This window comes from Oncorhynchus clarkii, chromosome 16, assembly GCF_045791955.1.
Source record: "Oncorhynchus clarkii lewisi isolate Uvic-CL-2024 chromosome 16, UVic_Ocla_1.0, whole genome shotgun sequence".
Taxonomy (NCBI): Eukaryota; Metazoa; Chordata; class Actinopteri; order Salmoniformes; family Salmonidae; genus Oncorhynchus; species Oncorhynchus clarkii.
This window is the reverse complement of record NC_092162.1, coordinates 36,263,034-36,407,212: the sequence shown is the minus strand read 5'-3', so window position 1 is coordinate 36,407,212 and position 144,179 is coordinate 36,263,034. Positions and strand designations below refer to the sequence as shown.

General features: G+C 43.0%; 4 protein-coding genes across 9 annotated transcripts; 3 read left to right on the top strand and 1 right to left on the bottom strand.

Moving 5' to 3' along the window:
• The first annotated feature begins 18,086 nt into the window (after nt 1-18,086).
• Nucleotides 18,087-22,844, top strand: LOC139368358 (keratin, type I cytoskeletal 18-like). Its single transcript, XM_071107134.1, has 7 exons — nt 18,087-18,641; nt 20,564-20,646; nt 20,862-21,018; nt 21,364-21,528; nt 21,660-21,785; nt 21,921-22,141; nt 22,336-22,844. The coding sequence occupies exons 1-7, from the start codon at nt 18,204-18,206 to the stop codon at nt 22,454-22,456; spliced, it is 1,311 nt and encodes a 436-aa protein (XP_070963235.1). The 5' UTR covers nt 18,087-18,203; the 3' UTR covers nt 22,457-22,844.
• A 21,897-nt stretch (nt 22,845-44,741) lies between these two features.
• On the top strand, nt 44,742-69,511 carry LOC139368357 (eukaryotic translation initiation factor 4B-like). Of its 2 annotated transcripts, none has more exons than XM_071107132.1 (13): nt 44,742-44,801; nt 47,048-47,197; nt 54,563-54,768; nt 55,140-55,256; nt 57,977-58,031; nt 60,789-60,941; nt 61,042-61,155; nt 61,254-61,448; nt 61,543-61,774; nt 61,885-61,973; nt 62,182-62,416; nt 68,474-68,508; nt 68,610-69,511. In XM_071107132.1, exons 1-13 carry the CDS (start codon nt 44,789-44,791, stop codon nt 68,627-68,629), a joined length of 1,614 nt encoding a protein of 537 aa, XP_070963233.1. In that variant the 5' UTR covers nt 44,742-44,788; the 3' UTR covers nt 68,630-69,511. The 2 variants fall into 2 exon arrangements, with proteins under 2 accessions (XP_070963233.1, XP_070963234.1); XM_071107133.1 differs by having other exon boundaries at nt 44,752-44,801; nt 47,051-47,197.
• A 2,909-nt stretch (nt 69,512-72,420) lies between these two features.
• Nucleotides 72,421-125,825, top strand: LOC139368354 (tensin-2-like). Of its 5 annotated transcripts, none has more exons than XM_071107125.1 (28): nt 72,421-73,418; nt 82,290-82,395; nt 82,676-82,713; nt 96,621-96,656; nt 96,929-96,970; nt 97,086-97,135; nt 97,595-97,778; nt 106,625-106,675; nt 106,786-106,908; nt 107,250-107,314; nt 107,550-107,633; nt 107,746-107,858; nt 108,234-108,294; nt 108,449-108,524; nt 108,674-108,803; nt 109,206-109,271; nt 109,415-109,531; nt 110,591-112,129; nt 112,266-112,428; nt 114,440-115,578; nt 115,683-115,814; nt 115,944-116,036; nt 116,379-116,456; nt 116,775-116,855; nt 121,424-121,592; nt 121,765-121,833; nt 122,259-122,288; nt 124,136-125,825. In XM_071107125.1, exons 1-28 carry the CDS (start codon nt 73,293-73,295, stop codon nt 124,275-124,277), a joined length of 5,103 nt encoding a protein of 1,700 aa, XP_070963226.1. In that variant the 5' UTR covers nt 72,421-73,292; the 3' UTR covers nt 124,278-125,825. The 5 variants fall into 5 exon arrangements, with proteins under 5 accessions (XP_070963226.1, XP_070963227.1, XP_070963229.1 ...); XM_071107128.1 differs by lacking the exon at nt 72,421-73,418 and adding an exon at nt 73,987-74,021; XM_071107127.1 differs by lacking the exon at nt 72,421-73,418 and adding an exon at nt 77,410-77,562.
• On the bottom strand, nt 117,988-121,011 carry LOC139368356 (dihydropteridine reductase-like). The gene is made up of 7 exons (XM_071107131.1): nt 120,543-121,011; nt 119,886-119,978; nt 119,616-119,712; nt 119,366-119,506; nt 119,156-119,264; nt 118,960-119,043; nt 117,988-118,527 (listed from the first exon to the last, which is right to left on the bottom strand). Exons 1-7 carry the CDS (start codon nt 120,633-120,635, stop codon nt 118,428-118,430), a joined length of 717 nt encoding a protein of 238 aa, XP_070963232.1. The 5' UTR covers nt 120,636-121,011; the 3' UTR covers nt 117,988-118,427.
• Nucleotides 125,826-144,179: the final 18,354 nt, after the last annotated feature.

Genomic DNA, 144,179 nt, shown 5'->3' with positions numbered 1-144,179 from the left:
CGGATCCTCTCCACTCAGCCGTCGGGATCCAGGGAGCGATGCTAGGCAGACACGAGCAGGAAGTGTCTGCTGCTCGACATGCCGTTGAGACCCTGGCCACCCAAGTCTCCAACCTCACAGAACAGGTTCACCATCTCCGCCTCGATCCACCGGCCACTTCCAGGGCTTTCGAATCTCCGGAGCCCAGAATCAATAACCCGCCGTGTTACTCTGGGGAGCCCACTGAATGCCGCTCGTTCCTCACCCAGTGTGATATTGTGTTTTCTCTCCAGCCCAACACTTACTCCAGGAGCACTGCTCGTGTCGCCTACGTCATATCTCTCCTTATTGGACGGGCTCGTGAGTGGGGCACGGCAATCTGGGAGGCAAGGGCTGAGTGTACTAACCAGTATCAGGACTTTAAGGAGGAGATGATACGGGTTTTTGAACGATCTGTTTTTGGGGAGGAGGCTTCCAGGGCCCTGTCTTCCCTATGTCAAGGCAATCGATCCATAACAGACTACTCTATTGAGTTTCGCACTCTTGCTGTCTCCAGTGGCTGGAACGAGCCGGCCTTGCTCGCTCGTCTTCTGGAGGGTCTCCGCGCAGAGGTAAAGGATGAGATTCTCTCCCGGGAGGTTCCTTCCAGCGTGGATTCCTTGATTGAACTCGCTATTCGCATTGAGCGACGGGTTGATCTTCGTCACCGAGCTCGTGGAAAGGAGCTCGCGCTCTCCGTCGCCCCCCTCTCCGCATCACTACCATCTTCCTCTGCCGGCTCGGGTGCTGAGCCCATGCAGCTGGGAGGTATCCGCATCTCGACTAAGGAGAGGGAACGGAGAATCACCAACCGCCTCTGTCTCTATTGCGGTTCCGCTGGTCATTTTGTTACTTCATGTCCAGTAAAAGGCCAGAGCTCGTCAGTAAGCGGAGGGCTACTGGTGAGCGCTACTACTCCTGTCTCTCCTTCAAGATCCTGCACTACCTTGTCGGTCCATCTACGCTGGACCGGTTCGTCAGCTTCCTGCAGTGCCTTAATAGACTCTGGGGCGGAGGGCTGTTTTATGGACGAGACCTGGGCTCGGGAACATGACATTCCTCTCAGACAGTTAAAGGAGCCCACGGCCTTGTTCGCCCTGGATGGTAGTCCTCTCCCCAGGATTCAGCGTGAGACGCTACCTTTAACCCTCACTGTTTCTGGTAATCATAGTGAAACCATTTCCTTTTTAATTTTTCGTTCACCTTTTACACCTGTTGTTTTGGGCCATCCCTGGCTAGTTTGTCATAATCCTTCCATTAATTGGTCTAGTAATTCTATCCTCTCCTGGAACGTCTCTTGTCATGTGAAATGTTTAATGTCTGCTATCCCTCCTGTTTCCTCTGTCTCTTCTTCACAGGAGGAGCCTGGTGATTTGACAGGGGTGCCGGAGGAATATCACGATCTGCGCACGGTGTTCAGTCGGTCCAGGGCCACCTCTCTTCCTCCACACCGGTCGTATGATTGTAGTATTGATCTCCTTCCGGGAACCACCCCCCCCCGGGGTAGACTATACTCTCTGTCGGCTCCCGAACGTAAGGCTCTCGAAGATTATTTGTCTGTAGCTCTTGACGCCGGTACCATAGTCCCCTCCTCCTCTCCCGCCGGAGCGGGGTTTTTTTTTGTCAAGAAGAAGGACGGGTCTCTGCGTCCCTGCATAGATTATCGAGGGCTGAATGACATAACAGTGAAGAATCGTTATCCGCTTCCTCTTATGTCTTCAGCCTTCGAGATCCTGCAGGGAGCCAGGTTTTTCACTAAGTTGGACCTTCGTAACGCTTACCATCTCGTGCGCATCAGGGAGGGGGACGAGTGGAAGACGGCGTTTAACACTCCGTTAGGGCACTTTGAATACCGGGTTCTTCCTTTCGGCCTCGCTAACGCTCCAGCTGTCTTTCAGGCATTAGTCAATGATGTCCTGAGAGACATGCTGAACATCTTTGTTTTCGTTTACCTTGACGATATCCTGATTTTTTCACTGTCACTCCAGATTCATGTTCAGCACGTTCGACGTGTCCTCCAGCGCCTTTTAGAGAATTGTCTTTTTGTGAAGGCTGAGAAGTGCACTTTTCATGCCTCCTCCGTCACATTTCTCAGTTCTGTTATTTCCGCTGAAGGCATTAAGATGGATCCCGCTAAAGTCCAAGCTGTCATTGATTGGCCCGTCCCTAAGTCACGCGTCGAGCTGCAGCGCTTTCTCGGCTTCGCGAACTTCTATCGTCGTTTCATCAGTAATTTCGGTCAGGTGGCAGCTCCTCTCACAGCCCTTACTTCTGTCAAGACGTGCTTTGAGTGGTCCGTTTCCGCCCAGGGAGCTTTTGATCTCCTCAAGAATCGTTTTACATCCGCTCCTATCCTTGTTACACCTGACGTCTCTAGACAGTTCGTTGTCGAGGTTGACGCGTCAGAGGTGGGCGTGGGAGCCATTCTTTCTCAGCGCTCCCTCTCTGACGACAAGGTCCACCCATGCGCGTATTTTTCTCATCGCCTGTCGCCGTCGGAACGTAACTATGATGTGGGTAACCGCGAACTGCTCGCCATCCGGTTAGCCCTAGGCGAATGGCGACAGTGGTTGGAGGGGGCGACCGTTCCTTTTGTCGTTTGGACTGACCATAGGAACCTTGAGTACATCCGTTCTGCCAAACGACTTAATGCGCGTCAGGCGCGTTGGGCGCTGTTTTTCGCTCGTTTCGAGTTCGTGATTTCTTATCGTCCGGGCTCTAAGAACACCAAGCCTGATGCCTTGTCTCGTCTCTTCAGTTCTTCAGTAGCCTCCACTGACCCCGAGGGGATTCTCCCTGAGGGGCGTGTTGTCGGGTTGACTGTCTGGGGAATTGAGAGGCAGGTAAAACAAGCGCTCACTCACACTCCGTCGCCGCGCGCTTGTCCTAGGAACCTTCTTTTCGTTCCCGTTCCTACTCGTCTGGCCGTTCTTCAGTGGGCTCACTCTGCCAAGTTAGCCGGCCACCCTGGCGTTCGGGGTACGCTTGCTTCCATTCGCCAGCGTTTTTGGTGGCCCACCCGGGAGCATGACACGCGTCGTTTCGTGGCTGCTTGTTCGGTCTGCGCGCAGACTAAGTCCGGTAACTCTCCTCCTGCCGGCCGTCTCAGGCCGCTTCCTATTCCCTCTCGACCGTGGTCTCACATCGCCTTAGATTTTGTCACCGGACTGCCTTCGTCAGCGGGGAAGACTGTTATTCTTACGGTTGTCGATAGGTTCTCTAAGGCGGCTCATTTCATTCCCCTTGCTAAGCTTCCTTCTGCTAAAGAGACGGCACAAATCATCATCGAGAATGTTTTCAGAATTCATGGCCTTCCGTCAGACGTCGTTTCGGACAGAGGTCCGCAATTCACGTCTCAATTTTGGAGGGAGTTTTGCCGTTTGATTGGGGCTTCCGTCAGTCTCTCTTCCGGCTTTCACCCCCAGTCTAACGGTCAAGCAGAACGGGCCAATCAGACTATTGGTCGCATCTTACGCAGTCTTTCTTTTCGCAACCCTGCGTCTTGGTCAGAACAGCTCCCCTGGGCAGAATACGCCCACAACTCGCTTCCTTCGTCTGCGACCGGGCTATCTCCTTTTCAGAGTAGCCTCGGGTACCAGCCTCCGCTGTTCTCATCTCAGTTCGCCGAGTCCAGCGTCCCCTCCGCTCAGGCTTTTGTCCAACGTTGCGAGCGCACCTGGAAGAGGGTCAGGTCTGCACTTTGCCGTTATAGGACGCAGACTGTGAGGGCTGCTAATAAGCGTAGAACTAAGAGTCCTAGATATTGTCGCGGTCAGAGAGTTTGGCTCTCCACTCAGAACCTTCCCCTTAAGACGGCTTCTCGCAAGTTGACCCCGCGGTTCATTGGTCCGTTCCGTATTTCTCGGGTCATTAATCCTGTCGCAGTTCGACTTCTTCTTCCGCGATACCTTCGTCGCGTCCACCCGGTCTTCCATGTCTCCTGCATCAAGCCCGTCCTTCGCGCCCCCGCTCGTCTCCCCCCCCCCCCCCCCCCCCCCATCCTTGTCGAGGGCGCACCCATCTACAGGGTCCGTAGAATTTTGGACATGCGTCCTCGGGGCCGTGGTCACCAGTACCTCGTAGATTGGGAGGGGTACGGTCCTGAGGAGAGGAGTTGGGTTCCCTCTCGGGACGTGCTGGACCGTGCGCTGATCGAGGATTTCCTCCGTTGCCGCCAGGTTTCCTCCTCGAGTGCGCCAGGAGGCGCTCGGTGAGTGGGGGGGTACTGTCATGTACTGTCATGTTGTGTCTTGTCTCTGTCCTTTCCCTTCACCCTGTCTCCCTCTGCTGGTCGTTGTTAGGTTACCTTTTCTCCCCCAATTTCCACCAGCTGTGCCTTGTCTCCTCCTAACCACCTCGTCACCCCGTTTCCCACCTGTTCCCTTTTTCCCTCTGATTAGGTCCCTATATCTCTCTCTGTTTTTGTTCCTGTCCTTGTCGGATTCTTGTTTGTTGTGTTTCATGCCTGAACCAGACTGTCGTCATGTTTGCTGTAACCTTGTCTTGTCCTGTCGGAATCTGCCGGTCCGTCTGAGCCTACCTATGTTTGGTAATTAAAGAAGCTCTGTTTAAGTTAATTCGCTTTTGGGTCCTCATTCACGCACCGTAACATTCAGAGCGTTTCACTCTCAGAGTGCACACTGGAAGCGCTGGCCGAGGAGTAGGGTTGGTCCGAGCGTTTTTACCTCACAACAGCAGTCAAGCACCCAAGCAAACTGGCTAACTTTGGCCAGCTTGCTAGCTACTTCCAGACATGTATGAGAGAACACCTCACTCTGACCATTTTACTCGCCCTAGCAGAGGTGGTTAGGCTGTTTTCATGTTATCTAGAGCTTTGGTGACTGTAACTGTGCTACTGGCAACAACTTAATAATGTTTTTTTTGCCAACGTTTTCTGACACCGGCCACATTCAACAGGTGTTGAGCTTTTCGTAAATTCATCAGTAATTCCGCGCTCTGGCACACTCAGAGGAGAGTGCTCTGAAATCGGAGTAGATAGCCAAAGTGAATTTACGACTGCACCCATAGAGTGGGAAAGCGGCTGTGCATTTGGACAATTAACTGCAGTAAATTAAACATCTGTCTCGTCCAGGACCAGAGGCTACACAGACCGGTGCACCATAGCCAATCAGAGCTACAGTAGGCCTTTATTTGCCTGCCATCATTCACTTTGAACTGGACTGTGTGTTTACAGGCAGTTGCAACAGCGCGACTTTAGATCATTACAACGCATTCGCCAAAAGCCACAAAATACATCTGAATGGATTTCTGCAAATGTGTCATTACATTAACAGTCCTATTGATCAAACAACCATGAAAAGGTATGCTCTCTCTTCTTTGGTTATGTACATCAACAACAAAAAGATCAAGAACTAATGCTACCCAGAGAAAGATGAGATAAAATCTAACAAAGGAACATTAGATAAACCCTCTCAAACTTTTTCAGTTAGTTGGCCGCCAAAATTTCACTGATAGAAGAAGGGGAAATGTAGCCTACTCGCCCTTCTGCAGCTTGCCTGCGAACAATGCATGATTGACCCAACCAAGCACCCAAAGCTAACTGGCTAAAGTTGTCTAGCTTGCTCGCTAGCTACTTCCAACACAAATGAAAAAACACCTTACCCTAGCAGAGCTGGCTAGGTTGTTTATATGTTATCAAGAGTGCTCGTAACTAACTATTACTTTCTTTGCCTATGTTAATGGACATCACTCGGTCATATATTCAGTGGGTGTTGTGGGTTTGTAAATTCATAACTTATTCTGTGCTCTGGCACACTCAGACGAGAGTGCCCTGAAATCGGAGTTGATAGCCAGAGTGAATTTGCAAACACAAGCGATATGCTAACTGGATAACAGTCATTCAAGTTCTTGCTAGCTAACCAAATGACACCTGCATCCTTAGCTGTGTACAGTATAGCCACTGAAAAACAATATGAGGGGAAAAAGTCAGTCACTCACCATCTCCTCCAATGACATGACATCCTCCTAGCAGCTAGCTAGCTATCTAGCTAACGTCAAGCTCCGTATCTACACAAATAGATACACTAGCTTATTAGCCCATGTTATGACTGACTTGTGATCATTACTGTTTTAGTCCAAAATATTGAGCCATTGAAACTGAAACACTGCATCCCGAATGAGGCAGCAAACAATGTACCAGGCCAGCTGTGATTTACAACCTAATAAAAAAAATGTTTGGGAGTACCAAGAAATGTAATGGTGAAGGCATTGATGCTATGGACTGGCCCGCCAGTTCCCCAGAGCTGAATCCAAATGAGCACATCTGGGACATAATGTTTCGCTCCAACCACAGACTGTCCAGGAGTTGGCGGATGCTTTAGTCCAGGTCTGGGAGGAGATCCCTCAGGAGACCATCCGCCACCTCATCAGGAGCATGCCCAGGCGTTGTATGGAGGTCATACAGGCACGTGGAGGCCACACACACTACTGAGCTTCATTTTGACTTGTTTTAAGGACATTACATCAAAGTTGGATCAGCCTGTAGTGTGGTTTTCCACTTTAATTTTGAGTGTGACTCCAAATCCAGACCTCCATGGGTTGATAATTTGATTTCCATTTATAATTTTTGTGTGATTTTGTTGTCAGCACATTCAACTATGTAAAGAAAAAAAGTATTTAATAAGAATATTTAATTTATTCAGATCTAGGATGTGTTATTTTAGTGTTCCCTTTATTTTTCTGAGCAGTGTATTTTTATTCATCACAATTTTCTTTAACCATTTTTGGTCTTTAAAAAGCGAAAAATACGTTTTTTAAGCAATTAGTATATTTGAGTTTAACCACAATATTTGTTCTGTCTTTTCAGGTGAATTAAACTGAAATTGCATCCAACTTTCTAAGGCTTGTTTAAAAAAAAAACGATATTTGGGAGATTGTCATTTCCAGTTGCAGTTGTAATCTGAATAAAGGGGAAAAGACAATTCTTGAACATGGGGTGAGACTTTCTTACTAATTTATTATAGAACCATTTCGGATTTAAGTATAACTGTTGCCTTTGGTGAGAGGTCTAATACCTTAATATTTAATCATTTCTGCCCTTCGAATTCATATTCGCCCTTTTAATTTTGTCTGGCTTGCAATTCCAAATAAAATTGAATATTTTTTGTTCATATAATTTAAAAAACAGGTCATTAGGCAGACCCTGGTAGCAAGATCTATTTTTGAGAACTTTCTATTAAAATGTATTGGAGTGAGATCATTTCTTTCATTCGGGATATGTATACCGAGTATGTCCACAATGGTGTTGATCACGTGGACTCGAATATGTTCCGGCCAGCCTCAGAGAGCAACATCAACCACTCGGTGAGTGAGTTTACAAAGAAGTGCAATGGAGATGTTGTATCCACTGTGACTATTAAAACCTACCCTAACCAGAAACGGGATGGATGGCGGCATTCGCGCAAAACTGAAAGCGCAATCCACCGCATTTAACGATAGAAAGAGGTCTGGAAATATAGCTGAATATAATCAGTGGTTATTCCCTCCAAAAGGCAATCAAACAAGCAAAATGCCGGTACAGGGAAAAAGTGGAGTCGCATTTTTCAACGGCTCAGGCACGAGACGTATGTGGCAGGGTCTACAGGAAATCATGAACTACAAAAAGATAAACGGCCACACACCGACATCAACGTCATGCTTCTAGACAAACTAAACACCTTCTTTGCTCGCTTTGAGGATAATACAGAGCCATCGTCGCAGCTCGCTAACAAGGACTGCGTCCCCCCCCCTTCTCCGTGGCCGTGAGTAAAACATTTAAACGTGTTAACCCTCTCAAGGCTGCTGGCCCCGACCGCATCCCTAGCCGCATCCTCAGAGCATGTGCAGACCAGCTGTGTGTTTACGGACATATTCAATCACTCCCTATCCTAGTCTGTTGTTACCACATGGTTCAAGATGGCTACCATTGTTCCTGTACCCAAGAAGGCAAAGATAACTGAACTACATGACTACAGAAGTGAGTGCTACTATGTAGCACTCACTTCTGTCATCATGAAATGCTTTGTGAGGCTACTCAAGGATCATATCACCTCCACCTTACTGGCCACCCTAGACCAACTTCAGTTTGCATACTGCCCCAACCTGTCCACAGATGACGCAATCGCCATCACACTGCCCTATCCCATCTGGACAAAAGGAATACCTATGTAAGAATGCTGTTCACGCACTACAGCTCAGCATTAAACACCATAGTATCCTCCAAGCTCATCATCATCAAGCTGGAGGCCCTGGGCCTCAACCCCGCCCTGTGCAATTGGGTCTTGGACTTTGACGGGCCACCCCCAGGTGGTGAAGTTAGGAAACAACATCTCCGCTTCGCTGACCCTCAACACTGGGGCCCCACAAGGGTGCATGCTCAGCCCTCTCCTGTACTCCCACTCGGCGTGTGGTGCCAGGAAAATAACCTCTCACTCAACGTCAACAAAACAAAGGAGATGATTGTGGACTTCAGGAAACAGCAAAGGGAGCACCCTCCTATCCACATCGAAGGGACAGCAGTGGAGAAGGTGGAACGTTTTAAGTTCCTTGGCGTACACATCACTGAAATGGTCCACCCACACAAACAGCGTGGTGAAGAAGGCACAACAGTGCCTCTTCAACCTCAGGAGGCTGAAGAAATGTGGCTTGTCCCCGAAAACCCTGACAAACCGCAAGGCTCTCCAGAAGGTAGTGAGGTCTGCACAACGCATCACCGGGGTCAAACTACCTGCCCTCCAGGACACCTACTCCACCCGATGTCACAGGAAGGACAAAAAGATCATCAAGGACAACAAACACCCGAGCCACTGCTTGTTCACAACACTATCATCCAGAAGGCGAGGTCAGTACAGGTGCATCATAGTGGGGACCGAGAGATTGAAAAACAGCTTCTATTTCAAGGCAATCAGACTGCTAAACAGCAATCACAAACTCAGAGAGGCTGCTGCCTAAATGGAGACCCAATCACTGAACACTTTAATAAATGGATCACTAGTCACTTTAAACAATTCCACTTTAAATAATGCCACTTTAATTATTTTTACCTTTATTTAACTAGGCAAGTCAGTTAAGAACAAATTCTTATTTTCAATGATGGCCTAGGAACAGTGGGTTAACTGCCTGTTCAGGGGCAGAACGATATATTTGTACCTTGTCAGCTCGGGGGTTAGAACTTGCAACCTTCCGGTTACTAGTACAACGCTCTAGGCTACCCTGCCGCCCCAATAGTGTTTACATATTTCTCATATCACATGTATATACTGTATTTTATATCTATTGCACCTTGCCTATGCCGCTCGGCCATTGCTCATCCATATACTTATCCATATTCTCCTTCACCAAGCATTTAGCATTCTATGCACCAAGCATTTAGCTAGAATTTTTGCATCACAACCCTGAAGTGTAAGAGTCCTCCAATTTTTTTAATGGACTGGATCTTTATATACAGTGGGGCAAAAAAGTATTTAGTCAGCCACCAATTGTGCAAGTTCTCCCACTTAAAAAGATGAGAGACCTGTAATTTTCATCATAGGTGCACTTCAACTGTGACAGACAAAATGAGAAGAAAAAGAAATCCAGAAAATCACATTGTAGGATTTTTTATGAATTTATTTTCAAATTATGGTGGAAAATAAGTATTTGGTCAATAACAAAAGTTTCTCAATACTTTGTTATATACCCTTTGTTGGCAATGACAGAGGTCAAACATTTTCTGTAAGTCTTCACAAGGTTTTCACACACTGTTGCTGGTATTTTGGCCCATTCCTCCATGTAGATCTCCTCTAGAGCAGTGATGTTTTGGGGCTGTTGCTGGGCAACACGGACTTTCAACTCCCTCCAAAGATTTTCTATGGGGTTGAGATCTGGAGACTGGCTAGGCCACTCCAGGACCTTGAAATGCTTCTTACGAAGCCACTCCTTCGTTGCCCGGGCGGTGAGTTTGGGATCATTGTCATGCTGAAAGACCCAGCCACGTTTCATCTTCAATGCCCTTGCTGATGGAGGTTTTCACTCAAAATCTCACAATACATGTCCCCATTCATTCTTTCCTTTACACGGATCAGTCGTCCTGGTCCCTTTGCAGAAAAACAGCCCCAAAGCATGATGTGTCCACCCCCATGCTTCACAGTAGGTATAGTGTTCTTTGGATGCAACTCAGCATTCTTTGTCCTCCAAACACGACGAGTTGAGTTTTTACCAAAAAGTTCTATTTTGGTTTCATCTGACCATATGACATTCTCCCAATCTTCTTCTGGATCATCCAAATGCTCTCTAGCAAACTTCAGACGGGCCTGGGCATGTACTGGCTTAAGCAGGGGGACATGTCTGGCACTGCAGGATTTGAGTCCCTGGCGGCGTAGTGTGTTACTGATGGTAGGCTTTGGTAATTTGGTCCCAGCTCTCTGCAGGTCATTCACTAGGTCCCCCCGTGTGGTTCTGGGATTTTTGCTCACTGTTCTTGTGATCATTTTGACCCCACGGGGTGAGATCTTGCGTGGAGCCCCAGATCGAGGGAGATTATCAGTGGTCTTGTATGTCTTCCATTTAATAATATTTGCTCCCACAGTTGATTTCTTCAAACCAAGCTGCTTACCTATTGCAGATTCAGTCTTCCCAGCCTGGTGCAGGTCTACAATTTTGTTTCTGATGTCCTTTGACAGCTCTTTGGTCTTGGCCATAGTGGAGTGTGACTGTTTGAGGTTGTGGACAGGTGTCTTTTATACTGATAACAAGTTCAAACAGGTGCCATTAATACAGGTAATGAGTGGAGGACAGAGGAGCCTCTTAAAGAAGAAGTTACAGGTCTGTGAGAGCCAGACATCTTGCTTGTTTGCAGGTGACCAAATACTTATTTTCCACCATAATTTGCAAATAAATTAATAAAAAAATCCTACAATTTTTTCTCATTTTGTCTGTCATAGTTAAAGTGTACCTATGATGAAAATTACAGGTCTCTCTCATCTTTTTTAAGTGGGAGAACTTGCACATTTGGTGGCTGACTAAATACTTTTCCCCCCCACTGTATATGCCAATTATGTTATGGCCCGACCGCATTCTGTCCACTATCAACACTTTTAAAGCCTTTGACGCCAGAGAAAATGACATAAGAAAGTAATCAAGATGACTAGCTTGATTAAGCCTACATATATCTCACTAGGTCAGCCTCCATATATCCACCAATTCCAATATATCCATAACATCCATGTTAATTAATATCATCACCCTTTTGAATTTCTTTGCCCATGGGAGAAATATATTTTGCTTTTCCACAAAACTTAATCTAAAAGTGTTGAATGAGTTTCCTGTAAACAATACATATTATATTCGTTCTCTTCTTGCCAGGTAAATACTGATCGTCTTTTCTTATTATCTGCTAAGCCATTACAATTATAACTGGTTATACTTATTTCAGCAATTACCATAATGAGACTCAAGTTTCAGTTCTGTTTATCATAATATATGTTTGTAAATGTACCATTAAAAAGTAACATAATGATCTATATACCTGTACCATGATATTTGCTTTTCTACTAAGTAAAACCTCCAATTGGTCCCCACTATTCCACCTGCTAAAACCCCTCATCCCGAGTTGGGTTGTCATCCCAATGCCCGGCAGATCACCCCTGACCCACCGGATCCCATGGCCCCGGAGAGACCGGGATCCATCCTTCGAAAAGAGCACACAGTGCCACCACAGAACAGAAGCAGATCAACTGCCAAATGCATTTCCATCGCTCTCACCTTGATTTGTATTATATATAGCCATTAAAAAATATATACACTAGCGTTCAGAAGTTTGGGGTCACTTAGAAATGTCCTTGCATTTTTTTTTACATCAAATTGATCAGAACTACAGTGTGGACATAGTTAATATTGAAAATGACTATTGTTACTGGAAATGGCTGCTTTTTAATGGAATATTTACATAGGCATACAGAGGCCCATTATCAGCAACCATCATGTATTCCAAATGGCACATTGTGTTAGCTAATCCAAATGTATCATTTAACCCTTTTGCAATTAAGTTAGCACAGGAGCACTTTTGCAATTAAGTTAGCACAGTTCAAAACTGTTGTGCTGATTAAAGATCCAATGAAACTGGCCTTCTTTAGACTAGTTGAGTATCTGGAGAATCAGCATTTGTGGCTCAAAATGGCCAGAAACAAATGTTTTTTTCTGAAACTCGTCAGAAATTGCCAAGAAACTGAAGATCTCGTACAGCGCTGTGTACTACTCCCTTCACAGAACAGCGCACACTGGCACTAACTAGAATACAAAGAGGAGTGGGAGGCCCCAGTGCACAACTGAGCAAGAGGACAAGTACATTAGAGTGTCTAGTATGAGAAACGGACGCCTCACAAGTCCTCAACTGGCAGCTTCATTAAATAGTACCCGCAAAATACCAGTCTCAATGATAACAGTGAAGAGGGATGCTGGCCTTCTAGGCTGAATTTCAAAGAAAAAGCCATATCTTAGACTGTCCAATAAAAATAAAAGATTAAGACGGGCAAAAGAACAAGAAGGCCAGCATCACGGAGTCGCCTCTTCACTGTTGACCTTGAGACTGGTGTTTTGCGGGTACTATTTAATGACTACTCCATTCTCATAGAGGAGTAGTCTTTGTGTCTCTTTACAATTGGTTATAAAAATGCAGTTTATCTACTATGAGAGCTACGCGTTTCCCTTTGTCTCTTTTCCTTGAAAATTAAATACAGAACTTTGCGCTGTTCCTTAGGGAACTGATCATTCATGCCAGCAAATCTTTTACCCAGGCTTTTAACCATTATTCTGTCTTTAAAGAAAGCACAATTTGCAATGATTGGGAGTTCATGAAGTTGGTTTTTTAGCATAAACTGGGAATATGATATTTTTGACTGATACAATGATTGTCTGTTTCATATCTGCAAAGTAGTTAAAACGCTGTCAGTTCCACTTTAATGCGGCATTTTGAGAATTTTGCGCAATGAGCCATGTGCATTCTTTTAAAATAGACTCTTTATCATCTGGAGTAAAAATATAGTTTTTTTTTACAATGCCCATCCACTCAAATGAACCCATTGTGTCTCTAAAATCCCAGCCTCTATGCAGGGAGTTACTAACAGAGAAGTGAAGCGAGTGACTCCAGCTGTGCCTAGCAAATGCTTGTGAAATATGGTGTGTCAACTCCACTGAGACCTGCCAAGAACTGTCTGGGTTTGTTTCGTATGAAACCGGCTATGTGCTTCCAAATGAACCCAAATCTTTGTTTTCTGTTGCCATGGGCACCATGGGATCGTTTTGGAATTTTCCTGTGGTTTCGACATCAGAGGGAGGATTCCTAATGGTAATTACTGAGAATGTGTGGTGTGGAATAGGGGGAGACGGGATAGAGTGGGAATGAGCGTGCAATAAGGAGAGAAAGTGAAAGAATGAGAAAGAATTTGAGTGAAAAGAGTTTGTAGAAATAGAAGGAGAAAGACAGAGAGGGGATTGTAATGTATGTGTGTGCCTGCGTGCTGTGCATACTGTATGTCCTTGTCCTTATAGCTTGTCCTCCAGGGCCCAGTGTCTCACTCTCCATCACCACCCTGTCATAGCTCCCACCCTATAGACCTCACCCCAGTTATATGTCTTCACGTACCTGACTCATTACGGCAGGACGAAATCGGATGTCATTGTTTACAATAGGACAGTACTGCCAATTCCACCAGGGCAGGCGGCAGACGGCATGGGCGCCAAAAGTAAAAATATCTCTACTTTTGACGTTGACTGTGGCGGCAAAACCAAATCAGATGTTAGCCCCTGTGACTATTCTTAACTAAAACAATACAACAGTGAGTCATTTATATTTAGAAATATCATATAGCATCTAGCTAAGAAATATTGTGGTTCAAAGTGCTGTATTTATTCTGTTTTGAATTTTTTGACACCCACTGTGCACATATGTCAATTCCACATGTATTCCACGTTGATTCAATGTAATTTCATTGAAATGATGCAGAAACAACGTATTCAACCAGTGTGTGCCCACTGGGAAGCTAGCATGTTTTTCAAACTAGCTAGGCCACCAGTTTTCATGCAGCGCTACAAGAGGCTATATCTGTCTAGTAAAGGCCCAGTGCACTCCTTTTGTGAATAACTGTTATTTTATTAGGATTTTTCATGGGGTGCTGCTGCCATCTGATCAGACTTTCTTTGCGTCTGTAATGTGAGCGCAGCATTAGCACTCAGTTACAGATTCACGCCACCCGGCATAGCTCACCCCACCTTCTCACACTCATCCCAACCCAGAGACCCCCACCCTCCAACCATCCAGACCTGGACAATAGCTGCTGTAATTTGCTCAACAGGAATCCAGGAGTCATCTTTACAGTCAGCCTGCAAGCTGATGCATTGAGCCCACCACCAGGAAACCTGAAAAAATAATAACTCCCTTCACACACACCCTTCACACACACACACACCCACGATGTCAGGTAGGTTTACACTAGGTGAGTGATGTGATGTCTGTGGTGCACCATTCACACTCAGAGGAATGTTGAGCACACCTGATAATTGTTTGCAGCCATCTGCACAGTCTTATGAATCAGATGAGCTTTTCTTATGTCATGCTACATTACAAGTCCATCCATGTGACATGCACTTTATGTTGTCGTTTATCAACATGAGACAGCCTGTTGGAGCTAGTTGATCTAAGGGGCTTTGTGTGTTTCATGGGAGTTTCTGGGAAAGGTCTATTGTCAGTTGTAATTTTCAGGGGTGAGATATGTCCTGCCAAGTCACATTGAGAGACTGACCCTGGGTCGGCTAGTCTCTCCAGTGGCTGGCTTTAGATATAAGACCCTCTGTGGGTGTTCCTTGAACTTGAACAGGATGGGCATGGCTAGAACAGAGCCTTACAGACCATCTAACAATCCTGCTCAGTCAGAGCCTAAGAGGAAACTCATTCTTACTCCAGTGAAAAAGGGCTCTCTGAAGATGGGCCAAAGCCAGAACTCAATGGGGCCAATCACGGCCAGATCACGAGGCTCATTTGAGGACAGTCCAAATAACTCTTCCCAGAATTTAAAAGTAAAAGTGCAACCCGGCAAACCCACTCCTCCCTTTAACAGAACTGGTATGACTCAAATCACCGTAGCCTCATCTACACCTTGCGCTAAGATGTGAGTTTCGTGATCTGATCAATATAATCCAATCACTATCTGATCAAGGTTTGTTGCGTCTACACATTGTATTAAAATGTGTATCTTGTCTGTCCACTGTGTCCGCATTGTAACAAGATTAGCTGGTGCCTCCCTATATGCAAATTATTTTACAGTTATACTTATTTATTTTAAGACAATTACTGATGCCATAAGTTAATGGTGCTACCCGTCAATGATTTTAGAGGTAGGTATATGTGTCCAAATGTTTATTGATTGAAAGCATTTTAAAAATTGCACAATAAGAACTTGTTGTCTCTCAAATACATCATTACAATTGTTGGATAGCTGGCTAGTGAATTTGATCCATATTAGCATATATCATGTCTAAGTCCAAACACCTCAAAACACAAAATGGTATCAAGAACAAGATACCACAACAGTAGCTGAAACGAGCCATGTACGATTGCCCACGTGGCAGCTTCTTTTCATTGTTGCCAGCTATCTGACCGTTCACAAACACACTGCCTTTTACCCCTGCGTGCACATTGTGGCTCAAAATGATCGTGAAGTTGTCAGGCAACCCTATCTATACACCTGCTTTCCAAAAGGTATGATTAATTCATAATGTGAAACAATATGGTGCCACAGTAGCCTACAGTTAAGTTATCCTACATTTACCTCACATTTTGGTCATTTAGCTAATGCTTTTATCCAGAGTGACCTCGTCAGTTGTCCTTTGGTTTCACAGGAACCATTAAGTAGCACTTTTTACAACCTGTTTATGAAGGACCATAAACTATTATGAGTTTACTGACATTATGTTGAGAATAGAGATACCGCTAGTCTTGCGTCACCATATTCCCAAGTCTCCATCAACCAGGAAGCTTCATACAGAAGCTAAGGCCAGGATTAAATCCGTTAAGCGTTAGATCCTAGTTATAGCATGCTTGACATTGAAAGTTAATTTCCAATTGAGCCGACATTTGCAGCGTTTAGCTTGAAAGCGATCTCTGCGAACGCGGTTACATTGCCTTTAAAAGTTGCACTGTCTACAAGGGCAATCGGATTGACTCCTGGCCTAAGATAACACTGTGTTATCCAAGATTGTGAAAAAGAGGACTCATTTTGAAAGTAGGGTTAGCAGGGTGGTTTGCTTATGAGATGGAACACTGAAGATAAGACAGACAAGCTCCAACAGGATGGGCCACATTGAGACAGTTATCCCTATCTGCATTAGCCCCCATCAACATCTCTGTGTCCCAAGCCGGTGTGGCACCAGGGAGGACCAGGCAAGACTCTGCAGGCACAGCCTTACAACTGGATGTGCTTGGAATGCTAACATTAGCAAACCATAAAAATACCATGAGGTCTGGGTGGCTGTGCCTTTGGAAAATATAACTCACATTATGGCTCACTGCATTTGGATCAAACAGTCCATTATTTTATAACCACCACACCAAAAGGGAATATCTACTGTACATAGGGTACTTTCTCAAACGGTCTAAAACAGAGTTTCTCATGGTTCTAACTACACATATGCCTCCAAGAGAGGCAAAGATAGTTGTTTTAAATTTGTAAGGAATTCTTTCTTGACTTAATTTCCTGCCTCATGCTCCTTCCTGATTCTCTGGGACAGAAATACCTTCTACTGGGATGAGAGGAAGAGACAATAATACCACAGGCAGCATAAAGAAAGTGATCTTTATTTTATCGGCTTTGTAGGACAGGCTTGTTAGTTCATGGCCTCTTATATTAGGTATATCCAAACACTGCTATACTATTGATGGTACTATGTGTAAATACTGTAGGTGCCTGTGTGTACACTGCTAAGATATCCACAAGGAGAGAGTGTGCGAGAAAGAGAGAGCTAGATAGAGAGAGAGAGCTCACCCTTACCACCCTTATCTTTGCATTGTTCTTATGCTCTGAGAATGAATGGGGCAATATCAATTTACTACCAAGGGAACGGCATCTGAGAAAAAAAACTCTTTCTCTTGTTGAGCCAATTGCAGCTTTCCATATCTCAGTGGGGAATGTCCCGGGTAAAATTACAGGGGGTCCTCTTCCGGATATGTTTACAACAAGATTAGAGTTGCCTTTGTTCCTGCATGTCTGCACAGGGCTAGGCTAATTGTTCTTTTGTTTAGCTTGTCTGGAACTCATATCCTCAGATAGGTGGAGGACAATTAGGTCCATGTCGAGTTCTTTACATAATCTCATGTGGTATACTTATGAGGGGTTTAACTGGTCTACTCTGTTTCATTTTTCATTATTTTTTATAAAATAAGCTTATATTTTGGGTTCTGATGGGTTTAAGACAGTTGAACAAAGCTCATGTGAATAAGTTATATTCTTCAAGAATCAATGGCTATAGCTATATAAAATTGATTTAAAAAAGGTCCAAAAATGGAGGTATCAATCCTGAATTGCCCCTTTAACTGTCTGTGTGGTTTGTGATGCGACTCATGTCCCTGCCAGTTTGCATGTGATTCCAGGTTTTCAAGGTATGCCAGTGAGGAAATTGAGAAACCATGTATATGGAGTGGAACACAAATACATTACAGTTCACACACAAGCAGTTTATATAATATATTTTCATATTTGGGCACAGAATTAATCACAAATATGTATAAACAGAAAATATTTCTGATCACCATCATTCTGTTTTACCATTCCATACTTATTCTGTGACATTACAATTAAAGAGATGGCAATCTCAAATTACCAAGGGATTTTGAAAGGAAAAGCTACAAACTGAGGCAAACAAAAATAGTACCAGCTCACTCACATTTGAAGAAGTGTACTTTAGAGTTTCACTTTTGAGAGAGCAAAGCCAGACATGAGGACAAAGGAGTATGAAAAGTGCTTTTGGGGCATAGAGGAGAGAGGGAGGGAACTTGGGCAGAGGGGAGTTTCTAGTGGGAGGGACTGTGGGGGCCTGCAGGGTTATATAGTTAGAACGGCTTCCTCTCTGCCCCTGCTCTGTGTGTCTGTGTGCTCCTGTTTCTGCTGGCCCACTCTTAACTCTCTGTGCCTCTCTCAGTCTCTCTTGCTCCAACGAAAATGAGTGTCAAACGAAGCAGCGTCAGGGGACCTGGTAGTGGGTACAGCCAATCCATCACTCGCAGCTCTGCTGCTCCTGCCTACCGGGCCGCCAGCACCTATGGTGGGGCTGGGGGTCAGGGGACCCGCATCTCCTCTGTGTCCTACTCAGGTGTGCGCAGCGGGATGGGAGGGATGGGGATGGGAGGCTCCGGGGGCTCCATGTCCAGCAGCATCCAGGTGAGCGCCAGCGGGGACACAGCCGACATCATGGGCAATGAGAAGTTTGCCATGCAGAACCTCAACGACCGTCTGGCCTCTTACCTGGAGATGGTGAGGAACCTGGAGCAGGCCAATGGCAAACTGGAGCTGAAGATCAGGGAGGCCATGGAGAAGAGAGGCCCAGACGTCAACGACTACAGCCGCTACAACGCCATCTTGGATGACCTGAGGAAGAAGGTGAGAGGGCTGTGGGAGGAAGGAAGGTACTATTGGCTAATATTAGAAATGCTGGAGAATCTATACTATAGAGCTTTAGGGAAGTAATGTATCTTTCAAATGCAAGTTCACTGTCCTAGAATGGCTGACCCAACAGATAAGAGTGTAACAGAGTGTCAGAATGTAGTTTGGGAGTGAAAGAGGGAACACAGTGGCCCTACTTCATTTCCTTGTCAGATTCTTTCCCTTGGTAGTAAAGACCCAGGTCAGCTGGTTTGTTCATTAGAGCCGTGCTGATCAGTGATGGCAGTGTGCCAGCATCTCCAGGCAGAAGGCCAAAGGCAGACATAAAGCAATAAGAAGGGGAATTCCAAGGGGTTCTGCTAGCTGACTTTTGACATGGCCAGAGTTCTGGGTCCAGCTAGCTTTTTTGGGACACAAAGATGGTTAGCAATAAAAGGATTATCGATGATATACTGACAAGTTTCCCCATGAAAGCAAGGATAGTTGTTACAGTTCAAGATAAAGTTCAATAGGTTTTTATATTGTCTCTCTGCTTTGGTGAGTGTATAAAAGTTAAATGGAAATACAATTCACTAGTATCGATGAGAGAGAAGGGAACTCGCACCTATTTGATGGTGTGGTCCTTACTTTTAGGGTGGAGCATGGTAATGAGTTTTGGAGTCAATGTGTGCCATCAAAAAGTTGTCCATCTAACCGTCTAAGTCATTCCGATCCCATTCATCTGATAGTGTTACATTCATATATATACTGAAAAATGGACATATGGGTTTGTAATGCCTTTATGTGTGTACACTGTGGGGAAATTAAGAACATTCTGTGAGTCATCCAACTGTAAATGAGAGCTGATGATACTTCAAAATAGGCTAATTATCTGGGTGGAAAAACTTGTATAAATCAAATTATAGGCCTAATGCATTTGCAACAAGTTACTGTTGTACTTCACAGCAAATCCTTAACACTATATTTCATTTTTTATTTTAAAAAATATCTGAAAAGCTCTTTCCATTGGATTCTGGAAGATTCCAGTCATCCTGTCATTGGTCATTTGGACCTTGCTGAAGCAACATGCCAAAGTAACAACCCAAAGTGACAGAGTAGCTATGCAAAATATGGAGATTATATTGTAGATGTCAGATACCAATAGCGAAAGACAAAATGCAAATAGGACAGACAATCTCCACAGCATTCCTATTACTTTGTCCCTTTGAAAAAAAATCTGAATAAGGACACTGAACTCAGCCTTGAAAAAAATAAATGGTAAAAGCAACATGGTTTAAATATTTGTTTAGTCTGCTGCTCTTGTTTTGGCTCTCATTATGAAGCCTTGCATAAAGGGTTAGGGGAGGAAGGGAGTTAGGGCTTGATGTTTGCCTTGCTATTAATGCTTTCCTTTGTTGGCTTTACCAACTGCCCATGGTATCTAATTGACCCCCAACTCCATAGATTAGTGTCCCAACAGGTTTATTTTTCTTTGTCATGATACCAGGATGTGGTTGCTAATTCAAATGTTCATCCTTCAAAAAACAAGGCTTATCTTGCCAGTAACAACAGGATATCCAACCCAGTAACCATCCCGCCATCCCCCACACACACGCACCAACCTCCCACCTGATGCAAATCCGCTGCCTTCTTCCTGGCACGTCAACTAGCTCACCAGCAGCTTGGCTGTTTCTTAATGATTGCCCAGATTGTGTAACCTGCACGCATCCATCCCCACCCTTATCTACTGTACCATGGAGAGCAAACACTGTGGCTGTGGGGTAGCTGGCCTTCCCTGATCCTGGCTGCCATGGCCTTTCGGAATTCCCACACCTGCCTTTTCACTTTGATACTCATTACAGAAAAGTATTGAAAATGTTGTGAAAAAAATTAAAATAAAAGTGTGTTGACTTGAACTAATTTCTCCCTGTCATTGGTAGGTGTTTGATGCCACAAAAGACAATGCCCGTCTGTGTCTTCAGATCGACAATGCACGCTTGGCTGCTGATGACTTCAGGGTGAAGTAAGTCATGCTTAGTAGAGCACAAAACCATCAGCCAGTTGCTGGCACACCTTAATTAACGGCAGCATGATGAACATCCAATGAAAACAAAACAAAGACAGTTGATGTGCCACATTATCTGCATACCCTCCATACTATTAGTGACACTTTAGAGAATATTCCACCGTAGCTCTCCAGGTCACTGTATCGGATGCTATTTTCTGTGTGTCTTTCAGGTTCGAGTCCGAGCTGTCCATCCGGCAGTCTGTTGAAGCTGACATTGTTGGCCTGAGGAAGGTCATTGATGACACCAACATGGGCCGCATGAACCTGGAGAGCGAGATCGAATCTCTAAAGGAGGAGCTCATCTTCCTGAAGAAGAACCACGACAACGTAAGCTCTTGACCCAACCACCAAACCAATATAATACACATGACCCAACCCCACCTCTCTTGCACCCCCAAATGTATATTTACCATATTCCTTGTCAATGGTTTAGCAAGAGTAAGACCTACCATGCCTACATAGGAGACAAAGTAAACCTTACTGTATAAACAGGGGTGTTGTGTGTGAGATCTTTTGGATTTAGCAATGGAGCGGTAAGTGCGGCGCAACCATAGGATTCACCCAGGGGGCCCTTGAGTACCCAAACAAACGGCCTAAACATGGACACTGACTTCAGTCTTGAAAACATATTGCTTAATAAATGTTAACGTTGTTGTCCATTTGGCCAAACAGGAGGTGATGGAGATGCGTAACATGATCTCCCAGTCTGGAGTGCAGGTGGATGTGGATGCTCCTAAGGGACAGGACCTGGCCGCTATCATGGCTGAGGTCCGGGCCAAGTATGAGAAGGAGGCCCTGAAGAACCAGGAGGAGCTCAAAGCATGGCACGAAACACGGGTAACACCTAGCAGCTAAATCATTTGAAAACAGTGCTGACTTTAAAGTGAAACCGTCACATGCACAGCCACAGAAATGCCCTCTTAACCAATGATTTTTAAACTGACATCTATATCCTCTATCCCTTCCAGATCACAGAGGTGCAGTCTGTGGTGTCACAGAACACAGAGGCCCTGCAGGGCGCACACACAGAGATCAATGACCTCCGCAGACAGCTACAGACACTGGAGATTGAGCTGGACTCACAGAAAAGCTTGGTAAGATCCCTCAATAACACTAAACTCACCCAGCCAGTGTGTACAAAATACATCACGGCATCAATGCCATTGGTTAAGTTCATGTTAATTTACAAGTCCAACCATCTGTCCTGACGGTCTTCCTCTTTCTAACAGAAAGGTTCTCTGGAGGGAACCCTGCGCGACACAGAGATGCGCTACAACATGGAGATGGAATCCTTGAACAACATCCTTGTGGGTCTGGAGTCTGAGCTGACCAACCTCCGCTCCAACATCCAGCAGCAGACACAGGAGTACGAGCACCTGCTCAACATCAAGATGAAGCTGGAGGCGGAGATCGCCACATACAGAAGACTGCTGGACGGAGGAGACTTCAAGTGAGTAAGACAGAGGGTGTACTTCCAACCAATGAAGTAGACCTGAGAAAGATAATGAGGTTTGTTGTCAGCCAAGAGCCTATTAGGGTAAATGGTAATCTAAAGAGCCATTTTCTATCTTGGAAGCACAAGTAGCCATATTGAAACCAGGTTTCTGTTGGCTGACAGTTGTGAAACTATCTCCCTCTCTCAAGGCTCCAGGATGCTCTGGAGGACCAGCGGACAGTGAAGACCAAGGTGATGACCGTCACACAGACTCTGGTGGACGGGAAAGTTGTCTCCTCCAGCACAGAGACCAAGGAGAGGAAACAGTGAGACCACACCCATCGTTCCCCGTCATCCTTAACGTACAACACCAATCGACACCTCATAGGCATACGATAACATCTAGCTGGATAAGAAGAAAGCTCTCATCATTGTATTTATTTCATCATTGTTTCTTTTGCTTTTGGGTCTTGTGTTTTTTTAAAATCTTTAAACGTAAGAATACATACGTTTATAGTACAAGTTCAGAATTGAGAAATTTGGGACAAAGTTGGTTTAACCAATGTTTTAGACCTTTAAACTAGCAATTGGATGAAGTAAAATATCTGTATTATCTATTAACTTTCTTTTTCTACCATTGTCATCTTACTTTTCTTTCTGTCCAATTGAATTTGCCTGATGTGATGTACCTTCATTGTACAATAAAATTTTACCGGAATCTTGAGTATTGTCTTTCAATGGCTGTGCACTTCTTTGAACATTTTACTCCAAACATGCACTATTGCTGCATAATAGAACAAGCAGCTTTTCGAGGTTATCACTTTTCATAATGGATTGTGGTTAATGTCAAAATAGCAACTTTACTACAACAAATTGAAACTAATAACAAATGCATATTGAGCAGAAGGAGAATTATTTACACAGATCATAAGGGTGGATGTCATATTTGCTCTAATCTTCTTCTATAGGTTAACTACTGATAGTGCTTTACAAAATATCACATAGGTTAAAGTAATATTTGCTCTATTTTTTATTTATTTTTTACCTTTATTTAACTAGGCAAGTCAGTTAAGAACAAATTCTTATTTTCAATGACGGCCTAGGAACAGTGGGTTAACTGCCTGTTCAGGGGCAGAACGACAGATTTGTACCTTGTCAGCTCGGGGATATGAACTTGCAACCTTTCGGTTACTAGTCCAACGCTCGAACCACTATGGGTTATCTATGATAGTGCATTGCCTCGCCATCGTCCATGGTGGATTCTACGGCTGGCTCGGGTCCACCATGCTCCAGCTTCCATCGGTCCTCAATGGGTCTCCTGAACCACTCATCTGCTGTTAGCATCGGAAGCTCCATGGTGAGAAACATCTCGGTTCCTTGGGGTAAAAACCATGTGTTATTCTGGGGTACGAGTACAGGACATTACTAGGCGGCTTCCTACCATTCTACGACAACTGCCGTGGGCTGACACTGTCATAATCCATGCGGGCTGAAACAACATTAAGAGAACTAGCTCAGAACTGCTGAAACTGGATTTTAAAGAATTGATTCTAGCTCTGAAAGACACCAGAAAGCGGCTGATTATTTCAGAACCTGTGCCAACGCTGGGCCGCTGCAACGAAAGATTCAGAAGGCTACTGGCATTACACACTGCATGGATTGGTGATAATCCTAGTTGAATTCATGGTGTGCTTTGGTCAAGTTAAATCACCATGTGTTCTCAACCTCACTCCAATATTGAAATGTAGTTGATGGTATAGTTTTCAAACTCGATAGTATGAACATTTTTAAATAACTGTCTTTTGAGTGGGTGAATAAAGGTTTAAATCTCATTGATCAACGTCTCAACCAAATATTACCAACATTTCCACTTTGAAATGACAGTGTGCGCAGTGGGTTTTCAGCAGTAATCATGCTCCTGTGAACCGGAGCTAAACTGTTAGCACAGACTGTTTGCCATAGTACGAAGCCCACTGTGAGCAGTCCACCCTTCACTATCAGCTCAAATATATACTGAACAAAAATGTAAACGCAACATGCAACAATTTCAAATGATCCCTCAGGTGAAGAAGCCGGATGTGGAGATCCTGGGCTGGCGTGGTTACACGTGGTCTGTGGTTGTGAGGCCGGTTGGACGTACTGCCAAATTCTCTAAAACTACATAGGAGGTGGCTTTTGGTAAAGAAATTAACATTTAATTATCTGGCAACAGCTCTGGTGGACATTTCAGCAGTCGGCATTCCAATTGCACGCATCCTCAACTTGAGACATCTGTGGCTATGTGTTGTGTGACAAAACTGCACATTTTAGAGTGGCCTTTTATTGCCCCCAGCACAAGGTGCACCTGTGTAATGATCATGCTGTTTAATCATCTTCTTGATATGCCACATTTGTCATGTGGATGGATTTCTTGGCAAAGGAGAAATGCTAACGAACAGGGACATAAACAAATGTGCTTTTTGTGCATATGGATAATTTCTGGGAACTTTTATTTCAGCTCATGAAACATGGGACCAACACATGTTGCATTTATATTTTTGTTTACTAACGCTACAGAAATCTACAGAAATCTGCTATAAAGTAGCATCCACATCTATTGGATGTAGTGATCATAATATAGGCCCCATATCTAGGAAAACCAAAGTTCCTAAGGCTGAGCCTAACATAGTGAGATCATACAAGAGGTTTTGTAGTGATTTCTATGTGGTGTGTAATGAGGATGCTGCACTTCACACATTTATGAAATTGCTTATACCAGTTACTAATAATGTACCTATTAACCCTATCAGTCTTGAGACCCCAGCAAAAAAAATAAAAAATAATTATATATTAAAAAAAAAATGTTTTAATTAAAAAATATATTTCTTTAAATCGGCTTTTCGTATAGAGTGAATTCGGAAAGTATTCAGGCCCCTTAACTTTTTCCACATTTTGTTACGTTACAGCCTTATTATAAAATTGATACAATTATTATTTTCCCTCATCAATCTATGCACAATACCCCATAATGACAAAGTGAAAACAGGTTTTAGACATTTTTGACCATTTGCTATGAGATTCAATATTGAGCTTAGATGCATCCTGTTTCTATTGATCAACCTTGAGATGTTTCTACAATTTGATTGGAGTCCACATGTGGTAAATTCAATTGATTGGCCATGATGGCCATGATGACAGTGCATGTCAGAGCAAAAACCAAGCCATGAGGTCGAAGGAATTGTCTATACACCGAGACAGAATTGTGTCGAGGCACAGATCTGGGTAAGGGTACCAAAAAATGTCTGCAGCATTGAAGCTCCCCAAGAACACAGTGGTCTCCATCATTCTTAAAATGGACAAAGTTTGCAACCACCAAGACTCTTCCTAGAGCTGGCCTACCAGGCCAAACTAAGCAATCAGGGGAGAAGGGCCTTGGTCAAGGAGGTGACCAAGAACCAGATGGTCACTCTGATAAAAGCTCCAGAGTTCCTCTGTGGAGATGGGAGAACCTTCCAGAAGGACAACCATCTCTGCAGCACTCCACCAATCATTTGTGGTAGAGTGGCCAGACTCTTCAGTAAAAAGGCACCTGACAGCCCGCTTGGAGTTAGCCAAAAGGCACCTAAAGGACTCTCAGACCATGAAAAACAATATTCTCTACGGACAATTCCGTCGACCTCATGGCTTGGTTTTTGCTCTGACCTTACTGTGAAATGCTTACTTACAAGCCCTTGAACCAATTATGCAGATTTTTTTTATAGTAGGAAAATATTTTCTGACGAAATATTTTCTAAAACGAATGTTAAAAAAGTAAACACAATAACATTAACGATGCTATATACAGGGGGTAGAGTCAATGTGCGGGGGTACAGGTTAGTCGAGGTAATTTAAATAATATGTACATGTAGGTAGGGGCAAAGTGACAAATCATAGATGATAAACAGCGAGTAGCAGCAGCGTAAAAAAGGGGGTCAATGCCAATAGTCCGGGTAGCCATTAATTTGATTAACTGTTTAGCAGTCTTATGTCTTGGGGGTAGAAGCTATTAATAAGGAGCCTTTTGGACCTAAACTTGGCGCTCCGGTACCGCTTGCCGTGCGGTAGCAGAAAGAACAGTGTACGACTTGGTTGGCTGGAGTCTGACCATTTGTAGGGCCTTCCTCTGACACCGCCTGGTATGGAGTTCCTGGATGGCAGGAAGCTTGGCCCCAGTGGTGTAATAAACAGTACATAGGGGTTTGGTCCATCTACCCCTACCTCTCCAGTATCCCTGCACATTGTAAGTATGGTATTAGCACTGACCCGGGAACTGACCCTCATGTCTTTTTGTTCTACTTTACTTTCTTTTATAGAACTACTGATATTGATTACTGCATTGTTGAGAAAGTGCTTGCAAGAAAGGCATTTCATTGTGTACTTGTGAACGTGACAATAAAACTTGAAATTTGAGAACTGTCAGGTCCTGTTCAACATCAAGATAGGGTCGGAGAGTGAGATCGCACTGTACAGGAGGCTGCTGGATGGAGGGTAAAACATGGAGAGATGACAGGTGGAGCTACATGACCAGCTGGGTATTGATCTTTTGTTAGCTTGCTTTTTTTGAGGCATAGGAAGCGTCATATTTGCTAATTAGATACAGTATTTACATGAAAACTAGTGTGTATGTACTGTACAAGGGCTCAGGTCTGGGCCCGGTTCCGCGATAGAGACTGAATTTAGGCTTGCAAGTGTTTTAACAACGCATCTTTCCTACGACGGCTGAATATACGTTTCTCAAAACATCATGCAGAGAGAACGTTCGCTATGTGCGTCGCTGAGGCATGTGTCGATCAGTAGCAATGCGTGGGTAAAAATCACTGAGGAAACCAGGGAAAAAAGCAATTTTACAACCTGTGTTGTGATAATTGTGTTGTTTGCTCTGTAACCTGTTAGTTCATATACCTTGCAACTGTGATATACTGTATAGGCCTAAGGCCGAGACAATAAAAAGACAGTGGCAGAATTCAACCACACCTTTTTGTTACATCACAAAACAACATTATCTAGTTTAGTCCACAAAGCATATTGCATGTAACAAACATGTTACAAGTTACATGACCTACAGCATGGTCAATCATATGAATTTTTCAGACGACTAAACAACTATTGATTTCGAACACTGGAGAGTTACTGTACCACCAGTCACAAAGAAAACAGGATCTCATAACTTTTGGGGAAAAAATACTTATTTTTGATTTTGTATTCTATCATATATGTTTGGCTTTCAGAAGTCATATTGGTCAAGTGTTTTTTTTTTTTTTTGCATTTCCAACCTGTTAGGTGCATAATCCTAACAGGGTGGAACCTAACAAGGTGAACATTTGGAGCCCAAATTAGCCATAGTGCTGTGCAAGATTGAGCTAGTATAATGGTGAACATTTTAACAGGATTGTAACTAACATTAACACTAACATTTTGAAATTTGGTTAATTTTCTTTACTAAAAAATAAAACAAATTTAATTTGAGTGGGACATGCAGACTGACAACATGAAACATGGAAAAATATATGTGTTTATACTGAAAAAGAATATAAACTCAACATGTAAAGTGTTGGTCCCATGTTTCATGATCTGAAATAAAAGATCCCAGAATTTTTTCCATATGCACAAAAATATAATTTCTCTAAAATGTGTTTACATCCCTGTCAGTGAACATTTCTCATTTGCCAAGATAATCCAGCCACCTGACAGGTGTGGCATATCAAGAAGCTGATTAAACAGCATGATCATTACACAGGAGCACCTTGTGGGGACAATAAAAGGCTACTCTAAAATGTGCAGTTTTGTCACACAATACAATGCCACAGATGTCATGTCTCAAGTTTTGAGGAAGTGTGCAATTGGCATGCTGACTGCAGGAATGCCCACCAGAGAATTTAATGGTATTTTCTCTACCATAAGCCGCATCCAAAGTAATTTCGAGAATTTGGCAGTAAGTCCAACCGGCCTCACCATGCCAGCCCAGGACATCCACATCCGGCCTCTTCAACTGTGTGATCGTCTGAGACCAGCCAACAGCTGATGAAACTGAGGAGTATTTCGGTCTGGAATAAAGCGCTTTTGTGGAGAAAAACTCATTCTGATTGGCTGGGCCTGGCTCCCCAGTGGATGGGCCTAGCTCCCAAGTGGGTGGGCTTATTCCCTCCTCGGCCCATCCATAGCGATGTACCTGTCCAGTCATGTGAAATCCATAGATTAGGGCCTAATGTATTTATTTCAATTGACCGATTTCCTTTTATGTGACCGATCACCTTGATTCGGTCTTATGTAGCAACATTTGAAATTGTGTTTTTTACATTGGATAAAAGCAGAGACACAGAGTTACAAACGGGTACAGTATATCATACACTGCATTTGAGGAACAATGGGAAATTAATTCTGCTTTGAAAGTTGACAAACTTGTAACCTCGCTTTTGAGAAAATTGCCTAGTTTCCTGAAACGGATCACATATGAACTGTAACGCAGTAAAATTGTTGAAATGGTTGCATGTTGCATTCATATTTTTGTTCAGTATATTTATGTACCTTTGCACCATTGTTTTCCCACCAAAGAAATGACACTTCCTGAATGTGGTGACATTTTTTAAAGGGGTTGTTTTCTTAAATAAATCTTAAATAAAATAAGAAATACAATAATCATGAAAAAAATAACTTAAATATAATAATTTAACTATAAAATAATAACAAATTTGAAATATTATTTTAAGGTGTATATTTCTCATGGAATAACACCCAGGGACATGGCAAAAATGCCTACATCCACTGAAAAAAATGCAAAATTTCTTTGCAAGATCCATATTTTGTATTTTTAAGGTAAAAGGACAGCCTTTTGGAATAAACATTTTACACTAAATAAGAAGAGATATTTCCTGGGGACAGAAAATGCACCACATTGTAGGAATGACCTAGCTGCCTCCACTATTCCTGCGCCATTTCAACTTCAAAATTTGAAACATCATCAAAACACTTATGCTTAGTCTAATACAGTGACAACTAAAATATTCCAAAAACAATTTAGTCCGATCAATGTAAGCTAAATATGTGGCTTTCCATTGTTCTGATTTCCGTAAGTAGAAAAAACATGTTGACTCACCCTACTTGCAGAGAAACGCCAATGACATCCTCCTTTTTTTCATGTTGCCCAAATGGTCTATGACTCACTCACTCTGTCATACAGTACACACTATTAGTTTTTGTTGTCCTGGACTACCTGGCTATAATGCTTGCTCGCTAGCCTAACTTACTTTCATGTGCAGCTAGTTAACATTACGCCCTGACCTTGGAAAGCCTTTTAATGTCTCTATTTGGTTTGGTCAGGGTCAGGGTGTGATTTGGGGTGGGCATTCTATGTTTTGTTTTTCTATGATTGTATTTCAATGTTTTGGCCGGGTATGGTTCTCAATCAGGGACAGCTGTCTATCGTTGCCTCGATTGGGAACCATACTTAGGTGGCCCTTTACCCTCCTTTTTGTGGGAAGTTGTCTTTGTTTGTTGGCACTATAGCCTTTAGCTTCACGGCCGTTTTTTGTATGGTTTATTGTTTTTTTGTCGCCGTCATTCTTAAATAAAGTAAAATGTACGTTCACCACGCTGCACCTTGGTCCCCATCATTCGACAGCCGTGACAATTAGCCTATTGGCCCTTTCCTAAATTAGCCATTGATGGAGATAGGGATTTGGACTTGTAGTTTTACTTCAATTCTCCGTACTAGCTAATGATTATAACGGTAAATCTGATTCAACCATGAATTCATACATTGTGTGCACGGCCTGAGAGGATGGAAGTTCAATACGTAGCTATACGTAATCTTTTTTTCTTGGTACATTTTTGGGGGAAGCCTGGCTTCCCTTGGCATCCATCAGTGGCGGTCGGTGCCATTTTGAGATGAGAGGGGACAATTATTTTTTTAATGAGTATGGCCTTATTTCTATTACAGCATATTGGATGACTGTCATTCATATTCCATTCACCTATTTCAATGTAACGTTGATAGGTTCAGACTACTACATTATACTCAAATTTTCCCTATACCCATTATGAGGTTCTAACGTAGAACCTAGCCTATGAATGAAAGTTGACAACATAGGTGCACAGGTCGAGAGAAAGATTTGAGGTGATAGACAGTGACACGTGGACAGACAGTTACACATTCAATACCGCCTTGCACACACTTGCCTGCATCTAGCTGATCTAGCTGTAATCATTAGTTACAAGCAAAAGTTTTCTATTGGACAAATTCAGGTATGTTTATCCCCATTTTGTTCCATTTAAGAAACGTTTTTTAACAGAATCGGTGGAATGAATACATCCCCTGATCACATTCAAACAGTTCACTTCCGTAGGCACATACAAACAGCTCATTATATTTATTTTCCTCCTCCTCTCACCTTTTCCCTTTGCTTGTGAACTTCCCTGTAGAACACATCAGCTGTCTGTGACCAGGCAAAAAAAAACTTTACAAGCCAAACCATCATATCATAACCGCTACATCGTTGTCGCCATATTAGCTAAAGTAATGTCATAGTAAACATAGCGAATAGAACTAACGTAGCTAATAGCGCAGCATACAGTCAGTAAGCAGTTACTAACGATCCACTTCGCTGTTCAACGAGTGGTCCGAGGCAGGCGTTAGATTCCAAACATTTTCAAGTGCAATGTTAATAACGATGGTCTTGGGAAACGGCTCTGAGATTAAATGATGCGCCTACAAAGGTTATTTTGGAAAACTGAGCCCTAATATGGAAAGTGATATGACTGTTTTAGTTACAGTCTCCAATGGATCTTTGTTTTCATCCGTGCTTTAAAAATGACGTTGTTGTTGAGAAAAAAACGACAAAATATTTCTGAACAAAGACTGTGGTTGTCACCCAGACACTGATGGATGGAAAAGATAACTACCCAGTCAAGAAACATCTTCTCTCTCATCATGACACACCATAACACTCGTAGAATAACAGTTCATTGTTCAAAAATGATAAGAGACAATTACAATAAACAATGCACTGGCTGTCTGTGTGTGTGTGTCATATTTCATTTAGTGTAACATGTATAGTACATTATGAAAAGTCTGTTTGTTTCCTCTAAATGCATACAGAAGACCTGCAAAGTTGATGTGAGGTGAAAAGCGATATTACTCAAGCAACAAACTTAAAATCTCACAAAATTTTATAGAGCTGCATAAATAATTGTCCCTATGTCACTTAGCACACTTCATCCAGCTCTGTTCCCAGTCTAGATAACAACAAAAAAAATTCTCATGAAATCTCTGTTTATTCTTCATTTTGACCCAAAGTTCTCTATATAACCCCCGACTGCTGGACTGGGCCTCAATTCCCATGCTATTTCACATTATTACTCACAGTGCACTCTTGCTTTGGTTTATTTTCCTTCACATTAGCTAGTCTGCATATTGTTTGTTTTAAGTACCATTGACCTCATTTGGTCTCTATGGTGATCCCCTTGTATTGGTTAGTTAGAATTATTGTTCAATTAAGAAGAAAAAAAACTAGACCAAAATATCAAGCAAAGGTTGAGAGGTTATTACACCTAAAATATTGTTGCCCAAATCATGATTATCTTATCTCTTCCTGCATTCCAGTTATGTAAAAGATGTGTAAAAGTCAGTCTGCTGATGGTGGTTCCTCCTCTCTACCTGACCATGCACTGGCTAGTGTTGTATAGCTGTCCTCCACACACATACAGATATATTTTGTTAGAGCCAGAGATCTCCAGCCGCCTTGCATTAGAGGGATGAAAGCAAAGCAGCGGGTGTATCAGGGAGACAGAGCATTCCAAACTGATTCCAGATGGGGCGTGCAGAATATCTATACTGCATACCTGCCATTCCTCTGCATCGCTGGGCTCCACTGGACTCTCTGGCCAGGAGATTAGCCATGCAGTTTATCACAAGTGACACCTTTAGGTCCAAATAGATGATCCACACTATTATTCTGTCTCTCATCCCAACCAATTCAAAGGAATACACAGGAATGTTTCATGGAGTTTTTCCTTGGAGGAAGTAGGCCAAATATATTCATACATCAAATTGTGTTTTTACAGAATTCTATTATAGAGTAGGAGGGAGAACGTCTTTGGCTTCACTCTGGGTGGAACAAACAGCAAACTTAGCGAAAAGGTAGAGACAGGCAAAGACTAAACAGCGCAAAGTAATTGGCCAGTTATCTCAGCCTATTTTATAACTTAATTCAGAGTACATAAACAACCCTGCAGCACCAGATGACGAACAGTCACTTCAGAATAACAGACTTCAAGCATGAGTCATATACATTTTTGGTCAAAGGTTGCTAATAACCACTCTTCTCTACCAGACACATCTGTAGGGTGTGGCCTCTGCTCAGAGTCAGAATGGGCAGCGTTTCCTCCCAGACTACTCAGAGAGAGGGGAAAGACAGGGAGGGAAACGGGTGGATTAAGTAAGAACAGAACTGGGAAAGAGGCCACTGCCCAGCTAGCTGCCGGTCTCTTCCTCCATTTCATTTTTCCGTTTCTGATGCATGGAGAGCTGGAAATGTCAGGCGAACCGCACAAAGACGTGTTTTGGCTGCTTTGTTAGTGCATGAGTCACTCAGTCTGGTCACAGTGGTCTGTCCCAGTGGAAAGTCCAACCAGGGAAGTCAACGACCAGTCACAGACAGCCACACAGTATAGTCAACTAACATGATTACCCCTTTTGGCTAAAAATACAAAGAAACCAAACTTCTACTTCTTGCTGTAAGATTTCAATGTGCATGAGCTCTTCCAGTAAATCTGTGAGGAGTTACCATGAAAACAGATCTGGTAGTAAAATTAATTTTGAAATAAACTCAGAAATGATTCACAAACTATCACGAAATGAAACTAAAGAAATGTGAACTTGTTATTCTATGCCAGTACCAATATAAGCACGGAATCTAAATCCCAACCTTGGCATTCGTTGAATGAGTAACTACCACAGATTCCAGAATTGAAGGTAAATGATTAAAACATGTGGTAATGGTGTCTGGCTACAGTAGCTCAGGGTCCTTTAGTTCCTTGTGTGCAACAAATACTATACTTTTCCATGTGAATACCGTGTAGAGAAAGGAATTTTATAGCAGGAAGGGAGAGTCGATATTTACAGTGAACAAAGGTCCACCCACCCACACCTTCACACCTGCTGAGTTCATCAACAGATCTTTCCACCAACATGAAAGGCCCATGGACACAACAGGTTCACTGCGTCAACCTGTTCTGGACAAGACATTGGAAAACAAATTCCAGCTAGTTTCCGTTATGAGTGGAAAACATAGTCTTGGGTAGTCCTGTCCACCCCATTTACATTCCTATGTATCTGGGCACTGAGACAGAGGTAAAAGTCAGGCCAGAGGAATGTAGGGAGTGGAGACCAAGTCATGGGGTTAAATGTCAACAGTACTTTGATGATTAGGTCAGACATTCCCTCAGAGTCCTGTCCACAGCCCTGTCTGAGTGCTAATGGTCTAGGAATCCATTTTAGAGACAACTCTCCCCCCTATTTGTTATATGGGTATATTTGTTGTGAAGGTCCTTGGTCTTCAGGACATTGTGTCAATACTTTGTCTTGAAATCACTCAAGTAACATGTTGGATGTTAAGTGAGCTCTTCTTTCATGGAGCTCCATTACAAAAGGCATTTGTTACATAGACCAATGTTTTCCAGTCAGTACCCCCAACAGCACACACTTTTGTTGTAACCCCAGACAAACTCGCTCATGGAGGTCTTGATGATTAGTTGACATGTTGAATCAGGTCTGGGGCTACAACAGAAATGGAGGACTGGTGTTCAGAGGATAGGGTTTGTGTTTATTGACTGACTTTACTGACTAAATTAGCGTACATCCTTCAGGTTGGTTATGAGGTTTGATTTACTCAGAGGCAATGGGGTCATTTAAGGCATAACAATCCTGTTTTTGCCCAGTTGCTGTGGCAACCATCACAGAAAATATTTGTTACAGAGCAAGTTAAGTCAAAGTTGTCATACACATGGGATACATTATTTGTTTACAGAGCACGTTTTTGGGGAATGTTGCCAGAGAAACAGGGCAAACACACTCATGGCTTCTGAGTAAACCATCTATATGCTATAAAATAGATAAGTAGCATTCTACATCAGCATTAGCTGTGAGAAATGGCCGCCATCTCTGGCCTGGAAACCTGTCATCAAGCTGTGCGACTGTCACCACACAGCTTTAACGGAGACCACAGTGAGGACAGGATCATCAAGGGACTGTCACCATCATCACACCCCTCTACTGGCCAGGCCCCAGGCATGGCTGGTCACAGCACTTTACACAGCAGTCATGCAGAACTGCTGCTTTAATCCTAGCTACTTCCCACTCCTCAGGAATGGTGACCCACATGGGATTCCCCGTTACCAATCTACAACAAAAAATATTGCAGTTGGAATGCCTTGGCTTGTATCCTGGTTATAATTTCAGATCACTTCCCGTATTTGCTGATAACAGCCATTGGACCATTTCAGAATACCACAGAAAAAGTGTTTAATTACATACATAATTACCAGCAGGCTATGTATAAATATAATTTCATGCTTGCTTAATCACTTTTCTTATCTGAGTATTAAATCAGAAATTCCCGGCATGACAGCTCTGACTATGAAACAAGACAGGAGCAGCCCAGGCCAAGTTGCAATCGTGCAGCTTGGCTAAGTCTACTGTGTTCCCCCCCTTTGGACTAGTTGGCTTTTGGCCTCCCATTCCAGTCAGATATGACCAAAAAAGGGTACTTTCTGCTACTGCTGGGAATCAGGCAATATCTCTCGCCTACACAGCAGTGGAAAAATGACTCAGTAGTTGTGGGGCAGAGTGGAGGAATGTTGCAAACTGCTACTTGACATCAGCACTAAAACGCTTAAAATATTATACCAAGGGTCTCACAGAAGCCAGGAATGATTTACCTGACTGTAAGAAACGTGTTATCTGACAGTGATATCTGTTGAATTATGTTTACACTGTATTATCTGCTTGATCATTATGCATTTTGATGGGCCAGATTACTGTAGCGTCTGAGGTGTCTCTCGTTGGAGCTTTGCAACTCACTGCCTTCAGGATTGTCTGAAGGCGCAACAGGAAAATATCATAGCTCTGTCCTTGTTGTTGAATGCTCTTTGGTCTGGCATCTGTCTGGAGATAATACTGTATGTCTGAGCCAGGAGACATGGGTGTGTGTGTGTGTGTTTCTCACAGGTAAGGCTGACTCACAGATGAAAGATATTGTTGTGTAGAAACCCGAAGTGGGTGGTCAGCAGAGATAGATGGGATGGGCTGAGGGAAGCTGAGGGTTGGGTATGTGGAATTGGAGACAAGTGGAAGTAATAATGGCAGTGTTTTCACAACTAATGCGGCTTGCCTGAGGTTGATGCCGTGCAGGTGTTTGTACACATGCATATACACACACACACACTGTCATTCAAATAAACACATACAAGAACACACACATACATGTAATAGTGCCAGACATGCACACAAATACATATTTTTTATTTCACCTTTATTTAACCAGGTAAGCTAGTTGAGAACAAGTTCTCATTTACAACTGCGACCTGGCCAAGAAAGCAAAGCAGTGCAACACAAACAACAACACCGAGTTACATTGAATAAACAAGCGTACAGTCAATTACACAATATATATTTTTTAAAGTCTATATACAGTGTGTGCAAATGGCATGAGGAGGTATGGCAATAAATAGGCCACAGTAGCAAAGTAATTACAATTTAGCAGATTAACACTGGAGTGATAGATGAGTAGATGATGGTGTGTAAGTAGTAATATTGGTGTGCAAAAGAGCAGCAAAGTAAATAAAAACAATATGGGGATGAGGTAGGTAGATTGGGTGGGCTATTTACAGATGGACTATGTACAGTACAGCTGCAGCGATCGGTTAGCTGATGTTTAAAGTTAGTGAGGGAAATGTAAGTCTCCAGCTTCAGTGATTTTTGCAATTCGTTCCAGTCACTGGCAGCAGAGAACTGGAAGGAAAGGCGGCCAAATACACCTGCTGGAGCGTGTGCTACGGGTGGGTGTTGTTATCGTGACCAGTGAGCTGAGATAAGGCGAAGATTTACCTAGCATAGAATTGTAGATGACCTGGAACAAGTGGGTCTGCCGATGACTATGTAGCGAGGGCCAGCCGACTAGAGCATACATGTCGCAATGGTGGGTGGTATAAGGTGCTTTGGTAACAAAACAGATGGCACTGTGATAGACTGCATCCAAGTAGAGTATTGGAAGCTATTTTGTAGATGACATCGCCAAAGTCGAGGATCGGTAGGATAGTCAGTTTTACTAGGGTATGTTTGGCGGCATTTGCCTTGTTGCAAAATTGAAAGCCGATTCTAGATTTGATATGAGTCTGGAAGGAGAGTTTACAGTCTAGCCAGACACCTAGGTATTTGTAGTTGTCCACGTATTCTAGGTCAGAACCGTCCAGAGTAGTGATGCTAGTCAGGTGGGCGGGTGCGGGCAGAGAATGGTTGAAAAACATGCATTTGGTTTTGCTAGAGTTTAAGAGCAGTTGGAGGCCACGGAAGGAGTGTTGTATGGCATTGAAACTAATTTGGAGGTTAGTTAACACAGTGTCCAAAGAAGGGCCAGATGTATACAGAATGGTGTTGTCTGTGTAGAGGTGGATCAGGGAATCACCCACAGCAAGAGTGACATCGTTGATAAATATACAGAGAAAAGAGTCAGCCCGAGAATTGAACCCTGTGGTACCCCCATAGAGACTGCCAGAGGTCCGGACAACAGGCCCTCCGATTTTACACACTGAACACACTGAACTGATTTTACACACTGAAGTAGTTGGTGAACCAGGCGAGGCTGTCATTTGAGAAGCCTTGTCCAGGATGATGAAGGCGGCTGCACAGTACTGTCTTTTATCGGTGACGATTATGATATCGTTTAGTACCTTGAGCGTGGCTGAGGTGCACCCGTGACCAGCTCGGAAAATGGATTGCACAGCGGAGAAGGTACGGTGGGATCCGAAATGGTCAGTTTATTAACTTGGCTTTCAAGGACTTTAGAAAGGCAGGACAGGATGGATATAGGTCTGTAACAGTTTGGGTCTAGAGTGTCACCTCGTTTGAAGAGGGGGATGACCGCGGTAGCTTTCCAATCTTTAGGGATCTCGGACGAAATGAAAGAGAGAGGTTGAACAGACTGGTAATAGGGGTTGCAACAATGGCGGCAGATCATTTTAGAAAGAGAGGGTCCAGATTGTCTAGCCCAGCTGATTTGTACAGGTCCAGGTTTTCCTGCTCTTTCAGAACATCTGCTATCTGGATTTGGGTGAAGGAGAAGCTGGGGAGGCTCGGGCAAGTAGCTACGAGGGGTGCGGAGCTGTTGGCCGGGGTAGCCAGCAGGAAAGCATGGCCAGCCATAAAGAAATGCTAATTGAAATCATGGATTTATCGGTGGTGACCGTGTCGCCTAGCCTCAGTGCAGTAGGCAGCTGGGAGGAGGTGCTCTTGTTCTCCATGGACTTTACAGTGTCCCAAAATGTTTTGGCGTTAGAGCTACAGGATGCACATTTCTGTTTGAAAAAGCTAGCCTTTGCTTTCCTTACTGACTGTGTGTATTGGTTCCTGACATCCCTGAAAAGTTGCATATCGCGGGGAATATTCGATGCTAGTGCAGTCCGCCACAGGATGTTTTTGTGCTGGTCAAGGGCAGTCAGATCTGGAGTGAACCAATGGCTATAGCTGTTCTGAGTTCTACATTTTTTGAAAGGGGCATGCTTATTTAAGATGGTGAGGAAATTACTTTTAAAGAATGACCAGGCATCCTCGACTGACGGGATGAGGTCAATATCCTTCCAGGATATCTGGGCCAAGTCGATTAGAGAGGCCTGCTTGCAGAAGTGTTTTAAGGAGCGTTTGACAGTGATGAGGGGTGGTCATTTGACCGCGGACCCATAGTGGATGCAGGCAATGAGGCAGTGATCGCTGAGATCCTGATTGAAAACAGCAGAGGTGTATTTGGAGGGCAGGATAATATCTATGAGGGTGCCCATGTTTACGGATTTAGGGTTGTACCTGGTGGTTTCCTTGATAATTTGTGTGAGATTGAGAGCATCTAGCTTAGATTGTAGGACTGCTGGGGTGTTAAGCATATCCCACTTTAGGTCACCTAACAGAACGAACTGAAGATAGATGGGGGGCAATCAATTCACATATTTTTGTCCAGTGCACAGCTGGGAGCTGAGGGGGTTCTATAACAGGCGGCAACAGTAAGAGACTTATTTCCGGAGAGATGAATTTGTTAAATTAGAAGCTCGAACTGTTTGGGCATAGACCTGGAAAGTATGACGGCACTTTGCAAGCTAACTCCTCCCCCTTTGGCAGTTCTTTTAAAAGGCTGACTCACAGAAGACAGGACACACAGACATAACAGCAGGGCTTTCTCACACTCACACATATTATGTGCACGCAGCACAGGACAAACAGTCATAGTGAAGGAATATGAGAATGCTGCTAAGGCTTAAACCTGGACATGACAGAACAGTGTCAACTGACACGGTACGAATTCAACCGATACCATTTCAGTTGTACTTTCACTGCTCACTTAACCCTGATGTTACGTAAGAGGACTAGACCTCCTCCCAGGGCTTCTCCGGCTAACTTATCAAACGCCAGCCCAGCTAAACGCTCTTATGAAAACAGGAAAAAGAGACTTGACAGTTTGGTAGGATCAGGATGTTTAAACCATATCTGGTCTGTTTATACAAAACATGCCCCGTGGGAACAAAACAGGTCATTTTTTTAGAGCTGACATCAGGTATTTAATTAAATGCACAACAGTAACATGAACCATTGTTCCGTTTTCATTTCCCCACCTATAAGAATCAGAGGATATTTCCCAATCATCAGGGCCCAGTTTTTCATAAGTTATCTGATCGGATTTCAGCAATATAATACAGTATATACATATGAGATAAGTAAAGCAGTATGTAAACATTATTTAAACATTATTAAAGTGACTAGTGTTCCATTATTAAAGTGGCCAGTGATTCCAAGTCTGTATATAGTGCAGCAGCCTCTAAGGTGCAGGGTTGTGTAACCGGCTTTGGGTATTTAACAGTCTGATGGCCTTGAGATAAAAGTCTCTCGGGTGCTGTAGGTGTCCTGCAGGGCAGGTAGTTTGCTCCCGGTGATGCGTTGGGGAGACTGCACCACCCTCTGGAGAGCCCTGCGGTTGCGGGTGGTGCAGGTGCCAGGCAGGGATACAGCCCGACAGGATTCTCTCAATTGTGCATCTGTAAAAGTTTGAGAGGGATTTTGGGGCCAAGCCAAATTTCTTGAGACTCCTCATTCTATGCATTTAATTCTATCCGATAGACGAAATCCAGATCTATTTTTTCATTTTATTTGGCCCCTGGATAGGGAAGGTACCTTTATTCATATAGTATACTCATCACTGTTTCCTTATGACAGTGTAGAAGTAGTACCACTACCTGTCCAGTAGATGAAAAGGAGTAGGCCTGTTCAAACCACTGAAAATCCTGATTTTGTGATCTTGATATTGTGGTATCTGGATCAGAATGATCCTATTAGATTATGTTTTGGGGGAGAAAATGCTAAAAACAAAAAAACAGCCAGATTAATCTGATCTGATCCTGGATCGCAAAAAAGAAGATTACAGAATATTCTGATCCAGATTTAATAAATGGAAAAACTGGGCTCCAGATGATGATGATGCATAAAATATACCATGAGGGTGATATTATGACCTTAAGTGGGCCCTACATTTTGAAGCCTGCTATGTATCTGGCACAACAGGCACATATTATCTCCTGACTGTAGACATTACTGCTGAGATAACACATTCATCATCAAGGCCCAGACAGGCCAGGCAGACACACCAAGAAATACTAGCTACCTTGAGCTGAGCATTGAGTTGGCTCTGTGCCCATCAACACAGACTGGGATAAATTCTCAAGGATTCAGATAATTAAGAGAATTGACTCAAACTATCAAAGCTGACAAAACTGCTAACAACAAAATAATGAAAACTGGCTGCTTTTTTGAATGGACCCAGATCACTATTCCCTCACATGGTATTGGTGAGGATATCAGCCAACAACACTCTCTCAACAAAACAATACTTCATCATAGTGATGTCATTTTCAGGGTTCACATGTGAACATGTATGGATGGCTACTACAAGTAGTCTTAAGACTTCAACTACTGTTCAATGTAATAATACTTTGCTCAAAGACCCTCCCGTGCTGTAGCCTATGTTGCTACAGTAGCAGTGAATGGGGGAATGACAGCCACTTCCAGCCAATCACGTGTGAGCGACAAAAACAAACCCAGGACAGTAAATGGAGTCCTGTATCTTAGATTCCCAACCTAGATTCCTCTGTCTCCCCTCATCGGTGTTCAACAGTGAGGATGAGGAGAGTTAAGATTTCCGTGAGCCAGGCATCTGTAAAACCTCAAGAGACTAGTTTGCCTGTCAAGAGTGACAGTGGGAGAAGGGAGGGTGTCATTAAAACTGAGCTTAATTATTGTGATTAACTGCCACTCCTGCACACGCTTGAACAGTTTCAGATGGAGCGTGATCCACAGCAAACATCCAACTTAGCTCTGTAAAATCATATTCAACTCAATCACCAGGCTTTTACTCAACTCTTGTTTACAGAGCAAGGGGTGTGAGAGAACAGATCTTTACTCGATCATGCGGTTCGTCTGCACACCTTTTGCGATGTTGACAGGCCTGCCTTTTGTGGTGCTCGAGCAGTGATGTTAGTGCAAATAGCAGAGTCCAATTCAGTACAGCTGCACGGCCGCTGCAGTTATGGCTTTACCTTCCTCCCCCAGGTTTAGTGCATCTTCTGGCCTATCCAATGTCTTTTTACAGGTCACTCTTACATCTGCGATTGCATATTTTCTCAAGACAACACAAACACAGCTTGACAAGTCATAAGGATAAATTGTTTTTAACTTGACTTCTCTAAATTAAATAGTACAATAAACAAATTGTGTGCTCTTCCAAACCTCTAAAAGCACTTAACTAAGTTCAGCAAATCCAGCATGGTCAGTGTGGTTCTTTCTAAAGAGACAGTGTTCAAGTCAATCTTTTGATGACGTAATGAACTTGAGCCACATTCCTTCTGCTTTCTGTGCAAAAACATCTAATAAATGATCCTGTCCATAACCACTGAAAAATCTTGAGTGAACCTGGCCACGCTGTTCCCGAGGGAGATCATCTTGGCATCCTGACTGGATGCACAATTATGACTTGTTAAGCTTTTAGTGGAATTCATTCCATTGGCTATTACATGCCAATTACACATTTAGAGTGAAACACAGCCTCGTTTACAAATAGTTGATTCTACAGGCTCATTGCTAAAAATATTGATATTACTGATATGGCTTAATATTAAAATAACATCTGGAAACATCTGGAAAGGTGAGACCTATAACAACTGAGCTGGTGGCGTTGCACTGTGAAGCCAATCAGCAGAACCCATGGACCGTAATAAATATCATAATATAATGTCATTGCTAAAGGGCGTCGGAACTGTGCGGAATACACATATATCTGGAGGGCATTAGAGCAAACTGATGGTGGAGGTGAGAGCGAAATGAGACATCTGTTTTACTACCAAATCTATGGAACTGTGCACTCAATGTCCTTGAACAAGTCCAATTTGTTGTTATTATTAATAGTGTGAGAAGTGTTTGATTGTCCATGCTGACTGTATCTGTCTGTACACACAGGCAACACATTGATAGAGTACGACTAATCATAATGAGATGCTGTTGAAACATGCAAACAAAGTACTTACAGTAGTCAATTGGCAGGTGCTGTCTGTTGCTTTTCAGTGGACCAAGAGAACAATCCAAAAACAAAAAGGACAAGAACCCACTTGCACTGACAAGAATCTAAATCCCAAAATGATTTTCCAATGAAGAATGTTCTGAAATATTTGTCTATTATCCCATCTGGCCTATTCTTTAGAAATGGTACCCACATGTTGTACACAATACAGTATACTGCTGGTAGTATACAAAAACAAATCTGTCATCAATTATCCTCTCCTCCCCCCGATCTCTCTCACACACACAAAGAAACCACATTGAAAATATTTCCAGGAAGACAGGTCAGCACCAGAACAACTATCTAAAGGAGCAGGCAACACAGAGCAAAGAAGCAATGCTCCACTAGCTTAGCTCAACCAACCACTGACTGACTGGCATCCATGTCCCTGTGCTGGAACAAGGACCCTGTGATAGAAGAGAGAGCATGAGCTCGACTCACTGGTTTTCCACTCTGTCATACACCAGCAGCTTCTAGCTTAGCAACATACAATGGTGCAGTCAAACTAAATCAGCCCAATAATTAGTCGGACCTCACAATGTTGCATTGACTTATGATTTAATAAGCAACACTCACATAGACACCCATACACAATCAGACCATGATTTCCAGTCTTGTCATGGAGTAGAAACTCTGACGTTCACCAGTGTTTTCCACAGTAATGAGGATCAAGGCATAAACAAATACAGTACATTTGATATACTGTACACATTAAATACTTTGGCCTTGGACAAACATAACAAATATCGATAAACACACATAAAGACATCAATAATGCAGTTTTGCAAGTGAGGGTTAAAAATGAGCTTTCCTCATTTTGTCTTCTACTACAACAGCTGTATCTTTTCACTTGACAGAAAGAAAGTACATCATGAGATATTTGTCCAGCACAACCTAATGGCCATATGTCAAACTAGCACGTTAAGTCAAACAAAATTAGATAACCTTGGTCTTCCATAATCTTTCATTACAAAGTCGTATCACAGTTACATTGTACTCCAAAGTCTAAAGGCTACTGTGTGGAATGCATGTGGGAGCCACTGTTTTCAAAACACTGATTGAAGTGTTTTGGAGTTACTAAGTATTTCAGGCCTTGGATGCGGTGACCAAGGAAATGAGAGAGGGAGTTAAGACCGCACCTTGGCCCTAACAACTGGCTTGTGTGATACTCTACACCCGCTGTCACCCACCCAACAGGGCCGGCCCTATAGCCTTTTGTGGGCCCTAGGTGAGATTTGATATTGGACATTTTAGTGCCCCCCCCTCCCCATTTTGACGGCAAAGAGAAAATGTTTTATGTTAAAGTTAATTTCCTGTAATTCGACACATGTTGCTATGGGGAATAGAGAAGTTTTGCAATTTTGAAACAAATTTCATGCAATTCTACTAAGTTTGCCACGGGGCAGAGAAAACGTTGAAATGAAATTGTGATCCTTAACAAAAACATTTATCACAAAACATATGTTTTATAGCCTAACTAGATGATAGGCTATAAAGGCCAGGGGGAAGTTGTGTAATTTAAAATTAAACTCAGCGATATGACGTAGATGCAAAAAGCAAACAGCATAGTGGGGTCAATCTCCGCAACAACTAAGAGTGTTGAAGTGCAAGGTTCAACTTGTCCTTTGTTTAGGTGCCTTGGCTACCATGCTGTGATGATAGGCCCTGCTTTACTTAAGTTGCATGACATTGCAAGCCAAGAAATTGTGAGATACAGCATTCCATTGCGAGATACAGCTTTTGATTGCTGATAGATAGGCCTAGTGCACGGTTCAGACTGTCTGCCTGGTGGCCGACCTGCCTATACTGTGCCCCTCCCCCTCTCTAGCGTGTGTTTGTGTTCTCCTAAGTACTGCAACTAATCAGTCTCCTCCGTTCCAAAAATAGTGAATCTTACCAGTCTAATCTTGACACTCAGAAATGGGCTTTGACATCGGGCGGCGAATTGCAAGGATTTGAGGAATCAATTATTTTGGAGTTGACTTCACCACTACGTCATCGTTGTTAACAGAAAAAACTAATGTCAGAGAAAGGCCTGTATGGCAATACTTTGAGTAGTTAATTGAGAAGGAATTGCAAACTTTGCGAGGTGGAAGTGAGGTACAGTAATGGTACCGTGAGACCAAACCGTTGCTGGCAGCAGCTGCATTGTGAATTCATGTGGGATTTTGTGCATTTTATGCTGTTTAATCATTAAGAAAAATGTTCAATTTGTCACATCCCTAACCTGGGCACATGCCCTGTGTGCCTGGTCGGTATTCAGCCATGATTACCAGAAGTTTAGATCGCTGGCTAGACTAATTTACCAATCTTAATTGTTAGCTGACATGGCTAATTGAGTGACTGACATAACAAGAGAATGTCTGCTGATGCACAGCCACATTTTTAAATTGCACCTTGTGTATTCTACTATTCTAACTCAACAGTATTCTAACCCACTGAGTTCCTAAAACAGATATTTGTAAAAAAAAAAAAAAACATATTATAACTTTTTGGTCGGGGGCCAGGGGCCCTAAGCGACCATCATATTAGTGTCATCGTGCAATGGAATTAACACAGGGAACATGCGTACAAAATGTTAAATTGGACAACAGATCCCCTTCTCATGATTTAATTTTGAGAACCTCGCTTCAATTCCGTTAACTAGGCTTACACCGCCCCCCAGTGGTGATAGTGACCTACACCATTGCAATGCAGCCCTGTAGGTGGACACGTTGCGAAACATGCACGCGGAAACTTGCGTGCCCACGTCTCCGGGATCCAGGGCAGGCTGTCGATCTCCAACATGGCGGCGTTAGGTGAGGATTATGTTAGCTAAATTCTGCATGGGCCGGGTGTGGCAAGCATGGAGATATGCATTGAGTAGCATCGACTAAACATTTTAGAAAGGGATGCACTCATCTTTTGAAATACATACTTTCTCCGGGTGTTTCAGAATTGCGTGCTCTGTGTCAGGGCTGTATCACGATTGACGCTGCAGGGTGGGCATGGGACCGAGTAAACATCGCACTTAGTTTTTTTTTCCCCCCCAGGAAGAGGATCTGGTCATAGACCACAGGAATGACCATGCGTCTTCATAGATATTATTTGTTTGAGACTACGATAGTTGCTACTGTGCCGACAGTGCGTTATCTGCTGGGTTTTTAGAGGTAGTTAGTTACCTGTAGACGCTTGACAGCTACACTATATATACCGAAGTATGCGGACACACCTTCAAATTAGTGGATTCGGCTATTTTAGCCACACCCGTTGCTGACAGGTGTATAACATCGCGCTCACAGCCATGCATTCTCCATAGACATTGGTAGTAGAATGGTCTTACTGGAGAGCTCAGTGACTTCAAACATAGCACTGACATAGAATGCCACCTTGCCAAAAAAGTCAGTTTGTCAAATGTCTGCCCTGCTAGAGCTGCTCCGGTCAACTGTAAGGGGAAACGTCTAAGAGCAACAATGGCTCAACCGCAAAGTGGTAGGCCACAGAAGCTCACAGAACGGGACCGCTGAAGCACGTAGCGCAATTTTTTTGGTCTGTCCTTCGTTGCAACACTCACAACCAAATTTCAAACTGTCTCTGGAAGCAACGTCAGAACAAGAACTGTTCTTCGGGAGCTTCATGAAATGGGTTTCCATGGCCAAAATGACCAAGCAAAATGACCAAGCGTAATGCCAAGCATCGGCTGGAGTGGCGTAAAGCTCTCCGCCATAGGACTCTGGAGCAGTGGAAACGCGTTCTCTGGAGTGATAAATCATGCTGCACCATCTGGCAGAGAACACTACCTGCCCGAATGCATAGTGCCAACTGTAAAGTTTGGTGGATGAGGACTAATGGTCTGGTGCTGTTTTTCATGGTTCCGGTTAGGCCCCTTAGTTCCAGTGACGTTAAATATTAACGCTACAGCATACAATGACATTCTAGACGATTCTGTGCTTCCAACTTTGTGGCAACAGTTTGGGGAAGGCCCTTTCCTGTTTCAGTATGCCCCTGTCCACAAAGTGAGGTCCATACAGAAATTGTTTGTTGAGATTGGTGTGGAAGAAGTTGACTGGCCTGCACAGAGCCCTGACCTGAACCCCACCGAACACCTTTGGGATGAATTGGAATGCCGACTGCGAGCCAGACCTAATCGCCCAATATCGGTACCCGACTTCACTAATGCTCTTGTGGCTGAATGGAAGCAAGTCCCCGCAGCAATGTTCCAACATCTAGTGGAAAGCCTTCCCATAAGAGTGGAGGCTGTTATAGCAACAAAGGGGGGATCAACTCCATGTTAATGCTCATGATTTTGGAATGAGATGTTCAACGAGTAGGTGTACACATACTTTTGGTCATGTAGTATATGTAAACAAGAGAGTTGACAGCTGACCTACGTTGACAGTATCTGGGGCATGCACAGTAGACCAGGGTGAGGTATTTATGTTTTGTGGGGTTTGTCAACATGTGATGGAGGAGGGGAAGGGGATGTCGGTATGGTAAATCAAATGGGGACCCTTGTGCATCATGGCCTCATTTCATGCCATTGTGAGCTCTCTGCAAGTCTGTAAAGGGAACATCCACACAGCACTGAAATGGTCTGACTGTGAACCATATGGCCGGCTTGGAATGACCCTTAAAAATCAGGGAAATGTTAATCTTGCAGGCTTATAATTTTTCCTTCACTGACTCACTACTAAGGGACCGTCATCGACCCAGTGCAGCATCCCCAAACACTTTTGCCTGATTCACACTATAGGCACAAAAGCAAGCCGGCTTGGTTACGCAGCCACCATTGTTGCTGGAATCATATTGGAAAGGACAGTGTGACTGAAAAGAAAATATCCAAGCCAGCACAGTAAGGTTTTGGGTCGGCCCTTTGGTATGAATCAGGCAATTGAACCAAGAGGAGTGTGCATATATGATGCATTAGATCTATGTTGGTCTGTTAGGCTATGAAGCAGGCACTCTGATAGCAGGAATACCATTTTCCCATTAGTCAGTCAGTCTTGTCAGAGGCTTGTCAGAGAGCTGTTTGATCATGATGGTAAATGTTTCCCTCTACTCACAGCAGCTAAGAAGAAGGGGAATAAGAAGGTGAAGACCCTATCTCTGACTGACTTCCTTGCTGATGACAAGGGGGGCAATGCTCCCACAAGTTACGCTCCCACCAAGCCCGCTAGCAGCTGGGCAGACGAGACAGATGACCTGGAAACAGAGGGTGAGATACTTCAGAAAAATAAACAATCGCCATACATATTTTCTCCTATTTAGGCCTATATGTTGAGTGTTTATTCAACCAGGATAATGTTGGCTACTGTAATTCGTTTAGGCCCAATCCTGTTTTGTGATATTCACCTCTGGTGTCAGTGCACCTGTGTTTGGTATTCATAGTCAACGTGTCAAGAGCTGCTGACACATCTTATTGTTAGGATCCATACATACAGTACCTAGCAGGGTGACCTTAGAGGCAATTTGCAACAAAAGGGACACCCTGCCACTGTTTTGTTAAATAGCTACGGGATGGGGCTGGATAAATGTAACCACTCTTAAATTCATAGACTGCTATGGATGCAAGGACTCATCATCCATGAGATCAAAATTATGGATAAAATCAAATGTTATGTCACATGCGCTGAATACAACAGTGAAATTATTACTTACAAGCCCTTAACTAACAATGCAGTTTTAAGAAAAAAAAGTGTTAATTGAAAAATAGCAGCAGTTAAACAACAATAGCGAGGCTATATATGTATCAGTACAGAGTCAATGAGCAGGGACACCGTTTAATTGAGGTAATATGTACACTACCGTTCAAAAGTTTGGGGTCTCTTATAAATGTCTTTGTTTTCCATGAAAACATACATGAAATTAGTTGCAAAAGGATAAGAAATATAGTCAAGACGATGACAAGGTCATATATAATGATTTTTAATTGAAATAATAATTGTGTCCTTCAAACTTTGCTTTCGTCAAAGAATCCTCCATTTACAGCAATTACAGCCTTGCAGACCTTTGGCATTCTACAGTGGCTTGCGAAAATATTCACCCCCCCTTGGCATTTTCCTATTTTGTTGCCTTTACAATCTGGAATTAAAATAGATTTTTTGGGGGTTTGTATCATTTGATTTACACAACATGCCTACCACTTTGAAGATGCTGCAAGTCCTTTGGGGTATGTCTCTATAAGCTTGGCACATCTAGCCACTGGGATTTTTGCCCATTCTTCAAGGCAAAATTGTTCCAGCTCCTTCAAGTTGGACAGGTTCCGCTGGTGTACAGCAATCTTTAAATCATACCACAGATTCTCAATTGGATTGAGGTCTGGGCTTTGACTAGGCCATTCCAAGGCATTTAAATGTTTCTCCTTAAACCACAAGTGTTGTTTTAGCACCATGCTTAGGGTCATTGTCCTGCTGGAAGGTGAACCTCCGGTCCTAGTCTCAAATCTCTGGAAAGACTGAAACAGGTTTCCCTCAAGAATTTCCCTGTATTTAGCGCCATCCATTATTCCTTCAATTCTGACCAGTTTCCTAGTCCCTGCCGATGAAAAAACATCCCCACAACATGATGCTGCCACCACCATGCTTCACTGTGGGGATGGTGTTCTCGGGTTGATGAGAGGTGTTGGGTTTGCACCAGACATAGCGTTTTCCTTGATGGCCAAAACGCTACATTTTTATCTCATCTGACCAGAGTACCTTCTGCCATATGTTTGGGGAGTCTCCCACATGCCTTTTGGCGAACACCAAACATCTTTGCTTATTTTTCTCTTTAAGCAATGGCTTTTTTCTAGCCACTCTCCCGTAAAGCTCAGCTCTGTGGCGTGTACGGCGTAAAGTGGTCCTATGGACAGATACTCCAATCTCTGCTGTGGAGCTTTGCAGCTCCTTCAGGGTTATCTTTGGTCTCTTTGTTACCTCTGATTAATGCCCTCCCTGCCTGGTCGGCCCTCTATTGGCAGGTTTGTTGTGGTGCCTTATTCTTTCAATTTTTTTTAAAATGGATTTAGTGGTCCTCCGTGGGATGTTCACAGGTTTGGATATTTTTTTATAAACCAAACCTTGTCTGTACTTATCCACAACTTTGTGCCTGACCTGTTTGGAGAGCTCCTTGGTCTTCATGGTGCCACTTTCTTGGTGTTGCAGAGTCTGGGGCCTTTCGGAACAGGTGTGTATATATACTGAGATCATGTTACAGATCATGTCGGGGCGGCAGGGTAGCCTAGTGGTTAGAGAGTTGGACTAGTAACCAGAAGGTTGCAAGTTCAAACCCCCGAGCTGACAAGGTACAAATCTGTCGTTCTGCCCCTGGACAGGCAGTTCAGGGGCCACTGTTCCTAGGCCGTCATTGAAAATAAGAATTTGTTCTTAATTGAGTTAAGTTAAATAAAGGTTAAATAAAAATGTAAAAAAATGTGACTCTTAGATTGCACACAGGTGGACTTTATTTAACTAATTATGTGACTTCTGAAGGTAATCGGTTGCACCAGATCGATCTTATTTAGGGGCACGCACCACAAACCGGCATTATGTATCTGTTACTGTACGCACCACTTTTCCATTTAAAAAAAATAATTAAACAAATTGAAACATTATTTTTTAAGTTTCACTTCACCAATTTGGTCTATTTTGTGTATGTCTATTACATGATATCCAAATAAAAATCAATTTAAATTACAGGTTGTAATGCAACAAAATAGGAAAAATGCCAAGGGGGATGAGTACTTTTGCAAGGCACTGTAGTTGTCAATTTGTTGAGGTAATCTGAAGAGATTTCACCCCATGCTTCCTGAAGCACCACCCATGAGTTGGATTGACTTGATGGGCACTTCTTACGTACCGTACCATACGATCAAGCTGCTCCCACAACAGCGCAATAGGGTTGAGATCCGGTGACTGTGCTGGCCACTCCATTATAGACAGAATACCAGCTGACTGCTTCTTCCCTAAATAGTTCTTGCATAGTTTGGAGCTGTGCTTTGGGTCATTGTCCTGTTGTAGGAGGACATTGGCTCCAATTAAGCGCCGTCCACAGGGTATGGCATGGCGTTGAAAAATGGAGTAATAGCCTTCCTTTTTCAAGTTCCCTTTTACCCTGTACAAATATCCCACTTTACCACCACCACCAAAGCATTTCAGACCATCACATTGCCTCCACCATGCTTGGCAGATGGCTAGCTTTGAGTCTAGACAGTGTTTACAATGGAGTAAAATAAACTTATATTTGGGGTTCTGGTCGGGTATGATAGTTGAACTAAGCTCATGAGGCATTTATACATTATATTCTTAATTAAGAATCAATGGGTATATATGTGGACACCCCTTCAAATTAGTGGATTTGGCTATTTCAGCCACACCTGTTGCTGACCGGTATATAAAATCTAGCACACCGCCATGCAATTGCCATAGACAAACATTGACAGTAGAATGGCCCGTACTGAAGAGCTCAGTGACTTTTAACGTGGCACCGTCATAGGATTCTACCTTTCCAACAGTCAGTTTGTAAAAATTCTGCCCTGCTAGAGCTGTCCCGGTCAACTGTAAGTGCTGTTTTTGTGAAGTGGAAATGTATAGGAGCCTCGTCTAGGAGCTGCCACACAAGCTCACAGAACTAGAATGCCGATTGCTGAAGTGCATAGCATGTAAAAATCATCTGTCCTCGGTTGCAACACTCACTATCGAGTTCCAAACTGCCGCTGGAAGCAACATCAGCACAGAACTGTTCTTCAGGAGCTTCATGAAATGGGTTTCCATGACCTAGCAGCCGCACAATGCCAAGTGTCGGCTTGAGTGGTGTAAAGCTCACCGCCATGGCAGCCAATCAGTCTGTCCATTTGTATGTCTGATTCTTTAGATCAGAGTTTTAAGAGTTTTTATGTGTTAATGACCCTGATCCTGTTTACAGAAGCAAACCCTTTTGATGTGAAGGTGAATGCTGTATATAACTATTTTTAGTTCTGTCTTTTTGACGAAATTTACTTTTTGAGAAGGCTTTTTTTCTGCCTCGGGCCGCTCGTAAACTGTAGCCTACACTTTTTTGGAGTTGGAGCTGATGCACTTTGGGAAAGTCTACGTCGTTCTGCACAACGTCTACTGGTTGTTGCACACCTGTGCTGAAAGAGCTATAAAAACCGGCATTATGTATCTGTTACTGTACTTGGTCTTTACTTAATGACATCCTGGGTTAAATAGGATGGATGATCAATGGGTGAGTGACGAGACCATCATGTCAATACCACCAGGGTCTCTCTCTGCTATTGCATTTGTACACATTTTTTTTTTTTGTAAAGGAGGACTGGTTGCAATTTATGTGAAATCCACGTTTAACACTTGAAATTCTGTCGATTACCAAACCCAAACATTTTGAATTTCTTTGGGTTAAAGTGAACGTTTAAAGTGAACGTTTACAAGGACTCCCACATCTCTGTACTCGACTGCCCTCGGCTTCGGGAGATGCAAGTAACTCTCTTTCTGATGTCCTACACAAGCTAAATGACTCTGAATTCATTCTTTTAGGAGGTTTGAACTTTTGAACTGGGGCATGATTACATCTGTATCGGACTCTTTTAAAGAACTGTGTGACTCTCTGAATCTCGATCAATGAATCAATGCGCCTACAAGACCGAGTCCCAGAGCACCTAACAAATTAACGCTATTGGACATTCTTCTAACGAATAACCCTCAGAAATACACATCGACTGGGATATTCTGTAATGATGTCAGTGATCACCGTGCAATTGCTAGTGTTAGAAACACAAAAATGACCAAAGCCAAACCCCGTTATATTTTACAAGACATTTTAGACAGTTTGATGAGCAAGCGTTCTTACATGATCTGTACCATAATATTGACAGAGGGATAAGCACACCCCCTGTGAAGACATTTAGAATCAGTGCTTTTCAGATAACTTAGCAGAATTAATTAGAAAGAGAAATGTATCTTGGGCTCAAGGTAGACATACATACGCTCCTGTTGACTGGGCCTCCTAAGAAATAAATGCACAGGATTGATCAGGAAGTCCAAATCAGATTTCTATCTAAATGCTGTCACAGAGAACCTAAACAACCCTACCAAGTTTTGGAGGCTAATCAAATCAGTGTCAGGTTCTAATGTCTCCTCTGGCCTACCTGACCATTTAATTATGGACTCTAATGAAGTGAAGGATAAAGCCAATAGTGTAGGGGTTTTTAACAAGCACTTCATATCTGCTGGTTCTGTTTTTGATAACGGTGGGGCCCAGGCCTCTAATGTAAGCTCTGTTACAGTAAACTATGATATAGGCCCTCGTGAACCATTTGAACTTTGAGCCTGTTTCTTATGCTGAGGTCTATAAAGCATTAAAGGCAATAGAGACTAAAAGGTCTACAGGTCCAAACCACCTGGATCCCTACCTCTTAAAGATAGCAGCTGTGGTTCACATGTTCAACTTGAGTCTCTTGACTAAATTGTAAATCAGTTTATGTCTTCCCCTTGCTAAAGGGTGGAGATCCCTCAGATGCTAATATATATCGTCCTATTTCCAAACTCCCTATCTTGGCCAAAGTCTATGAGTCCCTTGTGAACGTTATTTGTATTTTTTTGCATTTTATTTGAAAATAACATACTGAGCAGGGTTCAGTCTGGCTTTAGATCGGGACACAGACCACAGCTGCAGCTATAGCAGTGAAAATTACATCATAAATGCACTTGATAAAAAGCAACATTGTACTGCTCTGTTTTTGATTTATCAAAGGCATTTAATTCAGTTGACCATGAATTGTTGGTAGCTAGACTCAGTAACATTGGTCTCAGTGAAGAGACAGAACTAAATGTGTATATACTGACAATCAAAAGTCTAGCTTTCTTGCCATTAATAGAGGTGTGCCTCAGGATTTTGCATTAGCTCCTGTGTTCTCAATTTTATTAATGATTTGGGAAATGGGATGCAACCAGCAAAGTTACATCTATATGCAGATGATACAGTCATACAGTCATATATTAATTTGCTGCTTCTCTGGTTCAGGCAGTTGAAGAGCTCCAGGCTGCTTTTCAGTCACTGCAGGCCTCGCTTTATGGTCTCAAATTGGTCTTGAATGTACAAAAACCTAAATTCATGACCTTTACCAGAGCTCACACTCAGCCAGAGAAGGTTAGTATTGTCACATCTGGTGGCTTATCCATTTAAAAAGTGTCATCCTACAAATACCTGGGTATATAGTTGGATGACAAGTTGTCCTTTAAAGTTCATATGAATGATCTTTGTAATAAGGCCTGCTTCCCACTTATGGCTAGAAAGAAGCTTGTTCATGCCACTTTTGTCTCTGTAATTGATTATGGTGACTTGTAGTATATGCATGCAGCCTCCTCCATTTTACAGAGACTGGACTCTGTTTATCATGCATCCTTGTGCTTTATTACAAATGCCAAGTCACTCATCCACCATTGCACCTTGTACCAAATGATAGGTTGGACTTCACTTTATATGTGCAGGAAGCTACATTTGTATGTGTTCATCTACAAAGCCCTTTTTGGTAAACTCCCACTTTACCTCTAGTCTGGTCTCCTTCACCACCAGCAGATACCATACCCGGTCTGCTAGGTGGGTGCTACTTAAAGTCCCCAGGATATATACAGTATTAGGCGAGACTGCCTTCTCGTCTTGAGCAGACTATGGAATAGTCTACAATCCATGCTTCATCTAGATATGTTAGTACCCCTGAATTCATTTCAAATATTGATGGGAGACTCTGCTACAGAGGAGTGTAAAATGCTTTTTTTTAGGCTGGATCATGTTTTAATTGTATGTATTGATTGTTGCTGCTGCCTTAGCCAAGTCTCCCTTGAAAAAGAGCCTCTGGGTCTCAATGGGCTTTTCCTGGTTAAATAAAGGTAAAAGAGCAGTGCTATAACAGGTTCTCTGGAGTTATGAATACGCTTCACCATCTGGTAGTTCAAATGACGAATCTGGATTTGGCTGATGCCAGGAGAACACTACCTGCCCGAATGTGTAGTGCCAACTGTAAAGTTTGGTGGAGGAGGACTATTTGTCTGGGGCTGTTTTTCATGGTTCGGCCTAGGCCCCTTAGTTCCAGTGAAAGGAAATCTTGACTTTACAACATACAATGACATTGTAGACGATTCTGTGCTTCCAACTTTGTGGCAACAGTTTGGGGAAGGCCTTTTCCTGTTTCAGCATGACAATGCCCCCGTGCACAAAGCGAGGTCTATACAGAAATTGTTTGTCGAGATTGGTGTGGAAGAAGTTGACTGGCCTGCACAGAGCCCTTACCTCAACTCCATCGAAAACCTTTGGGATGAATTGAAACGCAGACTGCGAGCCAGGCCTAATCGCCCAACATCGGTGCCCTACCTCACTAATGCGCTTGTGGCTGAATGGAAGAAAGTCCCCGCAGCAATGTTCCAACATCTAGTGGAAAGCCTTCCCAGTAGAGTGGAGGCTGTTATAGCAACAAAGGGGGGACCCAATTCTATATTAATGCCCATGATTTTGGAATGCGAGTATGTCCACATACTTAAAATTCAAAAAATAGATTGACCCTTTAACCACCAATCTCTCTCAATTCTCTCCCTTCTCCTTCGTCCAGTGTCCACCTCCTGGCATACAGAGGAGGATATGTACAGGGCCCCGGCCATCGACCGCTCCATCCTGCCCACAGCACCCCGTTCAGCCCGGGAGCCAAATGTTGACCGCTCCCGTATCCCCCGTGGTCCCCCTTACACCGCCTTCCTGGGCAACCTGCCCTACGACGTCACTGAGGACTCAATCAAGGACTTCTTCAGGGGTGTGGGGGTAAGTGCACTACGAATGTAAAAACACGAAACCGTATGTAAAATGTATACACGCGTGACTGTATTTCGCTTTGGACAAAATAATCTGCTAAATGGCATATTGTTTTATATTATTATATTATAATGCCCTCAAATTCAAGTCTGGACCTCGAAACCAGTTCCACTGCTCTTTTTCATTATTTCCCTAGAGTCAGGGACTGATTTAGACCAGGGACACCAGGTGGTAATTAATGATCAGGTAGAACAGAAAACCAACAGTAGTCTGGACCTCGTAGGGTAAGATTTGAATACCCCTTTTATAAAGTATTTGTCAAGTTGCTGCTAGTATTTGTTCATCCAAATCCAGACATATCGCTTTCTCTCTCTGTGTAGATCAGTGCAGTGCGTCTTCCTAGAGAGCCCAGTAACCCAGAGAGGCTGAAGGGTTTTGGCTATGCTGAGTTTGATGATGTGGAATCCCTCCTGAGTGCCTTGAGTCTAAACGAAGAGGTGAGTAAATTTTTAAAAAGTGAGCTACAAGGGAAAAAGTCAGTGAAAACACCGTTCTCACCATTCATAGGTTTAGCCACTAGATGGCATCCATTTGTTTTTTAAAGGCCCAGTGCATTCAAAAAACAGATTTTTTTCTGTGTTTTATATATATTTCCACACTGAGGTTGGAATAATATTGTGAAAATTCTGATAATGCCTTTCTACTGTAAGAGCTGTTTGAAAAGACTGCCTGTAATGTCAGCCTGTTTTGGTGGGATGGAGTTTTGTCCTGCCTGGTGACGCCACCAAGTTGTAAATGAGTTAATAGGCCAAAAAAAGAGTTCCAAACCTCTGCCAATAACAGCTAGTTTTTAATTTTCCCCTCCCCCTTAGACCATTCCCAGACAATCCTAACAAAATTCTTGCTTGAGAAATTGCTCTTTGCAATCTTAAAAAATAACTGATATTGGCCCAAGATGGAAAGAATGTTGAAACATAATTAACTAAATTACAGTTAACGAAAAGAATGCTTAATCCATTATAAACTAATGTATAGAATTGATTATACAAGTCACAAGTTCTACAGCACAACGGCAAAGTCATGTCTTAAGTGTAAAACAAACCTTTTTATGCATGTAAAGTACATGTCGGATAAAACATTTCACTACAGGCCTGATGGAAACAGAACATTTGTTGATAAACTTTACAAATGTCGATAAAGTATGCTAGACAAGGAGGCATCTTTTCCTGTCTGTAAAATGAATTATGCGAGAAATGTCGGTGGATAGCTTTTAGGGGCAAATATTGATATATATATATATATATATACTGAACAAAAATATAAATGCAACATGCAACATTTTCAATGATTTTACTACGTTACAGTTTGTATAAGGAAATCAGCCAATTTAAATAAATTAATTAGGCCCTAATCTATGGATTTCACAACTTGGCAGGGGCACAGGCATTTGGGACCCAGGCCCACCCACTGGGGAGCCAGGCTCAGCCAATCCGAAGCAGTTTTTCCTCACAAAAGGTCTTTATTACAGACAGAAACACTCCACTTATCCAGCGTGCCAAATCAAATTTTATTTGTCACATACACATGGTTAGCAGATGTTAATGCGAGTGTAGCGAAATGCTTGTGCTTCTAGTTCCGACAATGCAGTAATAACAAGTAATCTAACTAACAATTCCAAAACTACTGTCTTGTACACAGTGTAAGGGGATAAAGAATATGTACATAAGGATATATGAATGAGTGATGGTACAGAGCAGCATAGGCAAGATACAGTAGATGGTATCGAGTACAGTATGTACAAATGAGATGAGTATGTAAACAAAGTGGCATAGTTTAAAGTGGCTAGTGATACATGTATTACATAAGGATACAGTCGATGATATAGAGTACAGTATATACGTATGCATATGAGATGAATAATGTAGGGTAAGTAACATTATATAAGGTAGCATTGTTTAAAGTGGCTAGTGATATATTTACATCATTTCCCATCAATTCCCATTATTAAAGTGGCTGGAGTTGAGTCAGTGTCAGTGTGTTGGCAGCAGCCACTCCGTGTTAGTGTATGCCACACCTGTCAGGGGGATGGATTATCTGGGAAAAGAATAATTGCTCACTAACAGGGATGCAAACAAATTGGTGCACAAAATGTGTTTTTTGTGCAAATGGAACATTTCTGGCATCTTTTCTGCTCATGAAACATGGGACCAACTCTTTACATGTTGCGTTTATATTTTTGTTCAGTATAATAACCATCATATCGACGTAGACTTGGAGTCACGGAATGACATTGTTGTGTGGTACTCCCACTACGATTCATTGGGAAAGCATGGAGTTTTAGGCTACAGATGAATACATTTGTGATGAACTTCACAGGGTGGTGAAAGTGCAAGGTGATGAGCTTGATGCACCTTTCCCATAAATATCGAGGGTCTTCTTCCAGTGACAGGAGGACCGATGCTTGACTGCTGTTTGACAACAACAAAAAGATTCTCGCTCTTATCCATAATTATCTCATCATGTAGACTAGACTACCTGCACAGCCTAACTACTCTACGTCTGTTTGCTAGAGCGCACGTGCCAAGACCAAAGCAGGCCATTGCTATTTAACTCAGCAGTTTTTGTGACAAACTATCGGTAGAGTGGAAAATGCGCTGGACACACTGATTTTTATTCGGGACATGAAAATGTAACCGAAAAAGTCATTTTTGTGTGCGCTACATCATCACGCACAGATTGTTTTTAATACGCAACCAGTCCGTTTTGGGGTGCCAGATGGGTTGGATGATACTTTTCTCATCAATCATCTTGAATAAATCGTATATTTAACTGGAAAATCAACCAATCTTCCATCGTTAACACAATGAAAAGGTCAAATGCTTTATTATCTACATTTTGAAAGTGTGCGGGCGATGGAGAGAAACGAAACAGTGCAGTTTGAGGCCATGTGTCAGAGAGTGATGTGGGCGCAAATGTGGGGGTGTGAGCAGGGGGGGGGGGGGGGGGGGTCTGGGCAGGTGTGACGCTATCGTTTGTATGTGTACGTTTTGTCATGTAGGAAATAAATATATATACTTTTTTTTATGCTCTTTGCTAAGCTATTTTTGTTTTCAATTAAAATAAAACAATCACAGTAAGGTACTTACCCAGAAAGGATTTGATATTGGGATAAAACAGCTGCATTGGACCTTTTAATGTTTACTCTTTCTCCATGCAGAACTTGGGAAATAGAAGAATCCGTGTGGACATTGCAGACCAGTCTAATGACAAAGGTGTGTATCTTATCTTGAAGCTACAGTACTACCATACACATTTTTGCAGCTGTGCATTCTACATACACTTTCGCAGTTCAGATGAACTTGATTAAGTGTTACGAATCCCTTTTGGCCCGACAGTCTAGGGGGGATGGTAATGAGACCCGTAACATATCTCATGCAAATTATAGTTGTGACAAAGTAAGTGTGAACGAAATAACCACGACAACTGAAATAATACCGTCAAACTCAGGGTTTATTGATAAACACACGGTAAGTGGGGGCTCATCCGGGATCTGTCTTTACTGACACCCATGCCGCTCATGTAGATTGTTGATAGTGGTATAGTTCAGTGTTGAGCGTCATAGCTGAAGTAGCATTAGTGTTTGCTATTTTCGTTGGCTCTTGTGAAGTAGTGTAAGATGGCTACTTTTGATTTGAAGTCCTTTTTGGATAACCCTTCGTGGGAGGTTTTTGACAAATGTCGTAGAGTTGATTTAATGACCTTGGCTGACCATTATTCAGTATCGATTCCACAGAATGTAGTTAAGTCGGAGGTTAAAAGGCTGGTGTTAAATGTATTGTTGGAAGAGCAGGTGCTTGTGTTACCGCTGCCTGAGCATACTACCCCTGTAGGGGATGTTGCTGCTCCTGTAAGCCCATTGGTGTCTGATAATGAGGGTGAGGCTAAAACACCAGCCACATTGTCCCATTTTGATCCACTCTCCCCACTGTCAAACGGTGATGCCAGGAGGGATGTCCGTTTAGCACAGTTCCAACTAGAGGTGGAAGAGAGAGCCCAAATTAGGTGAGAGACTCTCCAGTTGGAGATGTGTAAAATGAGGCAGAAAGAGAACGAGAACAGCGGCATTTAGATTTGGAGATGGGTAAAATTGAGGCAGAAAAAGAACAGCGGCATTTAGATTTGGAGATGTGTAAAATTGAGGCAGAAAAAGAACGAGAACGAGAACAGAGGCAGATGACGTTTAAAATGCGCCAGATGGAACTGGAGGCAGAGACAGCGAGGCTAGCCTTCGTTCCTACTGTGCCTGTTAGTGAGCCGTCCTCACCTGCTGTGTCCTCAAACACGTTTGACATTAGTAGGCAGATTGCCTTAGTACCTTTGTTCAGAGAGTCAGAGGTTGACTCCTATTTTTGTGTATTTGAGCGTATAGCCGTAGCATTGAAGTGGCCTGAAGAGGTATGGTGCCTATTACTTCAGTGTAAATTAACTGGTAAAGCCCAAGAGGTTTTGTCAGCGCTACCTCTGGAGGACAGTTTGAATTATGAAGTGGTCAAAGCTACTGTTCTTCGTGCCTATGAGCTTGTGCCTGAGGCATACCGACAGAGATTTAGGTCTCATAGAAAGTCTTCTAGTAAGACTTATGTGGAATTTGCTAGAGACAAGGGAAATCTGTTTGATAAATGGCATGCTGCTAGTAAGGTAACTGATTTCAACTCTCTCCGGGAGTTAATCTTGTTGGAAGAGTTTAAAAATTGCTTACCCGAACGCATTGTAGTTTACCTAAACGAACAGAAAGTATCCTCCCTGGCAGAAGCATCTGTGTTGGCAGACGAGTTTGTGTTGACGCACAAGAGTGTGTTTTCGGCTCAAACTGAGAGTAGAACCACTGAGTTTCCTACCTTTAGCCCTAGTCGGCCAGCAGTGGTATATCAAGCACGCCAGAAGAATGAGCGTCCCTGTTTCTATTGTCATAAAGTAGGACATATGATTAATGATTGCTTCCTGCTAAAACGCAAACAAGGGATGCCTCTTCGTGCCAAGCCACCAGCAGGTGTTGCTCTAATTCGTACGGTTGTGAGGTCTGCAACAAAACAGGTGCCTCAGGGTAACTGCAGTTTGAAAGTCTCAGTCCCCGACCGCAGTTATGAACCATTCATTTCCGAGGGGTTTGTGTCCCTAACGAATGACGAAGCGTCTCAGCGTCCGGTTAAAATCCTTAGAGATACTGGTGCGGCGCAGTCGTTTATATTGTCTGATGTGTTGCCCTTATCTGACGATACATACTGTGGTTCCAGTGTGTTAGTGCAGGGTATTGAAATGAGTTTTGTCCCCGTGCCATTGCACTTTGTGAAAGTACACTCTGAGTTAATCAGTGGAATATTCAGAGTGGGGGTACGTCCTATGTTGCCAGTGAAAGGTGTGACCTTTATAATGGGTAACGATATTGCCGGAGGAAAGGTAGTACCCGTATTGGATAAAAGTGACCACTCTCTCTCTTTGTGTCTTAACCTCTCTTTTGTTGGAGCACCTCCAAATCACTTTGTCATCTCCTGTGAGTATTGTTTTGGTTATGGTGTTTGTATTTGATTGCTGGTGGGAAAAGGGGAAACCAAGACAAGTCGCCCATGGGCATACACTACCCGTAGGTGAACTTTGTTAAATACACTAGTTAGAACTGGGCGGACCACCCACTGTATTTTTGGTTAGTTAGCTGTTGTTAAAGTAGGCTAGTCTAGCTTAGGGGTGTTTTTGTATACTTATGGTTTCTTTCCTTGGGTCCAGCTCAGCCCCTTTTCCTGCTCCCCCCATTACCGTGTGTTTATAAATAAACCCTGAGTTTGACGGTATTATTTCAGTTGTCGTGGTTATTTCGTTCACACTTACTTTGTCACAACTATAATTTGCATGAGATATGTTACGGGTCTCATTACCATCCCCCCTAGACTGTCGGGCCAAAAGGGATTCGTAACATTAAGCATCAGAAGAGTTTTGTCTCCACTTCCTTTCTGACTCGTCTGTGTCTCTCTTAGGGAGGGATAATCACTCCATGGGTGGCCGGGACAGGGACCGGGGGGGAGACTTTGGCCCAGACAAGACAGACTGTGATGACTGGAGGGCTCCTCGGCCCAGTGGAGGAGAGAGTGACGACGGGCCGCCTCGGAGAGACGACGCCTTTGGAGACCGTGAGTACAGTACAGGTCAGAAACCTCATGTCCTCTATGTGGGGTAGATTGACCCCCTAATAACCCCCCCTGCCCCCTCTCTGTCTGCCGTTTGCTCCAGGGTCACGGGATCGCTACGAGTCAGACAGGCCCAGAGGAGATGATCGCTACGGAGGGGGCCAGGACAGGTTCAGGGATCGCTATGATGACCGGGATCGCAGAGATGACAGAGGAGGTCAGTTGGAATGCCTGGTCTTATACCAGTGCACCTATACACATTCAGCATTTTAGTGAGAAGGCTTACTAATATAGTATTTCTGCCACTTCCCTCAGGTGGTTTTGGTGGTGGTGGTCGCAGGGCATTTGGCACTGGTTACAGGCGCGATGAGGGAGGACAGGATAGCTACCGGCAGGATAGCTACCGGTCGGATAGCTACCGACGGGATGACTACCGGGTTAGTGGGGATCGTTATGGTGACCGTGGTAGTGATCGATACGAGAGACGGGAGGAAAGCCGGGATGACAGAGGTGAGAAAGGTTATTAAAATACATCTCATTCTTCATGTGCACCGGCCCAGTGAAACATGTACTGTACCAGGGTGTACTTTTTGGCCATTCTTAGGTGCTGTCGAGAGGCCCAAGTTGATCCTGAAGCCCCGTAGCGTACCCAAAGAGGTGGAGCAGAGCAACACCCCGTTTGCCCCCTCAGGCAGGGCTGCCTCCATCTTCGGCGGGGCTAAGCCAGTGGACACGGCCGCCAAGGAGAGAGAGGTCGAGGAGAGGCTGAAGAGGGAACAGGAGAAACTGCAGCGACAGCTAGAGGACAGGATCCCAGACCGCAAGCCCAGAGAGAGGTATGTTACGAAGGGCAGAAGAGCATAGTCTAAAATGAGGAAATGGAGTAAAGAATACACTTCATGTATAGGATGTTACCCTTGACTCATTGATCCTGGTCATCCCTCAGGCACCCCAGCTGGCGCAGTGAGGACCAACCTGCAGAACGCTCTCGGACGGGCAGCGAGTCTTCCCAACCAGGCAGCCAGTCTGGCAGAGGTGAGAATTTGACTGGCTATGATGGGTAATGCAGTCAGCCGTTATATCACTACTGTAGTCGATGCGATGTCTTTGGAGGGTAATGTTGTGATTTCAGCTAACTTCGTTGGGAGGGTTGGTCTAAAATAATAGAATACACATTTCCTGTTGGACATTTGTGGACGTTGGACAATAAAGTCCTATTTTCTTCTTCCTGTCCCATTGCCAGCCTCCAAGCGCAGGGAGAGTGAGCGCTCGGTGGACAGTGGTCGTGAAGAGGAGCCCTCCTCCCCTGTGACCCTGCCCCCTCCCAGACTGGACGGGCAGCCCCTGAAGGTGGTGTTTGCCCCGCCCCCCAAGGAGAACGCCTGGGCCAAGAGGACCACGCCCGTTGGCGGCTCCAGTGAGGGCTCGGCTGGGCAACCTGTCGCCCCCAGCAGTGAAACAGCCCCACAGCTCACCAGGTTAGAGGTCATCCCATAGATTGATTCTATGAGTCACCCCACCCTACAATCCACATGCCCCTAACACCTACAGTGGTTCCTCAATTAAACGTTTTGAGATTATGCTGCAGGACATTGAGGTAATTTCTGGATTTGTATGTTACCCTGCGTCACTGCTTCATATGCTCCAGACCAGGCAGTGTTAGAGCGCTGATTATGCTTTTGGGTACATTGTAAAATGTTGGTCCCATGGCACTAATGTGTCTCTACCTGAGTGAATGGTGTCAATGAATGGGCAATATGACCAAATAAATTCTTCACAGAGTTCAAGTAATAGACACATCTCAACATCAACTGATCAGAGGAGACTGTGAATCAGGCCTTCATGGTTGAATTGCTGCAAAGAAATCACTACTAAAGTACACCAATAAGAAGAAGAGACTTTCTTTGGCCAAGAACTACGAGCAATGGACATTAGACCGGTAGAAATCTGTCCTTAGTTCTGGGGTACACATTTAAGATTTTTGTTTCCAACCTCCGTGTCTTTGTGAGACGCAGAGTAGGTGAACGGATGATCTCCGCATGTCTGGTTCCCTCCATGAAGCATGGAGGAGGGGGTGTGATGGTGTATTAGTGCTTTGCTGGTGACACTGTACGTGATTTATTTAGAATTCAAGGCACACTTAACCAGCATGGCTACCACAGCGTTCGGCAACGATACGCCATCCCATCTGGTTTGCGCTTAGTGGGACTATCATTTGTTTTTCAACAGGACAATGACCCAAAACACACCTCCAGGCTGTGTAAGGGCTATTTGACCAAGAAGGAGAGTGATGTCGTGCTGCATCAAATGACCTGGCCTCCACAATCACCCGACCTCAACCCAATTGAGATGGTTTGGGATGAGTTGGACCACAGAGTGAAGGAAAAGCAACCAACAATTGCTCAACATATGTTGGAACTCCTTCAAGACTGTTGGAAAAGCATTCCTCATGAAGCTGGTAAAAAAGGAAGAACAACCCTTGAATGAGTAGTTGTGTCCAAACTTTTGACTGCTACTCTATATTGAAGTAGCAATTGAGAGAGAGCCCTTTGGAGATTAGGGGGAAATTATCAGACCAAATGTGAGGACACTTCACCTGATACAAGACTAAAGTTATAGATGTATCAATATCACAGACCTGATTTGCCCGAACGAAAAATGCATCAACAACCAACAAATATGTAAATTTATTATAACCCACATAATAATCAAATCAACCTTATAATTGGCAATGATTTATATATTTCCAAAAGAAAGACTCGTATCCATATACAATATTTGTTCATCAACATCTTTGTTTTCATTAATAAAATTATGATAGACTCAGATGTTTGTTTCAGCTACGTTTTAGTTACACCCCCCCCCCCCCCCCCCCCCCCCCCTCACCAGTTCATCTTTGCTTGTAGGCTTGACAGAGTTTACAGATTTGTTTTCAGTTGATGCCAATCAAGTTTTGATCAGGTTTAAATCAGGAGACCTACATTAACATATTTTTAGATATACTGTAGGCCTACCATAGGCGAGGTGAGTCTCACTAGGGTTGAGTAATGTGCTGTGAAAAAGTGTTTTAGGTCTACTTATTCTGCTGGCGTCTTGACCCAGATTATTACACAACAAATACAATAATCATTCACCAACAAATGATAATCAATCCCATATAGTCTGTTCTAACAAAAAATGTTTTAAAGTCTTTAGTACAGTCAAGATTAAAAACAGTTGAATGAATTCCTGAATTCGGTTGCTTTAGCCGACCATGTTGCGGTTGATTTATTGTTTAATTATTCAAGGCTCCTTTCTCTTCTCTTTGCTGGTTCTTTTAAGAACTTGATGGTATAGCAATAGCCTAATAAACTTTACATTACCTGACACCCTAGACCCACTCCAATTTGCTTACCGCCCAAATAGGTCCACAGACGATGCAATCTCAACCACACTGCACACTGCCCTAACCCATCTGGACAAGAGGAATACCTATGTGAGAATGCTGTTCATCGACTACAGCTCGGCATTCAACATCATAGTACCCTCCAAGCTCGTCATCAAGCTCGAGACCCTGGGTCTCGACCCCGCCCTGTGCAACTGGGTACTGGACTTCCTGACGGGCCGCCCCCAGGTGGTGAGGGTAGGCAACAACATCTCCTCCCCGCTGATCCTCAACACTGGGGCCCCACAAGGGTGCGTTCTGAGCCCTCTCCTGTACTCCCTGTTCACCCACGACTGCGTGGCCACGCACGCCTCCAACTCAATCATCAAGTTTGCGGACGACACAACAGTGGTAGGCTTGATTACCAACAACGACGAGACGGCCTACAGGGAGGAGGTGAGGGCCCTCGGAGTGTGGTGTCAGGAAAATAACCTCACACTCAACGTCAACAAAACTAAGGAGATGATTGTGGACTTCAGGAAACAGCAGAGGGAACACCCCCCTATCCACATCGATGGAACAGTAGTGGAGAGGGTAGCAAGTTTTAAGTTCCTCGGCATACACATCACAGACAAACTGAATTGGTCCACTCACACAGACAGCATTGTGAAGAAGGCGCAGCAGCGCCTCTTCAACCTCAGGAGGCTGAAGAAATTCGGCTTGTCACCAAAAGCACTCACTAACTTCTACAGATGCACAATCGAGAGCATCCTGGCGGGCTGTATCACCGCCTGGTACGGCAACTGCACCGCCCTCAACCGTAAGGCTCTCCAGAGGGTAGTGAGGTCTGCACAACGCATCACCGGGGGCAAACTACCTGCCCTCCAGGACACCTACACCACCCGATGTCACAGGAAGGCCATAAAGATCATCAAGGACATCAACCACCCGAGCCACTGCCTGTTCACCCCGCTATCATCCAGAAGGCGAGGTCAGTACAGGTGCATCAAAGCTGGGACCGAGAGACTGAAAAACAGCTTCTATCTCAAGGCCATCAGACTGTTAAACAGCCACCACTAACACTGAGTGGCTGCTGCCAACACACTGACACTGACTCAACTCCAGCCACTTTAATAATGGGAATTTATGGGAAATGATGTAAATATATCACTAGCCACTTTAAACAATGCTACCTTATATAATGTTACTTACCCTACATTATTCATCTCATATGCATACGTATATACTGTACTCTATATCATCGACTGTATCCTTATGTAATACATGTATCACTAGCCACTTTAAACTATGCCACTTTGTTTACATACTCATCTCATTTGTACATACTGTACTCGATACCATCTACTGTATCTTGCCTATGCTGCTCTGTACCATCACCCATTCATATATCCTTATGTACATATTCTTTATCACCTTACACTGTGTACAAGACAGTAGTTTTGGAATTGTTAGTTAGATTACTTGTTATTACTGCATTGTCGGAACTAGAAGCACAAGCATTTCGCTACACTCGCATTAACATCTGCTAACCATGTGTATGTGACAAATCGAATTTGATTTGATTTAACTTGAATCATCTCTCTTCATTTTACCCACAAGATAAATCATTAATAGTCTTGTATAGTCCCATTATATGCTCAGTTGGTAGAGCATAGCGCTTGCAACGCCAGGATTGAGGGTTCGATTCCCATGAGGGACAAGTATGAAGAAAAAAAAGTACGAAAACGTATGCAATCACTACTAGAAGTCATGTCTGGGGCATCAGGTAGCCTAGTGGTTAGAGCCGAAAGGTTGCTAAATCAAATCCCCGAGCTGACAAGATAAAAATCTGTCATTCTGCCAACTGTTTCTAGGCCATCATTGTAAATAAGAATTTGTTCTTAACTGACTTGGTGAAATAAGGTAAAAACAATAAATAAACAAAAAAAAATGAATATATCGGTTTTAATTTTATTATTGCCAGTATAATTTAGCCACTTTGACATGCATCATCCAAACAGCGGCTGAAGGGAAAATGCGATCTAATGCCAAAGTCTCGGCGACTTCTTGCCAATGTTCAAACGCTCTCCATACTACATCTGCCTGATGTATCATGTATACATCATGTATACATCGGGCAGATGTACCAGTCAAAAGTTTGGACACACCTACTCATTCTAGTTTCTTTTTATTTTTTAAACTATTTTTACTATTTTCTACATTGTAGATTAATAGTGAAGACTAAATTAAGACATAACACATGTAGTAACCAAAAAGTAACCACATGTAGTAACCGAAAAGTGTTAAACAAATCTAAATATATTTTAGATTCTTCAAAGTAGCCACCATTTGCTTTGACAGCTCTTGGCATTCTCTCAACTAGCTTCACCTGGAATACTTTTCTAAAAGTATTGGATTTCCCACATATGCTGAGCAATTGTTGGCCTCTTTTCCTTCACTCTGCGGTCCAACCCATCCTAAATCATCTCAATTGGGCTGAGGTCGGGTGATTGTGGAGGCCAGGTCATCTGATGCAGCACTCCATCACTCTCCTTGGTCAAATAGCCCTTACACAGCCTGGAGGTGTGTTTGGTCATTGTCCTGTTGAAAAACAAATGATAGTCCCAGTAAGCTCAAACCAGAAGAGATGGCGTATTGCTGCAGAATGATGTGGTAGCCATGCTGGTTAAGTGGGGCGGCAGGGTAGCCTAGTGGTTAGAGCGTTGGACTAGTAACCGGAAGGTTGCGAGTTCAAACCCCCGAGCTGACAAGGTACAAATCTGTCGTTCTGCCCCTGAACAGGCAGTTAACCCACTGTTCCCAGGCCGTCATTGAAAATAAGAATTTGTTCTTAACTGACTTGCCTGGCTAAATAAAGGTAAAATAAAAAAAAAAAAAATAAAATAAAAAGTGTACCTTGAATTCTAAATAAATCACTGACAGTGTCACCAGCAAAGCACCATCACAACACCACCTCTATGCTTCACGGAGGGAACCACACACACGTAGATCATCCATTCACCTAACACTGCCTGTTCACCCCGCTATCATCCAGAAGGTGAAGATAGTACAGGCGCATCAAAGCTGGGACCAAGAGACTGAAAAACAGCTTCTAAAGGCCATCAGATTGTTAAATCAAATGTGTTTTGTCACATGCGCGGAATAGAACCGGTGTAGACCTTACAGTGAAATGCTTACTTACAAGCCCTTAACCAACAATGCAGTTTTAAGAAAATACCTTTAAAAAAAAAAAAAAGTAATAAGAAAAACAAATAATTAAAGAGCAGCAGTAACAGCCATCACTAGGTAGCTTCCACCCAGTTACATAACCCTGCACCTTAGAGGCTGCTGCCTCATACATAGACTTTAAATCACTGGCCACTTTTAATAATGGAACACTAGTCACTTTAATAATGTTTACATATTTTTGCTTTACTCATTTCATATGTATATACCATATTCTATTCTACTGTATTTAGTCTATACCACTCTGACATTTCTCATCCTAATATTTATATATTCCTTAATTCCGTTATTTTACTTGTAGGTTGTGTGTACTGTTGTGAATTGTTAGATATTACTGCACTATTGAAACAAGTCCAAATCAATTTAATATACCCAATCACAAAGAAATCCATTAATATTTTGTTTAGGAAGGTCATAAAAAGAACATGATACTAAGACAATTTATTTTAAAATAACAGAATAGCGTGTTTTAAGATGTGTTTCTCTGTGCTATAGTATGGTTGCTTCATGTCAACAAAATTAATTAACTTGCTATACTTTTTAAGGTGGGTGTATAGCAATCAAAACCTCTGGCCTGCATGGACCTCTGTAGCATTATTTGAGAAAGTAAGCAAGCACCAATGAGCTTCATGAAGACGCCCTCAAAGATGCCCTCTGGTGGTTTCAACAAGCATTAACGGCAACAAAGTCTGACAGTGAAATACTATGACTCATGCACTGTAACATGCTGTACCATACCGCAGTATTCTGCAAGCTGTGCTGCAGTATGATCCAACTTTTAAATGAGGACCCACTGTATGAACAGGGATGCCCTACCTGTTTGATATTCTAGCAATGCACCTAACTGAGGAGAGTTTAATCAACCATGTTTCAGCAGTACATTTCTCCATGGACATATTCCATTGACATGTGTGTTTTTTTTCAGCTCCTCAAGCTTAGCTGATGAGGTAAATAAAAAAGGTAAAGATTGGTTGCTGACACTGAATTTACTGCTATATTGAGATTTTAGCAATGTTCAAACTTTTCAATTAAACTCATACTTTTTCCGCAATTCTGTTCAGAGGTCGAGCTCAGCGAATAAGTACAGTATGCAGCCTTGCTATAATGGACGCAGACCCACATGACAATATGGAGGACAATGCAGACAGAGGTGGAATGAAAGAAGTGAAGATGTTTGATGCCAAAAGAGTGAGATCTCTGCTCTGCACCACAACCTGGCTGGTGCAGCACTACAGCTCCCTTCCTGCTAACCTGCTTCAATAGAAACCCACCCCACAGTGCTGACTGGCTGCACCATCAGGACTGTACCTAAACATAGAGAAATAATGACTGGTTTTAAGTAAAAGAGACTGGAGGTTGAAGTTTTAATCATTATAACAATTTTGAAAGGTGGGGTTGAGAAAACATGTATTGCTACGGGCGTCGTCGCCACCCACCACCAGTCTAAATGCTGGACTATGTAAGCTGTCTGAGCTCTGTAAGCCTGGTTATGCTAAAGATGGAGCGCCTGTGTCCAAGAGGGACAGACAAGAGTTTTAATAAAAGAAAACAGACAGTCTCCTTATTTTAGGGGGCTTTGCTGACATACCTTAACTTCTTTTTGACTATGAGGGAAGCAATGTTTGTGTTCCTCTGATCATCATGTATAGCAGTCATTAGCTGCTTCTTTCCAGGGTCTTTCCCAATACACCGTCAATGGCTTCCTGCTTCCTTCACAGAAAGGAACCGCTTCCTTGTCTCATCCGGACCTGCCTGGAGGTCAATGCCAAGGCAACCATGTCATGGAAAATCATATGAGCTGTGTGATAAATGTTTTGGAGGCATGCTCTTCACTCACTCTTATCCATGTGCCAAGTGTTGACTGGCATTTAATGCAGAGGATGTTTCAGCATTGTCGTATGTAACCCCACTATCACATGTAACTGAAGGAGATCTCATTAAATGTTTCTGGATGTTTCTGTTTCTTTATCTGTTACGTGCATGACTGTAGAACCAGACTCTTACGGTTCTTTAAACCATGGGAATGTCAAGTCACCCTTAACTCACCTATGGGGAGCTTTTAAGAGTGCGAGAGCTTGATATAAGGATTTTTTTTATATAGATATACCCCAAAGGTAATGGTACGCCACTGCTAAATTATGCTGTTTTGATTGTCGAATCTAACCCCTCATTTCCCACCTTAAAACAATATTCACCCAGATTTCGGTTTCTAGGTGTATTTTTGTCACATTTTAGGTTCACTTCAAACCGATGAAAATGTGATATTTATCTTGTAATATCCTGTCTATACAAACCACCTCTTTCTTCACATCCCTGACCTGTGTGACCCTCAGGTTGTGATCTCTAACTTTGTGTGACAGGACTCATTAAGCACAGCATATTTTGAGTGGGTTCTCTGCTTCGGAACGCTGATAGTAAACAGGCATTTCTGTGTAATTTTGAGGGGGGGAAGAGAGAGCAGGGAACAAGACTCAGTGTGTCTGAGGAGTATACTGTAGCCTGAAGCTGGTCCAGCTGCATGTGCTCCGAGTCACTGTTAAACTCTTGACATTTTCCCAGCATCTTTTCCTGCTTGTCTCCCATATGGTCTATTCCTGGATACCAAGGCAGGCGCCTCCGCCCCCAGGGGAAGTCTAGATGTCCTATCCTGGGAGGGAGACAAAGCCTCTGGCTGTGTTCAGTCAAGGTTAAGGGGGGTCAGTAATGGGAAATGTGTGGAACACTGCCTCAGATCTGAATTCAAGGTTGAATTAAAGGAATTTTACAAGGTAATACCCTCACCACAGCTTTGAGGAGTCACAGTTGAACTTTCTTCCCAAAAGCAGCTTTTATTGGTCACTTTTAAATGCAAATCTATTCAATTTCCTACCTAACCGCCTATTATTTGTCACTCATACATTGTTATAAAAATGTTTTTTAAACTACTATTAATAGTATCCTCAATATCATGAAGATGGTTCCTATTTGGCACATTTCTATCACATCGCTTGTTCTGTACCTGTTTCCTCCTCTGTTATCCATAACTACAACCTTTTGCCACTACTATGTTTCATATCTGGCCTTTGTATCGGGCCCAAATTTGTTTTGTTTTTTTTAAATGTCTCAAGTTACCTACTGACAACAATTCCCAATCCTAACATGAGGATTGATTGTTATTTGGTCCTTTACTTTCTGGCTTGCTAACTCCTACACACTATAGGGATAGTTCACCCAAATGACGTATTGCTTTCCTGCTTTGGTTGTTTTACTTTTTAGGATTCTGTGGCACAAATCCAACATAAGTCAATGGTACCTTTGGTATATTAGCATTTTTGCACTTCCAAATCATCTACTGTATATGTAACGTCAATGACACAATCAATTTTTACAATACATTTTGTACTGTCATTTTGTAATTTGGGTGAACTATCCCTTTAAATACAGACAGCTTTCACTTAGCCTTTTTTTCCAGGAGCAACCTCCCTAAAGGGAAGAAGTTTGTAAGTCCCACATATTGTACTTGAATATACAGCACTTCATTTTGGGTTACTTTCCCTTTTTGTCTTGTGGTCTGTGATATGGCCCATGTTTTGTTCTTTCCTGTTTATGGATTATGCCCACACTTGGCACAAATCTGTCCTTGGTCAAACGGCATTTTTGGGGGGGGGTTACCATATGCAGATAACTATGTTCTATTTGAGTTCATGCTAATGTGTGTTTGGATGTAGAAAGACAAAGTGGTAGGAGGGTGCCCCTTAACACTGATAATCATTTGAAAAATACTAGCTTTGAGAATGTGGCTCATTCATTTACATTGTTGAAACAATTCACAAAGACAACCGGTGTAAAAATATAGTGTTTATTAATATATCATATATGTACATTGTAGTATAATAAATCTTTATCACAGAAATCTGTGATGTTGATTTGCAACATTTGAAATTTGAAAAGGAGCATAGAAGTAGACATAAGGAAACAAATTGACATGAATTTATTGTACACATTTTGCAATGGCCTTCTCAAACTCCAGCCTCAAACTCCATTGAAAATCTATGGTTTGAATTGAAGAGGGCAGTCCATAGGCGCAGATATCATGGAAAGTATTTTTTTTAAATAGGGGTGTCAATAATTTTGACACCTATCTTTTTTAGATTGTTTGTTTATTATTACCTGTAAATAAATACAAATATTGAGCAATTGTCTTAGTGTAAAATAATAGAATTGCCCCCTTTTTTTTTGCATACAATATACTATAGCTCAGTATTTGTATTATATATCTCATATAGTCTTTTTTGCTCATCTTTATGAAGTGTGACAATTTTGGTCGTGACTATCTTTCTCACTCTCCTCGCACTTTCTCAGGGTTTCTCTCATCTCATATTTGGTCTCTATGATCTCTGTCTGTCGTCTCTGTCATATTTTTTCAATGTATAGAAACCCATGGTGAGTGGTTTTTTAGTATGGTTATATGTCACTGTGTCTGTACTGTCTGGAAGCCCAGCTACAGATCATCAGTTTCATCCAAACCCTCTCCCTGTGTTCAGTCTACTTCACACAGGACCTAAGTAAGTTGATTAAAAGGAGTAAATTGTACTGTGGTTAAAGCAGGAGGGGTTCAGTTGTAAACACACAAACGGGGATCTGGAAACAGACACAACTGGAGGGGTGGAAAGAGAGGGTTAGGGAAAGAGAGTTGGGGGTGAATACCTGCAAGGGCCGTCTGGAGGGAGCAACACATTTACAACAACAAGACATAGCCTGGCCTGCTGTTTTCAGTCTACCGAGGTAGGAGGGGAAAGAGAGGAAAAGGGGGTTGGAGTAAGGGAGTGAGAGACTGGGTTTGGAGGCACATCAAGAATTTGCCTTTTAAGGGGTACGGTCTCCAAGTCCTGCGAGTTCACATGCAGCAGCCAAAACACTGAACAGGATAAACAAAGAACACCGAAAAGACAGAGGAAAAAACAAAGCAAGAATAATACTAATGTTATTCTCACTCTAGTATAAAGGGCCTCTTTTGGGAGCAGTAGCAAAGTGTGAGAATGGGTAAGAGTAAGTGAACTTTGTCTACTCTAAGGTCTAGACAAAATGATAGAGGTTTAGAGTAGATGGATGGCCATAGCAGCACTTCTGACCACTTCAACTCTGCTGGAAGTATTTGGAATTGATGTTGCAAGTTCCACGTTTGTAAGTAGCATAGGGAGAGGAGACAGCCTCCACGCTAAGAGGTCTGTGTCTTTTAGAGCATCTAAACTGCAACTATATTGTGGTTTTGTTGCTTTGTGAACCCATTTCTAGACAATACATGCAATGTCTGGCAAAATGACTGTGTATGTGTGAGCAGGAAACAGAGACGGTTTCAGAGCGAGAAAGGGAGGGAAAAACAGAGCGGTATTGTATATGCGTATGAGAGAAGAGAGTTAGTTAGAGGGAAAGAGAGAGGGTAACCATTTGTGCCTGGGAGAGAGGGAACGAAGGAGAGAGACCATATATGTACTGTATGTCTATATGTGAGTATTTGAAATGGGGGGATGCATATGTCTGTGTGAGACAGAAGGAGAGGAGGGAGAGAACGTATATCCTCTGGCCCTTGGCGAGTGTGCGTGAGGCTGAATGGGAGCCAGGAAAAGGGGAAGGGCCTCGTGTCCGCCGACAAAAACAGCTGCCTGAGAGTACGCAGGAAAACAGTGTCTGGTAGAGTATAGGGAGCAGGGGACAGGGAAAGAGAGGACAGGAGAGAAAGAGAGCACCAGGGCCCACATCTCTATATGGGTTGCGCCCTGAGTGCGGAGCCTTGCTGTGGGGAGGAAGCGGAGCCTGTGCCCTTAGTGAGAGGGTCACTGAAGCGCCGAGGTCCAGAGAGATCCAACAGCGTCAAGATGAAGCTGACCAAGGTGAGTGTCTGGGTGGGCTTGTTTAGGAGCCACAGCTGGTCCAATACAAAAGAGCTGTATTTTGGGAAACCTTGCACATCATGCATGATATAGTCATACATTTGAGTGCATGTGTTTGGTCTGTGTACATTAGCGTGCTTGTTTCTTTGAGTTGTGTCTGGTGTCTGTGCCCATGTTTGGGTGCAGGGTTTGAATTACTCAGGGTTATAGAAGGATGGCTACCCCCATAAAAAATCATGGCCCCCTCATCAGAATGGAAATTGTCAAAGAAAGAGACGTCGGGCACCCCCAAGAGTCTGTGTATAATTGGAACCCTGTTTGGGTACATGAGTGTTATTGTACTCCATGGTTACAGCACATGCTGTGGAGCGTGGGAATACTTAGCCCCCGGGACGACGTCAGTCTATTGCATCCAACTGACCCGTCAGTATGGGTGTGGTCAAAATGGATCATCCTCTTTTCATGCTCTCAAGCTATTAATTTACATTATTATTGACCTATCACAGAGCTGATGTACAGTATTGGTGGCCTATGTGGAATTGATTTAATTTTGACTGGTTTGGCTGCAGCTGTGAATGTCAAAAATGCTCCATGAACAGATAAGTATGGAAGAGATATCATTGACTTCTTAATAAATACACTTCACAACAGTGTCCTTCTGGCCGATGCCTGTTTTCCTGTTGCTAGAATGGCAATGCTTTTTATTGGGTGCCAAAGGCAAGGTGGTGGTTATACTGGTGATTGTTTTTAAGCCTCACAGGTTATGTGCTATGAGTCATGATGCGTCACAGCTTTGTTATACTGCTGGCTACAGTACATCCTATGAGTGGGCTGGCTGTGTTATCTTAGAGAAGCTCCATTAATGGCTTATAGTATTCAATTACTTGGCAACCAAAAGAAAAACACAATTTGCTGTAGCCGAATGCACAACAGGGATCAAAGCCAGAGGTGTAATTTCTGCGATTGAATCTATCGTGATATGATACTCACTCTTTCAAAGCCTATCTTGATCACCAGAGAACATTGTGATATTGGCTTATGATCCCCTCACCCTAAGCCAGAGCTGGGCAGCTCTCCATCTCTTGAATGTGAAGATAGAGTACAACAACAGTGACTTGATTGGAATAGATGGCTAGATATTCCTCTTGTTCCACCTGTTACAGCTGTAACACACAGCGGTTCTGCAGGCTCAGATTACTCATCCCTTCAAAGGTCAAAAGAAAATGGTTTGAATTCCTTAAAGAACCAACGACGCTTTAAACTGGCACTGCCTTACAGCGACCATATTCCACAGGCATTTTCTACACACCCAACACAGAAAAGAGCATTGGAGGATCAAGGGTAAAAATAGCCTCTACGATCCATAATGCTCACTCAGACACAGACACAAATACACACCGTTCCACTGGCACACATAACCACAAACTCACTCACATGGAAACTCACTCACTTCCTGTTATCTGTGGTCAAACTTTAGTCAAACCCCAGGGAAGCTTTGACTAGACATGACTCTGGTTTAGAACAAAACTGTTACCAGTACTTGAGGAATGTTTGTGTGTATGGGGCAGCGTATGAGATGAAAGTAGAGAAATGGGAAAAGGAAATGTCTTTCCTTTTTCCAAAACCTGCCACCCCAATAAATCCCAGACCCACCCATTTAAATAACAGAACCTCTGAAGATAATATTGTATGCAAAAGAGTGTTTTGAAAGAGTAGGAAATGTTTTGGGAATGAGCTGGAATTTGGCAGGGAGAGTAGGGAGGGCACATAAAGTAAGTGGGATATGATTCAGCATTGTATTACGCTCATGGAAAATGAATGTAAATATTCCCAAGATAAATACAACCCCAAAGAGACCCTAGCTTTGTTTACTCTCGTGCGCATGTATTCATAGTCTCTCTCTCTCTTTCTCTTTCCGTCTGTACAGCTGTACCTTATCAACATTTGGCTTAGCGCTGTCTTACACAATCATTCCTCAAGCAATACAACTCCCCCTTCACTCCCTTTTCCCCCACCCCATTTCCTCTTGGCCAATGTTCCCACTCTCAAAACCTTTTTAATTTACCTCCATGTTGCTCCATGCATTTCCCCTATTCCCCAAAGTGTTATATCCTTTGTATTTAGAGAACTTAAGCTAAAAGCAGTATTTTATTTTAGAGGTATCATTCTATATGTTCAGTACTGATGAGGATCAGTGAGGCTCATTCGGACTTAGTTTCTCAGTATCTCTGCACAGTTAAAGTTGTAATGATGGGAGGCAGTTGCACTCGACACAGGCTTATTCGACCCCCTATTTGAGGTTCAAAAGCTGTTGCTCCCCCCTCTCTATTGTAGTTGTCTCTGTCCATATATCCTTCTTTGTAAATAACTACACATGTCCATCCGCAGGTTAGCGTTTTTCATCGTGAATCTTCCTCGGGAGGCAGCTCTGCAGAGTGGTCACTTGCTGGCACATTTTGAAAGTCATAAAATCTGATTTGAAACCTAACCCTAACCTTAACCACGGTGCTGACCCAAATGCCTATCCCTAACTTATTTTTGTTTTCATGAATGTTTACAATTTTGCAGCTGCTATCTAAGGGGAAATCTCTCAGTTCTGCCTCCAGGACAAGACTCATTGACAATGAACATCAACCTGTTGTCCATCCATGTCTATGTGTATTTGAGGATGTGACAATAAAATTTGTTCTAGGGCCAATTCAACAGCTGTAATCAAATCCCCATCCCTCATCTATCCCCCAACCCTACCCTCCTCTCCAAGTCCCAGACTCCAAGCATCTTGTCAGCTCGAGGAAGTACCCCTGTATTTTGTTAAACTCTCCTGTGGCCTTCCTGCCCCTCCCTCCCCCTCTCCTCCACTCCTCTCCAATAGAAAAAAAGCTACAGACAAATAAACGTCCCTGGTCCCGCCATTTTCACATGAGCCGGAAATTCCATGGCGCTTAGGCCTTTTTTACGGCTGGACTGAATTACCCTATGTGTTGTTCTGGGATTCCTGTGAGTTACACTCAAATGATGTAGTGGTTAGATAAACGTAGGTCCCGAACGCAGATATAGTCATTATAGTCATGTTTCTAATAATGTATTTACTCTCCTATTTAGGAATAGTCCTAAATCCTGTCAAGGTTACAGATTATTGGTATTTATCACTATTCTCTTGAGCATTATGGCATTTAATAGTTTCATCTTGGCTTCTAGTTGGCTGGGTAGAAATACCTACATAATGCTTCCATCTATCCCATCCTCTCAGATCAACAGAGGTGGCTGGGGAATAGGGGTTAGGAGTTGATTTGGAACTCACAAGACCACCTCTGGATTGTGTGAAAATGTGCTACGCCACAGAACTGACGCACTTGCACACTACCTGTTGCACCTCTCTCTTCCCCCCACGTGGTGTAGCTCTTGTGCTATTGGTAACATGACACAAGTTTGGCCCACCTTTAATATGTCAATGTCTAATCTTGCAACCTGTGTGCATGCATTAAAACGTGTGTGAGAGAGAGAGAGAGAGAGAGAGAGAGAGAGAGAGAGAGAGAGAGAGAGAGAGAGAGAGAGAGAGAGAGAGAGAGAGAGAGAGAGAGAGAGAGAGAGAGAGAGAGAGAGAGAGAGAGAGAGAGAGAGAGAGAGAGAGAGAGAGAGAGAGAGAGAGAGAGAGAGAGAGAGAGAGGAGAGAGAGAGAGAGAGTCAGAGAGAGCTACAAAACCACAGAGGTGCCTTTTGGTGGGATTGTGTCTGGAGAGTATTTACAAGTTTGGATCTATAATTGTCTACCACAATTATACATAAACAACCATAACAGTTTAGAAAATTCGTGATGGTTAACATGCAATGTTAGAACCATTTTGACTTGCCCCCAGAAAATACATTTCTAATTCCCAATACTGGGGAAATTTCTTCACTCTCCCCTCCCAGATCTGACCAATCACAGAGTGGAATTCCAGTCATTCAATTCCACAATAGCCTTTCCTTTAATGGCTCCACCCACAGCGACAGAGCAGAGGGGGACTAAAAGAAACAAGGCAACCTTTAGTTGCAAACTATGTTTTGAGGACTTTTTGGAGATGTAAGAGAACTTTTGAACTAAAAAGTCTAACTCGGACCTATGCCTCGAGGCGTAGATTTAAAGGAAAAAGAAATGAATAAGGTAAGAAAATAATGGAGAAGTAATTATTATTGAAATGTATTTTTATTGTAGGACTAGTATTACATAGTACTCCTTATGGTCAATCAAATAATGCAAATTCGTGAGGGAATCAAAGTGTTACATTGAGGTGTGGGGGACTGTGCAAGCATCATCGTTGACAGTATTCATCCCATTAATTTGCGCACGCTGCGCTTGCCATCTCCCTCGAAATGTTGTCATGTTGACATCAATAGCTATAGTCTCTTGTCGAATGTTCCAGTGCTGTTAGTTTTTTTTTATAAACAATTATCTTTTTCTGTAAATGTTTTTGCGCGGTTAGATTAGTGGATTAGTCATCTTTCCAAACTCGCTTGTTCTTTGACAGTACACCCTAGTCGAAAGTTACACAGCTGCACATCGGACAGGGTTATTTGTCCGACTGAATGAGATATTCGAGACTCTTCCACAGGGTAATCATCCTCTGGTGAACTATATTAAATTGAAATGATAAAGTACTAATATTGTCGTTTTACTATGTGATTAATATCCTCGCCTTAGAGGAGTCTATTTGCCCAATTACGGTATAATCCGATGTCATAGCAGGCTAATTGTGAAGTATTTTTGCAGGTCTGATACAGAAAGCCTAAAAGGAAAGTGGTTCAATCATCTGACTCCATGCGCACCCCTCCCCTCCCGTCACACCCCTCCCCTCCCATCCCCAATGTGTTCTGTGTTCATTACTGCGTCATAGCAATTTCCCAATCCTTTACCATTATTATGATTTTGTGAAAGTGTATTTTGATCTCCTTAGGTGTGTGTGTGTTTGTGTGTCTGTCTGTGTTTGCGGGTGTGTGAACTTAATGACAAATGTCAATTTGAATAACCAGGTGGTGATGGTAAACCAGGTAGTTTGTGTGTGTGTGTGTGTGTGTGTGTGTGTGTGCTTTCTTGCATGTGTTGTGTACAATGTGTGTGTGTGTGTGAGGGGGAGATGTGGATGTGTGCTTTAATCTCCTCCAATATCATATTCCCATGTCAAAAGTTTCTTCCCTGCGGTCTGAACATAATAACACGAGGGAAACCACAGTGAATAGGTAACACGATAACATTGTCCAATCTTTCCTTTGGCAGTGATAACCGTGTTACTGCTAATAGACTGGCGCTGCTGTGTACTGCAGTGACCCAAGCATGTCATTTATCAGTTGATAGATAGGACCCACTCCAGCAGCAGTGTTGTGGTTCAGACTCTGAGGGAGAAAGGAGCAGAGACACAGTAGAACCAGCCCAAGTCTCATCATAGGATTACCTATCTAGGATCAGTTTTGCATTTTAGATCAAAATGAATAAGAATACAATGGAAAGGGGGACCTGATCCTATATCAGCAGTCCTACTCTGAGATATATGAATACGGCCCCTGAACAACAGGATCAGAATTTTGAATGTGAGAGGAGAGGACCCTAGCCAGCGACAGCAGCATTGTGGCTGACCACCAGAGGTTAAAACAGTGAGGAGGGCTACACAGGAAGTGTGTCATGGCGCAGCGCTGACCTCACCACTGGAACAAGCTGTCTCTGTTCCCTCCGCTGCCTGTCCCACCCTTTTGAGACACACTGGCCTTCTGTGGAGGAAGGGACGGAGGCTGCACAGAGAACACACACACACACACACGTGTACACACACAAACACGTACACACACACGCGTGCACATAAACACGTGCACACACATTCAAACACAGACACACACACATCCGCATCTTTAGACTTTCTATTAAGGGAAGGGGAACACAGAGAGAACACACACAAAATTATGCACACACACACACACACTTGATCTCCATCTGTGACACACTGGCTTTAAATTGAGGGAGGGGGACTGTACTGCAGACCCACACATATACACAAACAACCCCTGTAACAATATGAGTCACAAAGACTCATAGTGGAGAGAAGATGGCATATTACAAATGTTATTATGCTTCCGTAATCATTTTACCAGATGGCACATAAAGTATGATGCTCTTGCACTGAACAGTGCTCTGCAGTTCTTCTCCTTCAACTCGTCTCCCTCAGCTGCTGGTGGCCCTCATCCAGCCAGTGCGCCACAACATCAGAGGAGTTGACGTTCAGGTCCAAATACAGCTTCAGTTGTTTAGATATTGGAGTCTAAAGGGAAACCCAAGAGAAGACCTACCCTTATGGAGTATCTCTATAGTCCAGCTGCCTCGGGCCCCTGGCCTTGCTTTAGCCTGGGGTCAGTGGGTCCAGTCCAGAGTGCCACACAATAACCATCATTGTGTAAACTAAATATCAAGCTATTTTTGGAGGGGAAGAGGGAGTCAGAGCATCCAGGGGGTCTGTAGGGATGGATGTGTGTAGCATCTGTGTGTATGGGTTGGCTCCTCCCTTCAATCACGCTTCTGTTCTGGGGGCTTCTGGTAGACGGGGAGAAGGAAAGGGAGGGATTTATTTTCAAAAAGCGGTTCTTTGACTAAGGAACTTCTGGTTTTCTGAGCTGGACGACATAAAAACAAGAGAACAGAACCCTTTTGTGTGCTGAACTGCTGTTAATGCCTGGGGGATGATGGGGGTGGGGGAAGGGGGGCTGTCCCAGAGCAGACGGGAGACACAGGGACTTGGCGATAAAGGTTGTCCCATTACACTGACTGACTACACAAACAGTCAGGTTTGTGAGGTAGCAACTCACTGGTGTGCACTTGAAGGGTGTTTTTAGGAGAGGAGGGGTTGTAACAGAGAACTGTCTGCAATTTTTTTTAACCCAGAGTCTGAAGTTCTATTTGGGCGGCTAACGAGGTAAGATGTTATGCATGCCCATTTTAGACATACTTTGCCATGAAGGTGAATGGGATATATAGCCTGTTGGTGAACATTGCGAACTTGTAATAATAAATAATGTTTGTATAAATAAAGTACAGTATGAGGAGAATGTTAGCATGTTTTTGAACAAATATGTAAACCAATGGCTGGAGAGCGAAAGATCATGAAAACCACAGACAAACTTTGTAAAGACGGAGGGAAAACCAAGATATTTGGTTTGAATCAACTCAACCAGTATAAGTTTTCAAGTTGCTGTGTACACTTTGAAAAAGGGGTTTTCGGCTGGCCCCATAGGATAACCCTTGGTTATAGATACAACCCTTTTTAGTTACAGGTAAAAAAAACTTTGGGGTAGAACCCTCTGTGGAAAAGGTTCTGCATGGAACCCACAAGGGTTCTACCTGGAACCAAAAAGGAAATAGGTTCTACATAGCACCTTTTTTACTAAGAGTGTAGAAGTTTCACTCGATACCTTTATCTATCTTTTCTCCCCATCTCTCTTTCCATCCATCCTGTCCTCGCAGCTCTCATTTGGCAGCTGATTATCCAAAGAGAGCCAATCATTCCTTTTATGTCATACAGAAGGATCCATGAGACACATGTCTCACATGGGGGACATTTTCATTTGTTACACCTAATTGTTATCGTAAGGCCCCAACTTGCACATTGTTTCAACTGAGTGTTTACCAACTGTGGCCGGCTGCTTGTGCTTATGTCAGTATCCAGGTCCGTGTTCAGTATTGCACAGTGTTGCGAAGTGTTCTCAATGACTGAAATGCCTATCTGACAAGTAAAGTAAGGAGTCATGTCAGCTCTTTATCTCTGCAACATTCAGTCCATTGCACCTTTTCTGAACGCATCCCAGGGTATGCAGTCCGTCCGTCTGTTTCTCTGTCTGTCTGCCAGGTGGTCTGTAATGCAGAGTGATCGTGTCTTTAGCAAAAATGTTGTGAAACCATGCCCAGTATGTGTGAAACTGCTTACAATATTTTACTCACACACAACAGTAGGCTTGCGGTGAAGTTCATTTGAATTAGAATTTAAAGTCTCTATTTAAACTTTGTTCCCGGGCCACTCCATGGCTGCAGACAGGTAGAAAGTTTCAGAGAGACAGTTGTTTAGTGTCATGCCTGGTATGCTTGGGGTCAGTGGTGAGGTGGGGCCATGGGTGGGCAGGGAGAGGGGGGGGGGGGGGGTGCCAGCCCTGGGTGTCCACACAGTTGCGTAGTGAACATGGTAAGCACAGTCTCCTGCCAGCTGTCCAAATAGTGCCCAGTCGTAGCGGGAGAGGAGAATGGAAAAGTGTGCAAACAGCCCCTTTACTGAAGAGGAAAAGCACACACTGCCGTAACAAAGGTTCATTATATGTTTCAGTTTGATTTCCGGACCAATGAAAACAGACAGGCTTTGAGCCAGTATATAGATTGTACTGTACACACACGAACATGGACACTTCTGAGGGCTTACATTAACTGGTGGATTTGCCCTCAGTATATCTGAGTGGGTGTTTCTATGCCTTCATTTTTTCCACAAACATTCTCCATCCTTTCTTTCCTTAGTTCACGACATAGGGAGAGAGAGTGTGTGAATGTGTGTCTGTGTGTACGAGCAGAGCAACCATTTGTTTACATTGGCTTAGTTACCATGCCATGAAACGTGTAACTCCCATCCCCCTGCAGTCTCATGTTCAAAGCCAATTTCATGTTGTGAAACAAAGTAGGATCATGGGCGTGTTACTAGAAGATTACCTCCGTTATAGGACCAACCATCCAGAGGTTCTGGAGCAGAAATAAGGATCAGCAACACCTGACTGCAAAACTCCTTTCACTCAAACACGCCAACAACCTGCTAGTGTGTGTGCTACTCCCTAAGTACTGAGTTTCTGAATGTGTGTGTACCTGTGTGTTGACAGACGGGCAAGGAAGAGCCCCATGTCTTCAAGGAGAAGACCTTTAGGAAGAGGCGTCAGTGTGGGGTGTGTCGTCAGAGTGTGGACAGCACAGGGTCCTTCTGTCGAGGTGAGTGTCTCTCTCTCTGTCTTTCTCAGACTCTCTCTCTCCCACTTCTCTCCCTCTCTCTCCACCCTCCTCCATGGAGGATCCTGTTCAGCTGGCACTCCTGTCAGCTCTAGCTAGCTGTCTCTCTCAGAGCCAACATCCTCCTGACTGTAAGCTGATTATTGTCTAGGGAGCTAGGCTGAGTTAGATCATGTTTTTAACAATGCTACATCAAATACACAAAATTAACCTGGATGATGGAAGCTGACTAATTGCTCCATTCTCATCCTTCTCTCTCCAGTGTGTAAAACAGCCACTCACAAGAAATGCGAGGCAAAGGTAAGACTCCAAACTGATTCACTCCTGCGTAACTTGCCCAACTCTGGAATTGTCCTCCCTGTCCCTACCCTATGAGCTAGATGCCACCTTTGAGTAGAGCTGCAGCGGGTTAAGGAAGGCTACAGTTTCTTTCCACTGATGTGAAGGCTTCACTGTTCCATTCCCAGAACGGGGACCGGCCGCACCCAAGCCCCACGCTGCTCCATGTGAAAGGGTCATTGATGGAGGAGTGAATGCCAACTTTGGCCTGGGGCAGGGAGAGACTTGGCAGACTGCGGCGGCGGGCGCCATGCATTATGGAAGAAAGCATGTGGCAGAGATTGCCTTCCAATCTTCGTAGCATCTTTTCCATCTGACGAGAGAGCATTAGAAGATAAGTGAGGGTGGGTTTGGAAAGTAGCAAATCAATAAAAGTCCATATCCGGTTGTTTTTTCAATATAATTTTCATATTTGATGATTTCTATCTAGGAATGGGCACAAACTCGTCTGCAGTATACCTGGAATAGTATGTAGGCCACTCTTGTCCTGTGGATTGTAAAGGTCTGGCTGTTTCCTCAAATTAATGCTTTTCGTCAGAGGGATATTATTTCCACATTGTTGTGTTGTTTGTGGCCTGGATGTGTTTGGGTTTGGAGATGATAGCTGCTTAGCTGAGGCTGTCCTGTTGACTGGGGGTGGTCGGTGCCCAGGCAGCGATAGACATCGGTCCTGCCCAGGAAGGGAGAGGCCAGGCCAGCCTCCGGGGGCATGGCCATCTCAACTGTTATCTGGCCTTAAGAGCCAGCGCTGAGGGCTAAAGGGGCTCGCCCATGAAAGCTTGGGATTCAGGAAGCTCTGATCGAAGGAAGCTGCCTGGGGTTTTATTGAAACCACATACAGAAGAGCAAACACAAACCCCAAATACACATGGTACAACATCCGTCTGGCCCTGAGGGTTTTATAAGTTATTGTCCACGAAAATCTGTCTGATTTTAATAAAAAAGACCAGCCTCTGTGTTGTGCTAGTGTAATAACCTTAGCTTTATCACAGTCATTGAGAATGAAAGAGAGAGCGAGAGATCGACAGATGGTCAGGTCAGTGTCAGGCCAGGGCCCATTTCCACAAAGCAGGTCCCAACCTGTCCATATACAGATGTACGATCTTAAATTAAGACAGTTTGCTACAGCAGGAAAACAATCCTGCAGCAAGAGGAAATGTGAATTATTATGGGTATTATAATTCATGGAAATAGTTTGAGGTGTTGATACATTTTTTGTTAGGGCAAATCAAGTCTGACATTTTAAAGTGGAAATTACAAACTTTAGAAGCCTTTTTAAATCTTGAATACACTACAAGTTTGCATTTCCTGCTGTACAGGAAAATTCTCAGCAACAAATGAGTGATCAAATTAAGATCCTACATCTGTACTCTTCTTCATTATGATCTAAAAGGTAAAACTGATCCTAGATCAGCACTCCTACTCTGAGAGGCTTTGTGGATAAGGCCCAGATCTGTATTATCACTTGTCACTTTGCATGATGACGAGTTTCTCACACGACTGGCCTATCTGAGTGATGTTTTTTCTAGCCTGAATCTAGGATTACAGGGACTCCGCACAACTATATTCAATGTGCGGGACAACATTGAGGCTATGATTAAGAAGTTAGAGCTCTTCTCTATCTTCATTAACAAGGACAATACACAGGTCTTTCCATCATTGTATGATTTTTTGTGTGGAAATGAAGCTTACGGACAATGTCAAATGTGATATAGCGAAGCACCGGAGTGAGTCTGGTGCACAATTACGCAGGTACTTTCCAGAAACGGATGACACAAACAACTGTATTCGTTATCCCTTTCATGCCCTGCCTCCAGTCCACTTACCGATATCTGAACAAGAGAGCCTCATTGAAATTGCAACAAGCGGTTTTGTGAAAATTTGCGTGGCAAATCGCGCTGTTAAGACACTGATGCTCTTTGCAACCATGTACCTATGTGAGAGTGGATTCTCGGCCCTCACTAGCTTGAAAACTAAATACAGGCACAGACTGTGTGTGGAAAATGATTTAAGACTGAGACTCTTTCCAATACAACCCAACACTGCAGAGTTATGAGCATCCTTTCAAGCACACCCTTCTCATTAACCTGTTGTGAGTTATTCACAATGTTCGATGAACAATAAGGTTTATATGTAAGATGGCTAAATAAAGAGCAAAATGAGTTATTATTATTATATTATTATTTGTGCCCTGGTCCTATAAGAGCTCTTTGTCAATACCCACGAGCCGGGTTGTGACAAAAACTCACACTCATTCTTATGTTTAATAAATGTATCGTATAGTGTGTGTGTGGCAGGGTTACAATAATGGCAAAAAAAAACTACATTTGAGAGTGCGCTGACCATGGTGCTAGAGGGGGTACACAGCTGGAGGTTGAATGTTTGAAGGGGTACAGGACTATAAAAAGTTTGGGAACCATTGACATAGACTGACCAAATGAATCCAGGTGAAAACAATGATCCCTTATTGATGTCACTTGTTAAATCCACTTCAATCAGTGTAGATGAAGGGGAGGAGCCAGGTTAAAGAATTTTAAGCCTTGAGACAATTGAGACATGGATTGTGTAAGTGTGCCATTCAGAGGGTAACTGGGCAAGACAAAATATTGAAGTGCCTTTGAACAGGGTATGGTAGTAGGTGCCAGGTGCACCGGTTTGTGTCAAGAACTGCAACGCTGCTGGGTTTTTCTCGCTCAACAGTTTCCTGTGTGTATCAAGAATGGTCCACCACCCAATGGACATCCAGCCAACTTGACACAACTGTTTGAAGCATTGGAGTCAAAATGGGCCACCATCCTTGTGGAACGCTTTCGACACCTTGTAGAGTCCATGCCCTGACGAATTGGGGTTTTCTGAGGGCAAAAGGGGGGTGCAACTCAATATTAGGAAGGTGTTACTAATGTTTGGTATACTCAGTGTGTATCTTATCAGGAACACGTTTAAGGTTAACAAATAATGTGACAAATATTAGAGTGATGAAATCTTACCTGCTTCGATGACATCTGCTTTGTCAGTCCAAGAGATTTTTAACTTTGGCAGAAGGATTGCAGCAGCAATAAGTTAGGGATCTTCCTTCATTCCTCCAAAGCGCTTTCAGAGACCCTCTCATGAGTGGTAGGGACATCTTGCACGATGCTTCCAGCCTCTTAAGTTTTGATTGTAGCGATAAGATCACCGGCAGCAGTTCAAAGCCTCCACCTGCCGTCACCTGCCTGCCGTCACCACAGGCCTCATCACGGTTAAGAAGGCTATTTCTGTAGGACTCAGCCTGTAAAGACATAAGCACATTTTAAAACCTGTTAGAATAGTCATAGTTCATGGACAATAATTTTTTTATAAATAAATTACATACATTTATATGTTATCATGGCAGATATATCTTTGCTTGTTTAATGGTTCCTTGGTCCGCCTGTTTTTGCGTGCTGAGGTGAGGTTATTGTAGACCGTCATCTTAGATGGAGGTTCCCTCTGAACAAAAATATTCCGTCTATGTATGCAAAATGAACGTCACATGACCTCATGAAACACACAGAGATTGGTTTTATACAAATTAATGTAAACAAACCCATCTGCTGTTCTCTCTCACTTCACATACACACTCAATAAAATTATAATGATGTGTAGACAAAACATTACTTGTGAGAGACACTGATGAAAGAATACATCAATCATGAAGGTTAATGTAATACATTATAGGCCTACTGAAACACTCATTAAGGTGTCATGAATGGCTTCATAAAGGTGTTTTGAATGCTTATGTAAAGTTTAAGCCCCAGTTATAGTAAATATTTAATTCTGTGATATTTGGCTATTCTATGCTTTCATCATCTGAGTGATGTGGCATATCAAGAAGCTGATTAAACAGCATGTTCATTACACAGGTGCAACTTGTGCTGGGCACAATAAAAGGCCTCTTTTAAATGTGCTATTTTGTCATACAACACAATGCCACAGATGTCTTAAGTTTTGAGGGAACATGCAATTGGCATGCTGACAGCATGAATGTCCACCAGAGCTGTTGCCAGAGAATTGAATGTTAATTTTTCTACCATAAGTCGCCTCCAACGTCGTTTTAGACAATTTGGCAACTGGCCTCACAACCTCAGACCAATTTGGCAACCGGCCTCACAACCGCAGACCATGTGTAACCATGCCAGCCCAGGACCTCCACATCCGACTTCTTCACCTGCGGGATCGTCTGAGACCAGCCACCTGGACAGCTGATGAAGTTGTGGATTTGCACAACCAAAGAATGTCTGCACAGAAAAAGTTTCAGTGCAGCTCATATGTGTGCTCGTCGTCCTCACCAGGGTCTTGACTTGACTGCAGTTCGCCATCGTAGCCAACTTCAGGTGGCAAATGCTCATCTTTGATGGCCACTGGCACGCTGGAGAAGTGTGCTCTTCACAGATGAATCACGGTTTCAACTGTACCAGGCAGATGGCAGACAGTGTGCATGGCGTCGTGTGGGTGAGCGGTTTGCTGATGTCAACGTTGTGAACATCAGCAAACATCAGAGTGCCCCACGGTGGCGGTGGGGTTATGGTATGGGCAGGAATAAGCTACGGACAACGAACACAATTGCATTTTATCGATGGCAATTTGAATGCACAGAGATACAGTGACGAGATCCTGAGGCCCATTGTCGTGCCATTTATCCACCGCCATCACCTCATGTTTTAGCATGATAATGCATGGCCCCATGTCTCAAGCATCTGTACTGGACATTCCTGGAATGTCCCAGTTCTTCCATGGCCTGCATACTCAGCAGACATGTCACCCATTGGGCATGTTCTGGATTGAGGTGTACAACAGTGTGTTCCAGTTCCCGCCAATATCCAGCAACTTCGCACAGCCATTGAAGAGGAGTGGGACAACAGGTGTCCACAGGACCCAGTCAACAACTCTATACGAAGGAGATGTGTTGTGCTGCATGAGGCAAATGGTGGTCACACCAGATACTGACCGGTTTTCTGATCCACTCCCCTACCTTTTTTTAAGGTATCTGTGACCAACAGATGCATATCTGTTTTCTCAGTCATGTGAAATCCATAGATTAGGACCTAATTTATTTATTTAATTTGACTGATTTCCTTATATGAACTGTAACTCAGTAAAATCTTTGAAATTGTTGCATGTTGCGTTTATATTTTTGTTCAGTATATTAAGCCTCACAACTACGTTTTTTTTTACCATTTTCTTGGTAGTGTACAGTAAGTAGCTAGCTAAAAGAAGAATGCAATTTGACCCATTCTATGAGACTTAGCTACAGAGTCTGGCTTTTATGTTATCCAAATTTACACAGAGAAAGTACATACAGTGGGGAGAACAAGTATTTGATACACTGCCGATTTTGCAGGTTTTCCTACTTACAAAGCATGTAGAGGTCTGTAATTTTTTATCATAGGTACACTTCAACTGTGAGAGACGGAATCTAAAACAAAAATACAGAAAATCACATTGTATGATTTTTAAGTCATTAATTTGCATTTTATTGTATGACATAAGTATTTGATACATCAGAAAAACATAACTTAATATTTGGTACAGAAACCTTTGTTTGCAATTACAGAGATCATACGTTTCCTGTAGTTCTTGACCATGTTTGCACACGCTGCAGCAGGGATTTTGGCCCACTCCTCCATACAGACCTTCTCCAGGTCCTTCAGGTTTTGGGGCTGTCGCTGGGCAATACGGACTTTCAGCTCCCTCCAAAGATTTTCTATTGTGCGCTGCAGGATTTTAATCCATGACGGCGTAGTGTGTTACTAATGGTTTTCTTTGAGACTGTGGTCCCAGCTCTCTTCAGGTCATTGACCAGGTCATGCCGTGTAGTTCTGGGCTGATCCCTCACCTTCCTCATGATCATTGATGCCCCACGAGGTGAGATCTTGCATGGAGCCCCAGACCGAGGGTGATTGACCGTCATTTTGAGCTTCTTCCATTTTCTAATAATTGTGCCAACAGTTGTTGCCTTCTCACCAAGTCGTATGCCTATTGTCCTGTAGCCCATCCCAGCCTTGTGCAGGTCTAGAATTTTATCCCTGATGTCCTTACACAGCTCTCTAGTCTTGGCCATTGTGGAGAGGTTGGAGTCTGTTTGATTGAGTGTGTGGACAGGTGTCTTTTATACAGGTAACGAGTTCAAACAGGTGCATTTAATACAGGTAATGAGTGGAGAACAGGTGGGCTTCTTAAAGAAAAACTAACAGGTCTGTGAGAGCTGGAATTCTTACTGGTTGGTAGGTGATCAAATACTTACGTCATGCAATAAAATGCAAATTACTTAAAAATCATACAATGTGATTTTCTGGATTTTTGTTTTAGATTCCGTCTCTCACCATTGAAGTGTACCTATGATAAAACATTACAGACCTCTACATGCTTTGTAAGTAGGAAAACCTGCAAAATCGGCAGTGTATCAAATACTTGTTCTCCCCACTGTATCTAAAATTCCTAGGTCCCACTGGGCACAGCCACCACCACACGTAGTGACAATGACGTGCTAGGCACAATAACGGCTATCATCATTGGATGGTGGTTAGCCATGTGGTTAGCCATGTAGCTAACTAAATTAGCAGCCACCTCCATCATCCTGGGTAAGCAAAGCTTGCATTGCATGATTAAACTCTCGCCTCTCCTGTGCTTAAAGGAGAACTGGTCACTGAGTTTAGGCCAGGGATTTTCCTCCTCGCCTTTAACACTGGGTCTGTCTGTGTCTGGATTGTCTCATCTCCTCAGTCTCCTCTGTCTCCATTGTTTTTTCACACACACCTCTTTGATAAAAAAAAAAATCAAATCAGCTTGATTTGGCATGGGTCCCCAGATCCTCAAAAAGTTCTACAGCTGCACCATCGAGAGCATCTTGACCGGTAGCATCACCGCCTGGTATGGCAACTGCTCAGCATCTGACTGTAAGGCTCTACAGAGGGTAGTGCGTACGGCCCAGTACATCACTGGGGCCAAAGTTCCTGCCATCCAGGATCTATATACCAGGCGTTGTCAGAGGAAGGCCCAGAAAATTGTAAGAGACTCCAGTCACCCAGGTCAAAGATAGTTTTTTTTTGCTATTGCACGGCAAGCGGTACCGGTGCACCAAGTCTAGGACCAAAAGGCTCCTTAACAGCTTCTACCTCCAAGTCATAAGACTCCTGAACAATTAATCAAATGGCCATCGGACTGTTTACATTAACACCCCCCCCCCCCTCCATTTGTTTTGTACACTGCTGTTACTCGCTGTTTATTATCTATGCATAGTCACTTCACCCCTACCTCCATGTACAAATTACCTCGACTAACCTGTACCCCAACACATTGACTCGGTACCGGTACCCCTTGTATATAGCCTCGTTATTGTTATTCTATTGTGTTACTTTTTATTAATTTTTTTCATTCGTTTTTTGGTAAATATTTTCTTAACTCTTTCTTGAACTGCACTGTTGGTTAAGGGCTTGTAAAGTAAGCATTTCACGGTAAGGTCTACACTTGTTGTATTCGACACATGTGACAAATAATGTTTGATTTGATTTGATTGGCCTGTTTTGGCGTGATGTGTGAAATTTGATTTGATTGGTCACTTGATTGGTCACAACAACATGAGCAGTTTTATGGCTCCGCAAACTTTCCGTGCCATTGTGATCTACTGTTATGTATAGCCTACAAAATTGTGCTCTGTAACAGATGGTTTTAAAAAGGTAGCAGAGTACAATACTTCAAAACATATTTACAGTGTAAGTAAAAGTACAGTTACTGACTTTGAAAAATACAAAAAAAAGTAACTACTTGGAAAAGCAACTCAATTACAGTAACAAGAGTATTTGTAATTTGTTACTTCCACCTCTGAACAAGACCTTTGGCTGATCTTCACGTTAACCCTAAATGTCTGAGTAGGGTACTGTATGTAACAACTCAGTTCCTCATTTAAGAGTTTATGTCACGTAGTTTCTACCATGCATCTGGAGACATCCTAATTCACTAGCCATCTGTGAACCATTGTGCTCTCATTATGACTGAATTTACAACCTTTTACAGACAAGTGTTGCCATGAGCCTGGTGACAAACTGTCCCGTAAGTTACTGTCAATGCTCCCTTGGGAAAAACCCCTGGTCTCCTCTTCCCAGAATAAAGCATTTCCTGGAAAAGAGGGGGACTAGAAAAAATAATCGTCTGTGTGCTTCTCCCTATGGCTTCTACTCTTGTACTTGTCTTGTGGAGTTGCGGTTAGTCATCCAACCACGACGTCAACAACCTACAGCTGGCTCATCTCTTGTCTTTCATGAGCGATCCCACGTCAAAAATACATCAATATGCCAAAACAGTGTTTAATTTCTGCTTGTTCTCTGTAGAGAGAACAGTTCCTCCTTATCTGTGAGCTGGATGGAACATGTGGTCCACAGGGAGCGAAGGGGGACCAGGGTTAGGGGAGGGGTCCAGGATTAAGGGTCAGGGAATGTTGCCCATGATGTGCTACCCAATAAGGCAGGAAGAGACATTTCCGCTATTTCGGGAGGAATAGCAACCCCCGCCCAGCCGGATATTGGTTGTAATTTACGGGAAATCAGTTGAAGGTGTGTGTGTGTGGGGTGGGGCACAGTAGTGTAGATAGGAAGTGGTGGAGGAACAGCAGACAACTGTAAGAGGAAGGCCTGTAGATCCGGTTAACCTCTACTGTTTTTCTAACCCTGTCAACAACACAGAGCTGACCCAGCATCCTCTCTGCTCATCTTCTATTTCCTGTCAGACCCGAGCTCATAATAACGGAAAAAATCTTCCTGGTAATCATTACTAGGGATGTGTCACTGGTAAATAATCTTATTAAAATCCAGTTGTTATATATTTATCTCTTAATTAGTTTATATAGAAATGTACTACAGGAAGTGTAGAATAGAAATAGAATGAATGTGTCTCATCATCATCGTTAGGGACTCTGAGTCGCCACCCCGTCACAGAGTCATGGTAATTGCCGGGGTAGATAGCGTGGCTTGTTGTGAATGTGGGCAGACTAGTGAGTGAGTCAGTGTGATGCTGATCAGCGTTAAAACCATAAGCGTGACAGTTGGCTTAACAGGTCTGGGACTCTGCCAGATGACCTTTGGTAGAGGGGAAATAAGCCAGGCTAATTGGCCACTGTTTTGCTCTATTCTGACTGCACAACGCTGAAGGCTGCAAAGTCTCCCTATCATCCCAAGAATGTCTTTCCACTTTCTCCACTACAGGGCAGACCATGGTAATGTGTCTGGTGTCATATTCAGTAGTCATTACATCCAGGTTATTGCCATTTGTAGATACATACATGCATTGATTTGTACACAGTTTGTTGCTGTGTACATGGGGCAATGACTCCTTACAACAAAACATTTCTCTTAGAACTAGAGAAAGAGAAAGAGACATCGCCATCTGAGGAATGTATCTGTTCAGATTTCAGCAATATTAGTGGGACAGCAAAGAGACTAGCTCTAGCTAGAATGGTCAGGACGAACCCATTTAAAAAAAAACTGAGAGAACAGGGAGGAAGAGGAAACCATTGAGACACGATATAAAAATGGCTCATGTTGGTTGGTTCACAGGGGATTTTTCCAGTGTTGATCTCTCACAATCTTGCCTTGCTGATTTTTTCGAATCTGTTTATTTACCACTGTTTATTTTTGCCCAGCATTGCTCTTTGAATACTTCTTGCACTTGGAGGAGGCGGGGGGGAGGAGGAGAGGAGGGGGGTTGTTGTGGTCACTGTTGACTCTGGCTCTATGACTGGGAGTCCCACACAGTAATTACAGATACCAAAGGGACACATGTGACCTCTGTCCTATCTGTTCTGTTCTGTTCTGTACCCACCCTCAGCTGTTTGGTGAGAGAGATGGAGCGAGCGAGAGAGAGAGAGAGAGAGAGAGAGAGAGTGATAGGGAGAGGGAGATACAGAGAGATGAAGAGAAAGAGAGATGAGAAAATAGGGGGGAAATGAAGGAAAAAGTAAAGAGAGGGAGAAAGAGACGAAGTAAGAGAGCGCGGAAGGGAAGGAATTAGGGAAAGAGAGAGACGGGAAGAAAGATAGAGAGGGAGACAAATATAATGGACAGAGTTTAACCCAGATGGATAAAGAGATCATTCCCTACAGCAGTGTATCCCAGTCCTGGCTTTCGAGGCCCCCAACGTTAGCTGGTTTTCTCGCATGATTCACTTTCAGGGACTCTCAGAGACAGCACACCTTGCAATGATTAAGGGGCATTAGGTCTGCTTCAGACTCCTCATACCAGCGTAGTAAAAATGATTGAATGGGGGTTGGGGATGGGGTGTTTGAATAATGAAACCTAGCTCAGAGATATACAGTCAGGTACCTCCACTGGGACTTGAACCTTTGACCTTAGTCACACCCCACTATCTTCTATATCAGGAGGGTCTATGAGAATGGACAGCTGCCTGAGGGACACTAACCAGCCTCATGCCTGTTGGGCACTATGACATCACCAGCCCTCTGAAAATACCCTTTGTGATGAAAGCACAATGCCATCTGGCATCAGCTTTCAATTCTGATTGGCTTCCCTTTCATCACTGCCCTCTGATTGGCTGTCCCACAGGGGAAGCAATTGGCTAATAAGCATCAAATATAATTGTCTTGGACAAATGCTATGTCAAGACAACAATTGGTTACATACAGTAAGACAAAGGACAAATACACTGAGTGTGCTCTTTCCATGACATAGACTAGACAGGTGAATCCAGGTGAAAGGTATGATCCCTTATTGATGCCACTTGTTAAATCCACTTCAATCAGTTTAGATGAAGGGAAGGAGACAGGTTAAGGAGGATTTTTATGCTTTGAGACAATTGAGACATGGATTGTGTATGTTTGCCATTCAGAAACGGAATGGGCAAGACAAAAAAATGTAACTCCCTTTGAACGGGGTATGGTAGTAGATGCCAGTGAGTGTGACAGGAGCTGCAACACTGCTGTTTTTCACACGCAACAGCCAACCAACTTGACACAACTGTGGGAAACATTGGAGTCAACATGGGGGAGCATCCCAGTGGAACGCTTTCGACGTCATTCCCGATGAATTGAGGCTTTTCTGAGGTGTTCCTAATGCTTTGTACACTCTTTGTGCATACCATGTCAGTGAAGTCATAGAAATGCCATTTCTGTGTGTGATTTTCTCCTATGCTAATTGAAAGCTGAGAAGAACCAGATGGTTGGGGCTGGTGATTAGACAACCAGAATATTGTTGTGAAATTCCTGCCATGTGGGTTTCAATCACCACTCTATTAGACCGCAGTCTGTTTTGATATGTCATGAGGTTTTGTGACTCAATGTGGAACAGGGTTACCACAGAGTTATGGCGGATACAAAGTGTACAAATCCAGTGAAGTTTCCATGAGCCTTAGCATGCTCATTTTCAGTTTTCAAAAACTGTTTTTGAATTCTGTTTAGTGATAGGCTTGATGGAATAAAAGAGACTGATGAGAGACTCAACTCTTGAACAAAACATGAATCGGACAGAGAAAGGCTGAATGAATTATCATTGGGGTGGGGCAGAATCAAAGTTGATGAAGTCCAATTAGCCCCAGTTCTGCTCACTAATGATATTGTTTACATGATGTCCGTATCCCCATTACTCCTCCCTGTCACCTCCCCTGTTATCCAGTCTATTTACCCTGTACTCCACTTACAAAAACATCTTTCGGTGTCAGTGGACATGAAGCAGACCCCTTTGTTCTCTTATGCACCCTAGGATTTCCCCTATACCCACACACTCACTTACTCATACGTATAACATACCAGTAAGGCTACCTCATCATCAGTCCTCTCTCCCATAGCTAGTCTTGCATAGCACTGAAGAGATGCATTCACAGTGAGTGCATTAGCCATGGTCCCTGGCTTTAATGGATCAAGGACATTGGTTGAACCAGTGGCCCATCTAGAAGAGGCAGAGAGGGGTTAGCATCATGAGCCTTACCAGCTGGGCCTGTTTGGAGAGTGATATAGTGGGAGAGGTACATGGAGGGAGAGCGGGAGTGAGGGAGAGGGGAGGGGGAGAGCACTTGCAGGAAGCGCGTGCGTAAGTGTTGGCCCAGGAGATGGAATCTGGTGTGTTTGTTCTGGCGTAATGCTCCCCTGCTGCAGGCCCCATCGCTCGCTCTGAGAGGGGAGGACAGCAGGCCGGGAGAGAGAGAGAGAGGGTGAATGCTGCTGGAGAGAGGGAAAGTTTGACAGGGAGTGAGAGGGGAAAAGAGAGGAGATAGAGGGATTATTGGAGAAAGAAAATGTTAGAGAGAGGGAGAGAGTCAGTTTGGAAGAGAACGAGGGAAAGGGAGGATGTGGCCGGAGAGAATTGATTAGAGGCAGAGGAGAGGGACAGTTGGACAGAAAGAGAGTGGACAGTGTGCTGTCTGGTTCACCTTCTGGCCATCAATCAATCAATCAAATGTATTTATAAAGCCCTTTTTTTTACATCAGCAGATGTCACAAAGTGCTATACAGAAACCCAGCCTAAAACCCCAAACAGCAAACAATGCAATGCCATGTTGTTCTTGTGTTAGCAGCAGTACCCCAATGCATCCTTTTAACATGGTTCTTGTTATTGTTTTCATAGTTATGTGGTCGCAGTTTCACAAGCCCAACTGGCAGTCAGGACAGAAGATAAGATCTGCTATGATTCTTAAAGAACAGAAGTATTATCCGTCATGGGGACGAATTGTTCCACTGCTTGGCAGAATAAAGCAGTGGTGGTTCCATGAACGTTATTGTAATCAATCAGAAACAAGCTCTGTGATGTAGTCATGTGTCTCATTACAGCACATTGTCTGTTGACACCACCCTGCTTTGCCTATAGCCACCTACTGTATGAGGAGGAGAGGTTTGAGGCCCACACATTTTCTTAGAAATGCACACAAGCACACTAGCTATATCTGGCTCACACACACTCAAACACAAACATACTCCCACCCAAGGGGTCTGTAACTTCCCTCTGTACACAATGAGATATACAAGCCTTTGCCCTTTCCTGTGTCCAAACAAACAGGCGTAACAGGGTTGGGGAGTGGAAATGCTAGGACATACTCTGGCCCGCAGTGTGCTTGGCCTTTACGTAAGCATGACTGTGGTCCTCAACCCTACCTAAAAATCTACCAGTGCTTCCTTCCACTTGCTCCGGAACATAGGTCTGGGTTCACGATCTACAGACCATTGCACATGGGAAATTACATTGTGTGTGTGTGTGTGTGTGTGTGTGTGTGCATGCGTGCCTGAGTGCGTACGAGACAGCAAAGGCTGTAGTGTTGTCAAAGCAAATGTTTCTAATAAATGCTTTTCACCAGCATATTAGTTGTACTTTGTAGTGCTTTGTGTTTTTATGAATCAGTGTGAACATGACCAACATGATTATGTGCACATGCTCCCTGGCTACCAACTGTGCCATTGTGTGAGTGACACCAAAATGGAGTGGGTTAGCAAGATAAATTATGCAACCTCTGGTTTTTCTCAGACCGTCCCACCAAGCGCCCCCAGAGAATGTTGGGACTTGCATACCATACTTCCCTTGTCCTGGTATTTCTACTGTAATCATGTCTACATGGGATGACAGGGCTCTCGTATCTGGCTTGGATGTGTTTTTCTCTCTTTCTTTATCTCTCCGTCTGTCTGAGGGAGCATTTCCTCTGGCCCATCTTCCACGGCCTCGCCAGCCTCACCACTCCCTTCCCTCTTTCCTGGAGAAAAATACGAGAAGAAATAAAACAGACAGCGGAAAGCCTCGGAACGTGTAATGTGTATGTTTTGACTGTATGTTTTGACTGTATGTTTTGACTGTATGTTTTGACTGTATGTTTTGGTTCGATCATGTTTCTCGTTGGAAAAATGGTCTGTTGTTGTGTTTCAGGTGACCACAGCATGCATCCCAGCTCCATCTGATCTGGTAAGTTGACCCCTCTGTCTCTCACTCTTTAAATAGTCCTTCATTCCTTCACTTTATGATATAAACAACAAGCTGTAGCCATCCATAAATCTGCATTGCTGTTGGAAAATGGCAGATGCCCCTCTTTTCCTTGGCTAGTAGAGTGGGCTTGGTTTGTTCTTGGATGAGAGTGTTGTCTAGAAGTCAGGTTGCTACAATAAGTAGTATAGGTGGGCCTTCAGGAAGGAAGCCTGTTTGTTGAATCACCATATATCTCCCCTTGTTGCCTACAGCAGCGCAGAGGGACAGCTCCATCCCGACACGTCCAACACCTGGTGAGAAGACTTTTCCAGACACATTTTTCTCACTTCCCCTCCACAAGTGAATGTTCATGCTGTTCTTCTCATGAGTGTGAGAAATGGTTCTAATTTAATTTCTCTCTGTCTCCAGGGTTCCACAAAGTCTCTGACTTACACCAAACAGAGGACCACCCTCCCCAGGTAACACAGCTCTGTGATAACCTAATTAAATTGATTATTTAACATGTCTCTCTCCGGAGGAGGAGGAGAAGAAGGAAGAGGAGGATGATGAAAAGGAGGAGGTACTGGATGATTAAGAGGAGGATTTCACACTGACTCCTCCTGTCTCCTCCTCTTCATTCTCTTCTTCTCTTTCCCAGTCTCTCTCTTTGTATCACTCCTCCTTCATTCCCTCTTTTTATTTGTCATTCTACACCTCCTCTCATTATCCAACTACACTTCCTCCTGTTTTTCTCTCGACCCCATTTTCAAATCAGGCAACACCACATGGGGTCGTGACCCCTAGTTTGGGAAACGCTGAGTAATGTAAGGGAGGCTGCAAATTAAAGGTTTCAGTGTTTCTGTTTTGGAGCTCAATGGAGTAACACAACATCCATTTGTAGACCACCTCATAACCCCTTGCGTTTTCCCTCTGGTCAGGAGTTTCAGTGTGGACCGTGTGATGGAAAGAGTCATGGAGGGCCACTATGACTTTGACCTGACCTACATCACTGAGAGGATCATCTCCGTGTTCTTCCCCCCTCTGCTGGACGAGCAGCGCTACCGTCTCAACCTCAAGGAGGTGACTGCCATGCTCAGGTCCAAGCACCAGGACAAGTTCCTGGTGAGTACATTATATCCTGCCGCTGTCGACATGGGCTGGGTTCAAATATCTACTCTACTATCATACCACTCCAAATTAAGGATTGTGTTGGGCATGTATTATAAGTGGTAGGCTGGTATGGATTTTGGAATGTAGCCATACACTCAGTGATGCTTTCATATGTGCTTTCATAGCCACCCAAAAAAGCAACCCAGAAAAGGTTAAAAATAGCCCATGAACATATGTAGCCTGAGAAACAAGGTTCATGAAATCGATAACTTACTAACATCAGATAACATTCATATACTGGCTATCTCAGAAACTCACTTAGATAATTCCTTTGATGATACAGTGGTAGAAATACATCTATAAAATACATCTATAAAAGAGATAGGAATGCCAATGGGGGAGGTGTCCTTTATGTATTCAGAATCATATTCCTGTAAAAAAAGTGGTCAAACCTTTTCTGAGCGGAGATCACTTTCTGAATCAAAATGGAGGCAGATTTTTTTTTTTTTTTTAACATGACTTAAAAATCTGTAAGCCTATGCAACATTAACCTACTAAAAACAGTACTGTAGCAATGAGGTTTGTGCAGTAGGCTCAATACATTATCACTGCATATTGGTTATTATTGAATTGCCCTGCTATTGTTGTTCTTCTCAGACCATTTAAAAATTATATATAATCAGAATGTTAATACAGGGCATTCGGAAAGTATTCAGACCCCTTGACTTTTTCCACATTTTGTTACTTTACAGCCTTATTCTAAAATGGATTCAAATCTATTTTTTTTCACTCATCAATCTACACACAATACCCCATAATGGCAAAGCAAAAACAGGTTTTTAGACATTTTTGCAAATGTAAAGTCGGAAGTTAACATACACTTAGGTTGTGGAGTCATTAAAACTTGTTTTTCAACCACTCCACAAATGTCTTGTTAACAAACTATAGTTCTGGCAAGTCGGTGAGGACATCTACTTTGTGCATGACACAAGTCATTTTTCCAACAATGGTTTACAGACAGATTATTTCACTGTATCACAAATCCAGGGGGTCAGAAGTTTACATACACTAAGTTGACTGTGCCTTTAAACAGCTTGGACAATTCCTGAAAATTATGGCTTTAGAAGCTTCTGATAGGCTAATTGACATAATTTTAGTCAATTGGAGGTGTACCTGTGGATGTATTTCAAGGCCTACCTTCAAACTCAGTGCCTCTTTGCTTGACATCATGGGAAAATCAAAAGAAATCAGCCAAGACCTCAGAAAAAATTGTAGACCTCCATAAGTCTGGTTCATCCTTGGGAGCAATTTCCAAAGGCCTGAAGGTACTACATTCATCTGTACAAACAATAGTACGCAAGTATAAACACCATGGGACCACGCAGCTGTCTTACCGCTCAGGAAGGAGACGCATTCTGTCAACTAGAGATGGACGTACTTTGGTGCGAAAAGTGCAAATCAATCCCAGAACAACAACAAAGCACCTTGTGAAGCTGCTGGACCTATATTGACATAACCTGAAAAGGGAAGAAGCCACTGCTCCAAAACCGCCATACAAAAGCCAGACTATGGTTTGCAACTGCACATGGGGACAAAGATTGTACTTTTTGAAGAAATGTCCTCTGGTCTGATGAAACATAAATAGAACTGTTTGGCCATAATGACCATTGTTATGTTTGGAAGAAAAAGTGGGAGGCTTGCAAGTTGAAGAACATCATCCCAACCGTGAAGCACGGGGGTGGCAGCATCATGCTGTGTGGTTGCTTTGCTGCAGGAGGGACTGGTACACTTCACAAAATAGATGGCATCATGAGGAAAGAAAATGATGTGGCTATATTGAAGCAACATCTCAAGACATCCGTCAGGAGGTTCAAGCTTGGTCGCAATTGGGTCTTCCGAATGGACAATGACCCCAAGCATACTTCCAAAGTTGTAGCAAAATGGCTTAAGGACAACAAAATCAAGGTATTGGAGTGGTCATCACAAGCCTTGACTTCAATCCTATAGAAAATGTGTTGGCAGAACTGAAAAAGTGTGTGCGAGCAAGAGGGCCTACAAACCTGACTCAGTTACACCAGCTCTGTCAAGAGGAATGGACCAAAATTCACCCAACTTATTGTGGGACGCTTGTGGAAGGCTACCTGAAATGTTTGACCCAAGTTAAACAATTTAAAGGCAATGCTACCAAATACGAATTGAGTGTATGTAAACTTCTGACCCACTGGGAATGTGAAGAAAGAAATAAAAACTGAAATAAAATTCTCTCTACTATTATTCTGACATTTCACATTCTTAAAATAAAGTGGTGATCCTAACTGTGGTGATCCTAACTGACCTTAGACATGGAATTCTTACTAGGATTAAATGTCAGGAATTGTGAAAAACAGAGTTTAAATGTATTTGGCTAAGGTGTATGTAAACTTCCGACTTCAACTGTATATATAACAGAAACTTAAAAAAACGTAGAAAAATATTTACATAAGTATTCAGACCCTATACTCAGTATTTTATTGAAGCACCTTTGGCTGCGATTACAGACTTGAGTCTTCTTGGGTATGACGCTACATGCTTGGCAAACCTGTATTTGGAGAGTTTCTCCCATTCTTCTCTGCAGATCCTCTCAAGCTCTTTCAAGTTATAGGGGAGCGTCGCTGCACAGCTATTTTCAGGTCTCTCCAGAGATGTTCGATCGGGTTCAAGTCAAATCAAATCAAATTTTATTTGTCACATACACATGGTTAGCAGATGTTAATGCGAGTGTAGCGAAATGCTTGTGCTTCTAGTTCCGACAATGCAGTAATAACCAACAAGTAATCTAGCTAACAATTCCAAAACTACTACCTTATAGACAAGTGTAAGGGGATAAAGAATATGTACACAAAGATATATGAATGAGTGATGGTACAGAGCGGCATAGGCAAGATACAGTAGATGGTATTGAGTGCAGTATATACATATGAGATGAGTATGTAAACAAAGTGGCATAGTTAAAGTGGCTAGTGATACATGTATTACATAAAGATGCAGTAGATGATATAGAGTACAGTATATACATATACATATGAGATGAATAATGTAGGGTATGTAACATTATATTAGGTAGCATTGTTTAAAGTGGCTAGTGATATATTTTACATAATTTCCCATCAATTCCCATTATTAAAGTGGCTGGAGTTGAGTCAGTGTGTTGGCAGCAGCCACTCAATGTTAGTGGTGGCTGTTTAACAGTCTGATGGCCTTGAGATAGAAGCTGTTTTTCAGTCTCTCGGTCCCAGCTTTGATGCACCTGTACTGACCTCGCCTTCTGGATGAAAGCGGGGTGAACAGGCAGTGGCTCGGGTGGTTGTTGTCCTTGATGATCTTTATGGCCTTCCTGTGACATCGGGTGGTGTAGGTGTCCTGGAGGGCAGGTAGTTTGCCCCCGGTCTGGGTTCTGGCTGGGACACTCAAGGACATTCAGAGACTTGTCCCGAAGCCACCTCTGCGTTGTCTTGGCTGTGTGCTTAGGGTCGTTGTCCTGTTGGAAGGTGAACCGTTACCCCAGTCTGAGGTCCATAGCACTCTGGAGCAGGTTTTCATCAAGGCTCTCTGTACTTTGCTCCGTTCATCTTTCCCTCTATCCTGATTAGTCTCCCATTCTCTGCCGCTGAAAAACATCCCCATAACATGATGCTGCCACCACCATGCTTTATCGTAGGGATTAGTGTCAGGTTTCCTCCAGATGTGACGCTTGGCATTCAGGACAAAGGGTTCAATCTTGGTTTCATCAGACCAGAGAATCTTATTTCTCATGGTCTGAGAGTCCTTCAGGTGCCTTTTGGCAAATGGGCTGTCATGTGTCTTTTACTGAGGAGTGGCCCTTCTCCCCCAATTGCTCAATTTGGCCGGGCGGCCAGCTCTAGGAAGAGTCTTGGTGGTTCCAAACTTCTTTCATTTAAGAATGATGGAGGCCACTGTGTTCTTGGGGACCTTCAATGCTGCAGAAATGTTTTGGTACCCTTCCCCAGATCTGTGCCTCGACAAAATCCTGTCTCTGAGCTTTACGGACAATTCCTTCAACCTCATGGCTTGGTTTTTTGCTCTGACATGAACTGTTTAACTGTGGGACCTCATATATACAGATGTGTGCCTTTACAAATCATGTCCAATCAATTGAATTTACCAGATGTAAATAAAGTTGTAGAAACATCTCAAGCATGATCAATGGAAATAGGATGCAAATAGGATGCAAATGAGCTCAGTTTTGAGTATCATAGCAAAGGGTCTGAATGCTTATGTAAATAAAGTATTTTCTGTTTGTTTTTTAAAATAAATTTGATAAAATGTCTAAAAACCTGTTTTCACTTTGTCATTATGGGGTATTGTATCTAGATTGATGAGTGCACTGAATACTTCCCGAATGCACTGTATTTCAGACCAGTTTATTGTTAATTACCCATTCTGACACTGACTGTGACTCCTTGCTAAGAGTTTCAGTGAGCTCACTAGCTGTAGATGCTGATGTGTAGAGTGTGCAATCATCAACATACATAGTCATTTTAGCTGGTGGCTTATCATTACTGATGGATGGCAATTGTTTTTCCACCTCTTCCACACAAACTTGACCAAATTCAAAACAGCAGTTCTTCTCTTTCAATATTGTATATTCAATACACACAGAGATGGGCAGTATTTCTGTTACTTTTTAGTGTTTGTCATTTGTATTTCACTGGCCTAAACTAAACTAATGTATTTTCAAAATACTTTTCAACAGTCCTGATACCAAATTATTTAGGACCTTTTCGAAAATAAATTGAAATTTAAACAACTTTCCTTTTTACATTTACATTGCATTTGAGTAATTTATCACAGGGCTCTTAACAGTTTTCACAGATAGTTTCTTAACAGGTGAATGTTTGTCAACAATTTGCAAGAATAATTGTGCAAAAACTCAAAGTGCTGCATCTGGATTCACCTCCTTACACACATCAGACCAACATCTTTGACAAACGTTCTGAGAAAACATTTTGTATGATTTCTTATGAATAACTTTAGGCCCTGCCTTTGGTACTTTGGCTTTCCTTGTTATTGCCACAATCTTATGATCACTACAGCCAATGGGAACTGATATTGCTTTGGAGCAAAGTACTGCAGCATTAGTGAAAAATATGATCAATACAAGAGGATGTCACAGATCCAACACTATTGGAATACACTAGTTGGCTGAGTGATAACATGGTTCATGTTACAGGCATTAGTCACAGTAAGAAGCTTCCCCTTGAGAGGACAACTAGATGATAACCAGTCAATGTTCAAGTCACCTAGAAAATAAATGTATCTCTTAGCATCAGAGACCTTGTCTAACATCCACACATATTCTCCTAGAGAGAGAGAGAGACTCATGCACCAATTCATGTTGTTACTCGTATGACCAGAGAATGTGAAATACTCCTCGATATTAGAAAGACACAAGCCATTAACCTGTAGTGACACCCCATCCCGTGAACGGGACCGTTGTCATCATCTGACACTAATTAGCCTAATGCAACGGACATAAATCTTCCTAGAAAATATTCCTATTCATGAAAATCACAAGTGAAATATATTGGAACACAGCTTAGCCTTTTGTTAATCACCCTGTCATCTCAGATTTTCAAAATATGCTTTACAGCCAACGCTAGACAAGGATTTGTGTAAGTTTATCATAGCCTAGCATAGCATTATGCCTCGCTAGCAGCAGGCAACCTTGTCACGGAAATCAGAAAAGCAATCAAATTAAATTGTTTACCTTTGATGAACTTCGGATGTTTTCACTCACGAGACTCCCAGGTAGACAGACAAAGTTCATTTTTTCCCAAAATATTATTTTTGTAGGCGAAATAGCACAGTTTGTTCTTCACGTTTGGCTGAGAAATCGCCCGGAAATTGCGGTCACCACAACGCCGAAAAATATTCCAAATTAGCTCCATAATATCGACAGAAACATGGCAAACGTTGTTTAGAATCCATCCTCAAGGTGTTTTTCTAATATCTATTCGATAATATATCCGTTGGGACAATTCGTTTTTCACTAGGACCTATTGGAGTAATGGCTACCTCTGTATTTTACTCGAGAATCTCTCTCGGAGCCACCATGTGACCACTTACGCAATGTGGCCGCCTACGGCTACTCTTCAACAGAAATGCGTAAAACTACGTCACAATGCCGTAGACACCTTGGGGAATACGTAGAAAGCGTAAGCTTGTTGGTGGTACATTCACAGCTGAATAGGGAGTCATTGGAACGCAGCGCTTCCAAAACCTGGGGCACTTCCGGATTTGATTTTTCTCAGGCTTTCACCTGCAATATCAGTTCTGTTATACTCACAGACAATATCTTTACAGTTTTGGAAACGTTAGAGTGTTTTCTATCCAAAGCTGTCAATTATATGCATATTCTAGCATATTTTCCTGACAAAATATCCCATTTAAAACGGGAACGTTTTTTTCCAAAAATGAAAATACTGCCCCCTAACACCAAGAGGTTTTAATAATGACGCAAGTCTATCGATACATGAACTCACTCATGAAAACAGCAGTTCTTTGCTTTATTCATTGACAGCCTCTCTCTTGTCATGGTTTAATTTTTTTAATGTTTTATCTCACACGGTAGTTGACTATCAACTTTGCTATGGGCTCATGGAAGCTGCAGACACAGTGATCTGAGCTATCTGATTGGCCAGCAGTAGGTGCTCTTGATTTGCTGTCCTTGCCTGCTGGGTAGGGGGAGTTTGTTCATTCAGACACATCGAATGGTTCAAAATGGGAGCACTTCGACTACCCGGAGTGCAGGGCAGCTGAATCAAGTGGGCAAAAAGGCAAACTCATCTCCATCCACTGAATCAGATGGCTCATTTATCACAAAACCCTCTGATACTGCCAACAACTTTAATGACTTTTTCATTGGCGAGATTAGAACACTTAAGCATGACATGCCAACAAAAAACTCTGAACATTCATATCCAATCATAACTGACCAAATAATGAAAGACAAGCAATGTCATTTTGAATTCTGTAGTGAGTGTGGAAAATGTGAAAAAATTATTGCTGTCTATCAATAATGACAAACCACCTGGTACTGACGAGCATGGAAAATTACTGAGGATAGTAGCGGACTATATCTCCACTCCTATTTGCAATCTCTTCAATCCAAGCCTACAGTAAATTGTGTGCCCTCAGGCCTGGAGGGAAGCAAAAGTCATTCCACTATCCAAGAATAGCAAAGCACCCTTTACTGAATCAAACAGCTGACCAATCAGCCTGCTACCGACTCTTTGTGAACTTTCGGAAAAAATGGTGTTTGACCAGATACAATGCTATTTCACAGTAAACAAATTAACAACAGACTTCCAGCCTGCTTATAGGGAAGGGCACTCAACATGTACAGCACTGACATAAATGACTGATGATTGGTTGGTTGAAAGAAATTGATAATAAAAAGATTGTGGGAGCTGTTTTGTTAGACTTCAGTGCAGCTTTTGACATTATCAATCATAGTCTGATGTTGAAAATACGTATGTGTCATGGCTTTACATCCTCTGCCATATCTTGAACCTGTCTTATAGAACACAGAGGGTTTTCTTTAATGGAATCCTTTCTAACCTAAACCAGGTAGTGTGGTATACCTCAAGGCAGCTGTCTTGATCCTTTACTGTTTTCTAGCCTTGAGCAAAGCCTGTGTGTCTACTGTATGCATGCTGATGACTCAATGTTATACACATCAGCTACCACAGCAAGTGAAATCACTGCAACCCTTAACAAAGAGCTGCAGTCAGTTTTAGAATGAGTGGCTGGTAATAAGTTAGTCCTAAATATATCAAAAACTAAAAGCATTGTATTTGGGACAAATCACTCGCTAAACCGTAAACCTCATCTAAATACTGTTATTAAAAATGTGGCAATTGAACATGTTGAGGAGACTAAACTGCTTGGTTTAACCCTATACTGTAAACTGACATGGTCGAGACATATTGATGCAACGTTTGCTAAAATGGGGAGAGGTCTGTCAGTGATATAGCGCTGCTTTGCTTTCTTGGCATCACAATCAACCAAACAAGTCCTACAGGCCCTAGTTTTATCATACCTGAACTACTGCCCAGTTATATGGTCAAGTGCTGCAAAGAAGGACATAGGCTAATTACAGTTGGCCCAGAACAGAGCAGCACAGCTGCCCCTTAAATGTACACGGAGGGCTAATATCATGAACATGCATGTCAATCTCTCCTGGCTCAAAGTAGAGGAGAGATTGACTGCATCACTTCTTGTCTTCGTGAGAGCTATTGACGTATTGAAAGCACCAAACTGTCTGTTCAAACAGCTAACACAGCTCAGACACCCATACGTACCCCACAAGACATGCCATCAGGGTTCTCTTCACAGTCCAGAACTGAGGCTGGGAAACGCACAGTATTACATAGAGCCATGACTACATGGAACTCTCTTCCACATCAGGTAACTCAAGCTAACAGTAAATTCAGATAAATAAAACAGATAAAACAACACCTCACGGCACAACACAGACTGTCAAGAGACACACACACACACACACACACAAATTGTAATATTGATTTGTTGAAATATTGTACATTTTATATTGCGGATGTGTAATGGTGGAGCAGTGTAAACTTTTATAGTGCACAATGTCTTGTGTGATGTATTGTTTTATTTATGATGTAGACTATTGTTTTGTTGTGATGTTTTGTTCCTGTTTGGACCCCATGAAGAGTAGCGGATGCTTTGGCAGCAGCTAATGGGGATCTTAATAAAATACTAATATGTGCTTTTATATGTGTAGCGTGAGTACACACATCATTCATCTCAAATATGAATTTTGCTTTCAGCTCTTCAATCTCTCTGAACGACGCCATGACATCACCCGCATGAATCCAAAGGTGTACATGTTTTTATTTTCTGTATCAATTCTGTATCAGTTCCACTTTCTGTGACTTATTATATTAACATACTTTTCCTATCTTCCTCACTATTTTCCCATGACATTCAGGTCCATGACTTCGGCTGGCCTGACCTCCATGCCCCTCCCCTGGACAAGATCTGTGCCATGTGTAAGGCCATGGAGACCTGGCTGACCTCCGACCCCCAGCATGTGGTAGTCTTGCACTGCAAGGTCAGGGTTCGGCCTGCTTTTGACTGGGTTTTAAACGCCCGTTTTGTTGTTTTAGGGGCTTTTAAAGAAAACACAAAAAAACAGAATGCTGGGTTTACCCAGATGACTTGCATTCACTTTACAGAAGCTCTTTGATATATTTAAGGGCAATATGTAATCTCATCTTTGTATCTTTTCACTGTGAAGTTTTGAAATCGCTGTGAAGTTAGTGGTCAGAATGTTCTTATAAGGGTAGTGACGTCCATATCTTTACAGCAGTAGTAATAAGTTTAATGCCTCAAGCCTTAGGCTAAAAACAGTTGGTACTTTATGTCCTGATGGCACGGATCTTCCTCTTCCAGGGCAACAAGGGCAAGACAGGAGTGATTATTGCAGCCTACATGCACTACAGCAAGATCTCTGCAGGGTAAGTGTCCTGTCCTGCATCCAAAGCCACAGTTTCCATGCTGAGCATGGTTTAAGGCTGTAGTAATGGAAACTGGCTTGTTCATTGGCTCAAGTCTGCTGCATTCATGTACTTCTGGCTCTTAAGAGAGCCCATAATGGGAATGTTATGTAAATGTTGTATAATTCTCTCTATGAAGTATGTATTCTTCTTGTGCAGTGTGTCGGTTTAATTCTGTGTTTCTGTGTTTGAGCAGGGCAGACCAGGCCCTTAGCACACTGGCCATGAGGAAGTTCTGTGAGGATAAAGTCTCGTCCTCCCTCCAACCGTCCCAAAACAGGTAAGGACTATCTACAGACATTTTGTCTGTATCACTAACCAACAAGCAAGCCCCATCTTTTTTATTTTTTGTCTGAAGTGATGTGGGCTTACTAACCCCCCCCCCCTCTCAGGTATATCTACTACTTTGGGGGGCTCCTCTCTGGGGCGATCAAGATGAACAGCAACCCACTGTTCCTCCACCAGGTCCTCATCCCCACACTCCCTAACTTCCAGGGCGAAGGAGGTGAGGCCATGCGATGGGCACTACGCATTTGTTCACCCTGACTGACATCCTCAGATAAGACCACTCATTCTCCTACCTCAGGGAGCTGAGTCGGTTTTGAGTCTATGTTTACAGTAGACTGTGGTGTGTGTGTGTGCGTGCATGTATGTGTGTGCGTGTGCCAGGTGTGTGTGTGTGTCTATGAGTGCATGTCTCTGCACAAGGCTCTGAGATATGGCCCTGTGAATGACAACAGTGCTTTCACATGGTCAAGTTCACCCTCCACCCACACACTGGCCTGTTTATCCTTAATCGTATGACAAAGGACAGGGGGAGAGACAGTCAGCACATTCCACTGTGTAACACTGAACAACGCCTCTCTTTATCGTTGCCCAGGTTACTTTCCCTTCCTGAAGATCTACCAGTCCATGCAGCTGGTCTACACCTCAGGGATATAGTGAGTCTGCATCACTTTATGTCCTACAGTATTATTAACCAACACAACTGACAGAAAAGCCATAGCTCTAACATACTGGACAGGATGTGCCTTTACTTTTCCTTGTCTGTGTGCGCCTATCTGTTTGTATTCATATGTTGTGTGTTGTTCACAGTGACTTGCAGGGTTCCGGGGGCCGAAGACTGTGTGTGACCATTGAGCCTGCATTGCTGCTGAAGGGAGACATCATGGTAAGTCAGACAGTCTGACAGATTATTCCACTGTTTCTCAAGTTAAGTCACTGCCTTGCCAATGCCTGTTCAGAAAGTAGATGGATTCTCCTCTCCTGCATCTCATCTGTTGTTCTGCTCCCTTCCCAAATCTATGTCTCCCCTTGCAGGTGAAGTGTTACCACAGACGGGCCCAGAGTGCAGAGAGGGACACAGTGTTCAGACTGCAGTTCCACACCTGCACCATCCACGGGGCACAGCTGTGGTTCGGCAAGGGGGAGCTGGATGAGGCCTGTACTGGTATGGAGGGGGAGGGTCTGGGAAGAGGGCTTCTTGAGACATGTATGGAAAGGGTTTATTATCAACACAAGGCCTTCTTGGCAGTAACGGTTAAGCCAGTGTGGAACAATACAACTTGTTGGTTCATTGTGGTGGTTAAGAGAAGTGGAAATTACTATATAGAACCGATGTGTCAAAATGAATCCCTCCGGGTTATTTGCTTAATTGTATAATGAACACACTAATTTCCTAATTCCCCTGTTTTTACTTTCTGTTAAATTACTTCCAGCTGAAATGTTGTGGCCTGTATTGTAAAAGCACCAGGGGATTATGTGGAAGTAATTAGCCCAATTGAACCAACCAATCCACTCTAAAGGAAAACATTAAAACGCACCCGATAGATGTGGTCATTTCTTTTCTCAGATGAACGATTTCCCTCGGATGCAACTGTAGAGTTTGTCTTTTCCTCTGGACCAGAGAAGATCAAAGGTTTGTTCTTACTATGTGACTCATCTTCAGCTCTCTCATTTCAGGAGAATTTACAATGTAACAGTACCAGTGAACACAATAGCAGTTTGTATTAATGTGCTTGTGCTTAATCATATGTCTAATCATACACACTATCCCCTCAGGGCGTGAGTACCAGAGGAATGACCCTGCTGTCACAGTGGACTACAACACAGCTGACCCAGTGGTGCGCTGGGACTCCTATGAGAACTTCAACCAGCGCTACCAGGACAGTCTAGAAGGTACAGAAAGCCTCCCTGAATTTCTGGTGGGCTCTATCTCAATCATACAGCTTAAAGTAACTGCCCAGTGAAAATGTAACTTTTAAAAGTTAATATTTGATTAACTCATATCCAAATAATGTTGTTGACTCGTCCTATACACTTCAAAATCCCTGCCTCAAACTTGTATCTCAAGCCAGAGAGGGATAACTAGGCCCAAAATCTGTCTTTCACCACCAATTTTTTGCACACCAAGCGAAAGGTGTGTCAAATTTGGTCCCAAAAAATGTTTAATGGCTTATTTGCTACGTGAGGTTTATTTGATTGAATAGAAGTTTTGTAATGCTTAGGTAAGGCAAGTGTACTGATGAGTGTACTGATATAAATAGGGCACGTGACATCCCGGCACCTTTAATAAAAAAAATCTTTATATCAGAGTTGTGCTTGTTAATGCTATGAAGTATGCTTGGGACATCCCAATCCCTAACCCCTAACCTTAACTGGTACCTAACCATTTTAAACATCAACTTCAATGGGGGGTAGGGACATACCAAGGATCCCAGATAGCAAGGACTGCTGTGGTTGGTCACACATGTATCTGCCCTCTCATTGGCTAGAATGGTCCCAACTTAACATTGCCTCCTCCTGACTGCCTTCCATTTTTTAAGACATTTATTTTTATTGTTAGAGCGGCCAATGGAGTATCTGTATAATATAATGGAACATCTGTACGCAAACAGACCGTTTAAAAAATGCTTGCTATTTCCTCATAGAACATGATGCCATCTCCATGAGGAGGATGAGTTGGCCAATCAGCGGCCTACTTCTGTGAATATGTTTTATGACTGAGATACAGCCACACCATTTTGTTGTTGGGGTACACCCACCATTCCAACACAGCTGATCTTTAAGATACATAATAATTTAAACCATTTAGAAATAAAACCATTTCACTCATATTGTAAATAATTATAGGTCATATTTCATAGAAATATGGAAACACTGGGCAATTACTTTATGGCTATACTGTCGATACTGTACTCTGAAGGTACAGTATGTTAAATCTCTACTCTCTCTCAGACATAGCCCACACCAGGGGTCCAGTGGATGGCAGTCTGTACGCCCAGATAAAGAAACGTCGTTCAGGTCCAGGTTCAGGCTCCCTGACCTCCACCAATGGGAGTCCAGCAGGCACCAGTGAGGAGAGGCCGAGTCCGAACCAGCTCCTCTCCCCTAGCTCTGACTCTCTCAATCACTCCGGCCTCACTAGCCACTCCGGCCACTCTACGGCCCACCCAGAGCATCCAGAAGAGCCCAGAAGGCCCCCGCCCCCCACTCGGCAGGAGAGGGAGGAGCTGGAGCGCCTGCTGGGGGGCATCGAGGGGGAAAGGGACGACCGAGACAGGGAGAGGGAGACTGCCATCCTGGATGACGGGGACTCGTCCTCTCCCTCTGAGCGTACAGGTACCCTGAGGCTGGGCCGCTCCTGTTCCTGCCGGGTGGGCTACCGCTCCCAGCACTGTGCCGAGCCCGGTTGTGACCGACTCCACCTCATGCCCAACAACTACTGCCTGGACAGAGCCCCGGGCACCAATGGTCATCCTGGGGCACCGCCCTCGGCTAACCCTGCCACCGCCCCCTCACACATGGACCTGTGCCAGCACTACAGTCCGCACCCTCACCCGGCCCTGCCTCCCCCTGACCTGGTGTGGGACCGCCAGCAGGGCCCGCCACATTACCTGCACCGCTCCTGCTCTGAGGGACCCTCTCATCACCCCTCTCTGTGCCCCTATCCATCCCAGGAGCTGACCCCTCACCCCCACTCCCACACCCTTCCTCCCGGGCGCCTGCTCTGTAGAAGTGATGACTATGGTCCGTACCATCACCCTCCCTCACACACCCATCACCACCCTCACCACACCAAGTCCTCCGGCCCCTACCACGACATGCTGCTGCTGGACGGTCTGCCGCCCCCTGGCTGCCCCTGCCGGGACTGCCTCATCAGAAGGGAGGACTCAGCCTTCCGCGGTCTGCGGCTGGAGCGAGGAGAGAGCTTCCACTGGGACAGAGAGGCAGAGCTGCAGCATCGTGAAGCAGGGCTGAGGAGGGGGAGGGAGTCTGAGCTGCCCAGGGGGGTAGAGATGCACTGGGAGAGGGAGGCAGTGGGACTGAGAAGAGGCAGGGAGATGTCACTGCATTGGGACAGGGAGGCAGAGCTCCAATGGGAGAGAGAGAGAGAGGCAGACTATTGGCACAGGAGGGCCACAGTGTCTTCCTATGGGCCCCAGGGACACGAGCTCCCTGCCTTCACTTTTGACCCCCTGCCGTCAGGCCACCCTGCGTACCCAGAGCCGTCTCGCTCCCACGCCCACTCCCACCTGGATCTGAAGTACAGCAGCAGCAGCAGTGGCTACCAGACCCCCCACCAGGTCTACCCCTGCTCCCCCTACCAGCCTTCCCCCTCTGAAAGTAGGGGCTATGCCTCAGGCTACCAGTCTGAGTCTACCTCCCCTCTGCCCCCTCCTTCCACCCTGTCAGGCCCCTGCAGCCACACCACAGGGCCAGCAGACCACCACCCTGAAGCCCACCCTCAGCAGTACCTCGCCGACAGCCAGACAGGTGAGACAACCTCGACTGACAAGAATTTAGAAAATAATTTCATGAAATTACATTTAAACCAATATAGGAAATAATTGGTAAATTGTCAGTTCGGTGTCACATAAAATAATTCCCTATTTTCTCTGTCTTCCATAAGATGGAAGGGGGATGAGTGAGAATGTGGGTTGGAGAGACCACATCTCCCAGGGTTCCTTCAAGAGGATGCATCGAGATGTCCATGTCCCGTGTTCCACGCCTTATGACCGCTCTGGGCCACCCACTCCTGTTCATACCAGCAGCCCTCTGCGCACACAAGAAAGGTATAGTCTTCTTTTTAACATCTGCATGTCACATATCAGTCGTGTGTGTCGATTGAAGACATGCTCCAGAACTTTGGCAACTACTAAGTCTTTTTTTTATTTCCCACTTTGGGCTGGATGTGTCAATGTGCAGTTCATACATGCATAATCTGTAATTACTGTTTTACCTCAATTAGACACGAAATCCCTAATTTGAAAGCAACTGTTTTTCTCAAAGCTCTCCTGCCCCATTTTCCCTACATTTTCCCCCACATGGGCCAGCCCCCTAGCAATTTGAGTTCTAGCCAATGAGCTTTAGCCCCTCGCCATTTGAGTGACAGCTAGCAAGATGCACATACAGAAGAGCGAGTAATGACGTGGTGCACATATCTGCACATATGTGATGTAGTAGCAATTTTCGGGGACCACTTTTGGCTTATAAGCGCTACTTTCAGAACTACTGGCTAAATAAACTCAGCAAAAAATAAAAAGTCCTCTCACTGTCAACTGCGTTTATTTTCAGCAAACTTAACATGTGTAAATGTTTGTATGAACATTACAAGATTCAACAACTGCGACATAAACCGAACAAGTTCCACAGACATGTGACTAACAGAAATGTAATAATGTGTCCCTGAACAAAGGGGGGGGTCTAAATCAAAATTAACAGTCAGTATCTGGTGTGGCCACCAACTGCATTAAGTACTGCAGTGCATCTCCTCATGGATTTGCCAGTTCTTGCTGTGTTATCCCACTCTTCCACCAAGGCACCTGCAAGTTCCCAGACATTTCTGGGGGGAAATCGTCATAGCCCTCACCCTCCGATCCAACAGGTCCCAGACGTGCTCAATGGGATTGAGATCTGGGATCTCTGCTGGCCATGGCAGAACACTGACATTCCTGTCTTCCAGGAAATCACGAACAGAATGAGCAGTATGGCTGGTGGCTGTCATGCTCGAGGGTCATGTCAGGATGAGCCTGCAGGAAGGGTGCCACATGAGGGAGGAGGATGTCTTCCCTGTAAAGCAGTGTTGAGATTGCCTGCAATGACAACAAGCTCAGTCCGATGATGCTGTGACACACCGCCCCAGACCATGACGGACCCTCCACCTCCAAATCGATCCCGCTCTAGAGTACAGGCCTCTGTGTAACGCTCATTCCTTTGATGATAAACGCGAATCCGACCATCACCCCTGGTGAGACAAAACTGTGACTCGTCAGTGAAGAGCACTTTTTTCCAGTCCTGCCTGGTCCAGCGACAGTGGGTTTGTGCCCATAGGTGACGTTGTTGCCGGTGATGTCTGGTGAGGACCTGCCTTTACAACAGGCCTACAAGCACTCAGTCCTGTCTCTCTCAGGCTATTGCGGACAGTCTGAGCCCTGATGGAGGGATTGTGCCTTCCTGGTGTAACTCGGGCAGTTGTTGTTGCCATCCTGCACCTGTCCCGCAGGTGTGATGTTCGGATGTACCGATCCTGTGCAGGTGTTGTTACAAATGGTTCTCAGCTGTCCATCCTGTCTCCCTGTAGCTCTGTCTTAGGCGTCTCACAGTACAGATATGGCAATTTATTGCCCTGGACACATCTGCAGTCCTCATGCCTCCTTGCAGCATGCCTAAGGCACATTCACACAGATGAGCAGGGACCCTGGGCATCTTACTTTTGGTGTTTTTCAGAGTCAGTAGAAAGGCCTCTTTAGTGTCCTAAGTTATCATAACTGTGACCTTAATTGCCTACCGTCTGTAAGCTGTTAGTGTCTTAACGACCGTTCCACAGGTGCATGTTCATTCATTGTTTATTGTTCATTGAACATGCATGGGAAATGGTGTTTAAACCCTTTACAATGAAGATCTGTGAAGTTATTTGGATTTATACGAATTATCTTTGAAGGACAGGGTCCTGAAAAAGGGACGTTTCTTTTTTTGCTGAGTTTAGTATGCAGAAGTACCAGACAATTTCCTTAAATAAACATTTCAAAATGTCATGTAAGAATATATTGCATATCTCTTTTAATGACTTTCTATTTTTTTTAGGCCCAGTCTAGGTGTACATGGGAATGAAGTTCGATCGACTGACATAGTCAACAGTGACTTTGAATCTGCCCAGTCCCAGGATAGGCCCGATAGTACTGCTGCTCAAGTATCTCAGCTCAAGCAGCAACACATCCCTGACCCCTCACAGTCTTCATCCGTGACACCCACACCTTCCCCCACCCAACTCAACAGCCACTGCACCACACCGACACATCCACCCTCACCCTCACCCAACCAGCCCCAGCCCCAGAACCACTGTACCACACTCTCACCTATAACCAGCCAACCCAGCAACCACTGCCTCCCCGTATCACCCACTCAGACCCCCCCTGAGAAAGTTAGCCCACCTGGTCCAGAGACAACCCTTCCTACAGAGACTGCTGCACTGCCTCCTCTTGCCCAACACCAGCCACCCCTTGCCCAGCACCAGCCACCCAACCTCAACTCTGCAGCTGGCACAACAGAACTTGCCCAGCACCAGCCACCCAACCCCAACTCTGCACCTGGCACAACGGGACCCTGCCCAGCTCAGGGCCAGCTGAATGGAGCATGTCCACCCAGGGAGCTGAACCCAGAGGTCCCTAAATCCATCGCCACCCCCACTAATGCCCCTTCCTCCCCCCAGCCTCTCATCAGCAGTCTGGAGGGCTCCCCCTCCTCAGAACCTCCTGTGCCTGGCTTCGCCACCCTGGGCCGGAGGCTTATGCTGGGCACTGAGTCCCCAGGACCCCTGCAGCATAACCCTGGCATGGAGGGCAGTGCCAGTGGGCACTCTTCAGCCCCTGAGGGACATGACACCCCCACCTTCCCCACCTCTGCCACTGGCTGCTGTGCCCAATCTGCCCCCCATGTGCCATACTCGGGCTACACTGCTGTCACCATCCCCCAGCCCCCACTCCCAGAGAAACGGCGGCAGTCTGCCCGGCCAGGATCACCTAACGGCGGGGTGGGTACACTGAGGCCCTCCCTCTCACAGCACCATGTCACCTTCTCTCCAATGGTGGGGGAGATGGCACCCCCTGCAGGCCAAGGAGAAGGAATTATATATCTGGAAGGAGAGATGGCAGGCAGAGTCAGTGTTAAGTTTGTCCAGGACAGCTCACGCTTCTGGTACAAGCCTGGCATCTCCAGGGACCAAGGTAACTTAAGTTACTTTTTAACTCGTCATAAAGAAAGCCGTTTGACTGTTATGCAATCAATATGCATGAAACTTTTTTTATGTCTATTTTCTGTTTGCCTGTAGCCATAGCTGCGCTGAAGGAGAGAGAACCAGGGGCGTTTCTTATCCGGGACAGCAACTCCTTCCAGGGTGCCTATGGCCTGGCACTGAAGGTGGCCATCCCGCCCGCTAACGTCAACAACCACAGCAGCAAAGGTATGACTCAACAACTGCCCAAGCCTTTTGCCTTCATCTCAACACCCTACATTTCCTCGACACAAAGCACTTCAATTTCGGCTAGCTAATAGTGTTCTTCATGTTCTCTCCCTAACACACACATGGTAGCCAATCCATTAGAGCAGCTGGTGCGACACTTCCTGATTGAGACGGGCCCCCGTGGAGTGAAGATTAAAGGGTGTCAGAATGAGCCCCATTTTGGTGAGATGTTCACATTAAGAATAGTATACTCTCAGTTTTGGGCTATATTGTTTTAGTTTTTTCAGTATTCAGCTATTTAGGCATTCAGTCATTATGTTCCATAGTTGTTGTTCCCAATGGATCATTTAGTCTAAGGGCTCTATTCAGTCCGTATCGCGGAAGTTCAGCATCACAGCGAGATTGAAATTTAAAGGCAATGTTCCCACGTTAGTGGACACTGCATTCACAGTAAACGCTGCATATGTCGGCTCAATCAAAAATTACCTTTACATTTCTATCGTGCAATCGGTAACAATTCAGCGATACAGATTGAATAGGGCCCTAAATGTCTGTGTTCCACAGGGAGTTTGTCTGCATTGGTGTACCAGCACTCCATCACCCCCATTTCTCTACCCTGTTCCCTACGGATCCCAGAAAAAGGTCTGCAGTCACTCACATTATGGGCTATTATTAGCTAGCCGGCTGGAGTCATTTTAATGGGAACCAGTCCCCACCGAAGTAAACATAAGCTGTTTAATAACCATTGATGCTAAGTACCCTGTCACAATCTAATCCCTAGACAATTTGTGTAATAATAGTACATAGACATTTAATGTTTGTAGCACTTTTCACTGATACATATGCATAGATAACCTTCTGGCGAGGTTGAAATATTTCCAGCAATTTCCTCCAGATGGAGACAGAGTATAGATATTATTTCAAATACCTTTATCTAATTTGTACATCCCTGTGTTGCAGATCCCATTGGAGAAATGCAGGCGCTGCAGTCGACTGCCAGTAACATGAGCACTGCTGCCGACCTGCTGAAACAGGGTGCAGGTGAGTTCCATGGCCTAGTCAGGTATCACAATGTTCAACTACAAATGGCTGCATTCCTGCTGTTGTTGGTGAGAGACCCTGTTGTGTGTGACATATATGAACACAGTGGCGCTTTATAACATCTTATTTTCCACAGTATATAGGGCGTAAAATATGTTGTAGTCCATGCAACTGATAATGATGGAGCAAGTCACATGTTTTATACATTTGTATAATATACCAGTTTTTCTCATATTCGTTATTCATTATGAGAAATCATATTCATTCATTCAACAGTGACCTGCCAATTGCTAATGAAAATGCTTCTAAGCCTACCTCCACTTGTAAATTAAATCCATTCGTCTATCCTTCTGGATGAATGGAAAAATGTTTGCGTGCATAATATGCATTTTGTCAGGTTATTGTTTTTGCTAGCTAGTTAGCTTCGTTGACGTTAGATGACACTCAGGGGATGCCAAGCACCAAACTATGTAGACGCCCCAAATAAGCACTGTTTATCCATTTATTTCAAAGGCAATACGCATGTGCAAACTATGAAATCCGCTCAATTAAATTAATGAAGCTAGCATCACGGAGAAGGCAGCAAAGCCCTATGCCTGAAACATCCATCAACAATGACTGGAGTGCATTTCAGTTAACGGGAAGGAAGGCACTGCATAAGATGATCGCGATGCATACCCTGGCGACTCAAGGTTTTGATGCAGTTTTAGTACATTTTGGGATTTGAGAGAATTTTTTTTTTTTTTTTGAGAAAACAAATACTAGATAACAAAAAAATACTTAAATATAATTGTCTTTTCAATTTGACTTTCATAATAGCTATTTTGATTAGATTGTAATTAGAGTAAGCACTGCCTACCCTGACTGCACATCACTGACACACAGATGTGTTTGAGCAGTAATGCTAACAAAGCCCACAGTAAATTAAGTCGGTGAGTGAAGGCGGGGGAGGTGCATCTGCGACAGTCAAAAGTTAGGACACTGTGGGGGTTTTCCAGCAGTAAGGCTCAGGTCAATATGGCAGTGTCAATATAGCTGCTATTGTTTATAAAAGGTTTACTTTACAAATTGTTGAAATAAACTTATGTACCCCCATATCACACTCACAAACTGAAAACATGTGTACAATTAATTTGTTAGATCTTAAATATCACTTATTTTTATTCCCTGTAGCTTTAGATTCATGGCAAAGGTGGTTCCTGTTTCGGTCACGTGGGTCAAGCAAAAACACCCTAATGATTGCTTAACTCAAATCAAATTTATAAAACCCTTTTTACATCAGTAGATGTCACAAAGTGGTTATACAGAAACCCAGCCTAAAACCCTAGACAGCAAGCAATGCTGATTTAGAAGCACAAATGAAGAAGCAATTTTTTAAAACATTTGTGGAGTTCATGCAATCGATATGTAGACACATGTCGAACTATTTTTATCCCCATAATGCAACACACTTTGAAAGGCGGTGACCGACTAGACAAAATGTATCTGCTTGTACGCGCCCAGCATTAAGTAGTGTTGTGCTAATTTCAGTTCTTGAGGACAGTGAGCAGATGATTGCGGAAGAGTGCGCCTCTACATCGGTGTGGCCTGTGTCTGGCCCTGGGATGTCACCAGCTGCAGCAGAGTTCCGGAGGCCGGTCGGTTCTCTCCTGTCGACCAGCCGTAGAACATTCTGGAACAACACAATTGAACATTCCATAGATCACAGCATGGTAGAATACAACCCAGTATAACATTCTAAAACATCACATCAGACAGCACTGAATTACAGTACTGTGTTAAAGCAGTGCTTCTTAATCCTGGTGCTAGGGATCCAATGGGGTGCACATTTTAGTTTTTGCCCTAGCACTGCACACATCTGATTCCATTATTCAAAGGTTTGATGATAAATTGATTAGTGTAATCAGGTGTGTAGTGCTAGGTCTCCTGGACCAGGATAGAGAAACTGTTACAGCATGGCTCTTGCAGCATCAGGGTTTTGGGTTCGATTCCTGCTGAGACCACCCATATGGAAATATAAGCCGGCATAGCTAAATACGGTATATTACATCATTATAGTATATTTTGTGTGGTGTGTGTATGGACAGCACTGTCGCACACTCACTCTGCCACATATTCCAGTGGTGTCCAGGAAGTGACATCAGCGTCAGGCATGAACTTTCTGTTCATAGGCGTATCCAAGGTAATGCTGTCAGAGAGTGCAAAAGATGATTACAGACTGGTGTGAATGTGTGTCTGTTCGTCTGTGTGTGTGTGTGTGTGTGTGTGTGTGTGTGTGTGTGTGTGTGTGTGTGTCTTACGGTAGTATAGTGACAGCAGCAGCTTGTGGAGGGAGGCCACTGTTGGTTCCCGCTAGAGACTGACACAGCTGGTGGACCGCTGCCTTCGCCATACCATAACCCAACATACCTACACACACATGCAGAGGAGGGAGAGAACAATATATGGAATCTACTGCTCACATTCTTAATGGATGCCAATCATAAAAGCCAGGCAGTGTGTGTCTGTACCTGGGGTTCCGGTCAGGGCAGCCTGAGCTCCAGACAGTGTGAGCAGCCCCCCTTCTCTCAGGTGTCTGGTTGCTAGGTGACTGGAAATGGTAGACGTCCACACACTCTGCTTCCACATCAGATCACTGTTCTTATAGAGAGCTACACACACACACACACACACACACACGATCATTGTTTTATACAGGGCTGAAGAGAGGGAAAGAGAGATCAGTTGTTGTGTGGGTGTCCGTCTGTGTCGAGCCCTGACCTTTAGCCTTGGCGCTGCCTCCGGCCCATCCTCCCGCCACACACAGGATGGCATCCACCTTCTGGTCGCCTAGCAACGACAACACATCCGCTGTCACCTAGGCAACACACACACTCTCCATGATCAACATGGGCATACATACATCAACATGGGAATACATACAGCATATAACACACACAGCCTGGCTCCTTCCCTTCCCTCTGTGGTGTTGAAGGAAATAGCTGAGGGAAAGAGAGGAGACAAGGAGAGGAGGAGCGGGGAGGGTCTCACCTGTTCTGCCTGGTCAGTAAAGGAGTCGGTTGGTTTGACTAGGATGTTGGCACTTGCCTCCTCATTGGCATTGATGTCAATACAAGCCACCCACTGGAGAAACACACACAGTACTGTAGGCAGGGCTGCAATTTGAGTATGGCTTCAGCTCGTCATATTCTATTTATTTAACCTTAGTTCGGTTAAAAGATCCTTGAGGTTAGAGTGCTCTTTAGCGAGGGGTACCTGGCCAGTAATTCTACTCCTACTGGCACCAACCTTAAACCTGGGGGTATATTAATTCCGCCGATTTTATTTCAAAACGTTTCTTAAACGGAAGCAAACATAACAAAACGATGAGCGACTTACCGGAATTTGTCCAATAGAAACTCGTTTTAGGGGTATATCATTAGTGCACACAAAGTAGCGAACCGTTTCAAAACGTTTGGCAACGAAAACGAGCGTTTCAATTAGACAAATTCCGTTCCGTTTGCTTGGTTCCGTTTGTTCCTAGTGAATACACCTTACAAGAGCTACCATAATAACAACACTAGAAATCTGACAGTCGGCCTCAGTTATATTTCTATACTGTTCATATACATGCCGTTGTTGAAGCTAATATCGTTCATTGTAGCTTTACAAAGAAGAACAACAGTTTGTCTGTCTGTCAATTCTCACCCAGTTTTTAGACTTGAAGTATTGGACACAAGTGGCTCCTAGTGCTCCTTTCCCACCGTAGATTATGACTTTTCGTGCCTCTCCCGCCGCCATACCTATAGCTTCGTCTGGTACGTTAACTAATGTCCAGTAGTCTGTCCGCGGACAGAAGGGGCTGTTGTAAATTCTAGAACTAGACTATAAACTCCACTAGACTATAAACTCCTCCGTTCAGACTTTGCTCTTCCACCTGGTCGTCACTAGTTACCGCAGCCACAAAGTCATAATTATGGCTAAACCCCTCCTATTTCTACAATTGATCTTCTTAAAATCTGATTTTAAACCTTACTCTTAACCCTAATCACACTGATAACATTATGCGTAACCGTAAATTAAGAAGAAAAAAAGTTGTTTCATGAATGTTTACGATAATAGGCATTTTTGACTTTCTGGCTGTGGTAACTAGTGAACACCCTTCCACCTAAATGATCAGTTCACCCGGAACTAGTTACTAACCAAATACCGCCCAGAGCCCGGAGGACCAATGGAAATCTGGCCAATCACTAAAAGAGTGTGAGCTCGTTTGCCCAGCAGGGGGAGTTGGGACGTCAGAGTACTAACTTTCTGTGTTGACTTAGCTGTTCTGATACCGTACAAAAAAACAGAACAGAATTAATTAATCACTGTGATGTGAGCTGATATAATTCCTATGTGATGCATAATGCATTAGCTGCTATTGATACGCTATTGATACAGTACTATGTAATGCCGAATTTGAAAAACTTGCCTAGTTAAATAAAGGTTAAATATATACAAATGTCGAATTTGAAACTAAATCATTCTCTCACAGTTCCCTTCCTGAATGTTCTGACTTTTTCCTGTCCCACCCCTCTCCCGTCCAGCCTGCAACGTGCTCTACCTGAATTCTGTGGAGACTGAGTCACTGACTGGACCACAGGCCATCTCCAAGGCAACCGGAGCCACGCTGGCACGAAACCCCCAGCCAGCGGCCACAGTGGTCCACTTTAAAGTGTCTTCACAGGGTATCACACTGACTGACAGCCAGCGCAGGTAACATTACCACTGACAAAATCATATGGTCTAAATGTCACCCACATAAGTCATTAGTGATTAGGAAAGAAAACAGGAAGAAAGGTTGTATGGATGTATTGTGGTAGATTAGTACATATGATAGTGATATCAATGGTCACACTAAATGGTATTTCTGTCGGTCTGTCTATAGGGTGTTCTTCAGGAGACACTACCCAGTCAACAGTGTGACTTTCAGCAGTATCGACCCCCAGGACAGGAGGTGGGCACTGGAGTAGCACACTAACACAAACCATTCACAAACAATTTAAATGTCAGTCAGCCATGACATATAACATGAATTACATGAAGACTGTGCCCTTATGCAATCTAATACACCTCGACCACACTGTTTATAAACCATCTCAGCTAACCATCTAAACAAGAGAAAACGTTGAGGCATATCCATTCTGTCATCACCATATTTCATTCATCCTTTGCTGTAAACCTGCGCATGGATCTGTGTGTGTGAGCTTGAAATATGTGTTTCTGAGTGTGTGTGTTTGTGGGAGAGAGAATGTGATGTGTTTATGCCTGTGCAATGCAGGCCGTGGCTGTGACTGCACCTGTACCCATGCCTGTGCTTGTTTGAGAGCTCTGTCTGTCAGTGTGGGTCTTGAGTCCGGTCTGTCTTTCTCTTTGCTTCAGGTGGACTAATTCAGACAGAACAACATCTAAGTAAGTTCTCTATGTGTGTTTGTGCATATGTTTGTTTGGGAGTGTGATGTGTTTGTATGTGTATTGATCGGTGTGACACGATGTTTGATTACCTGCATGGCATCATATTGCTTTTGTGCCTTTGCCATCATCCCAGTAAATACAGTATCTGTTGATCACGGTCACAAATTCATGTTCACCAATATTCATGCTCACAGCTTCTGTTTTATGCCAGTTCATAGGCTTTATGTACATTTGTGTAGTTAGATTATTATTTATTTTTATTGTATATTAGCTTAGGAGATATTATGATAGCCTGATCCACCATCCTGACCGCTACGCACTTCACTGAATCCGAGTAGCGGAACATAATGTACTATAAAGCTCGCGAGATCAGGATAATCAGATGAGGCTAATATTATCCTTCCAGGTTCTACCTTCTACTACGGTAACTTTGTTTGGTTACCTGGCCCATATGTTAGTCTCAGCCTGTTCCTGTCTAAAGAGTTAGGCCTAGATTCGATTCAATCAGATCAAGCATTAACCTGCGATAGCAGACACAGATACAGCGGTTTTCGGAGGTGGAACTGCTTTGGAGCAACTGCTCCGCTTGACTCGTGTTAGAAGTTCAGAATCAGAAAGTGTAGGCTATAATAAAAGTAATTATGCTCAAAATGAAAAATAATTTCTAAGAAATAATGAGGATTGCTATCATCATAATCGAGGTGTAGATTGCATCTCACATTCCAGTGTTCATACTTGTATACAAGGTTGCATAGAATTTCTCTTAATATGATTCCGTTCAGCCAATGGCAATGTCCGCTTTAGGTATAATCCTGGGTAGAGGTCGACCGATTATATTTTTCAATACCGATACCGATTATTGGAGGACGCAAAAAGCCGATACCGATTAATCGGCCGATTAAAAAAATTATATGATTACGTAAAATTCGGGCAAATTAGTTCGCAATGAGCCAGGCAGCCCAAACTGTTGCATATACCCTGACTCTGCGTGCAATGAACACAAGAGAAATGACACAATTTTACCTGGTTAATATTGCCTGCTAAACTGGATCAGTAGTTATAACTAGTGATTATGATTGCTTGTTTTTTATAAGATAAGGTTAATGCTAGCTAGCAATTTACCTTGGCTTCTACTGCATTTGTGTAACAGGCAGACTACTCGTGGAGTTAGAGCGTTGGACTAGTTAACTGTGCGGTTGTGAGCTGACAAGGTGAAAATCTGTCGTTCTGCCCCTGAACAAGGCAGTTAACCCACAGCTCCTAGGCAGTCATTGAAAATAAGAATGTGTTCTTAACTGACTTGCCTAGCTAAATAAATGTTTTTTATTTTGTATTATTATTGAAAAAAAAAATAATAATCGAAAATCGGCGCCCAAAAATACCGATTTACGATTGTTATGAAAACTTGAAATCGGCCCTAATTAATCGGCCATTCCGATTAATCGGTCGACCTCTAATGCCGGGAGCCACTTAAGAATTTGACATCTCTGACACTGCCAAAACGAATCTGATTGAATTGAGCGTTTAGTAACAGAAGTCTCACTCATAGTATTAAACCAGTAAGAATGGGCATCAATATGTCTAAATAGGGGCTTGATTCAATCCGGAACGCAGAATAATTGCAATATAGTGCAATTTATATTTAAAGGTAATTTCCGATTGAGCCGACATATGCAATGTTTACCATGAATGCAGTTTCCGCAAACGCAAGAAACCTTGTTTTTAAATGTCAATTGCGTTATAATGCGGATCTTTCGCAGTCAGGTTCGAATCTAGCCCTAGGTGTGTATTTCTAACCCTCTAATATCTATTTCCTCTCTCCCCCTCCTCCTTCTGTTCAATAGGGTGTTTGGGTTTGTAGCCAAGAAGCCAGGCAGCATGGCAGAAAACGTGTGTCATCTGTTTGCTGAGCTCGACCCGGAGCAGCCAGCCTCTGCCATTGTCAACTTCATCAACAAGGTGATGTTAGGGCCGCAGCGCAGGTAGAAAACCAAGCCAAAGACCCGTCACCGGTGTTACACTGTCAACAGTGTTACAACTCCCAAAGAGGAGGCTTCAAAACAAATGCTTTACAGACCCACAAAGCACCATTGGCGGTGGCCTCTTCTCAAAGACTGAGTTTTGGAACCAAACATGACTGGTATTTTGAATTATAGTCCAAATGTATTAGTTGTTTAAATGTCTAATGTCTAAAAATGCCTTAAAGGTCCAATGCAGCCATTTTTTTTTTATCTCAACATCAAATAATTTCTGGGTAACAATTAAGTACCTTATTGTAATTGTTTTCAATTAAAATTGTAAAAAAAAAAAAAAATCTCAGCAAAGAGCAATTTCTCAAGCAACAATTTGGCTAGAACTGTCTGTGAGTGGTCTAAGCTGAAAACTGAAAAACTAGCTGTTATTGGCAGAGAGGTTTGGATCTCTCTTATTTGTCTATTAACAAATTAATCGCCTTGTGATGTCACCAGGCAGGCCAAAACTCGATCCCACCATAACAGGCGGATATTTCAAGGCGGTCCTTTCAAACAGCTCTTAAACTAAAAAGGCATTTATCATTTTCACAGTATTATTCCAACCTCAGTGTGGAAATACATATAAAACACAGGAAACCTAGTTTTTAACAGCACTGGGCCTTTAATTTCCTATTACCTTAAAGTTACCAAAGCCTTGTCGTCACTTGCTAGTAGGCTACAGTAGAAAGTAAAAGTGAATGTGAGAAACGTCTATTTGTAATGTGCAAGGGAGAGAGTGTATGTGGTTAGGGTATCAGTGTGTGTAGAGGCTAGGGCACAGATATGGTCAGTACTAGAGATAATGGGGCATTGTTATGTTTTGTTCACATGTACGTTCGTATGAATTGTACTCTAGAAAGAAAAGTTTGTAGTAACCAAGGAATAATGGTGTGTCGCACCAATGCCGTCTCTAATGTATTGTATTTATACCTATGGCTTTTCCTGTTAAGAGCAATACACAATATTGCTGCGAATAGTCATTTTGTTCTATTCCACAATTTTTTTGTGGGTCAATTATCTAGAATATGGGGCAAATACTAGTCCTTATTATACTGTATAACATTGAGAAATGTATTCAAACGTTAAAAACAAGACAAGAATAAGTCACAATATCAATGTAACTCCCACATATATTTCTACCTGTATGACTTTAAGTACAAAGTTAACACACAAAGCAGACAGTTGTCTAAGGTCCTATGTACTTAACCAAAGACAGAGCACTCCTGTATTAAGATTTAATCATTCATATTTTTAAGCTTCATGTATTTGTATTCTTAGTGTTTTGCATTGTTTTTGTAAGAAATAGAAAGACACTACTTTGTATGACAGCGGTAATATATTGTGGTCTGTTTTCTTATTGATCTTTATATGTAGTAATATATTTTCTCACATGCAGCTAGGAAAGGGAGGACAAAAGGAAACATTTGTAAGAAAATCTATGTTATATGCTATTTTTTAAGAAAGCTTTGTATGCACAAATGAAGAATATAATAAAACATTTAAAAAAGTTTAAATTCTGGTACCAAGTCTGACTTCTGCTCATTGGATTTATTATCACTAGGTTTCTAAACTGTACTCCAGAATTTAAAGCCTCATGTGTTTTGCTTAATTTTTTCAAGAGCAAGAATCAGGCCTGAAACAAAGATGTCACAAACAGAGGAGACATACAGACAGGTCCCAAAAAATAACCATCTTTATTAGTTTAATTATTTTTCGCCATTTTATAATTCTGCATTTGGAAAATATACATTTATTCAAAAATATCTAAAAAGCAAGATCCATCAAGTTATTTTTTTTACATCGCACATCATCTGTTTTAATTTCACCTTTCTCCATTGTAGCCTCGTCCCATGATCTTTGTGCTCTTGTCAATTCATTGCTGTCATTTTCATGCCAACTCCCTGTCAGTCATTGTCAAACAGACAGGCACTCAGGCCATCTCTATTGCCATTTAGTGCAATAATACTCTTCGAATTAAACAGCCAATCCACAAACTTGGAAATACCACACAAACGTAACTTTTTAACTTTCTCGAAAAACAACTCTGAAACTAAATTTCAAGCCATTTCATTAGCTTATTCTATGTAGGTCTATGACAACAAGAGGGTGTGCTTTGGAATGTAAACAACATTAGCAAGATGCTCAACATAATAGGACAGTGAGTGAGTTAATGTAATTAAAGTTATCCTGACCTGGTTAATACCATAGCAGTTGCCATTACAAAGATCCCTTTTACAAGCCACTACGGAGTTATGTCCAAGCTGGGCCTCCAGACAGACGTCCATACATCACACTGTGCTAGTGCTGTGTACTTGGCAAGACTATGCTTTTAGTATTACAATCTTGTCAACAACTTGGACTTAAGGGTTGGATTTACTAGCTAATTGTGCTCAACTAAAACATTTGCAGTTTCCCCCATAATCTAGGGCAGTAAAATGAACAATCCCAACATAAAACTGCCTTATGAACATTGCCTTTACCTTCTTATCTTACTTTTAAGTTTAATCTTCAACTGTTGCACATAGTGCCTTCAGAAATAATTCATACCCATTGACGTTTTGTTGCGTTACAGCCTGAATTCAAAATTGATTAAATTGAATTAAATTTCCCCCCTCACACAACTACACACAATACCCCATAATGACAAAGTGAAAATATGTTTAAATTTACATTTTTGCAAATGTATTGAAAATGAAATACAGAAATCAAATGTATATAAGTATTCACACCATGAGTCAATACTTTGTTGAAGCACGTTTGAGGCGATTACAGCTTTGAGTAATTTAGGGTTTTCTGCATCAGCTTTGCACATCTAGAGTTGGGGATTTTCTCTCATTCTTCCTTGCAGATTTTCCCAAGCTTTGCTACGTTAGATGGGGTACGGCGGTGAACAGCAATCTTGAAGTCTTTCCACAGATTTTCAAAGGGACTCAAGTCTGGGCTTTGGCTGGGTAACTCAAGGACTTTAACATTCGTGTTCTGAAGCCATTCTTGTGTTGCTTTGGCTGTATCTTTGGGGTCATTATCCTGTTGGAATGTAAATCTTCACCCTAGTCTAAGGTTGTTTGCACTCTGAAGTAGGTTTTCATCAAGGATTTGCCTGTATTTGGCTCCATTCATTGTTCCCTCTATCCTTATCAGTCTCCCAGTCCCTGCCACCGAAAAGCATCCCAATAGCATGATGCTACCACCATCATCCTTCACGGTAGGGATGATGTTAGATGGTTGATGAGCTGTGCCTGGTTTTCTCCAGACATAGTGCTTTGCATTCAGGCCAAAAAGTTACATTTTTGTCTCATCAGACCACATAATCGTTTGCCTTATGATCTCAGTCTTTCACTTGCCTTTTTGCAAACTCCAGGTGTGCTGTTATGTGGCTTCTTCTCTGGAGTGGCTTTATGTGACCACTCTCCCATAAACCCCCATTGGTGAAACTCTGTAGAGACAGTTGTCCTTCTGGCAGGTTCTCCCATCTCAGTTAAGGCACTCTGTAATTCTGTCAGAATGGTCATCGGGTTATTGGTCACCTCCCTGACCAAGATCCTTTTTGCCCGGTTGCTCAGTTTGGTTCAAACAGCCAGCTCTAGGTAGTTCCATATTTTTTTAACATTTTCCAATTATGAAGACCAAACTTTCTACATTCTAGAAATTGTTTCAACTGTGGGACCTTATATAGACAGGTGTGTTTCTTTCTAAATCATGTCCAAACAATTTAATTGGCCACAGGTGGACTCCAATTAAGTAGTAGTGGCATCTCAACGATGATCAAAGGAAATTGGATGCACCTGAGCTCATAGCAAAGGGGTGAGAATACTTACGTAAATTAGATATTTATGTATTTGATAAAACCTTTTTTTTCTTCACTTTGTCATTACGGAGTATTGTGTGTAGATTGGTGAGAAAATTCAGGCTGTAACAACAAAATATGGAATGAGTCAAGGGGTATGAATAGTTTCTGAAGGCCCTGTAGCTGCTTTGTTGCTTGCATGCTGTGGTCTTGGGGGCATCATACAGCCTGGGAGACAGGCTCAAATGCACCACGATGGCTTAGATGCCCCAAGAGAGCTCTTAGCTCAAGGTAAAGGACATTTAGCTTGCTAAAATCCTAACTTATAAACTGATAATGTGCTCCAAATACAAATGAAAGCATGATGTTAGCATGAAATGTACCATCCATTAGTGTAACAATCAATAAAAACATATGCGCTGATCCACCATGGGCTCTGCCGCCTCAGCCATACTGTCCACTCCTATTTATCTCGTGATCTCAACAAAACAACTTTTTTTCATGTTGTGATCATGAGATAAATACGTTGTGATTATTTATTTATTCGTATGTCCTCTCTGGACTTCAGCATTTGTGGGTTCGATTACACGCTCAAAATGGCCAGAAAAAAATACTGTCTTACGAAACTCACCAGTCTATTCTTGTTCTGAGAAATGAAGGCTATTCCTTGCAAGAAGTTGCCAAGAAACTGAAGATCTCGTACAACGCTGTGTACTACTCCCTTCACAGAACAGGGAAAACTGGCTCTAACCAGAATAGAAAGAGGAGTGGGAGGCCCCAGTGCACAACTGAGCAAAACAACAGTCTCAACGTCCACAGTGAAGAGGCGACTCCAGGATGCTGGCGTTCTAGGCAGAGTTCCTCAGTCCAGTGTCTGTGTTCTTTTTCCCATCTTAATCTTTTCTTTTTATTGGCCAGTCTGAGATATGTCTTTTTCTTTCCAACTCTGCCTAGAAGGCCAGCATCCCAGAGTCGCCTCTTCACTGTGGACGTTGAGACTGGTGTTTTTCTGGTACTATTTAATGAAGCTGCCAGTTGAGGAATTGTGAGGTGTCTGTTTCTCAAACTAGACACTCTAACGTACTTGTCCTCTTGCTCAGTTGTGCACCAGGGCCACCCACTCCTCTTTCTATTCTGGTTAGAGCCAGTTTGCGCTGTTCTGTGAAGGGAATAGTATACAGCGTTGTACGAGAACTTCAGTTTCTTGGCAATTGCTCGCATGGAATAGCTGACGATTTTCAGAAGAAAGTACTTTGTTTATGGCCCTTTTGAGTCTGTAATCGACTCCACAAATGCTGGTGCTCCAGATACTCAACTAGTCAAAAGAAGGCCAGTTTTATTGCTTCTTTAATCAGGACAACAGTTTTCAGCTGTGCTAACATAATTGCAAAAGGGTTTCTAATGATCAATTGCCCTTTTAAAATGATAAACTTGGATTAGCTAACACAACACTCCATTGGAACACAGGAATGATGGTTGCTGATAATGGGCCGCTGTACGCCAACATATTCCATAAAAAATCTGCCATTTCCAGGTACAATAGTCATTTTCAACATTAACATATATATATATATATACACACACATATATACACACACACACACAGTACCAGTCAAAAGACTGAACAAACCAACTCATTCAAACATTTTTCTTTATTTTTACTATTTTCTACATTGTAGAATAGTGAAGACATCAAAACTATGAAATAACACATATGGAATCATGTAGTAACCAAAAAAGTGGTAAACAAATCTAAATATATTTTATATTTGAGATTCTTCAAAGTAGCCACCCTTTGACAGCTTTGCACACTCTTGGCATTTTCTCAACCAGCTTCATGAGGTAGTCACCTGGAATTTCCATCAAAAGCTGTGCCTTGTTAAAGGTTAATTTGTGGAATTTCTTTTCTTCTTAATGCGTTTGAGCCAATCAGTTGTGTTGTGACAAGGCAGGGGTGGTATACAGAAGATAGCCCTATTTGGTAAAAGACCAAGTCTATATTATGGCAAGAACAGCTCAAATAAGCAAGAGAAAAGACAGTCCATCATTACTTTAACCTGTTGGTGTTAGGAGGCAGTATTTTCATTTTTGGAAAAAAACGTTCCCGTTTTAAAAGGGATATTTTGTCAGGAAAATATGCCAGAATATGCATATAATTGACAGCTTTCGATAGAAAACACTCTAACGTTTCCAAAACTGTAAAGATAATGTCTGTGAGTATAACAGAACTGATGTTGCAAGTGAAAGCCTGAGAAAAATCCAATCCGGAAGTGCCCCAGGTTTTGAAAGCGCTGCATTCCAATGACTCCCTATATGGCTGTGAATGTACCATCAACGAGCTTACGCTTTCTACGTATTCCCCAAGGTGTCTACAGCATTGTGACATAGTTTTATGCATTTCTGTTGAAGAATAGCCGTATGGGGGCACATTGCGTAAGTGGTCACATGGTGGCTCCGAGAGAGATTCTCGCGTAAAGTGCAGAGGTGGCCATTACTCCAATCGGTCCTAGAGAAAAAGGCATTGTCTCGACGGATATATTATCGAATAGATATTAGAAAAACACCTTGAGGATGGATTCTAAACAACGTTTGCCATGTTTCTGTCGATATTATGGAGCTAATTTGGAAACAAATTCGGCATTGTGGTGACCGCAATTTCCGGGCGATTTCTCAGCCAAACGTGAAGAACAAAGGAGCTACAAAAATAATATTTTCGGAAAAAATGAACTTTGGCTATCTACCTGGGAGTCTCGTGAGTGAAAACATCCGAAGTTCATCAAAGGTAAACGATTTAATTTGATTGCTTTTCTGATTTCCGTAACAAGGTTGCTTGCTGCTAGCAAGGCATAATGCTATGCTAGGCTATTATAAACTTACACAAATGCTTGTCTAGCGTTGGCTGTAAAGCATATTTTGAAAATCTGAGATGACAGGGTGATTAACAAAAGGCTGTGTTCCAATATATTTCACTTGTGATTTTCATGAATAGGAAGATTTTCTAGGAAGATTTATGTCCGTTGCATTATGCTAATTAGTGTAAGATGATGAAAACGGTCCCGTTCACGGGATGGGGTGTCACTAGAGGTTAAGACATGAAAGTCATTCAATACAGAAAACTTCAAGAACTTTGAAAGTTTCTTCAAGTGCAGTCACAAAAACCATCATGTGCTATGATGAAACTGGCTCTCATGAGGACCGCCACAGGAAAGGAAGACCCAGAGTTACCTCTGCTGCAGAAGATAAGTTCATTAGAGTTAACTGCACCTCAGATTGCAGCCCAAATAAATGCTTCACAGAGTTCAAGTAACAGACACATCTCAACATCAACTGTTCAGAGGAGACTGCGTGAATCAGGCCTTCATGGTCGAAACGGCTAGACTGTAAACTCTCCTTCCAGACTCACATTAAGCATCTCCAATCCAAAGTTAAATATAGAATTGGCTTCCTATTTTGCAACAAAGCCTCCTTCACTCATGCTGCCAAACATACCCTCGTAAAACTGACTATCCTACCGATCCTTGACTTCAGCGATATCATTTACAAAATAGCCTCAAGCAAATTGGATGCAGTCTATTACAGTGCCATTCGTTTGGTCACCAAAGCCCCATACACTACCCACCACTGCGACCTGTATGCTCTCATTGGCTGGTCCTCGCTACATATTCGTCGCCAAACCCACTGGCTCCAGGTCATCTATAAGTCTCTGCTAGGTAAAGCTTACACTTATCTCAGCTCACTGGTCCCCATAGCAACACCCAACCGTAGCACGCGCTCCAGCAGGTATATTTCACTGGTCATCCCCAAAGCCAACACCTCCTTTGGCCCTTTCCTTCCAGTTCTCTGCTGCCAATGACTGGAACAAATTGTAAAAATCACTGAATTTGGAGTCTTATATCTCCCTCACTAACTTTAAGCGTCAGCTGTCAGAGCAGCTGCAGCTGTACACAGCTCATCTGTAAATAGCCCATCCAACCAACTACCTACCTCATCCCCATATTTGTTTTTGTTTTTCTGCTCTTTTGCACACCAGTATTTCTACTTGCACATCCTCATCTGCACATATATATGACTCCAGTGTAAATTGCTAAATTGTAATTACTTCGCCACTATTGGCCTATTCATTGCCTGTGAGATAAAAGTAACAAGTAATTAAAGAGCAGCATTAAAAATGACGATATATACAGTGGTGTCGGTACAGGGGTGCTGGTACAGAGTCAATGTGCGGGGGCACCGGTTAGTTGAGGTTGTACATACATGTAGGTAGGGTTACTAAAGTGACTATGCATAGATGACAACAGAGAGTGGCAGTGGTGTGGAGAGGGGATGGGGGGGGGGGGGGGGGGGGGATGCAAATAGTCCGGGTAGCCATTTGACTAGATGTTCAGGAGTCTTATGGCTTGGGGATGAATGGGCAAGACAACATTTTTAAATGCCTTTGAGCAGGCTATGGTAGTAGGTGCTAGGAGTAACGGTTTGTGTCAAAAACTGCAACGCTGCTGGGTTTTTCACACTCAACAGTTTCCCGTGTGCATCAACAATGGTCCACCACCCAAAGGAGAACCGGCCAACTTGACACAACTGTGGGAAGCTGTTACGGATACAGGTATCCTGTGTGTGTGTATCCTGTGTGTGTTTCTTTTCTCTCCTTCTCCCCTCACAGGTGAAAATCATTACTCCCCAATCAGTCAACAATCAACCCATCAATCAGAAGACACACCTCCTCCTGTTTCCTACCCTATCACAGTTCCTTCCCCATGGTTTAAGAACCCCATCATTTGTTTGTTCAAGAGCTCAATCTCTTTGTAATGCCATGTTGGTAGATCTCTGTTCTATATAGATTTCAAGCTCAATCTCTTTGTAATGCCATGTTGGTAGATCTCTGTTCTATATAGATTTCAAGCTCAATCTCTTTGTAATGCCATGTTGGTAGATCTCTGTTCTATATAGATTTCAAGCTCAATCTTTTTGTAATGCCATGTTGGTAGATCTCTGTTCTATATAGATTTCAAGCTCAATCTTTGTAATGCCATGTTGGTAGATAGCTGTTCTTGGTAGATTTCAGGAGAGCTCAATCTTTGTAATGCCATGTTGGTAGATAGCTGTTCTTTGTAGATTTCAGGAGAGCTCAATCTTTGTAATGCCATGTTGGTAGATCTCTGCTCTTGATAGATTTCAGTAGCACAATCTCTTTGTAAATGCCATGTATGTAGATCTCTCTCTTTGTGTATTAACTAACCTCTTCTTTTGTTTGAGCACCTCCAAATCACTTTGTCATCTCCTGTGAGTATTGTTTTTGCTTATGGTGTTTGCTGGTGGGAAAAGGGGGAAACCAAGACCAGTCGCCCATGGGCATACACTACCCGTAGGTAAACTTTGTTAACACACACTAGTTAGAACTGGGCGGACCACCCACTGTATTTTTGGTTAGTTAGTTAGCTGTTGTTGAAATAGGCTAGTCTAGCTTAGGGGTGTTTTTGCATATTTGTTTCTTTCCTTGGGTCCAGCTCAGCCCCTTTTCCTGCTTCCCCCCATTACCGTGTGTTTAGAAATAAACCCTGAGTTTGACGGTATTATTTCGGTTGTCGTGGTTATTTCGTTCACTTTTACTTTGTCACTATTATAATTTACATGAGTTATGTTACGCGTCTCACTACCATCCCCCCTAGACTGTCGGGCCAAAAAGGGATTCGTAACATAAGTGGGGGCTCATCCGGGATCTGTCTTTACTGACACCCATGCCGCTCATGTAGATTGTTGAAGTGGTATAGTTCAGTGTTGAGCGTCATAGCTGAAGTAGCATTAGTGTTTGCTATTTTTGTTGGCTCTTGTGAAGTAGTGTAAGATGGCTACTTTTGATTTGAAGTCCTTTTTGGATAATCCTTCGTGGGAGGTTTTTGATAAATGTCGTAGAGTTGATTTAGTGACCTTGGCTGACCATTATTCAGTATCGTTTTCGCAGAGTTTAGTTAAGGCGGAGGTTAAACAGCTAGTATTAAATGTATTGTTGGAAGAGCAAGTGCTTGTGTTACCGCTGCCTGAGCATACTACCACTGTAGGGGATGTTACTGCTCCTGTAAGCCCATTGGTGTCTGATAATGAGGGCGAGGCTAAAACACCAGCCACATTGTCCCATTTTGATCCACTCTCCCCACTGTCAAACGGTGATGCCAGAAGGGATGTCTGTTTAGCACAGTTCCAACTAGAGGTGGAAGAGAGAGCCCAAATTAGGCGAGAGACTCTCCAGTTGGAGATGTGTAAAATTGAGGCAGAAAGAGAACAGCGGCAGATGACGTTTAAAATGCGCCAGATGGAACTGGAGGCAGAGACAGCGAGGCTAGCCTTCGTTCCTACTGTGCCTGTTTGTGAGCCGTCCTCACCTGCTGTGTCCTCAAACACGTTTGACATTAGTAGGCAGATAGCCTTAGTACCTTTGTTCAGAGAGTCGGAGGTTGACTCCTATTTTTGTGTATTTGAGCGTATAGCCGTAGCATTGAAGTGGCCTGAAGAGGTATGGTGCCTATTACTTCAGTGTAAATTAACTGGTAAAGCCCAAGAGGTTTTGTCAGCGCTACCTCTGGAGGACAGTTTGAATTATGAAGTGGTTAAAGCTACTGTTCTTCGTGCCTATGAGCTTGTGCCTGAGGCATACCAACAGAGATTTAGGTCTCATAGAAAGTCTTCTAGTAAGACTTATGTGGAATTTGCTAGAGACAAGGGAAATCTGTTTGATAAATGGCATGCTGCTAGTAAGGTAACTGATTTCAACTCTCTCCGGGAGTTAATCTTGTTGGAAGAATTTAAAAATTGCTTACCCGAACGCATTGTAGTTTACCTAAACGAACAGAAAGTATCCTCCCTGGCAGAAGCGTCTGTGTTGGCAGACGAGTTTGTGTTGACGCACAAGAGTGTGTTTTCGGCTCAAACTGAGAGTAGAACCACTGAGTTTCCTACCTTTAGCCCTAGTCGGCCAGCAGTAGTATATAAAGCACGCCAGAAGAATGAGCGTTCCTGTTTCTATTGTCATAAAGTGGGACATATGATTAATGATTGCTTCCTGCTTAAACGCAAACGAGGGATGCCTCTTCGTGCCAAGCCGCCAACAGGTGTTGGTCTAATTCGTACGGTTGTGAGGTCTGCAACAAAACAGGTGCCTCAGGGTAACTGTAGTTTGAAAGACCCAGTCCCCGACCGCAGTTATGAACCATTCATTTTCGAGGGGTTTGTGTCCCTAGCGAATGACGAAGCGTCTCAGCGTCCGGTTAAAATCCTTAGAGATACTGGTGCGGCGCAGTCGTTTATATTGTCTGATGTGTTGCCCTTATCTGACGATACATACTGTGGTTCCAGTGTGTTAGTGCAGGGTATTGAAATGGGTTTTGTCCCAGTGCCATTGCACTTTGTGAAAGTACACTCTGAGTTAATCAGTGGAATATTCAGAGTGGGGGTACGTCCTAAGTTGCCAGTGAAAGGTGTGACCTTTATAATGGGTAACGATATTGCTGGAGGAAAGGTAGTACCCGTATTGGAAGTATTGGATAAAAGTGACCACTCTCTTTCGAATGAGTTGGCACAGAGTTATCCACATGTGTTCCCCGCTTGTGCTGTCACTCGTGCTCAGGCACTACAAGAGGGTGACGTGATAGATTTGTCGAACACTGTTCTGTTCCAAGAGGATGGATTGTGTGATACCTCTGAGAAGCTGATCACCTCTGACAAACAGCCCAGGAAAGAATTAAAGAACGTTGAACTTATTGCTGATGCAATACAGTTACCAGTCACTCGTGAGCAGCTGATTGCTAACCAAAAGGTTGACAACAAACTTGCTAAATGTTTTACTAGTGTTGTCTCGTTAGAAGAGGTGAAGAAGAAGAATGTGGCTTACTTCATTGATGGTAATCTCCTCATGCGTAAATGGAAATCCCATGTTGACGCGGGTGGAGATTGGAATGCTGTTTACCAAATAGTGATTCCTACAGCCTTTCGACAAAATGTGTTATCCCTTGCTCATGATCACCAGTGGTCTGGTCATTTAGGAATTACAAAGACCTATGATCGGATCCTTCAACATTTATTTTGGCCGGGTTTAAAACAAGATGTGGCGCAGTTCTGTCGTACATGCCACACATGTCAGATAACAGGAAAACCAAATCAGGTTATTCCTCCCGCTCCTCTTTGTCCCATACCTGTCATAGGTGAACCATTCGAGCATGTGGTGGTTGATTGTGTCGGACCGTTACCGAAGACAAAATTGGGTAACCAGTTTTTGTCTCGTGTGTGAAAATGTTTTCTGTATGTTTTGCAAGGTTGTTGCTTTGTTGTGAGTATTAATTGTAATACTGTGGTCGCAATCCCTAGGGTTGCTCTTTTAAGGGTGGGAGTGTTACGGATACAGGTATCCTGTGTGTGTGTATCCTGTGTGTGTTTCTTTTCTCTCCTTCTCCCCTCACAGGTGAAAATCATTACTCCCCAATCAGTCAACAATCAACCCATCAATCAGAAGACACACCTCCTCCTGTTTCCTACCCTATCACAGTTCCTTCCCCATGGTTTAAGAACCCCATCATTTGTTTGTTCAAGAGCTCAATCTCTTTGTAATGCCATGTTGGTAGATCTCTGTTCTATATAGATTTCAAGCTCAATCTCTTTGTAATGCCATGTTGGTAGATCTCTGTTCTATATAGATTTCAAGCTCAATCTCTTTGTAATGCCATGTTGGTAGATCTCTGTTCTATATAGATTTCAAGCTCAATCTTTTTGTAATGCCATGTTGGTAGATCTCTGTTCTATATAGATTTCAAGCTCAATCTTTGTAATGCCATGTTGGTAGATAGCTGTTCTTGGTAGATTTCAGGAGAGCTCAATCTTTGTAATGCCATGTTGGTAGATAGCTGTTCTTTGTAGATTTCAGGAGAGCTCAATCTTTGTAATGCCATGTTGGTAGATCTCTTTGTAATGCCATGTTGGTAGATCTCTGCTCTTGATAGATTTCAGTAGCACAATCTCTTTGTAAATGCCATGTATGTAGATCTCTCTCTTTGTGTATTAACTAACCTCTTCTTTTGTTTGAGCACCTCCAAATCACTTTGTCATCTCCTGTGAGTATTGTTTTTGCTTATGGTGTTTGCTGGTGGGAAAAGGGGGAAACCAAGACCAGTCGCCCATGGGCATACACTACCCGTAGGTAAACTTTGTTAACACACACTAGTTAGAACTGGGCGGACCACCCACTGTATTTTTGGTTAGTTAGTTAGCTGTTGTTGAAATAGGCTAGTCTAGCTTAGGGGTGTTTTTGCATATTTGTTTCTTTCCTTGGGTCCAGCTCAGCCCCTTTTCCTGCTTCCCCCCATTACCGTGTGTTTAGAAATAAACCCTGAGTTTGACGGTATTATTTCGGTTGTCGTGGTTATTTCGTTCACTTTTACTTTGTCACTATTATAATTTACATGAGTTATGTCACGCGTCTCACTACCATCCCCCCTAGACTGTCGGGCCAAAAAGGGATTCGTAACAGAAGCATTGGAGTCAATAAATTTTCATGTCCCCCATTTAAATTGCAAAGAACAAATCTCCCTTCTTGCGCAATACAATGTCAGTCGCTTTATACATTGTTACTATGCCAAGCACCTTAAATCACATGAACCCACGCTAAAAGACCTTCCTAAAATGTTATAGGATGCTCTCAATGTTACAAATAAAACAACTAGCAAAGCAGGATACAGTCATAATTCAGTAATAACACCAGTTACTATGATCAAGTCAAGGTTAACTAATTAACTCCTAAAATCAAGGATGGTGAAGCTACAGGAGGCTGTAAATTAGTCATACCCTGAACATCAGTCAAATGCACAACAGCTGAAAATATAATTTACTGATGAGCTAATGTTTTATGCATTTACGTAGGCAAGTGACCAAGCCTAATAATCCTGCAGTCGAAACAAATGCTCGGAGTGAATTGGTTCTTGTGGTCTGGCTACCAGCACCTTGGCGAGCACCAATGGTCCCTGTGACCCTGTCACTCACCACTGTGGCTGGTGGTGACTGTAGTGGGTGGGGGAGGGAGGTTTACTGCCACGGTCGCCGTGGGGACTGGTGAACCGTGGAGTTGGAACCACAGTCAATGTAGCGGTAGGCTTCCAGGGTATTCTGGGTCGTGCGCACAATGTAGGAGGTTTTCACAGACGTCCTGGGAACAAAACAGTTCTGATGAACAATTGAATTGAAAAATAAGTTCATATCAGAGAAGGTAAATGCATGAGGACATAAAGGCAAGAAGTAAAGGAAAGATGGAAGGAGGTAGGATATGCTTAATGCATGAAAACCACAGTATTGTGAACCTTGATGCTTGCCATGGTGCAGAAGGCACTGAAGGGTGAAAAAGGTGGTTAGGACCTGTTCAATTTTCAGCAGCTCGAACCCTCCGAACCCTCCGAGAGACGGAGGGTCTCTCAACTTTGGAAACGAAGTTAAAAACCTGTCTAGGACTGAGGTTCCCCGTTCCGCTAGAGGAACCCCTCGCCAACAGCCAAAGAAATTGCAGGGCGCCAAATACAAATAAACAGAAATCTCAAATCAAATTTCTCAAACATACAAGTATTAGGCACCATTTTAAAGATACAATTCTCGTTAATCCAGCCACAGTGTCTGATTTGAAAAATACTTTACAGCGAAAGATCCACAAATGATTATGTTAGGTCACCACCAACTCACAGAAAAACCCAGCCATTTTTCCAGCCAAAGAGAGGAGTCACAAAAAGCACAAATAGAGATAAAATGAATCACTAACCTTTGAAGATCTTCATCAGATGACACTAATAGAACTTCATGTTACACAATACATGTATGTTTTGTTTGATAAAGTTCATATTTTTTGTTAAAAAAAATCTCATTTTACATTGGCGTTCAGTAGTTTTAAAACATGCGGTGATTGTGCAGAGAGCCACATGAATTCACAGAAATACTCATTGTAAATGTTGATGAAAATTCAAGTGTTATCCATGGAACTTTAGATACACTTCTCCTTAATGCAACTGCTGTGTCAGATTTAAAAAAAACTTTACGGAAAAAGCATAATCTGAGAACGGCGCTCAGAGCCCAAACCAGCCAGAGAAATATCCGTCATGTTGGGTAGTCAACATTAGTCAAAAATAGCATTATAAATATTCACTTACCTTTGATGATCTTCATCAGAATGCACTCCCAGCACTCGCAGTTCCACAATAAATGCTTGTTTTGTTCGATAATGTCCATCATTTATGTCCATTTACAGTGCCTTGCGAAAGTATTCGGCCCCCTTGAACTTTGCGACCTTTTGCCACATTTCAGGCTTCAAACATAAAGATATAAAACTGTATTTTTTTGTGAAGAATCAACACCAAGTGGGACACAATCATGAAGTGGAACGACATTTATTGGATATTTCAAACTTTTTTAACAAATGAAAAACTGAAAAATTGGGCGTGCAAAATTATTCAGCCCCTTTACTTTCAATGCAGCAAACTCTCTCCAGAAGTTCTGTGAGGATCTCTGAATGATCCAATGTTGACCTAAATGACAAATGATAATAAATACAATCTACCTGTGTGTAATCAAGTCTCCGTATAAATGCACCTGCACTGTGATAGTCTCAGAGGTCCGTTAAAAGCGCAGAGAGCATCATGAAGAACAAGGAACACACCAGGCAGGTCCGAGATACTGTTGTGAAGAAGTTTAAAGCCGGATTTGGATACAAAAAGATTTCCCAAGCTTTAAACATCCCAAGGAGCACTGTGCAAGCGATAATATTGAAATGGAAGGAGTATCAGACCACTGCAAATCTACCAAGACCTGGCCGTCCCTCTAAACTTTCAGCTCATACAAGGAGAAGACTGATCAGAGATGCAGCCAAGAGGCCCATGATCACTCTGGATGAACTGCAGAGATCTACAGCTGAGGTGGGAGACTCTGTCCATAGGACAACAATCAGTCGTATATTGCACAAATCTGGCCTTTATGGAAGAGTGGCAAGAAGAAGGCCATTTCTTAAAGATATCCATAAAAAGTGTTGTTTAAAGTTTGCCACAAGCCACCTGGGAGACACACCAAACATGTGGAAGAAGGTGCTCTGGTCAGATGAAACCAAAATTGAACTTTTTGGCAACAATGCAAAACGTTATGTTTGGCGTAAAAGCAACACAGCTGAACACACCATCCCCACTGTCAAACATGGTGGTGGCAGCATCATGGTTTGGGCCTGCTTTTCTTCAGCAGGGACAGGGAAGATGGTTAAAATTGATGGGAAGATGGATGGAGCCAAATACAGGACCATTCTGGAAGAAAACCTGATGGAGTCTGCAAAAGACCTGAGACTGGGACGGAGATTTGTCTTCCAACAAGACAATGATCCCAAACATAAAGCAAAATCTACAATGGAATGGTTCAAAAATAAACATATCCAGGTGTTAGAATGGCCAAGTCAAAGTCCAGACCTGAATCCAATCGAGAATCTGTGGAAAGAATTGAAAAATGCTGTTCACAAATGCTCTCCATCCAACCTCACTGAGCTCGAGCTGTTTTGCAAGGAGGAATGGGAAAAAAATTCAGTCTCTCGATGTGCAAAACTGATAGAGACATACCCCAAGCGACTTACAGCTGTAATCGCAGCAAAAGGTGGCGCTACAAAGTATTAACTTAAGGGGGCTGAATAATTTTGCACGCCCAATTTTTCAGTTTTTGATTTGTTAAAAAAGTTTGAAATATCCAATAAATGTCGTTCCACTTCATGATTGTGTCCCACTTGTTGTTGATTCTTCACAAAAAAATACAGTTTTATATCTTTATGTTTGAAGCCTGAAATGTGACAAAAGGTCGCAAAGTTCAAGGGGGCCGAATACTTTCGCAAGGCACTGTATGTCCAAATAGCTTCTTTTGTTAGGGCGTTTGGTAATCAAATCCGTTCTGGTCCAGTCGGACGAAAGTTCAAAAATGTATATTATAGGTCGAAGACACTTGTCAAACTAAGTATAGAATGTTTTTATCATAAATGTTCAATAATCAGAACTGAGGACGAGGCTGCAGGCAGATCCCTTAGTCAAACAGCTCTCATCCGGCCCCCCTTCAGAGGAGCAGCATGAAACAACGTTCTAAAGTCGGTTGACCTCTAGTGGAAGCCTTAGGAAGTGCAAAATAACCCTTATCCCACTGTGTATTCGATAGGGGTGAATTCAAAAACTACAAACCTCAGATTTCCCACTTCCTGTTTGGATTTTTTCTCAGGTTTTGCCAGCCATATGAGTTCTGTTATACTCACAGACATCATTCAAACAGTTTTAGAAACTTCGGAGTGTTTTCTATCAAATACTAATAATAATATGCATATATTAGCATCTGGGACTGAGTAGCAGGCAGTTCACTCTGGGCACGCTATTCATCCAAAAGTGAAAATGCTGCCCCCTATACAAAATAAGTTCAAATGAACTCCACAAATTCTTGTGAGCTTTCTCAATTACCTGTGAGATAATGACAAACAAAAAATATAACTTTCAAACCTGATTTTCATCATTATATACACTTTTTATTATACATTTTATTAGGTACATATATCTATATATCTATATAGTACTGCGTAGGGCCCCCTTTTGCCTCCACAACAGCCTGAATTATTGACGGTGTTGTACGTTAAGAGATGCCCTTCTGCACACCATTGTTATAAACAGCTGTTATTTGAGCATTTGTGGCCTTTCTGTTAGCTTGAATGAGTCTGGTCATTCTCCTCTGACCTGTCTCATTAACAAGGTGTTTTTGCCCACAGAACTGCCACTCACTTCTTATCGCACCATTCTCTGTATACTCTAGAGACTGTAGTGCGTAAAAATCCCAGGAGGGCAGCTGTTTCTGAGATGCTGGAACCACCATGTGCCACACCAACAATCATACCACGGTCAAAGTTGCTTAGATTACGCATCTTGCCCGTTCTAATATTTTTGTCGAACAACAACTAAAGCTCTTTACTCTATAGATTGAGTTGCAGGCAGCCACATTATTCTCTGTTCGAAAGAGCAGGCTATTTGCGTTAACATGCTGCTGTACCTAATAAAGTGGCCGATGACTGTACATCTAACTGTCAGGACCTTCAAAATGGTGTGATATCTGGGCCAGCTGTCCAGCTTCTTGCACTATGGTGCAGATCTATGATCATGTTTCCCCTGTCTATATTCTATCCTTATTCTTTGCTTCATAGCAAAACTGACCCTAGCTCAACACCCATACTCTGAGAAGCTTGATAACTACATGCCCAGATTAGCTTAAATGACATGAGTAGGATTTCAAAGTTCAAGCTTATCAGAGTATGTGTGCTGATCTAGGGTCAGTATTATACACTATGCAAATTGAATTCAAACATGCAAGAATCTCATAATTCAACAAGAAACTCCTTATACATTCAAGTTATATGTTCTAACATTTAAGATTTGTGCATGCCTATGCACATCACAAAACAAATTGTCACAATATTGCACAAAACAATTTGGTTCACTGTTGATTGACTTTAAATGTCTGGTTGAGGGCTCCCCTTTGTCTATCAAGTGATGATCAAGTGATGATTCTTTGATTTCAAAAATACGTTCTCAACCAATAGATCAGCTTAGCTTGAGTCATGTTGTCTAATATTTTTAGTACACTAGGCTTATGGCAAGTAAGTCAGGCTATATAACAGAAAATGAAGTGATATGTTAGTCGTTGGAGGCACATTCTTACTTTACACTTGGTTATAAATTATATAATATATCATATTAATTATAATACATTCTTTGTATGATAGCTAACTCACCATCAACAGGGTGTAGGCCTACTTGACCCCCTGAAGTGCCAGATGAAGTGCCAGATGAGGTTCCAGATGAACTTGCTGTTGACAATGAAATTGTACAATACAAATGATCAGCATGCACCATTAGGCCTAGATATCCACAGCATAAAATATGTAGCTATAAACATTTGTTCAAACTGCAGAGGAGTATATTTCTATACTCATGCTTATTTAACTTGACCGCACCATTTCAGCAATATCTGTCAATATACCAAGGGAAATCTTCTAATATTCTCTTTGTGGACTGCTAGACAATTCAACGTGCTTGCTAGCTAACTAATGCTACAACATTTGAGTGAAAAGCAAATGATTAGAGCTAGCTTTGGCCAGTCTGCACTCTTCCCTTTGGTGAACATGTGTTCCTTTGGCCAGTCTTCTTGCTAAGTTAACAATAGCAGTCTGAACATATGTGTCATCATACTTACAGTGCTCTATTTCTTCAAGACGATCAACCTCCTCTCAAAGAAGCTCAGACACCGACACTCGTCGTGTAGACATGTTCACAGTGACAGAAATACATTAATAAACAAAAGTTGGCAAAAATAAATAAATAGGGAAATAAATAAATACAGGAATAAATGGTCAAGGAAATAAATAGGGAAATAAATAAATACAGAAATTAATCATTAGGAAAATAGATATTTTGGAAAAATAAGTAAATGCAAAAGTACTCATTTATATCAAATTGTGTTTATTTATTGATTGATTTCCGTGTATATTCTTTTTTTTTTTTACATTTATGTGCATATATATACTTATTTATTTATTCATTTATTTTTGATTTTGGCCGTCTTGGTCCTCCATAGGGGTGAGGTAGATGGTGAAAAAACTATTTAATCCATTTTGAAATCAGGCTTGTCGTAACGTGACTATCATTCATGTGATGACATGCTATTTTTAGAATAATTAACTATGTTTAATTATTACACGATTAAATGAATAATGTAACAATTAACTCATTAGTAACTTGGGGCACCACGGGAAAAGTTTGTTTAATGAGTTACTGTTTCCCGAATTAACTCAAGAGTATACCCGAATATCTCGATATCATAACAGACAATAATCAATCATTTCCTCAAATCATTCTCATTCTGAAAGTTCTAGACTCTCCACAAACCCGGGTCTCACCCGGGTCTTACTAAATTTCCTGGGTCTCACTAAATCTCCACAAACCCGGGTCTCACTAATCATTCCATACCACACAAATTGAGTTGATTATTTATTTACTAACAAGCTAAATGATAACATAA

Bases quoted from the DNA above. Each gene is read 5' to 3' on its own strand.
- LOC139368358 (XM_071107134.1), top strand. From the start codon at position 18,204: ATGAGTGTCAAACGAAGCAGCGTCAGGGGACCTGGTAGTGGGTACAGC. The intron at 20,647-20,861 runs GTAAGTCATGCT...TGTGTCTTTCAG, and splicing joins GCTGATGACTTCAGGGTGAA to GTTCGAGTCCGAGCTGTCCA. The intron at 21,786-21,920 runs GTAAGATCCCTC...TCTTTCTAACAG, and splicing joins TGGACTCACAGAAAAGCTTG to AAAGGTTCTCTGGAGGGAAC.
- LOC139368357 (XM_071107132.1), top strand. The intron at 58,032-60,788 runs GTGTGTATCTTA...TGTCTCTCTTAG, and splicing joins AGACCAGTCTAATGACAAAG to GGAGGGATAATCACTCCATG. The intron at 60,942-61,041 runs GTGAGTACAGTA...CGTTTGCTCCAG, and splicing joins AGACGACGCCTTTGGAGACC to GGTCACGGGATCGCTACGAG.
- LOC139368354 (XM_071107125.1), top strand. From the start codon at position 73,293: ATGGGTTGCGCCCTGAGTGCGGAGCCTTGCTGTGGGGAGGAAGCGGAG. The intron at 106,676-106,785 runs GTGTACATGTTT...CATGACATTCAG, and splicing joins TCACCCGCATGAATCCAAAG to GTCCATGACTTCGGCTGGCC. The intron at 107,315-107,549 runs GTAAGTGTCCTG...GTGTTTGAGCAG, and splicing joins TACAGCAAGATCTCTGCAGG to GGCAGACCAGGCCCTTAGCA.
- LOC139368356 (XM_071107131.1), bottom strand. From the start codon at position 120,635: ATGGCGGCGGGAGAGGCACGAAAAGTCATAATCTACGGTGGGAAAGGA. The intron at 119,713-119,885 runs GTGAGACCCTCC...TGTGTTGCCTAG, and splicing joins TTACTGACCAGGCAGAACAG to GTGACAGCGGATGTGTTGTC. The intron at 118,528-118,959 runs GTGAGTGTGCGA...GTGTTGTTCCAG, and splicing joins CCACTGGAATATGTGGCAGA to AATGTTCTACGGCTGGTCGA.